At 40.9% G+C, this 144179-nt stretch overlaps 1 protein-coding gene across 1 annotated transcript; it reads right to left on the reverse strand.

Annotated features, from left to right (window-relative positions):
* Positions 1-4274: 4274 nt before the first annotated feature.
* HTR2A (5-hydroxytryptamine receptor 2A) lies at positions 4275-71857 on the reverse strand. The gene is made up of 4 exons (XM_005896741.3): positions 71402-71857; positions 70198-70931; positions 66463-66663; positions 4275-8206 (listed from the first exon to the last, which is right to left on the reverse strand). The coding sequence occupies exons 2-4, from the start codon at positions 70676-70678 to the stop codon at positions 7407-7409; spliced, it is 1482 nt and encodes a 493-aa protein (XP_005896803.1). The 5' UTR covers positions 70679-70931; positions 71402-71857; the 3' UTR covers positions 4275-7406.
* Positions 71858-144179: the final 72322 nt, after the last annotated feature.

Below are 144179 nucleotides of genomic sequence, written 5' to 3' on the forward strand. Positions count from 1 at the left end.
GAGTTATCTGCAGCGTGCTTCTGAGATCGATTCTGTATGAAACATGCATGCTGGTTGGAGGGTCTCAGGAATAAATTTAGATGTGATCATGTAGTATGAAGATATCTTTATTTAAAAATTGTCATTGACTATAATGATACCATTTTCTATTGAGGAAGCATAATGATTTTTGAAAATGAAAGCTGCTCAGTCGTGTCTGAGTCTTTGCAACCTCATGGACTACATAGTCCGAGAAATACTCCAGGCCAGAATACTAGAGTGGGTAGCCTTTCCCTTCTCCAGGGGATCTTCCCAACCCAGGGCTCAAACCCAGGTCTCCCGCATTATAGGCGGATTCTTTACCAGCTGAGCCACCAGGGAAGCTGACCATGAATAAACTGAATAAAACACATAAGTAAGATCTTGATCAGGTGTCTTTGGCTCACCTTTGATTTCAGTTGCCTGCATTGCAGAGTTCCAAGTTGTCTCCTACTGCTGGTGGAATTGGGTTCTAATTGTCTATAGTTTCCTTGATACCATACCCTTAATTAGACTTTTATATCTTCCTTATTTCTTTCTGCTTCCTGGCATCATTTCCCACATAAACAACTTGCATCCCAGTCCTTGTCGCAGCTCTGCACTTGGGGTCACCTCAACTAAGACAAGATCATTTGAATAATAGCATATTATTACCTTTCAATATTTGAAATCAATGTAAGAAGGAAGTACAAATCGTACTTTTCTCTAGAAGCCAGAATAAGCACACTTTTAAGGCCTCATAATCTTAATTATAAATAAAAACTTAAATGACCTTGGCTCATTTTCAACAAAAATCTAGCTTTTAAAAAGAGAGCTTTCTCTGCATTGTGCATTCTACATCTGTTTGGACATTGAATTTTAACCCTTCAAGGACTTGAATAGTGGGAATATTTGTTCTTCAGGGAGCCTGGGGGCTGTTTAAAAGAGTAACTTGGTATCTTAAAACAGCTAGTAACTACAAAAGAGGGGCTGACTTTGAGAAAAATGCCACAGCAGAAATCCTTCCTATTGATATCAGACTCTTGGTCTCATATCTTAGAAACTCCTGAAATCATTAACAGCTTGATTTTTCTCATAAGATCCCCATATAAAAGTTAAAGCTGTCTTTTATTTGAAATTAATATAAAGAATTTAAGAAAATGTGTGAATTGTGGGTTCCAGAATATTCTGTGCACAGGAAGTTATGCCTTGGTTCATCAAAGCCTTGACTGGACTCCCTAGCACTCAGAGAAGCATAGCCTTAGACTCTGCAAAGATCATTGACTCTAAGTATTCATTATACACTTGAGGGAAAAGAGGCTTCAACTAAGACCAAGGTCAGACATTAGCAGCAGATGTAGGTTTTCTGTCTCACTCAGTCTTCTGCTCCAGTGGAATCATATCAAATCCTGAGGTTCCAACTGGATGTGAAAACTCCCAGTAACATTGTTGGCTTAGGTGGACATCTGGTGTTAAATATCAAAAACAAATAATGGAACCGAGATGATGGGAGTGCCACTGAGGGAAAATGGGAAAGCTATTTGTTTTTGCAAACTGTCTGCAAAATGATAACATTTATCATTTAAAAAATGATAAAAATTAACAAAGAAGTTCTGTTCTATTGCATATTTACTGTGAGAAAAGGAATATTTTCTGCCATGTCAATAAACAAGGGTGTTATCGTCATCAGTGATTGCAGCCTTCCACCGTGCGCTGGTAAGCCCTGAGGAAACTCAGGAAGGAAAGAATATAAGCCATCTAGCAGCCATCAGGCTGCAGCCACTCCCTATGTTGAGCCCTGAGGAAATTTCAGATGTGCAAGCACAGGATACTGGCCCCAGATAGCTGAGGTGTGTACCAAAGGAAGGATTTCAGTGAGCCCAGACTCTTGCATCTTCCAATACATAGAAAAGTGCTAAATTCCTTAACTTGACATATCTGCTTTCTTTATTTAACAGTAATTTTTTGATGTTCCCAGCTACCTGCCCTTTGTTGCAAAACTCCTGTACATCCTAACTCTTCCCCTCACCTCCTTGGAGCGGTTTCTCATGTCTATCTGAAATGCGGTACCCTGGGCTGCAGTCCATTTTGTCCCAAGTAAAACTTAACATGCAACTCTCACGTTGTGCAAATTGTTTTCAACAACCGGGGGAAAATATCCATTCAGAGAAAGCTTAGTAATATTATAATGTCCTCATTTTAGAATGACATCGTTAAAGTCACAGATGTTTCTTTCAAAATCACTGTTGTTACTGTGGATTAAAGGTCAGCGTTAAGTTATAAAACTTTATATAAATTATGGAGTGTCTGAAGGCACCTGTTTTTCCGTGGATCATTTGAGTAATACCGGGAGGATGTTTCGGAGAAGGCAATGGCAACCCACTCCAGTACTCTTGCCTGAAAAATCCCATGGATGGAGGAGCCTAGTAGGCTGCAGTCCATGGGGTCACTAAGAGTCAGACACGACTGACTTCACTTCCACTTTTCACTTTCATGCATTGGAGGAGGAAATGGCAACCCACTCCAGTGTTCTTGCCTGGAGAATACCAGGGACGGCAGGGCCTGGTGGGCTGCTGTCTATGGGGTCGCACAGAGTCGGACACGACTGAAGCGACTTAGCAGCAGCAGCAGCAGCAGGAAGGATGTTTCTTGCCCTCAGATTTCTTCCTGCCTTGTCTCTCTAGTGTTTAAAATTTTTGCCTTTGGTTTATCCTCATGGTAGGCAGCTGAAGGGATCTGTGGGAGACAGTGAGTTATCAGCTTGAGTTGCTTATTTGTTGTTGTTTATAGTTGCTCAGTCATGTCTGACTCTTTGCAACCCCATGGACTGTAGCCCACCAGGCTCCTCTGTATAAGGGATTTCCCAGACAAGAAAACTGGAGTGGGTTGCCATTTTCTCCTCCAGGGGATCTTCCTCACCCTGGGATCAAACTTGCATCTCCTGCATTGGCAGGTGGATTCCTTAACCACTGAGCCATCTGGGAAGCCCAAATCACTTGTTAGAATTATTTACTAGCGCTCCAGAAAAGAGGAGAAACTAGAGGGAATGGTGCATAACATAAGTAAGTTTTGATGTAAATAGAAGAAAACCAGTGAAGGGAATTCTCCACTACGGTAAGAACAAAACAGAAACAAATAGTTGTCAAAAATAAGAAGCATTCAGAGAAAGGATAGTGGAAGATGTTGAATAATAATGTTGCTTAGCCCCTAGTTTTGTCTAGAATTTGCTCTGATGGCTAATAATGTATAGAGGCTTTTTTTCTTTTTAATAACAACACATCTACAACATTTATGTAGTGTTTCATAGGTTATCAAGCACAGCCATAGCCATGATCTCGTTTAAACAGAGTGCTTAGTTAGCCAAGACAAGATCTAGCAGTTCCATTTTAGAGACAATGAAATTGAGGCACAGGGAATGACCTGTCCAGGTTCAAATAATCAGTGCACAGAGAGCTAAGATGGGAACGCGCATCTTTTGGTTCTAAGTCCAGTGTTCTTTCTCCTACACCAAATTGAGCAGGGGACAGTTTCTGCTTCAGAGTCAGATGACCCAGGCTTGCACTCATCACTTTTGTTGCCAGCTGTGTGACCTCAAGGCATGTTACTAACCTCTCTGAATCTCAGTTTCTCCATCTGTAAAAAAGAGGGAATAACAATACATACCTGTAGGCTTGTGATGATTCCATCAGATGAAGCAAGCAAAGCAAACAACTTACTGCCAGGCACAAGATAGGTTCTCTTGTGCTGGAGCTGGAAATACCTGGAAAAGATCATTGCTATTCCTACTTCCCTTTCCCCTACATTCAGAGGTGAAATGATGAATCAGAGCAACTTTCCTGTAATTCAATGGTATTGCATCTCTACTTTAAATAATTCTTGAAACTAGCTTGTGTGAAAATATGTGTGTGTGTAGGTACCGATGAATGTCTTTGGGTACACCTGTATATCTGTACTCACAGGCAGGTGTACCCACAGGTGGGACCAGATATGGTGACGAAACATGGAGCATTTGTCTGCTACAGATAACTAGAAACTGGACCATCACCATAAATCTAACTCAACCGGGAGGGTCCTAGCTCTTGTGACTGAGCTCCAGAAGCACAGGCTTTGTACTCTCAAAATACCTGGATGGTACCTGGAGCTCCCAGCCCGATCACTTGGGAGGTTTCAGGCAACTCTCTTTAGCAGATATAGCAATAGATTCACAAAACTGCCTTTATTTTTGAGTATATTTTATTTACAATTATTTATTCTTTCTCAAAATCGATTTAGCCTTGATTAAAATCATAACATAAAATAATCTTCACTCTATGTGTTCCATATGGCACAGAATAATTTAACACTTTATAAATATGTTTTGTTGATGCACAAGTGGAGAAAGCACCCTTTGTAAAAGCAGTTACAGTAGCTTAGTTCAATTTTTCTATGGTAGCACTTTAAAAAATGACCATGAGATGGTGCTGTGCCCAAGTAGATTAAGCATGTTTTAAACAGGTATCTCTAACTATGACATTTAATTCTTTTCTTTAAATGTGGAAGAATCTACCATTCAACTTAAAGTAAAATAAGATTGGTCACTCTACTTTAATATTGACTAGGAATGAGTCTTTTAATCACAGATCCATAAATAAGTCAAGGACTATTTCAATGGAGTAAGAGGTATGTTAAAAAGCCTTAGTGGGAATTGCTTGGTGGTCCAATGGTTGGGATTCCTGTGCTTTTGCTTCCAAGGGTGTGGGTCCAATCCCTGTTCAGGGAGCTAAGATACTGCAAGCTGTGTGATGGGGCCAAAAAAACAAAAACAAAAAAACCAAAAAAACTAAAACACCCACAAAACGTAGTAATTTGAAAATCCCCAGACTTAACAAAGAGCCTAAAATTACCATTTTATTTAGGATCAATCAAGTATGTAAAAGGAACAGTGCTTTCATCACCCTCATTGAATTGTGTTAGTCTTCCCACAAAATTAGGTCAACTTCCAGTTTATTTAAAGAGCTGACACCTCTGTTACATTTTAATCTGCTTTGACAGCAATGGAAGATCATAGAAACCTTAGAACATGAAATTCACATTTAAATTGACATGATACAAACATGCACACATGTGTATATACTAAATGTTTTCAGTAATGACTCTTGCTTTCCTCCATATAAATATATAAATATTGAATAAAGTGCATGGGAACATGTCTGTACAAGTATACAGATACATGTTTGTCTATATACACTTGAAGAGATAATTATGGAGAGAAAAACAGACACATTTGTAATATATACGTAGTCAAAAGACATATCAGGCAGTATTTATGTTCATTCTGACCAAGATTGAGAATATGGGTGTAGAATCTGTAGTCTTTACTATATAATGAGATGTACAGAGTTATAAACTAAGGCAAAATACATTAGAGCAGAGACTTTTTAACCTTTGTATCAGTATGGTATAATCATTAAAATAGTTCAGTTCAAATGGAGCCTAGATATTAGCAGCCTACCATAAATTCTAGCTTTGAAAAAGACACCTTTCAATGTACTTAAAAGAACATAATTATTAATAGGATAGCCCTAAATGCATTTCCAAATTACACAATGGTATTTCCCACATTCTTTAGGTTTCAAATAGAGGATTTTTTTGAAATGTCGTAGAGCAGAAAACTATTTTTGACTCATACAGAGGCGTTAGTATTGTAATAACATATCTAACATCTGTTCCAATAAGAAAGTGCAGTTTAAATTAGAGTAATGTAACATCAAGGTGAATTAACTGCTGTTCATCTCTGTCTCTTTAGCAAACTTTCCTACAAAATATTACATTACCACTTTTTTAGGGGTAGGAAGTCCAGCGTCAGTGAGTAATAAATGAGCTTGTTTTTAGGAAAGTGGAGCAAAAATTTCGCTCAGTATTTGTTAGTCAGAGTTGGGGGTCAAGGTTGAAGTGCGTATTCCTGAATTAATTTGCAGATTTTGACCTTCAGTGGTATTTTCCCCCTCCTTCGTTTGGTGGGTATTCATGGGCAAACGGTCAGGAAACTGACAAGACGATCCTCAGAGTGGAGACAAACCTGTTTCTGAGCCAGATGAGAAGGAAATAAATTGAACTGGTTCTCTAAATGTCTGTTAATTACTATTTTTGATAAGAACCATTGTAATTAGGTTATTTGTCTTTAAAGGCAAAGATCTTGTTTTAATTATTTTTATAACTTTATACCTAGGGCGTTTCTTCACACGTAGTGTACACTCAATCACCGATTGTGAATCCAAAACGGAGCGGTTTAAGTAAATCACATACACTGATCTGAAAGCATTGATTTACCTAATGGATGCCAACAGGAGGATCACTGAGTTTTACAGAGTTGTCCCAAGATCCCATGGACTTGCGGCATGCTGCAGTCCATGGAGTCACAAAGAGTTGGACAAGACTGGGCAACTGAACAAACAAACCTAAGACTCTACTGCAGTCAGTAGCCAAAAAACCTGAGTTTGTTCCTCAATCCTGATAGTTACATCAATACTGCTTTACTGCTCAGAGGAGCGCATGCACAATGCAGTCATTAACGGGCAAGATACCAAAGACTTCTGCCGTGCTGTTTAGGAGAAGCAATTTCTAGAAATGTATCTGGTAATGTTTGATTATCCTTTTGATAGGTTTACCTAGTAGAGCAAACACTAAACAAGATCACATTGGAAATTCAGAATAAAGCAGGAGTAGTAGAAGAGAAAGCAGCAATAGTTACTAAATAACATTTCAAATCGTGTTCACTTTGGAGAAGAATTAACTTGAAGTGCAGCAAATGCCAGCAGCTCTGTGAATATTTCAAAATGGCATCTATGAAAAAGCAGGAATGAAAAAGTTGTCAAGTGTTTCTTTTAAGTATCATAGCAATACAGATTTCCTAACACTGTCCTTAGGGTCTTTTTGTTGTTGTCATTCAAAATATGTATCATGGCAAGTTTCACAGAGAATTTTTCTTTATGTAAGAGGCCATTATATGTAACCAATATTTCACTATTTAGAGCTATTTTTATTTACAGCAAAAGGTACCCAACTCATGCCATCAATTGACAAAATAGCAGCGAGGTTTCCACTTGAAAATAGAAGATAATTTAGATTTATTTATGGCCTCATTGTAATTATACAATAAAAGCTAATTACTTTAAAGACACATCTTTTACAATGTTAAAAATGATATCGGTAAAGCTCACAGCTGAAATGCTGTCAGAATATTTTTGAAGTGCACGTTTTGTGGCATTGAACCCTGCTTTTCATTGACAGAATAAAATGAGGCATATAGATATTATTGTTGGTTCCACTAGACTGGCCTAATTTTCTCCAGTCTCCCCATGTTTTTCCCCTCCCAGAGAGGGAAAACGGACTCCGTGTTGCCCTCCACGGTTGCTATGGCAACCAGCCCATCAGACACAGCTAACCTTTTCGTTCACTGTGTTGCTACTGTCTGCAGGAGCATCTTCGGGATGCTCTTTTCCTAGAGCAACCATAGTGCAGTCATTATCTGTCGTCTTGTCATCTTTCTTCGAATTCTTTTTAGGTCCCATTTGGAGTTGACTGGACTTATAAGCCAAGGCCGGGATAGTGTTCACTAAAATTAACTGCAATGGTTTTTTATTTTCCTTGTACTGACACTGAATATACCTGGAAAAGGCAGACCTATAGGTCTTATTGAACAGTGTATACACCAGCGGGTTGACTGCTGAGGAGAGGTAACCGATCCAAACGAACACGTTGAGCAGGGCTTCGATGACATCCCTGTTGCAGGACTCTTTGCAGATGACAGCCATTATGTTGGTGATGAAGAAGGGGCACCACATCACCACAAACAGGAAGAAGACGATGCCCAGCACCTTGCAAGCCTTCTGCTCGTTGCTGATGGACTGCATAGTCCTCCTGCCGTAGGAGCCTGGCTCCCTGTGGATGGACCGCTGGAAGAGCTTTTCCGAAGACAGGGAGCTCTGAGGCAGGAAGCTGAAAGAAGCTAATTTGGTCCGTGTTCCAGGATCACTCACACACAAAGTGGCTTCTTTCTGGAGCGACTTGATGGTGAGAAAGTAGGTGATCACCATGATGGTTAAGGGAATGAAAAAGGCCACGAAAGAGCCAATCAGGACAAAGTTCTCATCCGCGAGTAAGCAACTCCCTTCCTTAAAGACTTTGGAATCGTCCTGGAGCCCAAAGACTGGTATTGGCATGGATATACCTGGAGATGGACGGAAAATGAGCCACGATTATTAAGGAAGTGAGTATATGAAGGCAAGAGCATTACTGCATAATGGTGGCTGTTAGAACAACTTTATATCAGCGTTGTTTAAAAGCTTAACAATGTTCATCGCAGCACTGTTTATAACAGCCAGGACATGGAAGCAACCTAGATGTCCATCAACAGATGAATGGATAAGAAAGCTGTGGTATATATACACAATGGAGTATTATTCAGCTATTAAAAAGAATACATTTGAATCAGTTCTAATGAGGTAGATGAAACTGGAGCCTATTATACAGAGTGAAGTAAGCCAGAAAGAAAAACACCAATACAGTATACTAACGCATATATATGGAATTTAGAAAGATGGTAACAATAACCCTGTATACGAGACAGCAAAAGAGACACTGATGTATAGAACAGTCTTTTGGACTCTGTGGGAGAGGGAGAGGGTGGGATGATTTGGGAGAATGGCATTGAAATACGTATAATATCATATATGGAATGAGTTGCCAGTCCAGGTTCAATGCACGATACTGGATGCTTGGGGCTGGTGCACTGGGATGACCCAGAGGGATGGTATGGGGAGGGAGGAGGGAGGAGGGTTCAGGATGGGGAACACATGTATACCTGTGGCTGATTCATTTCCATATTTGGCAAAACCAATACAATATTGTAAAGTTTAAAAATAAAATTAAAAAAAATAAAGGCTTAACATATACTTTCAAAGAGAATTAAAATTCCCTTGGACTTACTTATCTGTTTCATTAAGTATACATTACATAGTTCCTTATATTTATATTGTCCTACATAGATAATCCTTTACTTATAAAGAAATAGCAATAAATTACTTTTCTTATGCTATGTTTTTCTGATTATAACATTATACTTATTGATTGAAGAAGAAACAGACTGAGACAAAGATATTAACTGAAAAAGAAACAGACCAAGAAAAAAAAAAAAAAAAAGACCGATGATGCCATCACTCAGAGATTATCATCATTAACAATTTGATGATGTTTAGTTTAGATACATATACACACACCATGCACACACATTTAAAAACAAATTCAGATTCTATTTCATGTACAGTTCTATAACTCTGTTTTTCACCTTCTGCATCACGAGCATGATTTATACAAATAACTTCATAAAATTGAAAACTTAATGTATTTCTTTCTAGAAAATTAGGAAAATGAAAAAAAAAGTAACAAGTTACAAATAATATGTATTCTTGCCAGTCAGGGGCACCCATAATTTGCTTTTTCTGTAGTTTTAGTTTTCCATTTACATGCATATGTAAATATATATATATATATATATGCAGGCAATATTTTATGTATAGCTTTAAATCTCATTTAATGTTAAATCATATAACTACATCTATTTTTAATCATTTTTGAAAAATATGATTTTCTAATGTGAATTTAAAGTAATTTTAACCTGTTTTGATTCTTTTTTTAAAAAAATATTTTTATTATGGAAAACTTCTGACATATACAAACACAACACAAAATCCAGCGCAATGAGCCTACCACCCAGCTTCAACAATGATCAGCTGGAGGCCAATCTTGTTTCACCCATATCCCCACCTGCTGCAACCCTCCCATGTTATTTTGAAACAAATCTAAGACATCATATCATTCAATCTGTAAATACTTTAGTGTGTTTATAAAAGCCATGCACTCTTAAAAATCCTGATATTATCATGATACCATTCCCATTCCTACATAGAAATTTAATATTTCTCTAATATTATTAAATACAGAGTTGGTATCCACATTCCTAATGTCCCATAAAAGGTATTATATATTTTTAAAAATAATTTTGTAAGTAAAGCATTCAGAAGGGTGGATTACAAACAAATTAGCAGCCACGGGCTTTTCTTATTGACACATATAAGATTTGGGGACAGAATGAGCCAAATATATGGGAATTTGAGTCCATGGTCAAGTTGCCTTTTCACTCAAATTTGGGGAACTTTTAGAGTTGTTAGGCTCAGGCAGAGGAAGGAGCAGAGGGAATAAAGGCAAGAGTTGGCCTCTAATCATGCTAGTTTCTCTTCCATGGTGTTAGGCCAGATGGCCACCACCATCACTGTGCAGTTTTGGGGAAGTGGGAATGTCTTCCTTTTCTGGTCTGGGAATGGTCAGGCCAGGAAATCATGTGTTTGTCATAAAGGAAGAATCAGGATGATCAGGATGATGCAGAAATAATCAAATATTCTTTTTTTTTTTTAGTTGTTTTATTTTTGGCTGTGCCGGGTCTTCATCGCTTTGTGTGGGCTCTCTCTAGTTGCGGCGAGTGCGGGCTACTCTTTGTCGCGGCGAACGGGCTCCTCATTTCAGGGCTTCCCTCATTGTGGAGCACAGGCTCTAGGTGAGTGGGGTTCAGTAGTTGCGGCACACAGATTCGGTAGTTGTGGCTCATAGAGCGCCAGCTCGGTAGCTGTGGTACATGGGCTTAATTGCTCTGCATATGTGGAATCTTCCCAGACCAGGGATGGAACCCGTGTCGCCGGCTTTGGCAGGCAGATTCCCATCCACTGCGCCAGCAGGGAAGTCCTCAAATGCTCTTTATAGCTTAGTTTAAGGTTGCTTCCTTCATGAAGGGTAGAAACCACAGCAGCACCCCAGAGAAAGTCAGCAAAAAGTTTCTATCTCCTGCCCATGTTTTCAGCTCCTTCAGAACTGTATAACAGGGGGTGCCCTGGTCCTTGCTTCTGACACCATTTAGAGTCTAATAAGTGGTCACAAACCAGCCAACAACAGTTTCATACCCATGCCAGGAGCTACTGCTTGCTTGACTCTTGCTATCCACGGAAAACTTCCGTTGAGTTCATCTCCATCCAACCAGGGATTGGACTGTCCTAACCTCACGTCACCTCACGCTGGCCATCCTTGCAAGGAGGGTACATCAGCTTGAGTTACTGTAATGCTGGACGCAGATCTTCCTCAGTGACATTGGCCATTATGGTCACAGACTGAACCGACAGTATCTGTCACTTGTCTGTGCGAGGCCATCCCAGGATTCTTGGGAGGTGGAGATAAATGACATCAGAACTCTTCTTAAGGACACTCGGTGTGCACGATGACTCTTCATTTCCTTCATTCCTCTCTGTCCCTGGCCTGTTTCTGGGAACATGCTGTGGGCCAAGAAGAGATGGAAGAAATGTGGTTCCAACAGGAACATCCTCTGACGTTTTGGATACATACCAGTTTTGCTTATCCTTCAAAAGACTCTTTTTTTAGAAAAAAAATACTTGTTTTTAATTGGAGGATAATTGCTTTACAATAATGTGCTGGTCTCTGCCATACATCAACGTGAATCAGCCATAGGTATACATATGTCCCCTCCCTCCTGAACCTCCGTCCTACCTCCCACCCCATCCTACCCCTCTAGATCGTCACAGGGCACTGGGTTGAGCTCTCTGTGTCATACAGCAAATCCCCACTGGCAGCCTATTTTACGCGTGGTAATGTGTGTGTTTTCACGCTACTCTCTCAGTTCGTGCCACCCTCTTCCCCTCACTGTGCCCACAAGTCTGTTCTCTGTGTCTGTGTCTCTGTTGCTCCCCTGCAAGTTGAGATGCGGTTTCTAAGAAGAGTGTTTTGTTTTTCTAGGTGTTTGCACTATCTATATAAGGTGTTTCCACTATCTATATAAGGTGTTTCCTATATTAATCTACACAATCCTTGTTAGTGTAGTTGTTCACTACTTAGAATGGATGCAACCAATATGCTTCTATGGATGTGGTGAGGAGAAAACGAACCAAAGATGCAGAGGACCCAGGACAGTGTTCAGTGCAGACTAGCTGTTCTGCCAATGGGACATAAACACAAGAGCAGCCTTTTCCCAGGATTATTCAGATTAAATACATTCACTTGATTTTCCCCTAATTTTGTCATATTTTGCTTTGCTTGTATATTCTGGACTTTAATGTATGAAAAAGTGAAAGCTGCTCAGTAGTGTCTGACTCTTTGTGACCTGTTGGACTATCTAGTCCATGGAATTCTCCAGGCTAGAATACTGGAGTCGGTAGCCTTTCCCTTCTCCAGGGGATCTCCCCAATTCAGGGGTTGAACCCAGGTCTCCATCATTGCAGGTGGATTCTTTACCAGCTGAGCCACCAGGGAAGCCCAAGACTACTGGAGAGGGTAACCTATCCCTTTTCCAGCAGATCTTCCCGACCCAGGAATTGAACCAGGGTCTTCTGCATAGCAGGTGATTCTTTACCAACTGAGGTACCAGGGAAGCCCACTTTAATGTATATTAGATCTTAAATCAAAAGAAATTAAAAAGACTGTTGGCTATTGGCTCTATAGTTAATAAATAATGATGTAATTATTATCTTCTGCCAGGGTGACGAAGGGTCTCAATCAATTTTAATTCTGTCCAGCTAGAACTGTTGATTGCTTCTCTAATGTGATGAATTACAGCCATTACGATTTGTCATGATACACATAAATAAAATACCAACCATCCAAAAAAAGTGTTTTATTTTGTTATTCAACTCTTAGCTGTGCATTTTCCTGATTAATACAGAGGAAGTCACCACCTTGAGAGCCTCTGGCCTTTTTGTATGTGACCTGGTAATTTATATAAGTGGCAGTTCTCAATTAACCAGAATATAGGATTGCTTAAGAGACCAAATTCTTCAATCATTTTCAATCATTTGGAATTCAAATGTGTGTCCTTGTTTGGGGAGAAGACATTTTCTCTCTCTCTCTCTTTCATACATACACCCTTCCAGAATGGCCCAACTTCTCTGGTCAGGGAGGGAGAGGAATGACCATAGAAGCTGAGATTCCTCCATTAGGTCTGGGGTGAAGAGCTACTGTAAAGTGGGTGGGGCGAGAGGCACAGGTGGGTCCTCGACTCGGGGGACCTTGGCTGGGAGGGACAGAATGAAGTGCTTAGGTCCTTAATGGCCATTCCTCTTTACGTGTAACAGAAACACCTTGAATGCTCTCAGATACCGTTCTTCTCAGTGCCTTGCTCAGAGCAGATGGTAAACAGGGGTTTAGGGAGAGACTAACTATACAGTTAAAGTAATAGTCTGTAAAGGAGGGGGAGGAATTTTACGTCAAAGAAGCAGAACACTCAGAGAGACTTTGTGGACACAATAAGCAATTCAAAAACGCTCCTACCAAGAGAGATGGAGACGCTGGCAGACAGCCGAGACTGTGGTCGGAACCGTCTACAGTGCTTTAATTTTCTGGTTGCTTTGTTTGATAATAGCTGCTTTTGAAGACCTGAGATCTCCTCTCACTTGAAATTTCTGCACATAAAGCGTTTTCCTTTATGAACAGACAGACAGTAGTTCGAGCTACTCTGCATTTTAATATATTTTTCTGAGGAGTGGAAAACAGCCAACGAAATTCAGTATCAGTATCAGATCCTCCTTGCGCATTGCTTATTTCCTTTTATTAAGACTAAGACAATGAAGTGAATAGGAACCTTAGACACCCAGGAACATGAAGGTTTCAGCTGGTGATCTTTCTTTTAGGGTAACCCTGTTTAGAATTTGCATACAAAGTTTGCCCCTCTGGTTAACATCTTACCACAGTCAGGGTGAATGGCCTTAACTCTGCAGCACTGACTGTGAAAAGCAAACTTTATTCTCAGTCCTAGATTTTTACACTTTAATACCTTGGGACTGAAGATATTTCTGAGACAGTGTTTCCTTGTGAAATAAGAAGCAGAGATTCTCTGAAGGGAGCCACTGGGAATCCCCAGGGCCTCAAAGACCAAATTTTGCTTCATAGGTTTCTTTCTCCTGAAACTACTAGTCTTCCTTTGCATTTTAATACATGAGTTTTTTTTTTTTTTTTAAGTAATATGAATGGATTTACTAGCAGTTTGACAGAAAACACCACACATGGTAACAGCAGGCTACCCATCGTAGCGTAGGGAGAGATAGGTTGCATATATAGGCCAATCGGCGCTGGGACTGACCATCCTTCTAGTACAGAGCTTCTAATATAGCTCTGAGTCTGCTCAAGAGTTGCTGAATTCCTTATAAATCGATGGTCTGCTAACGAGGCAGGTGTACATAACAGGGAAAGCCAGATATGCATGTCAGTTACCCAGGAAATTGTATGTTTCTTCTTAGATAAATTCTGAATATCTCTTTTTATTCCCTAAATGATCTTATTTATTTATTTATTTTTGGCTGTGCTTGGTCTTAACTGCTGCTTGGGCTTTTCTCTAGTTGCATGCAGGGGCTACTCTCTAGCTGCAGTACATGAGTACATTGCGGTGGCTTCTCTTGCCATCGGTGGAGCGCAGGCGCTGGGGCTCCCTGGCTTCAGTAGTTGCAGCACGTGGACTCAGTAATTGTGGCTTCCGGGCTCTAGAGCCCAGGTTCAGTAGTTGGGGCATGCGGGCTTAGTTGCTCCACAGCATGTGGGATCCTCACAGGTCAGGGATCGAACCCATGTCTCCTGTGTTGGCAGGCGGATTCCTTACCACTGAGCCACCAGGGAAGCCCCCTGCATATCTCTATTAATAAACTGTAGCTTTTCAAAGTAGTTTTACAGTTATGCATTTACTCTGAATTGATTTTATTTTTACAAAATTGTAAAAATGTTATCCACACTGCCCTATAGGCAGATAAACATTTCGCTTTATAGAAAAACTGAGGTTTAGCAAGCTTAGGTAATTTGTTTAGAATCACACAGCAATTTGGGGGCAAAATCAAGACCCAGTCTTAGGCTTTTCAGTTCTTATGGCTGATTTTTTTTACCTGCTTATTTATTCCTTTTATGGTAGTTATAACAGTCTATGACTGTATCAGAGGTCCTTAACATTGGTTGTAGGAACACGGTGATAGCCCTAAAATTTCCAAAATTTATGTATATGTACATTGTTTTAGAGAAGATAGAGCCTTAATTAGATTATCAGAAAAGTTCCTGCTCCCAAGGCTGTTAATAACCCCTGAATTATATCAGTGCCCTACCTATAGAATACACACACACAATCCCCAATGATCCTCCGTACCTTGATGCTTTCTTTTTCATTCTTTACTCTCAAAGTCAAAACTTTCTCTAGTGAGACATTATCTTTGAAGCCAGACAGATATTTAAAAACTGAAATCCTTATAATCAATACCTAGTTTCTTTGTTATATTGCAGTTATTCTCAACCTTGCGTGCATATTAATATTACCTGGGGAGCTTTTGAAAATTTCATCACCTGGGCTCCATTCCCAGAAGTTCTGACGTTAGTACTTTGAACAATACTAATGCTCAGGTCCTGCTAGGACATTATTATTAAAACAAAAGAACACCTAGCTGATCTTAATCTACAACCAGTGTCAAGAACCCAAGATGTATAGGATTAAAAGTGCAGTAAAAAGTGTTGATTGTGAAATAAAACCAAATCAAGTAAAATTTAACAATTCTGCCCTTTGCCTTCATTAAATAAATCTATTAATTTTCCAACCGACTCAGGCCAACTTCCTGCAGCAAACAGCAAGGCAACGTGAAGAATTGATGGAGAGTAGTAGTTAATTGGGGGAGAAAAGTGTTGAGTGAGGTTATTATGTTAAGCTCCAAGTCTTTGTCGCAATTCTTTAACTACTATGACTAAATGTCCAAAAAGCCTTTCAAGCTTGTATTCTGCCCCAGTCCATATACGATTCTTGGAAGGAATGATCCAAGTCTGCCCGCGGGACATGCAGTTGTGCACTCACCGCCCAAGCTGGTGGTCTTGGTTCCCTGTCCTTGCTTCCTAGAAAGGTGACCTCTTGCTCTTCTGACCCTCATTCCTTTTCCATTGTGTTTATAGCCCAGAAGTTGTGCTTTTTTAAATTTAATTTTTATTTTATGTTGGTGTACAGATGATTTAGGGCTTCCCAGGCGGTTCAGTGGTAAAGTATCTGCCTGCCAATGCAAGAGACGCGGGTTCGATCCCTGGGTTGGGAAGATCCCCTGGAGCTGGAAATGGCAAACCACTCCAGTATTCTTACCTGGGAAGAAATCCCGTGGACAGAAGAGCCTGGCGGGCTACAGTTCATCTGGTTGCAAAGAGTCAGACACAACTGGGCAACTAAACAGCCACAAGATAGTTACTAAGTATACAGCTAAAGTGCTTTAGTTATACATATACATATATCCATTCATTTTCAGATTCTTTTCTTGTGTAGGTTATTACAGAATACTGAGTAGAGGTCCCTGTGCTATACAGTGGGTCCTTATTGATTATCTGTTCTATATAATAGTGTATATATGTTAATCCCAAACTCTTGATTTACCCCCCACCCTCAGCCCCAATGAAGTTGTGATTTTAGTGTGACCATCTTGCACTGAAAGGTCAAGAGACTACATTCTGACTTGCTGAAGGTGTGTTTTCAGCTGTGGACAGTTCACCTGGAAGTCCATCCACGTGCCTCATCCCAGGCAGATTGGTGTCTTTCCACCACCTTCTTCACCTGACCATATGTCATGAAGCCCAGATAGAATCTGAATGATATGATGGAATTTGAAAAAAATGATCAGAGTCTCATTTTCTCGTTGGAATACAACAGAGAAACTTTTCAAATTCTTTCATTCAACTCGTCATCTGTATTGATAATAAGTGGACATCACACTATCCATCAATGGAAAAGTGTCCTTTTCTAGACCGTATATTTAGCCATGTGCTCAAGAGCAAAGGTTTATTTACAAAATTTCATCTCTGCCCAACATACATCTTGGAAGAACTATATCTTTTCTTCCATGTGTTTAAAAAGGGATAGAGTTTTGGAGTGATTCCTTCTGAAAGCCTGAAGAATGAATTTCACACGTGACAACTCACTTCCTGGCCTCTGGGCTTAGAAGGCGTGTCAGGAACAGTGTCCCTAGTGCTCGAGCCCACTCTGTAAGGTCTCTGTGATCTGGTCTTAATGTCATTATTCACCTTTCTCGATTCTGACACAGCCATGTGGTGTTCTCTGTCTTCTTTATGTCATATCTTGAACTGTAAAGGATATTACATGTGGCTTGAAAAAGCAAGAGAGTTCCAGAAAAACATCTATTTCTGCTTTATTGACTATGCCAAAGCCTTTGACTGTGTGGATCACAATAAGCTGTGGAAAATTCTGAAAGAGATGGGAATACCAGACCACCTGACCTGCCTCTTGAGAAACCTGTATGCAGGTCAGGAAGCAACAGTTAGAACTGGACATGGAACAACAGACTGGTTCCAAATAGGAAAAGGAGTACGTCAAGGCTGTATATTGTCACCCTGCTTATTTAACTTATATGCAGAGTACATCATGAGAAACACTGGACTTGAAGAAACACAAGCTGGAATCAAGATTGCCGGGAGAAATATCAATAACCTCAGATATGCAGATGACACCACCCTTATGGCAGAAAGTGAAGAGGAACTCAAAAGCCTCTTGATGAAAATGAAAGAGGAGAGTGAAAAAGTTGGCTTGAAGCTCAACATTCAGAAAATGAAGATCATGGCATCCGGTCCCATCACTTCATGGGAAATAGATGGGGAAACAGTGGAAACAGTGTCAGACTTTATTTTTCTGGGCTCCAAAATCATTGCAGATGGTGACTGCAGCCATGAAATTAAAAGATGCTTACTCCTTCGAAGGAAAGTTATGACCAACCTAGATAGCATATTCAAAAGCAGAGACATTACTTTGCCAACAAAGGTCCGTCTAGTCAAGGCTATGATTTTTCCTGTGGTCATGTATGGATGTGAGAGTTGGACTGTGAAGAAGGCTGAGCACCAAAGAATTGATGCTTTTGAACTGTGGTGCTGGAGAAGACTCTTGAGAATCCCCTGGGCTGCAAGGAGATCCAACCAGTCCATCCTAAAGGAGATCAGTCCTGGGTGTTCATTGGAAGGACTGATGCTGAGGCTGAAACTCCAGTACTTTGGCCACCTCATGCGAAGAGTTGACTCATTGGAAAAGACTCTGATGCTGGGAGGGATTGGGGGAGGGAGGAGAAGGGGATGACAGAGGATGAGATGGTTGGATGACATCACTGACTCGATGCACATGAGTTTGGGAACTCCGGGAGTTGGTGATGGACAGGGAGGCCTGGCGTGCTGCTATTCTTGGGGTCACAAAGAGTTGGACACGACTGAACTGAACTGAACTGAACTGACTCTTCAGCTAGTAGATCTGCCTGCTCCACCTGTGTCTTCCAGTGGCGTACTTGGGGCATGGCGGTGTCCCGCTGCTGGAGCAAGGGGTCCCATTCTGTGTACCTGCAGTACCTCAGAGGGTTACCTATTAATCCAAGCTCAACTTGTGGAAACACAGAAGTGCATAGCAGGAGAGACTCCTGAGGGCACAGGCCTTGGAAAGAAGCACATTGTAGGAGAGAAATACTGAGAATATCTGGGGATGCAGGGCAGAGAGGAATGCGGTATCTAAGGCACGTTGGTTTGTTCGTAAAAGCCTTGAGCACCTCTGGGGAAGGAAAATGCTCTGTACGCAGAATCTGGAAGGTACAGTCTCACTTCTCCATTTTGCCCCAGATCAGTTCCAGTGCCACTCTCTCCCCTGAAATGCTCTGCCAGCTCCTGGGGGGCTCCAGAATTTCTCTGTAGCAAGGACCTGGGTGGCAGCTGGCTGGGTGTGTGGAGCAAGGCAACTTGTCTTGTGGCTACATTTGTTTTTACTTTGACTGTATGATGATTTGGGGGTGATCTGGGGGCTATAGATGGAGATCATGTTCCCAGACCATAGTCTACATTTCTTTTAAGACGTATCTCATGACATCATTCTTTTAAGACACCCCTGGTATGAAGCCTTTCCCTAATTGTTTTTCTCCAAAATAAGAGCCTTTTTCCTTTACAGACCTTTATGTGAGCGTGTGTACTCAGTTGCTTCAGCTGTGTCTGACTCTTTGCTATCCCATGGACTGTAGCCCACCAGGCTCCTCTGTCTATGGGATTCTCTAGGCAAGAACACTGGAGTGGGTTGCCGTGCCCTCCTCCAGGCGATCTTCCCATCCCAGGGATCGGACCCAGGTCTCTGCATCTCCAGCATTGCTATAGACCTTCATCACCTCCATAAATCATTTATATTGAGCTCACCCACCCTTCTAATGCCTTAGAATTTTTCTCTAGAATTGCCATTTCAACCATGAGATGATAATCTCATTATGATAATTGATTATGTGACATCGATTGTTTTACTTATTGCAGGTTCCTCCAGTAGCTAACGCAGTGCTGCTCATACGTGGGTCTGGGCAAATGCTTGTGGGACTGACTGAATGAATGAATGGAAAGAGGAGAAAAGATGAGGTATTACAAAGGTAAATTATAATAATAATTCTTATAGACATAACTTGAATTTACTGGATTATTTCATAATGTTATCCTTCATTGTTGCCAGAAAAACACAATACATGAGCTTACCAGTTAGCCACCTAGGGCAGAGAGAGGGAAATCAGATAATTCCGGGATCCTTAACTTGTATACCTTCTGAGAAAACTACATAGAGGATTAACCAGCACATGAGCTGACCATCTCAACAGCTATAATCACAGGGAAAAGATGCTGAGAAATGCAGTGTCTGAGGGAGAATCAGGAGACCTGGGTTTATTCCTGTCTGTTCTGATTCATAACCTAGATCTAAGGTTGTTGTTTTTCTCAAAGTTCTCCTTCAGGTAAATGACACAGGTTACATATTAGGAAAGTAGCACAAGACAGTGAGGAAAACACAGAATAAGGCATCACAAGACATGGGTTTGCATCCTGACTCTGTCAGTCACTAGCTGGGTGACCGAAGACGGCTTAATTGTGACGCCTTTCTCTGTAAGGTGGAGATAATAAAAAGAGGCCTTCCCTAACTTACCTATAGGGCCTTGGTGAGAAAACAAGGTAATGTGTCTGAATTATCTTGCAAACTTTTAAGATAGCAGTTATTATAATGTCCTTGACACTATGCTTGACTCTGAGTATACCACAGAAGACCTTTGAGAACCTTTGTGAAGCCCAAGATCTTGCAGGGAAAACGAAATAGACACAGGTGATTTAGAAAGACAGCAGTGCAATATTTAAAATGGATAACCCACAAAATCCTACTGTATAGCACAGGGAAATCTACTCAATGTTATGTGGCAGCCTGGATGGGAGAAACCTTTCCCTTCTCCAGGGGGTCTTTCCAACCCAGGGATCAAACCCAGGTCTCCTGCATTGCAGGCAGATTCTTTACCAACTGAGCCACAGGGGAAGCCCAAGAATACTGGGGTGGGTAGCCCATCCTTTCTCCAGCGGATCTTCCTGACCCAGGAATCAAACTGGGGTCTCCTGCATTGCAGGCGGATTCTTTGCCAACTGAACTATCAGGGAAGCCTCTAGAAAGATAGCAGTGCAATATTTAAAAGGGATAACTCACAAAGTCCTACAGTATAGCACACTGAACTCTACTCAGTGTTATATGGCAGCCTGGATGGGAGGGGTGTTTGGGTGAGAATGGATACATGTATCTGTATGACTGAGTCCCTTTGCTATCCACTTGAAACTATCACAATATTGTTATTTGGCTATGTGTATGCACTCAAGTAATGCTCAAAATTCTCCAAGCCAGGCTTCAGCAATATGTGAACCGTGAACTTACTGATGTTCAAGCTGGTTTTAGAAAAGGCAGAGGAACCAGAGGTCAAATTGCCAACATCTTCTGGATCATGGTAAAAAGCAAGAGAGTTCCAGAAAAACATCTATTTCTGCTTTATTGACTATGCCAAAGCCTTTGACTGTGTGGATCACAATAAGCTGTGGAAAATTCTGAAAGAGATGGGAATACCAGACCACCTGATCTGCCTCTTGAGAAATTTGTATGCAGGTCAGGAAGCAACAGTTAGAACTGGACATGGAACAACAGACTGGTTCCAAATAGGAAAAGGAGTACGTCAAGGCTGTATATTGTCACCCTGTTTATTTAACTTCTATGCAGAGTACATCATGAGAAACGCTGGGCTGGAAGAAGCACAAGCTGGAATCAAGATTGCCAGGAGAAATATCAATAACCTCAGATATGCAGAAGAAACCACCCTTATGGCAGAAAGTGAAGAGGAACTCAAAAGCCTCTTGATGAAAGTGAAAGTGGAGAGTGAAAAAGTTGGCTTAAAGCTCAGAAAATGAAGATCATGGCATCCGGTCCCATCACTTCATGGGAAATAGATGGGGAAACAATGGAAACAGTGTCAGACTTAATTTTTCTGGGCTACAAAATCATTGCAGATGGTGACTGCAGCCATGAAATTAAAAGACGCTTACTCCTTGGAAGGAAAGTTATGACCAACCTAGATAGCACATTCAAAAGCAGAGACATTACTTTGCCAACAAAGGTCCGTCTAGTCAAGGCTATGGTTTTTCCTGTGGTCATGTATGGATGTGAGAGTTGGACTGTGAAGAAGGCTGAGCACCGAAGAATTGATGCTTTTGAACTGTGGTGTTGGAGAAGACTCCTGAGAGTCCCTTGGACTGCAAGGAGATCCAACCAGTCCATTCTGAAGGAGATCAGCCCTGGGATTTCTTTGGAAGGAATGATGCTAAAGCTGAAACTCCAGTACTTTGGCCACCTTATGCGAAGAGTTGACTGATTGGAAAAGACTCTGATGCTGGGAGGGATTGGGGGCAAGAGGAGAAGGGGACGACAGAGGATGAGATGGCTGGATGGCACCACTGACTTGATGGACGTGAGTCTGAATGAACTCCGGGAGTTGGTGATGGACAGGGAGGCCTGGCATGCTGTGATTCATGGGGTTGCAAAGAGTCGGACACGACTGAGCGACTGATCTTATCTGATCTGATCTGATGCACTCAGTCGTGTCTGACTCTACAACTCCATGAACCGTAGCCTTCTAGGCTCCTCTGTCCGTGGAATTTTCCAGGCAAGAATACTTGAGGTTATTTGGCTATAATCCAATTAAAATAAAAAAGTTTAAAAAATAAAATTAAATAAATAAAGAAGAAGAGAGCAGTGTAGGATAGAATGAGACCAAGAGGAGAAGCCGGTGATGTGGACAAACCCTCCTACGCGATGTCAGAACGTGATGGTCATTGTGGGTTAGTGTCTCTGGGAAAGAGTTGTGTAGGACACTGTGTGGTTAAGCTGGGTTTTGTGGGTCAACAGACTCTGGACAGGGGTCAAGTCCAAAGGTAGAGGGGCGGGTATACTATTGCTGAACATACAGGGCTGTAGTACACCTGCCAGGGTGCACTGGCCAGGGCTGAGTTCAGTTGTGTTTGGCATGCAACTGTGAACTCAGGACGAAGGGCACATGCCTGTCAGCGACAAGAAGCATTTCCTCTCTCTGTGATAGCAACCTATTTTAGTCATTCATCCAGTGATCAAATATTAATTGAATATACAGAGAACTAGGTACTTTCGGAACTGACAGGAAGAAGGTGCTTAAGTCTATAATCACTGCGATTCAAGACTTCTGGCTGTCATTCACGAACTCATCAATCCAAATCAAGACTAGGGAGGAAGAGCATACAGAGGTGTAGGCAGAAAATCTAGGTTTAGCCCTGGCATCAAATTGTTAAAATGCAGTTAAAGTAAATCTTGATTTTTTTTAAGGCAGGTATAATGCAGGATGGCAGGCTTCCCAGGTGGATCAGTGGGAAAGAATCCACCTGCCAATGCAGGAGATGCAGGTTTGATCCCTGGGTTGGGAAGATTCCCTGGAGAAGGAAATGGCAAGCCCCTCCAATATTCTTGCCTGGAAAATCCCATGGACAGAGGAGCCTGGTGGGCTATAGTCCACGGGGTCACAAAAGAGTCAGACCCCACTTTGTGATTTAACAACAACAATGCAGGATGGCAATTCGCAAATATTTTGGTCTCAAGACTCTTTCACACATTGAAAAATTATTAGGGACTCCAAAGAGTTTTTGTTTCTGTGGGTTGTATCTATAAATACTTCTTGTGTTAGAAAAGAAAGCTGAGAACACTTAGAATAATAATTTACCAATCCGTTTTAAAACAAAACTAATAACCCATTACATATTAACATAAATAACATTTTTATGAAAAATAATTGTTTCCCAGAATAAAACAGTGAGAAGAATGGCTCTGTTTTGCAGTTTTGGAAATTTCTTTTATGTCTGACTTAATGGAAGACAGCTGGATTCTCACACATGCTTCTGCTTCAGCCTGTTACATCACATGCCATGCATCTTCTGGAAAATTCCACTGCACTCTCATAAAACAATGAAAGAGAAAAGAGAAAACGACACCTTATTTTCCCCAACTTTATCAAGATATATGACATATACCACTGTGTAAGTTTAAGGTATATAATGTGATGATTTGATACACATGCACTTTGCAAAATGTTTACCACAATAAGGTTGTTTAACACATCCTTTATCTCATAAAATTACCATTTTGTTGTTGGTACAGTGAGAACACGAAAGCGCTGTGCTCTTAGTAACTTTCAAATATACAATATGGTATTGTGAGCTACAGTCACCACGCTGTACCTTAGATCCCCAGAACTTATTCATCTTATAACTGAAAGTTTGTACTCTCATTTCCCCCAACCCTCAGCCCCTGGTAACCATCATTCTGATCTGTTTATAAAAGTTCAATGATTTTAGATTCTACATGTAAGTGGGGTCATACAGTATTTGTCTTTTTCTGCCAGACATTCATTTAGCATAATGCCTTCAAGGTCCATCCACGTTGTCACAGAAGGCAGGATTTCATCCTTTTTAGTGGCTGAGCAATATTCCCTCTATATCTACACACACCGCATTTTCTTATCCATTCACCAATGGACCCTTAGGTGTTTCCAGTATCTTGGCTATTGCGAATAATGCTGCAAACAACGTGGGGTTATAGACATCTCTTCAGGACAGTGGTCTCGTTTCCTTTGGATATGATGATAACAATGTTGATGACGATGATGATGTTGGTGATGATAATAGTATTAGCTTGGCTAGACTTCCTGAAAGTGTCCCAGAGATCCCTGGAACCCACACTGAAAACCACTGATAGAGAAGAAAAAGCCACCAGCTTCAACTCAGAAAACTCAAGTTTGGATCCCCTGTGACCTTAAGCCAACCACTTAATCCATCTGAGCTTTTTCTCCCATAAAATGGGGGATTATTTAATAGTATCCCCATTAAAGAATTCTCATGAGGACTATAAATGAGAATTGCTCTACTGTTGGTAGTAAATATTAGGTCTTAACTTGTTAAGTCTTATTCTGTCTAGCAGACAGAAATAACAGAGAAAAATGTTCAACAGCCTTTCTTAATGTGCAGAGTCCTTCATTTTATGTGAAAATCTCTGCTGTGGCTGGAACCACCAAAGTTTCATTGCAGACCTGGTATGATGAGGAAACTTCTGTTTTCCTCATCCACTGAGTATCAGAGCTTCCTGCTTCATCAATGGCACGTCTCTACCAGGGACTCAATTCTGTTGCCCCTGGGAACCTGACACCTCAGCTACCTCCATGCTGGCAAAGACATTCTGTTTTTTTCACTTTGCTCTTTTCCATATCACAGTTTTGCCAAATGCTGCTCTTTGGAGGAACCTCGGCCATGAGCCAATGTCTGACCGGCAAGGAAGGCTGGGAATTTGAGTTCTGCCTTTTGGGAATTTCTCCAAATACAGAAAGGTTTGTTGGAAGAGATGGCCAGCTATGACTATGCCAGATACCCATCTCACCGGACCTAGCTATGGTGCGGTTTGCAGCTGTTGTCACTGGGCTAGGGGCAGGGAAATGCCTTTTTCAAAGATGACAGTGCTGGAATTCCCGGCTTTTTGCTACTTTCCTCTTCCTTCCTGTGATTGTCCTCTTTCTCTGTCATCCCTGCAGTCAGCACATGCTCAACTATTTAATACATAGATCATTCTGGAAATTACATACTAACAGGTGTGAACTTGAATGCATAGGGCACTGGTGTAGTCATATAACTGAGTTCTGTGTTGGAGTATAAGAAGATGGAAGAGCAGCGCTTGGGAAGCGGAACAGCGTCTAAGGACGAGCAGGTTCAATTAAGGGAAAAACACACTGTGCGAGCCAAACAAAACATCTGTACGCCAGACCAATTTTTCATTATTCAATTAGCTTGGCATAGGTTTGGAGCTTTAAAAAGTTTTTTTTTTTTTTTTTTGCATTGTGTATTCGCCCTGCCCCCATAGCTGCTGGTGTAAATAAACTGCATCTCCTGTTGGTGGAAAAAAAAAAAAATTTAAAGTGTTTTTAAGTGGATTCTTCTTTACTCCCATCTCTTATAGGTTTCTTGTCTTGCCATGTTTTTGGGGTCACTGTCCCTGTACTGCTAAACTGACATTGTTTCTACCAGAAGGCTCAAACACATTTTAATTTGGCTCTTAAGTCCTGTGATCAAGCAGGGTCTTTATCAGCGTGGGTGACAGACATACTCCCCTTGGACACAGATCAATGCAATAGCCACACAGATAGGTAAGCCCTTGTTCTGACAGTGTCCCTGGAGGAGGGGGACACGGAAAGTCACCAACTGGTGACCCCCTTTTCTAACTTAAGCTACCCTTCTGTATTTCCCTCCTGTCTTAGCCACTCTCTCCTTGAACTGCTAGGTTTGTAGAGCTTTGTACCTTCCCACTCTTTTATCAAAAACTCATCAGGGAAGATCCCCTGGAAGAGGAAATGACAATCCACTTCAGTATTCTTGCCTGGGAAATCCCTTGGACAGAGTAGCCTGGTGGGCTATGGTCCACAGCATCACAAAAGAGTTAGACATGACTGAAGTGACTGAACACGCATGCACACACTGGTTAGCCAAGACCTCTAAACTTCCCATCCGGTTTAAGGAAGCCTGAGATGAAGAACTTTGGGTTTTGATTTCTCCCAGACTGTATTTTCAGTGAGTGATAATAAAATTGCCACTCAGTAAGATTTCATTTATTCTAACTTCTATAAAGTTATGTTGTTGTTCAATCGCTAAGGCGTGTCCAACTCTTTGCAACCCCATGGACTACAACACACCAGGCTTCCCTATCCTTCACTATCTGCCAAAGTTTGCTCAGTCTCATGTCCATTGTGTTGAAGATGCCATCCAACCATCTCATCCTCTGTCGTCCCCTTCTCCTCCTGCCTTCAATCGTTCCCAGCATCAGGGTCTTTTCCAATGAATCGGCTCTTCGCATCAGGTAACCAAAGTATTGGAGCTTCAGCTTCAGCATCAGTCCTTCTAGTGAATATTCGGGGGTTGATTTCCTTTAGGATTGACTGGTTTGATCTCCTTGCTGTCCAAGGGATTCTCAAGAGTCCACACCACAATTTGAAAGCATCAATTCTTTGGCACTAAGCTGTCTTTATGGTCCAAGAAGTTAATTTGCCAGTTACATGTTAAAATTGAAACTCTTCTTGGAATAAGTCAGACCAGAAGACTGACTTAGACTCTCATATAGATAACTTCCATACCATGGAAACAGGGACTTCTGAAAAATTCCTCAGTCGTCCTCTTAGTTTTGGGCTTCCCTGATAGCTCAGTTGGTAAAGAATCTGCCTGTGATGCAGGAGACCCCGGTTTGATTCCTGGATCAGGAAGATCCCCTGGAGAAGGGAAAGGCTACCCATTCTAGTATTCCGGCCTGGAGAATTCCACGGATAGTCCATGGGGTAGCAAAGAGTCGAACAAGACTGAGTGACTTTCATTTTCACTTTTCCACTTAGTTTATAAGGGTAGGATGGTTTTAGACTAAGGGGAGAGAGACCCTCCTTTTAACAACCTTTTGAGCATTTGAGTAGTGGCGGATACGGCCAAGTAAACTGTGAACTTCTTGATTATATGCTCACTGCTTTTCTAAACTTTGTGACAGTAGCAGAGACATGGTTTAACTAATTCCAGCCCACTAAAGTTTTGCACTGAAACATTTTGTGGGGGACAGATTAATGATGCCCTGAAATACTCACATCCAACTCCTGGAACCTGAATACGTTGTTTCACAGCAAAAGGGAGTTAAGGTTGCAGGTGAGCATTAAGGATGCCAGTCAGCTGACCTTCAGCCAAGGCGAGAATCCTGGTTCATTCAGGTGGGCTCACTGTAATCACAGGAGCCTTATAAAGTGGAAGAGAGAGGGGGAGCGTCAGATCAGAGCCACCAGGTCTTTGAAGAAGGCAGCCGTTGGCCTCTGGAAACTGGAAGGGGCGAGGTGATACTTTGTCCCCGAGCTCCCTGAAGGAATGTGGCCCTGCTGATGCCTTGACTCGGTCTGGTAAGACCTATTTTAGACTTCTACCTGAAACTGGAAGTAATACATTCATGGGTTTCCTAAAAATTCTTGACCAAACTGTTCTGCAGTTGTGACAATTATTACTGCAGCCCCAGAAAGGGATACACATTGCTTGGAGCAGTTCCTGCTTGGATACTTGGGTATTGCTGTAGGTCAGCACATTCAGGGAGATGGTCAATGGGTGGGGGGAGCTCTCCAGCTCATGAACACAGCCTCTGCTTGTGCACAGCCCTCCCTGCCCTCATTGTTTTAATGGCATTGCTTTTGTGTGTTTGGAGTGGGATTCACCTGATGAATCCTTCAAAACTTCACGAGTTTTGATGCTTATCCAGGCTCCTGTGTTAATTTTTAAACTCTCCTGTGAGGAAGAAAACTATTCCAGAATATGAAAAGCGGCCTTGTTTTTCACCTTTATTTATGCTATTGAAGTGCCATTCACAGCTGTGGTCACGTGGGGGGAAATAAACAGGCGGGAGGCTGGGGTTGGGAAGCACTGCCTTCCGTCCTTGGTCCTTCCTCTTCCTCAGACAAGCCATGGGTGTATGGATTTTGTTCTCTCATAAACAGTGACAACAACTTTGTCAAGTTCCTCCAATCCTTTTGATCTTTGAATTGAAACTGTGGGTTTAATTTAGGGGAAAACTAGTATCTTAAGTTGTGCTATTAACGATGTCAAATTATCCCAATATGAACATGTTACATATCTTTGTAACTAGTTGTCTTATTATTTTCTCATAGTAGTGTAAGGCTTTTTTATTTTTTATAAAGTTCTTGAGGATTCTTATGTTACCGCCTTTTTTTTTTTTTTTTTGCCCATATCCATCTGCGTGGTTGCTGTTGTTCCTTTATATGCTGTGTTACCTCTGAATTATTGAGTAAAGACTGGGGGACGCATTCCCTTTATCGAATTGCTTCTCATAGGCCAAAGTATCTTTTGTTTAAGTTTGTGCCGCAGTTTACGGAGACACCAGGAGAAGGGGTTACACAGCTCACACCCTAGCCCATATGCCTCCTGGTGATTTTGGTTGGGAAGGAAGAAGGACTTTAGTGCAGAGAATCTCTAGCATTAAAATGTGCGCCCCAAATTCCCGTTCGTCCATAGCCTGCCTGGATGCCTCTATGAGCACCTGCATGGGCTGCTGATCTAGCTCACCCTCCCCTGGCCCTCGGGCTGGGAGAAGCAGGAGGAGAGAAAGCTCAGGGACCAGCTGACCGCTCCCCTGCTTCCTGCGTGCTTTCATTCAACGTTCTGGACCTTGGGGCACGTTTAAAACATCTCAGAACTTTAAGATACTGACACCTGGGCCGAGCTTGAGCTCCAGGTGAGGCCCAAGACAGAAGATTTTAAAACTCCACAGGTGATTCTCATGTGCTGTGGAGGCCAAGCTCTGCGGCCTCAACCCTGGTTGGCCTGAACAAGCCCACTGGCTGGAGAAGGCGCTGGCGGACGTTGCGGTTTCTTTGCTTTGCCTGGTCACCAGGGAAGCAGCCTCTGCCAAGGGTGGTGGGGAGACCCTAAGGGGGCCCTCTGCCCCGTCTGTGGCTCTCACTGCTTTCCTCTCTAGATCATGTGTCTCCCACGTGTGGACCTGATGACCGGTTTTCCTAGAGGTTTGCCGTAGCCTTGATGCTAGTCCTCAGAGTCATTAATAACCTTCTTCTGCTAGGCTGGGAAGAGAGAGTCTCCAGTTCCAAAGGGTCTGCCTTTGTAACAGCACCTTGAGGCTCTTCTTTACTTTTACACCTGGAAGAATAAAGGGGAGCCAGCCTGAGAGACTAAGCTGGACGGGTTGTGGTCATCAGCACCACGTGTATCTTCTCTCAGGTTGGGGGGTGGGTGGATGGTGGTGGAATCTCAGGACTCTGGACACAGTGCCAAGTCTGGGATTTGATTTTTTTTTTTTTTTTTTTTTAATTTATTTTGGCTGTGCTGAGTCTTCATTGCTGCCTGGGCATTTCTCTCATTGCAGCAAAGGTGAGAGGGGGCTGCTCGCTAGTTGCAGTGTGCGGACTTCTCATCGCAGTGGCTTTTGTTGCAGAGCTCAGGCTCTAGGGCACATGGACTTCAGTAGTTGGGGTGCACGGGCTTGGTTGCCCTACAGTATGTGGGATCTTCCTGGCCAGATTGAACGCATGTCTCCTGCATTGGTAGGTGGATTGTTTACCACTGAGCCCCCAGGGAAGCCCTGGGATTTGATTCTTACCTAACAAGTTTGCCCCTCAGAGTTGTTGTGAGGATTTAATGTGATAAAGTGGAAAGACCCTCCCTCCCCCGCAGTGTCATCTTTCAGGAGATGCCCACAGGTGTTAGCTGAACTTGAACTCCTGTGGTGTGAAGAGGACGGAAACATTAATGTGTTACAGGAGGATCAGTGTGCTGAGAATAAGAGAATCTTCGAGCAGGTGGTGTTACAAATGGCTTAGGTGTTTCTTGGTGGCTGTGAGTCATACCTTTAGTTTTCCCTTTTGTTGGGATTGCTTATTAGATTTTGTTAGAATTTAGTTAATTAGACTTTTTTGTTAGCTTACAAGAAGGCGCATAATAGAACTTGCAGAACTATTTAGAAGCAAAATAGAAATAAGCTATTTAGCTTATTTCAGGCTTGTACTGGCTCGAGGCAGACACTGCTAGAGTTGACTTTTATTGTTAGGACTTCCAATAGTGGTGGTTTTTCTTTCTTTCTCTTTTTTTTTCTGAACCTCTATTAGAATAAAATATCACTATTCCAGGTCTGGCCCTACTTCAGCTCTATCTAGGCGTTGTCCGGGGATTTTATGGTATACGTCACTAATAAGAGAAGTCAGCAGAGACTCCTAGGTTCAGGTATGTGATCATAAAATTAACATTAGATAACGCTCAAGGGAAAAACAGATCAGGGTCTCTGGTCAAGTGATCATAGATTACCTTCTGCCTGCCCACCCCCCCACCCCGCCACCTGCTGCAACCTGCCCCAGTTTTAAGGTTATGAGCTAGAGTGTTGCTGGGAAATAAGTTGAAGTCCTAATTCCCAGTATTTGTGAACATGACCTTATTTGAAAATAGACTTCCTTGATCAGGTTCAAAGAAGGTCATTAGAATAAGCCCTATGTCTAATCCTGTATGTCTGACCTTATGGAGAGGCGAAGTTAGGATGCAGAGACAGACAGACCCAGGGATGACAGTATATGAAGATTAAGGTAAAGATTGGATGGTACATCTACCAAAACAAAGAATAAATGGGATTATCAGCAAACCACCAGAAGCTGGGGGAGAGGCATGGAACACTCTCTCCCCCACGGCCTTCAAAAGGAACCAGTCCTGCCTGGGGCCTTTATTTTGGACTGCTAGCCTCCAGAACTGTGAAACAAATGTATTTAAGTCACTGGTTTGTGGTATGGCAGCCTAGAAAAGTAACACACCCCTCTACCCTCACTCTGCCTCCTGGGAGAAGTGATGCTATGGATCGGTTAGGTTCAAGGACACTCACTGAATTGTTAGGGTGAAGCCTGAAAATGTTGCTATTTAGCCATCTTTGATCTTCGGAAAGGTGAGTGTCACATGATCCAACATAGAACATTCTTTGTGTGTGAGACCCCCTAAATAAACCTCATTAGGGTGGTATGGATGGTCGTCTCTCCCTTGTCTGGAATGGGAAGGGGCTCCCTACGGGGTATCCTGGCCACCTTTTTCTTTGGCTTTTTCCTTATGATATTGGTTGCTCTCTATTCCATATAGACAGACAAACTGTACCTGGGGACAGAACCGCAAAGCTTACTTTCCCTAAAAAGGTCTGAAGTTGGAGACCTTTTAGTGTTCTGAAGGGCCTATAAAAATTATAAGACCTGGAAAAAAGGATCCAAAATACAAATATGTAACCTTTTCAAAATGAACATCTAGTGTCTATGCAAAGTAACGTCTAACTATCGGTGCTGAGCTGGCTACCTAGCTACCTTAATATGCCACATTGAACAAAACTTACATATTTAAGTTTATGTGGATGGAGCCTCTAAAAATTAGTCCCCAAAAGTCTTAAACAACCCTGGCTCTGGGGAAAAATGGTCTTTCCTCTAGTCACCATTGTCTTATTCTTACAACTTGTTCCTTGCTGGTTTATTTCTTGACATTCAAGATAAGAGACTGGATTTTAGGGCAAAACAGGGTAGAACAAAGCAATCTTTTGTCCTGCTTCATCTCTGGTTATAAATTTCTCTTGGAAAAATGATAGTGTTCTGAATAATGGGTTAAGAACAAGATTCAGGCATTTGTGTCCTACCAATATGACTCTTAACCTCCTTGTAAAAGTACTCAATTTGAATTGTTCTTCTCTATAAAAATCTCTCATTAAAATAAAACAGTGATCCCTCATGGCTTTCTAATCAACCTAATATGCGATTTAGAAAGGACTTGAAATAAAGTTGTACCTAGTGCTTCATTTATCTTTCCAGTGAACTCTTAATAAACCTCATAGCTTAACCTCTCTTTTTCCCAACAAAGACAGATAGGAAGTAAAGATGTAAGAATGTTACTTCATTGGCTATGAACCTATGAAACTGAAGGTAAAAATTGCAGGGTTCTGAATAGAAATGAGTCTTCTAAATGGATGTGGGGCTTGGCTGTCCTTCAACCTTATGGAATATCGATCTTTTATGTGAATACAGGGTCTTCCCTGATAGCTCAGTTGGTAAAGAATCTGATTCCTGGGTTGGGAAGATCCACTGGAGAAGGGATAGGCTACCCACTCCAATACTTTTGGGCTTCTCTTGTGGCTCAGGTTAGGTTTAGGGTGAATACAGATCTTATAAATACCTTAAAATTGGTAAAAGGTAAGATCAGCTTGCCTTTCTCTAGTAGAACCTCTTCAACTCTTAGTACAAAGTATTAGAGTGAATGGGGCTTGTATGGTGGTTCTTATGGAAGTACTCACAAAGTATTGGGTTGGTCAAAAAGTTGTTTGGGTTTTTCACAAGACGGCATGGAAAAATCCAAATGAACTTTTTGGTCAACCTGATATTTACATCCTGGGATCAGGGTTTCTTATGAAAAGGCTTGTAACTTAGGTTAAAGGGCTATCATTATTTAATGACTTATCATTTATGCAGAAAATACTTTTCAAATATCTCCTAAGTGTCAGGCATGATGCTGAGCCCCAAGGATACCCCCTTGGCTGAAGCAGTCCCTGCTATGAGTTTACAGTTCAGTAGGAAAAAGTACTAACAATGGTAAGAAATTCTAGGGTGGCAGCAGTTTTGGGGTACAACAGGGAGCGCAGAGAGACACTTAGATTTGGGGATCAGATCAAGAAAGCTTTCTGTAGAAAGTGATCAAAAACTTGAGACCTCAAAAAGAAGGCTTTATCCAGACAAATTGAATACATTTCCTAGAGACAGGAAAGCACAGCATGTAATAAGAAGTGAAAGTAATTCAATATGAGGTAAGGATCCTCCAGGGAGAGATGTGCCTGAAGAGGTATGCAAGAGTCGCATCTTGAAGGGCCTTGTGAGCCATTTGGAGAAGTTTTAACTTTATCCTGAGGGTGACACACAGCCATTAAATGACTTAAGGCAGAGAATGGAAATGATGGGATGAAAGGTTTGGCAGTGTGGAAAATGAATCAGAAGGGAACTAGCCCAGTATAGCATCACCGACTCAATGGACATGAGTTTGAGTCAACTCCGGGAGTTGGTGATGGACGGGGAGGACTGGCGTGCTGCAGTCCATGGGGTCGCAAAGAGTCGGACATGACTGAGCGACTGAACTGAAGTCCAGTAAAGAGGCTGGTGTCAAACACAAGGTGAGAAGTGACAGCTGTGGAGCCAAAGAAAGTGGGGGATTAATAAAACATTAAAAGTATCAGTAGATCATAGTGACTAGGTGTGGATGTGAGGACAGAAAGAAAAATGAAGACTGAAGGTTTTTAGCTCTGTGGGGTGGTACCTACCCCTCACGGAATGTGAACTAGAAAAGAAAAGTTTTAGGGAGAAAGTAATGTCAATTTTGATTGCAATGATTTGGAGATAGAGCACAACCAAGAGGAACTGCTTGGTAAATAGGCAGGAGTCTGGACAAGGAAGGTGCTAAGGATTCCTCCAGGACCAGCACCTCAGTTGTCAGGGAGGATCTTAGGAAGAAGGGAGTACTGAGTTGAGCCTTGAAGGATGAAAAGCAGCGATCATAATAAAGAGGTGGAAGATGCCCCAGACAGGGGGAGCATCTTAGTGAAAGAAATCAGAACACAATGAGGAGTTGCAGGTAACACAGAGGGGTTGAGATGGAGTAAAAAGGCAGGAAATAATTCTTTTTTTTTTTTTTAATATTTTTTTTTGGATGTGGACCATTTTTAAAGTCTTTACTAAATTTGTTACAATGCTGCTTCTGTTTTATGTTTTCTTGGCCCCGAGACATATGGGATCTTAGCTCCCCAATCTGGTATTAAACCCGTACCCCCTGCATTGGAAGGTGAAGTCTGAACTCTTGGACCCCAGGCAAGTCCCAGGAAATAATTCTTGATGGGCTTTCCATGTCACACGTGATGCACGATGAACCAGGAAGGAGCCAATCAGATTCTAGGCAGGGGAGAGCCCCGGTTACATCTGTGCTTTACAAATTAGATTGGGCACTAACACAAGCGTGAACTGGAAATGTGAATAAGCTAGGCCACTTTGGATAATATAGCACTATTCCTGTCAAAGTTAAAGTCCTGAATGAATGCCAAGGCAGAGGGGATGGAGAAAAAAGGAATGAAACCAGGCGATACCAAGTGACAAAAGACCTAGCTATGGACTCTGGGGGGCAAGAAAAATGGCAAGAATGGTGTTCAGGGATCTGACCTGGCCACTTCATAAGCTAGACAAGACGGGTGATGGGAAAAAGTAACTATTGAGAAAAGCAGGACAGATGCACCTTGACCCTTGGGTTTTCATTCTACTGAACTCATGAATTATTAAAAGACTGGGGTTTTTGTTCACTACAAGAAACATTTATAACTTTTGTCTGCAGTAAAGAACTTGCAGTGATGTCATATTTCCTTTTCTATCAATATTAAGGATCAGGAATTATTTCACTCTGAAAAACTACTTTTCTCCCAAGGAGACAGCAGTACTCAACATATGGGAAAAAAATATTACTGTAACTTAGCATTTGTAGGCATTTTTTCTCTCCCAAATAATCACACACAAATCTCTGCAACAAAGTTTTTAATAATTTGTCCAAAGCCTCAAGATATTACTATGTGGCTACTTATTTTCCAAGTTTCAGTTGAAATAAAAATGCTCAAAGTCTTTTCTGAACATCTTTTCTAAATGGTTATCATTATTACTGTTGTGATATTGATACTTTGTCCCATTCATTCATAGCCCTTTTATCTGCTTCAGATTATATTTTGTTTATATATTTGGGTCTCACTGTACTATAGGGTCCTAGGTCGGTATCTGCGTCATATAGAGTAGTAAGGATTTTGACTGTTCCCCTGTCTGGATTTCTAACTGGAGGTCTAAGTCTACTTTGTAATACATGGAAACCTCCATACTAATTAAGAAGAGATCCCCAAGACTTGCCTGGTGGTCCAGTGGTTAACACTCTGCACTTCCAATGCAGGGGGTGAGGGTTTGATCCCTGGTTGGTGAACTAAGATCCCACATGCTACACAGTGTAGCCCCTCCCTACATGAAAAAGAGATCCTCAGTGGTAACATGAATAAATTTAAACCATGGTGTTAACTGGGCTTCCCAGGTGGCGCAGGTGGTAAAGAACCCATCTGCCAATGCAGGAGATGTAAGAGACTCGGGTTCGATCCCTGGGTTGGGAGGATCCCCTGGAGGAGGGCATGGCAACCCACTCCAGTATCCTCACCTAGAGAGTCCTAGGGACAGAGGAGCCTGGTGAGCTATGGTCCATAGGGTCACAAAAAGTTGGATAGGACTGAAGCGAATTAGCACACAAGCACACGGGGTCAACCATGGAAAAGTGGCGGGAAGACCTGTGGGTGTGCGTTTGTGTGCTGGGGCCTGAGATGGGGCAAAGAAGGATTGCCAAACAATCTCCTTTTATTTTTCTTTTGGATGAAGGAAAGCTCTTTGCTTCTAAAGAGGAAAAGACTTATTGAAAGAAGTCCCACTTAAAACTATGTTCTTTCTGTGACCATATTCTTTTTTTTAATTTTATTTTTAAACTTTACAAATTGTATTAGTTTTGCCAAATATCAAAATGAATCTGCCACAGGTATACATGTGTTCCCCATCCTGAAATGACCATATTCTTAAGTGGAGAGATCTGAGTGAGCCTTTCTCCAGCAGAAGCTGGCTTAATTGGATTCCAACTGGGGAGAATGAATTCTTCATCAGAACATATTTTATTTGCTTAAAATGAATATTGTTGCAGTTACTCCCTGTTTGTCAACAAAGTGGTCATTAACAGCTATCAGTGGCTGACCTTGACAGATTCCATTACTGAAATAATGAAGTCTGATGGGTTACTATTATTAACATTTGCTAATGGTTTCACATTTGCTGAGCAAGAGATGGGGGTGAAATAGAGCTGCTTACTCAGGCAGGTTGACCACCGGGGGATGGCAGGAAGTAGTGAAAAGCACAGGGAGCTTGATGAAAAATGAATGGCTCCCAGGAAGCATTTCTACAAATGAATGCAAATTCAGATATATATCTTTTAACACCATGTTGAAAAGGTTGATTACTTAAAATTAGACTCACCAGATGTTTTTGTGGTAGGCAGAAATGGGAAACTAAGCAGGAGGAAAAAAGAATTTATCCTTTTAAAAGGTCCTAGTTATTTCCCGACAGCTGGTAGGAAACTGAACCGAGATGCCAAAATGAAGAAAGCAACCAGTTCAGAGTGAAATGGAGGAGAAAGGCTTAGAAGCAAGAGAAAGAGAAGATGATGAAATCCGATTGAGTGCTGGCATTTTTGAAACTTGGAGCTTGGGCTCTCAAAGGATAGGATTTTATTTTTTTCTTCTAAGCAGCTTCCTTCTCCCTTGACATACTTCTAGACTGTGATAAATGTCCTTCCCTTGTCCCCAAAACCATTATTAAATTTTCTTTACCTCCAGACACATGACCCAGCAACAAATATCCACACAGCTCCTTCCACCAATCCTTGGGGCTCCCCTGTCAGCTTTGGGCCAAGGAGTAAACTTGCTCTTGCGATACAGTTTGGGAGACATTGGGAAGGAAGGTCTCAAATTCTTTCCTACTTTGCCTAGGTTTTCCCATCACAGATGCATTTCTTTGTATCTGTTGAGCATCTCGATCTTTCTGGCGCTCTCTACTTAAAATGCACCCATTTCTGAAAGGGCTGATAACTTAGAACCTATTAGCTCTTATCAACTAACACTTTATCCCAAATAGAAGTCCTATGGGTGCTGAAGCAGGTGGAATGAATTATTTTGAGGAAATTACTGTTTTTCCTTCCCCAAGTGCTACTTTTCAGCAGTGGAAAAGCCTGTTAGTGCCCTCCTACAATTCTGAATAGAAGGCTCCTTCTCTGGTTTAATCTGTGTTGCCAAAACTTCCTGGATCACTAATGACCTGATGGAAGTCAGTTTGTCATATGCCTTTATATAGTGCCAAAGAGCCCAAGATAATGAATAGTGGATACATGTAGGGGCAACTTCCTTTAGAAGAAAAAAATATTGTCTTGCAGTTGTTGCTGTTCAGTCGCTCAGTCTTATCTGACTCTGTGATCCCATGAACTGCATCACGCCAGGCTTCCCTGTTGTTCACTATCTCCTGGAGTTTGCTCAAGCTCATGTCCATTGAGTTAGTGATGCCATTCAACCATCTCATCCTCTGTCGCCCCTTCTGATCTTGCCCTCAGTCTTAGCATCAGGGTCTTTTCCAATGAGTTGAGTTCAGTTGCTCAGTCGTGTCCAACTCTTTGCGACCCCATGGACTGTAGCACACCAGGCTTCCCTGTCCATCACCAACTCCTGGAGCTTACTCAAACTCATGCCCATTGAGTCGGTCATGCCATCCAGCCATCTCATCTTCTGTCACCACTTTCTCCTTCTGCCTTAAATCTTTCCCAGCATTAGGGTCTTTTCCAGTGAGTCAGTTTTTTGCATCAGGTGGCCAAAGTATTGGAGTTTCAGCTTTAGCATCTGTCCTTTCAATGAATATTCAGAACTGATTTCCTTTAGGATGGACTGGTTGGCTCTCTTTGCAGTCCAAGGACTGTCAAGAGTCTTCTCCAGCACCACAGTTCAAAAGTATCAATTCTTCTACAATCAGACTTCTTTAAGGTCCAACTCTCACATCCATACGTGACTACTGGAAAAACCATAGCTTTGGCTAGACAGACATTTGTTGGCAAAGTAGTATCTCTGCTTTTTAATATGCTGTCTAGGTTGGTCATAACTTTTCTTCCAAGGAGCAAGTGTTAATTTCATGGCTTCAGTGACCATCTGCAGTGACTTTGGAGCCCCCCCTCCCCAAATACAGTCTGTCACTGTTGTTAGTGACTTCTAGCAAACGAAGCCTTCCTAAAACAAAACATCTGTTGGGTCAGATAACTCTAAGAACTTCCTCTAATTGGTGAGAACTTCAGTGGTAAAGTACACTACTTTACAAAATTTGGAGCCAAGACTGACAGAAAGAGTAGGAATTGAAGTGAAGGATGGGTGATATTTCAACCCTGACATCAAAGAGTCTGTTAATTGGGGAAATACCAGGCAGGTCCTAAGGGAGACACAGAACAAGTGGGGTGCAGTGAAGGTGGAGAAATGGGCAGGTCTCTGAGGGCAGAAGGACTCATTTAAGCATTCAAACATAAAGAAAAGTATTTCAAAGTCATCCAAAGGGTGATGGGAAACCACTGAAAAGTTATTAAAGATCTTTATTTACGTAACTCCTATCTCAGAATTTTGCTGAATAAGGCATCAAACTTAAGGTGGTTTGAGCATTCAAGTGTTCATCTACAAGTTAACTGGGTTAATAGCTGCACAGATTAATGAGTATGTAAAAATTTTGACACTTTTCTGACCACTTGATTAACATGAAGGTACTTTATAAGAATGAACTACAGAGTACGTGAATAACAGCTGGAATTTTCCTTCAAGTAAATGATGGTGTGACCCTTCCTTGAGGATGAATCTTACCAAGTATTGAAACCAGCTTTTAATAAAGCAATAGAGGGTGTTAGTTTTCCTAAGTTATAACAGAAGTTGTTGAGAGCATATGATCGTTACACGTAACATCTTCTATAGCACAACAAAGGAGGCAAAGACCTATAGTAAGGTAACACAAGACTGTGGTTTTTCCTGTGGTCATGAATGGATGTGAGAGTCGGACTGTGAAGAAAGCTGAGCGCCAAAGAATTGATGCTTTTGAACTGTGGTGTTGGAGAAGACTCTTGAGAGTCCCTTGGACTGCAAGGAGATCCAATCAGTCCATTCTAAAGGAGATCAGCCCTGGGTGTTCTTTGGAAGGAATGATGCTAAAGCTGAAACTCCAGTACTTTGGCCACCTCATGTGAAGAGTTGACTCATTGGAAAAGACTCTGATGCTGGGAGGGGTTGGGGGCAGGAGGAGAAGGGGACGACAGAGGATGAGATGGCTGGATGGCATCACCAACTCGATGGATGTGAATTTGAGTGAACTCCGGGAGTTGGTGATGGACAGGGAGGCCTGGCATGCTGCGATTCATGGGGTCGCAAAGAGTCGGACACGACTGAGCGACTGAAGTGAACTGAAGGTAACACAGTCAAGGAAAATTAAGTTCTTTGCTTGGCTAATTATACTACTTTCTGTATTTGAAAGCCCTATTTTGGACTATGTAGAAAAATACTGATACTACTTATAAAATGGCATTTGATCCATGAAGAAAAGAAGTTACTGGTGGAAATATTAATGTTTAGAATGCTTCTAAGCACTTGGTCATCTCTGTGTAAATGACTTAAATCTCTATACAACTTTTCAATTTATTCCTCAAATAAAATACTAAGGACTTCTGTACTGATTCTCTTTGGTATAACCCTGTTTTACCATGTGCATTTGAGAGTAAACATTTCTTTTAAAAACTCTGTAATTTAAGTTCTTTAATTATGACTTATTTTCCAAACAGTCAAGTAAGGTCACATTACAAATAGCTATACAATTTTGAGTCAGTATATTGCTTGTATAGACTTTAAGGGCAAATACAAATCAAAATCAAAAGGATAAATTCTCCTTATTAAAAATAAGGCGAAAGACATTCCCTTTCCTTCCCTTAAAGCATTTTCTTTTGTACAGTTGTAAATTCTTTCTCTGACTCTGAGCTTTAAATCTTTTACAAAGCCTCTTGCAAGTCTTACAACTAGGAATGTCTTTAAGGACCAGGGAGCCAACCCTTTGAAATGCCATCAAGGGACATAGGGCCTTAAAATAGCAATAGATTAGTCTAGTGGCTATTTTAGAGATAACTCGGGATTACTGGATTCCAGGCAAAATTTTTTGGAGTTGGCCAAAAAGTTGGTTCAGGTTTTACTATAAAATGCAATGAAAAACCCAAATGAACTTTTTGGTGAACCCAGTATTTTGGGGTCATTTACTTAGAGTATATTTATATATACACACACATACCTGTACTGATGCAGGAGGGGGAGGGGATAAATCTGCAATATGGAATGCTGATCAGCATTTCTCACTGACTGGAGGAGGCATGGACCAGTTGAAGCACACCTGAAAGATGGTAGCAGCAATGGGAACATGTGGATGCTCGGAAGGGGGTAAGCTTTCCCAGGCTTCCTCTAGCCGTCTCATGAGACCTTTATGCTGTCTACATTTCATTATTAAGTTTTGCTATCTTTATCTTGCCCACATGCTGGAACTCCTAAGAGGATTCATTTGTGAGAGTTTTATAAATTGCTTTGTAGATTAAAATTCTCTATAAAGTGTTGATTAATACAGGCAGTCCTGACTTGGAGAGATTAGACTTCTGACAGTTCCCATTTCCAGGGCTCAGCATCTGGGTTCTTAACCCAGGAGGCCGGCTCCTATAGATACAGTGGGATCAGGTGATCCACTTCCTGATCTGCTTACCTGTGAAGCTGACCCGTCCTTCAGCCTTAGCCTGGCCTCACAGTTCTCCTTTTCTGCCTCCCTCCTTTTTCTGAGGTCTCTCAGCTCTTAGAGCTATCCTGGACCTGCCTAGAGGTCTTAGCATAGGGTGAGGCTGAGGAAAGAAAGTGTTGCATAGCAGCAGTAGTCATGAACGTCAGATTAGAAGACCTGCATCTGACCAGTCCTGCCTTGTTAGTGAGGAGGGCATGGCAACCCACTCCAGTATTCTTGCCTGGAGAATTCCATGGACAGAGAAGCCTGGAAGGCTATAGTCCGTGGGGTCACAAAGAGTTGGACAAAGAGCGACTAAGCACAGCACAGTACAGCCTTGTTAGTTATGAAACCCAGACGAGGTTCTTAGTCTCTTTGAGCTGGAGAAGACTCTTGAGAATCCCTTGGACAGCAAGGAGATCAAACCAGTCAATCCTAAAGGAAATCAACTCTGAATATTCATTGGGAGGACTGATGCCAAATACTTAGGCCATCTGATGCAAACAGCTGGGTCATTGGAAAAGACCCTGTTGCTGGGAAAGACGGAGGGCAGAAGGAGAAGGGGGCCACAAGGGATGAGATGGTTGGATGGCATCACTGACTCAATGGACATGAGTCTGAGCAAACCCTGGGAGATAGTGAAGGACAGGGAAGCTTGGGGTGCTGCCGTCCTTGGGGTCACAAATAATTGGACGTGACTGAGCAATTGAACAACTGAATATCAGCTATGGGCTAGGTACAGTGTGTGGGGTTGGAGATTCACCAGTGAACTAGACTACCCTCATGGAGTGTACATTCTAGGTGAAGATAATACATAAGTAAATACATTAAAAAGGCAATAAAATAAGGTGGTGGGGAGAGAAAGCTGCGTAAAATGAATGGATAAGAAAGAATGGGATAACCTCTTCGGGGAGATCAGGGTAGGTCTTGCAAGAAACAAGCATTTGAGCAAAGGCTTAAGAGGCAATAGAACATGTACCTATCTTGGGAAGAACTTTCCAAATTGAGTCTAAACACAGGAAGACAGGAAACTAAAAACTAGCTTTTGACCCTTGCCTGGAACTAATAACAATGACAACAGCTACTCTTCAAATGCTTACTCTCTCCTAGGTGTGTAGTAGACAAAGTTAGCTAGCGGATATCTTGCATCTAAAATAACTACTCTACAAGCTGGTTACAGGTGACCTTTATCCTGCAAAGTGAAGGCTAACCACCAAATCTTAACAAATTGCCAGTCTCAGGGAAGGGGCCATTTTCAATTTGAATGTGTCTTATTCTGCAATCTACCGCTTATGAATTTACATCAACATTATGACATAATGGGATACAAACGTGTATACAGTGAGTTATAAAATTGTGCAGGCAATTCTCCGTGGAACTTTGAGCTGCTCTTCCTCCAGAATATCTTACCAAGGATGTTTGAATAGTGAACAGTCTTGGATGATAGAGATAGTGTATCCATCTGAAGCAAAGGGAAGGTTGCTTGCTGCTTATCATAAAGGATTTGTGTTTGTTACATGCAGATTTCTTACTTATAATGTAGTGTACTGTGTGTGGTCATTATGTGGTTCCATTGCCCTGTGTGAGACAAGGCTCAGGCAACCAGTTCAAGAAAATGATGATATTCTGCCTATCATTGCCAGGAACCTCTGGTCCAAAAGTCTCATGTCATCTGCCAGCATCTGTGAAACTGTGGCAGGTAAACCTGTGACTGATACCTTGAAAGTAAAGTAAAATCTTAAGATGCACCCTTTAGGCATCACATGTAATTTCTGAATGAATTAGTAATTTTGGTAGAACAATGAAATAGTTAAGGGAACGTAAGAACTGATGATAAAGCTTATACACGGATTGAATTTCCTAAAGTCTACATTTTAACTTTGTCCTGACTGAAGGAAAAAATATCCAGAAAAAGAAACAAAAAAGATAGTTCATCAATTGTCTTGGCACTGCTGCAAAGAGATGGTCAGTTCTTAAGCAGTTGGTTTCCTTAGGCAGCTGGGAATCTAGTTAGTCTGTTAAATTCACAATTTTATGTCATCAGTGGACATTCTGTTTCCGTATTCAAATATCTTTTCTTTCCATCTCTGTAAAGTTATGGGGATGTCTTTTCCCTAAGGAGGTCAGACTTTGGGGAGCACATAATACTTGAATTATCTGAAAGCTCAGCATTCCTGGATGCGTAAAGCTGCCAGAGCTGGGTCAGAGAGGCATGCTGAATGGAATCACTGAAGGGTCTGTGCAGCTGGAAAAGGAGTCTGAAGATGAAATGGAAGCCAAAACTCAGACAGCTTGGGATTGAGATTTAACGTTTGTACAAGGTCTTTGAGGGTGAAGGCATTGCTACGAACAATGCTGTTCAGAAGATGAATTTGGAGGAATTGACCATATGACTGAAAACACACTTCTACTCGAATTGCAGACTAGCATTTCCCTAAAATATCATCATTGGAATTTTTTCCTTTTAAACGAGGAAATCACATCTTTAAAGATGTGTAATTACTATACTTAGTTCTTTGAAAGAATCTGCTCACAGGGAGAATACCTTAAAGTCCTTATATTTGTCTGGGCTTCTATTTTATCCATTACACAGAATTTTCAGTATTTATCTTCAAGCACTTCCCCAAGGAAGTCTAGGGTGGCTATTCATCATTGAAGTATCCAAAAGGACTTTATAAACCACATCTATATTCACTAACAACTGGAAGATTGCCATTTAAAAGGTGGAAAAATTATCAGCTATTTATATGGCTACACAGAAGTGCCAATACTTGTTTTTAAATATCTTAAGAAATTACAGGAAAATACCTTTTTATAAGTCTTTACTTTTCACTCTCATTGGTTTACTATTTGACAGTAATACTTGTGGTGATAAAGTCACTTAAAGGAATGTGAAGGAGTAAAAATGAGACTAAGAGGATAGTGATGATACCAAAAGCACAAGCAACTGAAGGAAAAAACTGGACTTCATCAAAATCCCACGCATCAGAGAACACCATCAAGAAAGTAAAGAGACAACCCATAGAATGGGAAAAAATATTTGCAAACTGTATTTGACAAAGGTTTAATAACCAGAATATATAAAGAACTCCTAAAACTCAAACATTCTAATTAAAATGGACAAAAGACTTGAACAGACATTTCTTCAAAGAAGATATGCAAAGGTCAGTAAGTATGTGAAATAACACTTGTCATTAGGGAAATGCAGATCAAAGCCACAGTGAGATAACACTTTACGACTACTAGGAAGGCTATTATTGGAGAAGGAAATGGCAACCCACTCCAGTGTTCTTGCCTGGAGAATCCCAGGGACGGGGGAGCCTGGTGGGCTGCCGTCTATGGGGTTGCACAGAGTCGGACATGACTGAAGCGATTTAGCTGCAGCAGCAGCAGGAAGGCTATTATAAACAAAAAATAAGCGTTGGTAATGATGCAGAGAAACTGGAATCCTTGTACATTACTGGTGGGAATGTAAAATGGCATAGTTACTGTGGAAAACCATTTGGCAGTCCCTCAAGACTTAGCAGCAGCAGCAGCAGCAAAGAGCTAAACATAAAACTGTCATATGACCCAGCAATTACACTCCGCAGTAAATGGTACTCAAACAGATCTCTGTATGCCAATGTTCATTATAGCATTATTCACAAAACCTGAAAGATGGAAACAACCCAACTGTCTAACACATAAATCAAACAAAATGTATATGTAATGACTATTCAGCTACAAAAAAGAATCAAGCTCTGATACGTGCTATAATATAGATGAAACTTGAAAAGATGCTAAGTGAAATAAGCCAGACAAAAAAGGATAAATAAAATTTCACTTATATGAAATATCTAGAATGGCTAAATCATAGACAAAATAGATTGAAGGTTACCAGGGGCTGGAGCAGGAGGGAACGCTCAGGGTCTCTGTTTGCAGGGATAAGTCTAGAAATAAATAATGGTAATGGTTGCACGAGATTATGAATATAACACTCCTAAATTATATTCTTAAAATGGCAAATCTGTTAACCATAATTTGTTTAAATGTACATGCCTTTTATTTTTGACTTTTAAATTTAACTTCTAAATGGGTCAAGGGCTTGTTTAAACTGAAAAAGTAAATTTATTGGGACCAAAGGAAGTATATCTGAGGTAATTTATAGGCAAGTGGAAGTAAAAGGACGAACAGACTACTGTAGGGATGGGATAAGATATTCTATATGCCAAACCACTGCTTTGAATACACTACTTCATCAGTCAAAACTAGAAACAGAACTGGGGAAATGGCTGATAGATTTTAAAACCACAACATGAGGGAATTAGTTGTAGCCATTAAAATCTTAACTTTGAAGCCTATATGGAAAAATAAAAATACATTAATACAACATTATTTGAAATGTCAGAATATAGTATATAGTACGTATAATATTATCTTTGCTAAAACACATTTTATGTGGGAGTTAAAACAAAAAGTTCTAGGAATAAAATATTTCTAATGCTGTTGCTTTGTTTTTTTTGATTAAAGGGAAAGTGAAATATATTGGTGGGCTCAATACTTTGCATCTCTAGTAATTAGATATCATGCAAAGTAATGTTGGTTTGAACTAGATCCCTTTATCCTGGAGCTGTATCAATTATATTCAATTTTAATCTGAAGACTTAAATTTAAATTGGGCTAAAATTAATGACCAGAGTTAAACCAGTGGTTAAAAGGTGATGAGTTATGACCAACCTAGATAGCATATTGAAAAGCGGAGACATTACTTTGCCAACAAAGGTTCATCTAGTCAAGGCTATGGTTTTTCCTGTGGTCATGTATGGATGTGAGAGTTGGACTGTGAAGAAAGCTGAGCGCTGAAGAATTGATGCTTTTGAACTGTGGTGCTGGAGAAGACTCCTGAGAGTCCCTTGGACTGCAAGGCGATCATCCCTGGGATTTCTTTGGAGGGAATGATGCTGAAGCTGAAACTCCAGTTCTTTGGCCACCTCACGTGAAGAGGTGACTCATTGGAAAAGACTCTGATGCTGGGAGGGATTGGGGGCAGGAGGAGAAGGGGACGACAGAGGATGAGATGGCTAGATGGCATCACTGACTCGATGGACGTGAGTCTGGGTGAACTCCGGGAGTTGGTGATGGACAGGGAGGCCTGCCGTGCTGAGATTCATGGGGTCGCAAAGAGTCGGACACGACTGAGCGACTGAACTGAACTGAAGTTAAATTCCAATTAAACATTGCTTGGGATCTCACTGAATACTCTCATTTAATGCCAAGACTTCAGGGATCCTTTGACATGACTAAATAGTTAGGAATTCAGTAGTCAAAACTCATTTTACAAGTGAGGAAATATACACTGCCTGTATTCTGACAAAAGTCAAAGTTGGACAGTAGCCCAGGTTGCCTGAGTCTTCATACTCTTCTCATATCTTGTGCTGAACTGTGCATGACACTGTATTATAACCAGAGGAGCTCAGTGCTGGAAGATGTATCTTCAAAATGTTGTTTTGTCACTAAGTCATATCTGACTCTTTTGCGACCCTATGGACTGTAGCCCGCCAGACTCCTCTGTCCATGGGATTCTCCAGGCAAGAATACTGGAGTGGGTTCCCATTTCCTTCTCCAGGGGATCTTCCTGACCCAGGGATCGAATCCACATCTCCCGCATTTGCAGGTAGGTTCTTTACCACTGAGCCACTGGGAAAGCCCATTAAAAAGTTGTTAGATTACTGCTATTAATATTACGCTAATCAAACCCGTCATCCTTTCTCTCCTCCAACTTTCAGTGCATTTTACATTGTGAGAATTATTTCAACTTACCAGTAACTGGGCTTTTCTGCATGCTAGAAGCTTAATGTAGAAAGAGCTTCCTAAAGAACTATAAATGCAACCTGATTCATATTTCATATCTTGTGAGAAATTGGTTAAAATCCCATAATCTAGATAGGTCCATTTTGACCTGAAAAACAAAAAGGAAATCAATCACAAAACCCTATCTGCTTTTATGACTACTATTTACTCAGTTCTACTTGACAGTAGATTAAAAGAGAACTTCTTCTGGTCCATCAGTCCCCTCCTGGCCTTATTCAAGCTTCTGAGTTGATTACTGGGTTACTAAACAATCCATTGTCTACTCTGCATTCAACCATTATGGAAAAAGAAAAACAAGCAAATCATTCTGAAAATAGACATTTTAGCATTATTCTGTTGATATAGTCTGTGATTTAGTTTATTCACCAAAATCCAACTCTGCTTCAAAACAGAGTGTTGATAGACTCTCCAGGTAGGCAAATGGACAAGAGCTGCAGGTAACACCACCGGTCTTGGTGAGGCCAGTCGGAGGTTTCAGTGTCTTTCTCTGTATCTTGACACCTAACTTGTTCTGAGCATGATTCTGAAGGTTGCATAGAATCCCTTGGAACCAGAACAAAAGCCTCTTTGTTCAGTGGCTTGCTGACAATTTTAGGTATTGAGATCTAACAGTAGAAAATGGAATTATAGGGCCGGAAAGGATTATCAAAATGTAATTTAATTCTAGACAAATCCCACATAAGTCTTATGATTTCAAAAGAACTCCAGGGAAATTACTTAAGTTGTATCTTCAATTGTTTCCTCTTCAATTCTGGTAAAGTTCGTGATGTACAATGATAGCTTTAAAGTATGGTGCTTTTTGAGGTGTGAAACAGTTCCTGTGACTTTGACCAACTTGGAATGAAAACTCATCTTAAATTTAGATTTTAAATCCAAGATAATGTAAGAGACTATGAAGAATCAAGGCCAGCACCCCTGGCTTGAGGAAATCGGAATGGGCTCTTTAATGGTCAGCTTTGCCAGCATGTTTCAAGCGCCTACTATGCTAGTGATGAATGAATCAAAGACAGTATGGACCATGTGTGTGCAAGGTTAAAAACCCAGCATGCCCTACTGCATGGGTCGACAGCTCTGTGTACCACTATTAAACCATCGGTTCCTTGGAAACAAATGTACATAAAATGTATATGTCTGAAATCTTAAAGTGCATGTGAGGCACTCCATGAGAACATACATGAAAAAAATCTATCCCAGTTCTAAACTGATAGTTCAGGTGGTTCCTCTTCAGTCCAGTCGCTCAGTCATGTCTGACTCTTTGCGACCCCATGGACCGCAGCACACCAGGCCTCCCTGTCCATCACCAACTCCCAGAGTTCACTCAGACTCATGCCCATTGAGTCGGTGAGGCCATCCAACCATCTCATCCTCTGTCATCCCCTTCTCCTCCTGCCTTCAATCTTTCCCAGCATCAGGGTCTTTTCAAATGAGTCAGCTCTTCACATCAGGTGGCCAAAGTATTGGAGTTTCAGGTTCAACATCAGTCCTTCAAGTGAATATTCAGGACTGATCTCCTTTAGGATGGACTGGTTGGATCTCTTTGCAGTCCAAGGGACTCTCAAGAGTCTTCTCCAACACCAAGTTCAAAGCATCATTTCTTTGGCACTCAGCCTTCTTCACAGTCCAACTCTCACATCTGTACATGACCACTGGGAGAACCATAGCCTTGATTAGACAGACTTTTGTTGGCAAAGTAATGTCTCTGCTTTTTAATATGCTGTCTGAATTGGTCATAGCTTATCTTCCAAGGAGTAAGGCACTAAGGTGCCTGTTAGTGCACACCAATCCTTGGACGGCTGCTGCTTATCTGCTAAATCAGATTATCTGGGCGTGACCCTGAGAATATGCACTTTCCTATGACTCTAAATCAATTCCATTGTTGTCTTATAGGAAAGCCATCCTTCACAGAAATGGGTTCTCATCCAAGGATGAAATGGTTCATTATTTTTGTGTCACGGGTCATTATTTTTGTGTCTTTCGTCTTGTTTCAGAAACATAACATGGTTATGATGGATGCTTAGAAAACCATTTCACTGTTTAATCTCCATCTTTGAGTATTTCACTCAGTCTTTTTCTAACATTCTTATAAATGGTTTAGCCAAATATGAAGAAAACAGGCAGATGAGCAAGTTCTGGTTAAGACCATTCATTGAAAAAAGGGTGGTCGGTGGGGTGTTCATTCTGAATGCCATACCTGGAATCTAGAGTTCTCCACTCCCTGGAGCACATCCCCTAGGAACACTGCTCCTACAATGGCTTTCACTTTGTGAGATACATAAACAGTCAAAAATGAAAACATCATTAATGTAATGAAACTATTTCTTAAATTAATAAGGCTCTCTACTGGGTTTAAAGCAGAAAGTTATAGAAAAGACAAAAGTGTGACTTTCAGCTTTTACTTGAAGTTAGAACTTGAAATTCTCCTGGTATATGTGTTTCATTCTTAGCTTCTGTGACTAGCCTTGCCAAATCCGTTTCTATGGAAACGGACATTAAGCGAAAATACTAGAGAAGCTACTATGGAGATGCTCTTGTAAATTTTCATGTGTTATCCTTTGCCAGGTGAGGCCTCATATGCAAAACAGGCTTAGGTGAACATGTTAAAGATGACTTGCTATCAGGAAAACAACAAAGGCTTCTAGGAAGCCCTGTTTCTCTTCCTCCATTTATTTTCCTATCCTCTCCTTTTCCCCTCCTTTTCTCCTTTCTTTTCTCATTCATTCATTTTATTTATTCAATCAACAAGTATAAACAAGCTCCTATATGAGGTTAAATCCACAGACTTTTTTCCCCATCTTATATGGGTCAGATAGATGGCTTTAGGAGACAAATCCAACAGGAATACAACCTTGCCTTTAAGTACCTGGGGAGACTATCTGTTAAACACACTGATGGAGGGCAGGGTTGGGCATACCAACCATCCAAAGCTTGATGGCTCAACTCGCATCAAGAATAATGATGCCTGAATAGCATGGAGCCACAACAGAACGCCGGCAGAGTCCTGTATAAGAAGGTGCTGGAGAGTTGGTAGCTGGGAAACATAATAATCATCTCTCTTTTGTCTTTAAGTAGACACGAGACAGGTACATGGTTTGTGGTCCACCGTGGGCATCTACCAGGGGCTCAGAAGCCAGTGCCTAAAACAGGCATAGACACGATAACCAGTGTGCCAAACAGAGGCAATAAATGGAGATCAGATTTCCTCCAGACAGGCTTGAATATCTTTCAGGGAATGAAGCAAAAGTTTAATAAGCAACAGCCCTTACCCAACAGGTAGGCTAATTGCTGTATTAGAGAAAAAAGAACACCCCTGAATAGACAGATTTTGGTTTCTGTATCAACTGAGTGGTTGCCAAAGTTTCTATGTCAAATGTAGAAACTGGGTAGTTTCTTTGAACATAACACACAGTGGGCATTAACTTGGTCATGTTTTAACCATTTGTGGACAGCCTGTAAGCACAGTCACCCATCACACCTTTACAACAGTTCATCTGGGAGTTAAAAAGGAATAGGGATATGAGAAAGAAGCCATTCCATAGAAAATAGGGAGATGTAGGAGAGAAAGTAATTCGTTTTGGAAAATGTTTTAAAAAGCTAAGACAATAACTTATCATAAAGGTTCTTACGGGCACACTCTAATAGAAATTGAGCAAGAAGTTTCTATCCACCTCTACACCCCACCATAGCAAGCAGTCCTAACTCTTGAAATCAGCCTTCGTTAAAAAATGAGAAATATGAGGATAGATTAGAAACTAAGTTTAGGGGGACATTTTAGAGTGCCAGCATTCTTCATGCTTCCTGATTCTGTGGCCAAAACAAAGGCCATTCCCCCTCATTAAGCAAGAGAGCAAAATGCAGGGGACTGTCGGAAGGTGCCACCTTCTAGAATGAAAACCAAGAAGGATTATAATAAAATGATGAAGCTCTTCACCTGCAGAAGTCTTCCCGGAAGCAACTCTCTAGAAGAAAGGCTTGAAAATGTTTCCGATAAAAACGTATCTCCCTGTGTATCCGAGGGTCCAAGGCACCTCTCTTAGCCAGCACCTGTAACATGACTAAGGCCAGCAAGTGCTAATCTTAGAGCTTAACATTAATGTATAATGAACTATTTGGATGACTGAGATGAAATATTGAAAGAGGCTGAGAGCTGAGAGCTAAGAAACCTTCAGCCTTCTTTCAGTGCTGTCCGGGGGGGAAGCTGCTCTGATTCAAGATGACTGGTCTGGCTTATTTAAAGACAGACAACCCTGGAGGCGGGGGCTTCTCTAGTGGTCAGTGGTAAAGAATCCGCCTGCCAGTGCAGGAGACATGGGCTTGATCCCCGGATCTGGAAGATCCCTGGAGAAGGAAATGGCAACCCACTCCAGTATTCTTGCCTGGAGAATTCCATGGACAGAGGAGCCTGGCGGGCTACAGTCCCTGGGGTCACAAAAGAGTTGGACATGACTTAGAGACTAAAGAACAACAACAATCCCTAGAGTAGAAAAGGGCAATTCATCAGTGTTTGTTATAAAAATATCCTTTAAAGGTTGTCTACACTCATAGATCTCAGTCCTTTTATTTGTCAAGCGATATGTCTTTCTCCTGCGTTATTCTCTTTCTGGGGAGTTCTGTCTCATTCTCCATTTTCCCAACTTTCCTCCCTTCTTCAAAGTTCAACTCAAATTTCTATTTTTATACAACATTCTCTCGTCCTCAAATGCTGCTGAATTCTTTGCATTTTTATTATAATGGCAGTTCTGTTTTCTGTTACAGTTCTTGCTCCATTAGACTATAAAGCCCTTTGTGTGCTTATATTTTGATTCACAACAAACAAACAAAAAAGCTTGAAATTGTATGCATCAGGCCCTTTGCTAGGTGCTTGTAGGTTTGTTCAGGCCTCACTATGTCCCTTACACGCTTATCCTGTCTCTGGCCCACTGTGGACCCTCCCTTACTTCACATCGCTATTTTGTACGGCCATTTGAGAGGCTTGCCCAGCCAGGAAGGAGAATGCCAAGCAGGTGAATGGGTCCAGCAAGATGGGTATATATTACCGATGTATCAAAGAAGTCAGTTTATTTGAATTGGACTCGTGTTCATCAGCTTCCCCAGAGTGGCATAATTCTGGGGTAAAGGAAGGAAAAATATGAACTTGCAAAGGTGGTGTTTGGACTGCAGAATGTAGAGACCCCAGGGATGTTCAGCTGCAATGATGAGATTCTGCCTGAGACATCCTTGAGGCCTCCAAGAGATATATTACTTACCTTCTTGTTACTATTTTAAAGAAGCAGCCAGTGAAAAACTACACTGAGATGCTATGTTGATTCTGACAGGAGAGAACCTGGTTTCGAAGGAGGAGAATTGTCCCACGCTTTCCAAACAGGCCACAGAGTCTCAAACCAAGTTCATCAACTGGTGGGGGAAAAGATTCAACAACTTTCTTACAGATCCTATTAATTAGGCCTTTATAATAACCACAGCATGGGAGGTATTAAGTAGAAAAATAAAAGTAGCAGTTTATTTGGATATAAATGTTAGGCTTTCATGAAGTTTGGGGAAAGCAATCTAAAAATAGGTTGAAAATAGGTTTTTTTAAAAACACAGTTTTTAAACATTAAATTTCTTAAAAGTACCTTCAGTCTGACTCTAGAAATTAATTTTTGTGTGCAAGCATGGAAAGGCATTATCTATTATGTAACTTAGGCTGAAGATTAAATATATATATTTTCATTTCTTGTTTGGTAACTCATCATCTAGCAAGGGAATAAACAGATGATTAAAATTTGTGAAAAGATACTACATATAAAAGTTGTGGAAGAATCAAAGCAAGGCAAATAACTCATCCTTGGAGAGAAGGGAGAAATGAAAAAGGCTTCCCAGAGGAGGCGGTACCAACAGAGAAGTAGAAATTAGCCAAGTGAGGAGGTGAGAAGGCGTTTGCAGCAGAATAGGCAAAGATGAAGGTGAAATGACACGGGAATTATGGGCAATTTATTGTAGCTGGAGAAGAAAATGTGAGGCAAAGTATGGTAGGAGGTGAAATAGAGGTGTGGGAGGGACCAGACTTATGGGGCTTTGTGTCTCTCATGTAAGGATCTATAATCTACAGGCAGCAAAGCCATTCCTTTGGGAACAAGCAAACCAAAGGGTTTCCAACAGGAGAGTGGTTTAGTTAAACCTTTATTTCACAGGGTGACTTTGGTGACAAGGTGGAGAACCACAGCCTCCCAAAAAACCACACCAAACAAACTCAAAACCCTGTGAACAGGACAGATGGCAGGGCTGAATGAAAGGAGAAGCTGATGTATGAAACGACTAGCAAGTCAAAGCCAAGGGAGTAGCCAACTGCTTAGATATGGAGGACTTTTGGGTATCTAGTAATCGAGTAGATTACTAGATGCCATATTCTGAACTAGAGGTTTCAGGAGGAGGAACGGCAGACAGTGAGCACAGCTTTTGATCTGATAAAACTGAGGCTCTTGTGGGATTTCTGGCTAGAAGTCCTCATCACATAGTTGGATGCCAGAGTCTGAAGTTCTGGGGAGCATTTTGGGTTAGAACATAGATTTGTTAGTTCCTCAGTGTTCTGCTAGTAGGTGAATCTATGGAAAAGAAAGGGACCCAGCAAAGCAAGGAGAATAAAAAAATGAGAAGGTGGAGAATAGATCTATAGAGAACACTACCATATACGGAATAAGAGAAAAAGGAGACTGTACAAGCAACAGATCAGAGAGGGAGGGGAAGATTCTGAAGAAAGAGACAGTTTTGAAGAGATGTCAATACAGAGTTAAATGCAAGAAAGGATTGTAGATAAAGAATGGTCTATCTATATATAAATAAAGCTTGGATCAAGATATTATCCAAGCGCACATGTCCATGTGTCTATATTCCCTCCTAAAATTCCATTTACTGATTAAAAAAAGATAAAGCACATTGATCAGAATAAACTACGCTGCTGCTGCTGCTAAGTCGCTTCAGTCGTGTCCGACTCTGTGCGACCCCATAGACAGCAGCCCATCAGGCTCCCCTGTCCCTGGGATTCTGCAGGCAAGAACACTGGAGTGAGTTGCCATTTCCTTCTCCAATGCATGAAAGTGAAAAGGGAAAGTGAAGTTGCTCAGTTGTGTCAGACTCTTAGTGACCCCATGGACTGCAGCCTACTAGGCTCCTCCGTCCATGGGACCCACGAAAATATCATCTTATTAGTATTTCACAAATGATGGAGGCATCTCTGGAAGACAGACAGCAGATGGGGCTAGGTTTAGAGAGAGAAGCTGAAGAAAGGGCCTAAACAAAGAAATTACAGCAGAGGTCAATAGGATCTGGAGCGTACAGCTGGAAATGCAAGCAGAGTCAGAGGATATACCAGTGGGAGGGGGCTTGGGGAGTTCTGCCTGGTGGTACTCCCTCCTCTCCTGTTTATGCTCTGCACTGAGCAATCACAGTGAGGTTCAAGGTCAGCACAGTGCCTGTGGGTGCTGGTCTGGAGAGGCAGGAGGGGTGAAGGACAACTTCATTCTATAGTCAGAGCTGTTTGACTTTCTCACATTGAGGATGCATTCATGTGTTACTTGAGTATGTTATTAAAATAGAAACAGATTTTCGGATTGGATTGTGAATTAGGTAACCTTGAAGAACAGTACAAAGGAGAGAGGTCTAAGCCGGATGGTGCGTGGGGGTGTGAACGGGAGGTGACAAAGTGGAGCAGGTGAGCAGAACCTTTAGAGGAAATTGATTCAGAGAGAGGGAGATGGGGAGAAGTCAGAGGTTCTGGTGGGAGGGATAGGACGCAGAGACAGAGTGTGGAAGAACTTGGCTATTCTGGGGACGCCCATTTGGAAACTGAAAACTGAAAGTGGAATTAGAAAGTGGGAGTAGAAAAGGAATTGCGCTTGATGGCCCCTTCTTAGGTTGAAAGGGAATAAGATTGTCTGCTCAGAGCATGGTACCCAGGGTTTATAAGACTTTAATAGGAAAAAGATTTGAATACATCCACTAAAGATAAACCAAAGGACTGAAAACAATGAGAGTCCAGGCAGGCGTGGAGGCCACGGGTGGGTGGTGCCTGATTCACAGAGTGTAATTTTCTCCAGCAACAGTAAAGGTTGGGTGTCCAGGGCTGGGGTTTTGTCAGGCCACTGGAGGAAGAAGTACCAGGGCACCACGGTTGAGAGCAATAACAAGTTGATCAGATGATCTGTTACCCTTTCTGACTTAGTGAAGATTTCCTACCTGCTGGCCCAAAAGGAAATGATAGATGTGGAGGAAGCAGATGCTTCCATAGCTTGCAAGTTCCTGATGCAGCCCAAGGGCAGGAGGGGGCAATCTATGGATACTAGTTCTCTGCTGTAAGTGCCCAGAAGCTATGAATGTCCCAGTCCTGTGCCCCCTCCTGTAACTCTTGCACCTTAGAAGAATGATGAGCAAAAAGCCAAGAAATTCAGTCTACAATGAAGGTCCAGTCCATAAAGGATAAAAGTGTTTCTTTTTCATTGGATCATTTCTGAATTTTCCCCACCAGTTTCCAGTGGCCGTGGAGAAGGCATGCTACCGAATGCTGTTTTATTCAGTACATAGTCCCATGGCTACAGCTAGAATCTGCCATGCATACAGAAGTCGGTTGTCACTCTGGCAGGCTCTAAACAACTCAGGCCATTAAACCTCCTCTTATCTATGGAGGGCAGTGTGCTAAAGGACAACCAAGGACATGTCTTCTAAGAGCCCAGTCTTTTTGTGATGTGACATTCTAACAAATTGATCGCGTGATCTGCTATTGTTCCTGACTTAGTGAAGATTCCTACCTGCTGACCCCAAAGGGAAGGATCGATTTGGAGGAAGTATATGAGAAGTACAAGATGAGGTGGTCTGCTGGGGGAGATGTCATTGAATTCTCGCACCTGTGTCTGGAAAGGGAAAAGGGTGCTTCACTCGGGGGTCAAGAGAAGGAGGTGGACAGTGTGGTGGCCCTGCAGAGGCTTTGTTTCAGGGCAGAGACAGTGTGGCAGGCTCCTTGGCAGCTCTCTGGTGCTGTAGCACCCTAAGGAAGGATGGCAGCCCCTTTGGGCTGTGGGCATCGCTGCTCCTGGACACCAACCCACTCACCTGCAGGCTGGGGCAGCTCCCAGAGCTTCCTTGTGGATCTCTGATGTGCTAATGCATTGAGGCCGGGGGTAAAAAGAGGGGAGGCGATCTTACTGCACCCAGGAGAGAAATCAGAAGACAGAGAAAACTGAGGGAAAGGCGAATTAGACGAATTATTCAGCACTTTCCTTTTGTATTGGGTTGGCCAAAAAATTCATTTGGGTTAACATCGCATGGAAAATCTTGAATGAACTTCTTGGCCAGCCTAGTGTCTTGGTAGATGCTCACCTACAATGTGATCTCTACTCAGTGGGAGAGAGAGCAGGTAATCCAAGTCCTTCCTGTCCTGTTGTGTGGTGAGTCTCTGAAACCCAGTTCCTAGGCTGATTCCTGGCAGCAAGGGGCTTGGGCATAAACCTATAAGGTCTCAGAGGAGAGAACCCCAAGTGGGCTCCCCAGGTACATCTGCTTCTGACAGCAGAGCTAGGGTGTACCCCACTAAGAAGGCCAACAGAACACCATCTGGTTTTGAGCCTATTTTATTCTGGTTTATTTTGTATTTTTCCAAGCTTTTCGCCACCCCCAGAAGATATGGTATGATAGGAAAACTCAACATACATATTTCATTATCATTCCTTTTGGACCTAAATACACATAGTTTTTAAAACCTAAGTGCTAAAATTTTTGGTAGTTACCTGTATGTACTTTCATCTAATTCCAAAGGGAATTTGAGGCTGTTTACAAACACACACTAAATAAGACCAGAGGTATACAGATATGCCAGCAAAAAGGTCTAGAAAATTGATTTACAAAATTGTATGCAGCTCTAATAAAATTTTCTTTTCTGGGACTAGACAGAAGCTGATTTCTAATAAAAACTGAGACTCAAAAAAAGCAAGTGAAAATTTTAGTCAGGAAAACTCTGAAAAAGAGCAATGAGGGAATATTAGTTTTAAGAGATAATAAAGGCCATATGTCATCTCACCAGTTAAAAGTATGCTGTAAGTGAATGAACAGACTGGTCAACAGAACATAAAGTTCAGAAATAAACCCAAACACACATATATGAAACTGAGTATATGATAAAGGTGGCATATCAAATCAAAGGGCAAATAAGTGGTACAATAAGTAGCTAGTATAAAAAGCAGTGTAGAAATAATAAAATTAAGCCACAGGTTAACTTCTAAATGGATCAAAGGCTTAAATGTATAAAACAAAGCCATAGAAACAATGGAAGACAATATGGAATAATTCCTCTTATCACTTTGTAGTGGGAAAAGCAATTTTAGTAACACTTCAAAATTCAGAAGCCGTAAAGGAGAAAAGAACATCTGTAAATAAAATCATATATGTAAGTATGTGAGGGGAAAAAAACCACCATAAGTAATGGCAAGTGACAACCTATTGGGAATATATAGATAAATTGTGAAAACATGGACAAATAGCTAATTCTCTTATTTTGTATTAGGAAAAGTCCAAGAACCTTACAGGAAGGAGCTCAAAGGATGTTGTAAGCTTTTAACATGAGACAAATGCTGTATTTATTCAATTAGTAAAGCAACCTCACGATGTAGGTACTGTTACTGTCATTTACTCACCAGGAGCCGAAGGTGTGGAGAGGCTGAGTAACTTGCCCAAGGCTACACGGCTTACAGGGGACACACTCAGATAGTTGGCTCCAGACTTTTTGCTCATAACCACCAAGTTCTACAGCCAAAACTACAGGCAGCCAACCACAGCAAACAATATAAATTTGCTCAAAACATAAAAAGATGCTCAAATACTATATAATCAGATAAATACGAATTAAAACTGTAGTGAGACGTAGCATTTCCATTGTCCCTCAAAGCTGCTTCATTCATCTACATTATCTAGGAAGGTAAGTTTTGGCCTGCCTGAAGGCATGAGGTTGGATCCAAGGACCTAAACATTTAGTCTAGGATCCTGTATGTGGTGTCCCGGTTTGTGAAGGCGAAGGACTGAATAAATGGACACAGCTTGTCTCTTCTATTATAAAAGTAATTGTGCATAAAATACAAGGTCATGCTTAGCCTTGATGGAGGAAAAAAAATCTTATTTACACTCATGATACTTCAAAATTACTCATGAGCTGCAAATACAATTCTAAAATGAAATAAGTTCAAGAAAAAAAATTAAGTTGGTGTCTTTGCTTGCTTGTCAGGATATGACAATGTGAAAATAGTCATTTTCACATTTTCTATCTGATATATACTTTTACCTGCTAAAGACAGTCAGGGAATAAACAGCATCTATTTTCTTTTCTCATACAGCATTAGCAAGGCAATCATCATGAGGAAGAGGTCTGCTCATTTTATATATTGTAGTTGAAGTCACGGTTCCCTCTGATCAAGGGAATTGGGTTTATAAAGGCAAAATGAAATTCAGAGAAGCTCAGGATCATTCTTAATCTAATGCTTCAATCTTGACTGTCATCACTTCTTTACTCAGAGAAACTCACACATAGAAAATGGAATCAATTTGTAATTATGTTCATTGTTCCTCAGAGTTAGATAGAGGTCTTGGCAAAAGTAAACTGACCAAGCTGGTCACTGTAAGGAGCTGGGGAGAAGCAGCCAATCTCAGAGATACTTAGAGCAAGAAAACCTGAGTCATCTCTGATGTGGTTACCAAGCTTGCCATCTGTTAGATCCTTGCAAACTTTGAGTGTCAGCATAGGAAATGGCAACCCATTCCAATATTCTTGCCTGGGAAAGGAAGAGAGGAAAGGGATGGCAACCTACTCCAGTGTTTTTGCCTAGGAAATCCCATGGACAGAGGAGCCTGGCAGGCTACAGTCCATGGGGTTGCAAAGAGTTGGACGCGACTTAGCAACTAAACACCACCACCACCTCTCACAGAGCCCTCTCTCCTATGACGCAGGTGTAACTGTTTCATTTGTGGACATATAGATCAGTGGTCCCCAACTCTTTTGGCACCAGGGATCAGTTTTGTGAAAGGCAGTTTTTCCGCGGACTTGGGGAGGGATGGTTTGGGGATGATTCAAGCACATCACATTACTGTGCATTGTATTTCTATTATTATTACATCGGCTCCACCTCAGAACATCAGGCATTAGATCCTGGAGGTTGGGGACCCCTGATCTAAAACACTTTATCGTCATCATATTTGTGTGAAAAATTGTACAGAACTATGTGAGGGAAAATAAAATAATCCTGCCATTCTTCCTAATTTTACCTTCTTGGCAAGTGTGAAGTCCTTTAATAGTTCCTCAGCGCTATTAATGATATGTAAACATCTCCATGTACTGTTACTATTATCGTACCAGAATGGGTCCAGACCATGCATGCCACCTGCTTTCTGCACTTAACTTCACAGACATTCCTCCAGTTGAATCTCCAATAACCCCAACTCAAGATTTTTAAGAGCTGCAGAATATTCCATAATTTAAAATAATATGTTCAACAATGACCTAGCTTTTCTGCTATTCCCTCAAATTGTCTTAGATTCTTACATGTACTTTTGTTTTCCTGTAGAACAGATCCTCTCAAGTGAGGCTGGTGGCCAAATTTTAATAACTTTTGCTAGATGGTTCACGAACAAACAACTCATATTCACACAAACTGAATATGGGTACACAGGGCACCATAGCCAAAACTGCAGTGGGTGTTTTCACTCAATTTTGCCAATCAAATGAGTAAAAAGTGATATTGCATTATTGTTGTAAACTATATTTCCATAACTGTTAAAAAGGCTGAGTGTTTTTCATGAGGTTTGTCCATTTTAACTTAGGTTTCTGTGAATTGCCTGTTCGTATCGTTTATTTTTTCCCTGTTCAATTGCTTGTCTTTTCATTTTTTATCAAAACGTGGGTGCTCTTTGGTCTGTTATCCAGACATTGAAAGTTTGCTTTTGACTTTGTTGATATTGATTTTAGCCATATAAAACGTACTATTTCTCATGTATTAAGCTATGTCTATATTGATCTTTATGGTTTCTGCATTTTTTGACTTGCTTAGAAAGGATCTATTGTGCCATTAGCTTCATGTCAATGTATGGCAAAACCACCACAATATTGTAAAGTAATTAGCCTCCAATTAAAATAAATAAATAAAATAACGGAAAAAATCTATGATTGGGACTCAGGGTGTATGAGGAAATAAAACAATTTAGTGGGGTTACTATGTATTTCACATATATTAATAGTAATAGAAATGTCGGTATAATGATTGTTTGGGATAAGATTACAGGTGGTATTAGTGGTAAAGAATCTGCCTGCCAATGCAGGAGACAGATGCAAGAAATGCAGGTTCGATTCCTGGGTCGGGAAGATCCCCTGGAAGAGGAAATGGCAACCCACTCCAGCATGCTTGCCTGGAAAATTCCACAGGCAGAGGAGCCTGGTGGGCTACTGTCCGTGGGGCTGCAAAGAGTTGGACACGACTCAGCTTTTATAATCAAAAAAGGAATGGAAAAGCCAAGAAGAAATTCAAACTAACTGGGACAGGGTGAAAGAAGCAAAACATTTTGCAAGTCAGCAACCATATGAAATGAGGAAGAAAATTCTTACAAAGAAAGGTACATGATGAATGTAAAATGGGAGGAATAAAACCAATTATGTCAGTTGTCACAGTAAGTGTAGGCAGACTGAATTTCATTATCAAAAGGCAGAGTATCAGATTTTTTTTTAAAAAGTCCACCTGTAAGTTATCTGTGAAAATAAGTATATTAAACAAAAGAACAAAGATATTAAAAATGAAGGGCTGAGAAAAGATACATTGGAAAGACTCAAACAAGGAGAAGGAGGTACGGTATGCTAGTGTCAAATAAAGCAAAATTCAAGGCCTCAATCCTTGTCTTGGGAGGGGTTGGGAGGTCAAAAATTGGGAGTTAGGGCTGTCAAAGTAGTCAGGGTTTCAGGCGTTATGATCTGGAGCGAAAGGAAGAGGAAAACAGGAATGTAATGGTATGCGCCTCCTTTCCCTTTAAGGCATTTACCAACTTGTTAGAAGGACAGATTGGGAGGAAAGGACATATACACACTACTCGATATAAAACCGACAACCAATAAGGACCTATTGCTACAGCACAAGGAACTCTCTTCATACTCTGCAATGGTCTATATGGGAAAACAATCTCAAAGAGTGGATATACACATAACCATTTCACTTTGCTGCACCGCAGAAACTAACACAGTATTGTAAATCAATTATGCTCCAATGAACAACAGAAGGGTTAGCAGCAGCCTTATGGTGCCACGGAGACAAAAACTAGAGTTGAGAGCTCTTAAAAATGGAGACGGAAGTCATGTTCATCTGAGGTCGAGAAGGAATATATCCTAGGTATAAGGGTAAAATGAAAATAGACCACAAAAACTCATCCTAAACCTGGCTGGATTTAGGAGACCTAACCGCTAAAGTTAATGGACCCCTCTCTGAAGAATGACAACATCAACACAGTATGCACGTATTTTTTTTCCAGTGTCTATATTTAATAACATTACCAGGCTTAGCAGCTGACAGAACCTAACAGAAAAAGACTCTAGAAAATAGAAATTCCCAGGTAACTCAGATACCCAGATACCTGTGATTAATATTTAAGAAAACAGATGAAAACAGAGTTATTCCAGAGTACTTGCATGTGTGTGTGCGTGTGCGTGCATGCACGCACGCTGTCGTGTCCGACTCTTTGCGACCCCATGGACTGTAGCCCTCCAGGCTCCACTGTCCATAGGATTCTCCAGGCAAGAATACTGGAGTGGGTTGCCATTTCCTGCTCCAGGGGATCTTCCCAACCCAGGGACTGAACCCACATCTCTTGAGTCTCCTGCATTGGCAGGCAGGTGTGTTTTTTTTTTTTTTTTTAACCACTAGCGCCACCTACAAACTAGAATCTACAAAAAAGAATCGAGTGGGAATTCTAAAAACTAAACATGCTTGTAGCAAATTAAGAATACAAACATGGGCTTAACAGCCAATTAGAAATAGCTGGTGAGGGGATTAACAACCCAGGAGAAGAAAAGTCAGTAAAATGATCCACACTAAAGTACGAACTGAAAAGTGAAAAATGTAGAAAAGCATTTAAGAGTCACGTGTGCGTGCTCAGTTGTGTCCAACTCTTTGCGGCCCCATGGACTGTAGCCCGCCAGGCTCTTCTGCCCAGGGAATTTTCCAGGAAAGAATACTGGAATGGGTTGCCATCTCCTCCTCCAGGGGGATCTTCCCAACTCAGAGGTCTAACCCATGTGTCTTGCGTCTCCTGTGTTGCAGGACTCTACTGCACTGAGCCACCTGGAAAGCCCCTTAAGAGTCATAAACATGAATAAAAGTTCTATCATACGAGAAATTGGAATCTAAGAAGTAAGTGGAGGACAGGAGAGAGAATGGAGCAGAAGCAATATTTGAAAAGATAACGACCAAGATTTCTCCCAAACTGACAAAAGGCATTGAGCTACAAATTTCAGAATCAGTATAAACACCACACAGGATAAGGGCTTCCCTGGTGGCTCAGAGGCTAAAGTATCTGCCTGGAATGCGGGAGACCCAGGTTCGATCCCCTGGAGAAGGAAATGGCAACCCATTCCAGTACTCTTGCCTGGAGAATCCCATGGAGTGGGAACCTGGTAGGCTACAGTCCATGGGGTTGCAAAGAGTTGGACACGACTGAGCGATTTCACTCACTCACTCAGGACAAGAGCAAAACTAACCCACACTGAGGTATATCATAGTAAAAGTGTTAAAATACAAAGGTAAAAAAATCCTATAGCTGCAAAGGGTGGTAAGAGGCGGTATATTATAAACAAATCTGACAGCTAAGTTCTTACTAAGAAACAATATAAACTAGAACTTTAGAACATCATCCACAACTTGCTGAAAAAATATAACTCCCAAATTTGAATTCTATACTGAAAAAAAATATGCTTACAATGAAGGTGAAATAAAAATGTTTGTTATAAAAACAATAAAGCTGAAATAAACCTATGTGATATTCTGAAAGAAATTCTTCAGGAATTAGGACTATAAACCCAGGCAGAATCACAGAAGTGACAGAAGCAATAAATAGCAACAGAAAGGGTCAATATGTGAAAAACAAATACTAAGCAAACAGAACATTTACGATGACTTACAGGTTTTAAAAAGATAAATAGAAAATAGCAAAAACAATACAAAGGATGGGGTGAACTGACTTAAATATGCTAAGGTCTTTGAATCATTTAGGAAGTGATAAAGTAGTTGTATTAGCCTCTTTTAGGGGAAAAATGAATGTTATAATCACTAAAAGGATTTAGAAGATTGAGATAACTAACAGTTCTAGAAAGGGGTATAATGAATTGACAATTCTTGATTAGTGCAAAAGAAGGCAAAAATGGAAAGCATCTGGAACATCGGAAAAATGGGAAATAAAAAAATCAAGGTGGTAAATTTAAATCCAAATATATGTGGGTTACATTAAATACAAATAAAACAGTCCAATTAAAAGACAGACTGAATAAAAGCAAAACTTCATATGCTTCTTACAAGCAATGTACTTAATATTTATATATGAAGTCAAAGGAGTTTGGCAGTAACGGGATGGAATAGAATATATCTAGAAAATAAGACCCTAGAATACAACCTGGCATAGTTATACTAATTTCAGATGAAGCAGACTTTAAAGCAAGAAGCATTGCATTTAGTGATAATGAATCAATACAAAAGACAAACTTTGCACTCAGCTAATAACCCAAAACAAAGTAGAAAATGTAGATAAAAATGTTTAAAGAGGTTTGTGATATAGTTAAAGATACCATTTTAAAAGCCACCAGGATGAGAAAGATTTAGAATTAAATTCTATATAACCTTTAAAGCACATTCCTACTTAAATATTTCAGGATCTTAAGGAAAAAAAAGAAATCTCCCAAATTTAATAAAGCCACCAAAAGAAACCTTATAAGAATAACAAACCAGCTTCATTTATGAATATATTCCAGGCAAGCAAGAAAAGTTTGATATTCAAATCTGAAAGAAAACTAAATACATCAATAAACTGAAGGGGAAAAACTGAAATCTGTAGATGCTGAAAAGGCTTTAATAGGTAAAAGAAAGCACGTTAGACCATGCACAAAATTTCCAGCCTAAGGATTTAAATGTGCAACAACAAAAATCAGTGGAAATGAAAACATTAAAAAAATAATTCAGGAGAATATTTATGCTACATTAAAATTCCATGCACAGAGGAGCCCGGTGGGCTACAGTCCATGGGGTCACAGAGAGTCAGACAATTGAGTATGTGCACATCTTCACTAGAACTGACTTTTTTTTAAAACCTTTACCGACTCCTCAGCCATATCTCTCACAGATTTCTGGTACAGAGCCTAGGTAACCTCAGGGTTTCTTGTATTTTCTTATCTCCCTTCTCTGACCACATGGTCAGGGACCACAAAACGCGCATCCAAGGACATAGGAGCTATGCAATAAAAGTTTGGCCAAATGGATGAGTGATGGCTCCTGACTGTCTCCTTCACAACTCATTCCAGCCTGCCTGACTCCTGGGGTGATGGCTGGAAGGAGCAGGAAGCAGATTGTGCTTTGGGCAGTAGTAAGAGTGTTGGCTTTCAAATAGAATTGCCCTGGGGGGACTCCTGGTTATGAGCTATGTCATCCTGTGCAATGTCTTTCTCTGCAATTTATCCCCTGTAAGGTGCTTTGAGCACTACTGTGTCTCTGGTCGCTGTGCAGAAATAGCCCTTATACTACTAGGGCTTCCCAGGCGGCACATGGTAAAGAATCCACCTGCCAGTGCAGGAGATGCAAGAGACACAGGTTTAATTCTTGGTCAAGGAAGATCCCCTGGAGTAGGAAATGGCAACCTGCACCAGTATTCTTGCCTGGGAAATGCCACAGGCAGAGGAGCCTGGTGGGCCATAAGCCCATAGTGTCTCAAAGAGTTGGACACGATTGAGTGACTGAGTACACACACACACACACACCCACACCCACACACACCAGTGAAATCAGTAGCTCCCCAGGGCTTTTACATGCAGCTGAGATTGAGCACCACCAATCCTTCATTCTCTTGATCCCAGTAGGATGAGTTCAAGACTGCACAGGCCCAGAAACTGCAAGCATATTTTGGGAGCAACATCTGTTTACTCAGGAAAGAATTTACCAAGTTCAGCAGTGACAGCAGGGTTTGGTGCCGGAAGCTTAGAGTCCTAGCCCTGGCACTAGTTGGAGAGGCGACCCAGGAAGCCACACACTTTCCTCCGCCCTGTTTCCTCAGTCCTTCAGATAAATACAAAATAAGATCTCCCACTCTATCTGCTTCAGACTGTATTGTGAAGCTTAAAATGGAGAATAGCTAGGACTTCCAAAAATGCTGAAATCACACCAATGCAGTTTGTTAATGTTCCCATCATGTTTGCTGCTCAGTTGTGTCCGACTTGTTGTGACTCCATGGACTGTAGCCTGCCGGGCTCCTCTGTCCATGGGATTTCCCAGGCAAGAATACTGGAATCGGTTGCCAGGCCCTCCTCCAGGGGATCTGCCCAACCCAGGGATCGAACCCGGGTCTCCTGAGTCTCCACTTCAGGCAGATTCTTTACTGTCTGAGCCACCAGGGGTGATCCCTTAAGTCAATTAAATAAGTTCCCATCATAATCGAGCACAATCTTTGCTATTCACTAGCTTTGGCCATTTTACTTTTTGAACCCATTTCCTCATCCATAAAACGGAGTTACCTCCTCTGCAGATGATGTATTTAACAGCAAGGCAAACCATAGGCCCTGAAAAACACAAAGCTATTCTATTATTGTGCTTGCTATCCCTGTGGTAAAGAATCCACCTGCCAGTGTAGGAGACACAGGAGACTCAGATTTGATCTCTGGATTGGGACGATTGCCTGGAGAAGGAAAAGACAACCACTCCAGTACTCTTGCCCAGGAAATGTCTTGAGCCTGGCGGGCTATAGTCTTGGGACTGCAAAGAGTTGGACATGACTGAGTGACTCAACAATAATTCATTTGCATTTTTCATCATTACAAAACTGTGAGTAGACTCCCACGAGTCCTTGATGGCAAGCCTGCCAACAAATCCATAGTTTCTCATGTGAGCAGACACTGGCAGCTAAGTGGTCCTGGTGGGACTGTGGTTTCCACTTGGCAACTTTAAAACTTAAAAAAAGACTCCCAGGGAGTCTTTGGTTACGAACCACGCCGGCTGAGGTGATGGGTGCAATTCACTTAGCTGCCTGGGAGCTCTCTCTGGCTTCTACTACCTGGGCTTTTCTGACTATTAGGTGTCTGACAGAAAATCAATACTGGCAACAGGTGAAGGTGTGTAATCAGCCTAAGTGAAGTGGGTTGAAATCCTCTGGCATGTTGTATCATAACAGGACGAGGAAGCTTACGGAGGTGCTGGGTTCTCTTTGACTAAGTCCTGCCACCGTCTCTCGTCCTTACCTCTCCCTCTGAGTTATGGTGCCTGGCACCTTTCTCTACCCACAGAAACTGTGCATTCTCCAGTATTGGGCTCTGTTTCCTTACATTGACCACAAGTCCAGTGATTATAAATATTGAGGTCTCTGGGAAACTCAAGATTTAGAAATTCAGGCACTTGAATTTTGTGCATTTGAAAGCACAAGATAGGAAAAGTTTTTGAAGATGGCTATAGCACCATTGCTTCCCTGGTGACTCAGTGGTAAAGAATCCACCTGTGATGCAAGAGACGTAGGTTTAATACCTGGGTTGGGAAGATCTCCATGGAAAAGAAAACAGCAAATCACTCCATTATCCTTGCCTGGGAAATCACATGGACAGAAGATCCTGGCAGGCAACAGTCCATGGGGTTGCAAAAGAGTTGGATAGGACTTAGTGCTGAACACATGCATAGCACAGTTATTCTGATTTGAGTCTATTGGTGTGCATGTATATTCTTACTTGTGCAAAACAATACAAATTTATGTTGTCAGCCTGTGACATTAACAGATTTTTCTTTCCTAAAGCAAAGCTGAGATTTACTATGCTATAAACATATCTTGTAGCAAATAGAATGATTGAGGATGTCAGGGTTCAGCGCAAAAACCAACAAACAAAAAACCACAACAGAAGTCTACTTAGAAGGCATGAACTGTCATTTGAAGTGAGAGTCTGAAATACTGTTCCACTTACCCACTGATATCGTCCAAACAGCAATTATTTTCAGAAATGCCTTAGTTCTGGAGTTGAACCGGCTGTGATGGATGGGGTTCTGAATGGCAACATAGCGGTCCAGGGAGATAGCACACAGATGCATGATGGAGGCCGTGGAGAAGAGCACATCCAGGTAAATCCAAACAGCGCAGAGCTTGCTGGGCAGAGGCCACCGGTACCCTGGGATGCAGAAGGTTAGCATTAGTGAATGACCTGGAGCTTCTCTGGCGTATGAAATTTACCCTGCTTGAATAGTTTTCATCCTGGGAAAAGGCACGGTTAACAGCAAAGGGCAACACGAGATACTTTCAGTACTTCAGAGGAGCCTGATGTCAACTGTACTGAAGTAGAGTAAGACTGCTCTGGTTGAATGCAAGATTTGAAAACTTATAGCTGGAATCATGCGGTGTGTTGTGAACTCAGGCTGTTGTCTCTTCAGGGTTTCTCTTGTTTTGTCTCCTCTGCCTAACAATACCTACTTTTCTTTTTGTTTTTAATGACTTAGGTTGGGAGTTATGACGTACTTTGGGTTCCTCTATCAAATGGAGAATTCCATGGACAGGGGAGCCTGGTCAAAGAATCCTATAGCTACTTATTTATTGACTTACTTTTTTTCAGACTGTAGGTTTTCTGAGGTTAGGCCACCTCTTAGCCATTATTACAATTGCTCAGTCTTGCACAGTGATGGCATTTAGCAGTCTGCCAAAAATGCTATTGGTGTGAATGAAGAAATGTTTAAAAATCCAGACTGGGCATGTGTGCATGCTAAGTTTCTTCAGTCGTGTCTGGCTCTGGGCGACCCCATGGACTATAGCCCACCAGGCCCCTCTCTCCCTGGGATTCTCCAGGTAAGAATACTGGAATGGATTGCCATGCCCTTCTCCACAGACTGGGTATATGCCTTCATGAAAATGAAGCTTCCCTAATAATGCTTTGGGGATTAAACTCAAACTGCAGGGACGTGAGGTGGGGCAGGAGGGATAAAGATAATGATGAAGAAAAGGATGGTATTCTTCTGAGAACTGTTTCAGGGAAATGATGCTTAAACTTGAAGGAGCCTCAGACTCTCTGAGGTGGTTTCTTAAAATGAGCCACTGGAGCCCACCTCCAGGTGTTCTGATTCTATGCATGTGCAGTGGAGCAGGAAGAATTGCATTTCTAGCAATTTCCCAGCTGGTACCGATGCTACCCGTCCAGGAGCCACACTTGGGCAACCACTACCTGGGGCAGTGGTTCTCACCCGGGGGTGCACATTAGAATCAGTTGGACAGCTTTTCTGGGGGTCCTGATATCCAGGACTCCGGGAGTTGGTGATGGACAGGGAGGCCTGGCATGCTGCGATTCATGGGGTCGCAAAGAGTCGGACACAACTGAGCTACTGATCTGATCTGATCTGATATCTAGGAGGGTGGGTGGAAGTTGGATCTCAACATTAAATTGACTTAAAGCTACCCAAAGGATCCACTGTGAGATGCAGGGCAGGAAGTCACCTGCTATATTAAGAAGATAGGATATGTCTGAGGGACACACAGTCTCCTGTATCTGTTTTAGAGGGAGATCAAATGGCTATAGGAACCTTCATTAGTTTTGATGACAATCTAAGCCGTGGTGTTAGATCTGGACACATGTTAAGAAGGAAAATTATGAAGACCATCTTTCCCCATGCTCTGGACCCACAAAGCTGAACAAACTCTCTATCCACAAACTATCTCTACCAAGATGCCACCACTGATGTTTAGAAAAGTTAAAGTGCAGGAGTCAAGTCTGACGTGGAGCCTTTCATGCTACATGCAGAGAGCTTGAGCTCCAAGGAGAGCCCAGTGCCTGGGAGGAAGCCACCCTCTGCCTGGTCGGAACTGATGCTGACCGTGGGAGGAGTTTTCTCTGCAAGGAGGCAGCGGGGGACCGTAGTCTGGGTTTCCGTGGTGGGGATACTGCTACTGCTAAGTCACTTCAGTCGTGTCCGACTCTGTGTGACCCCATAGATGGCAGCGCACCAGGCTCCCCCGTCCCTGAGATTCTCCAGGCAAGAATACTGGAGTGGGTTGCCATTTCCTTCTCCAATGCATGAAAGTGAAAAGTAAAGTCGCTCAGTCGTGTCCGACTCTTAGCGACCCCATGGACTGCAGCCCACCAGGCTCCTCCGTCCATGGGATTTTCCAGGCAAGAGTACTGGAGTGGGTTGCCACTGCTTTCTCTAGTGGTGGGGATAAGGAGGGGGCATTTCTGTGGAGTCTGGGGACCAGCCAAAGGAGAGGCACGTCTCTCGATGGGAATCAACTGCGCACAGAGCCGTGGCCACCAGGGGGCGCCGTTGCACCCCGAGCCGGCGGCGCCCGGCTGGACTCGACTTGCTAACCTGGCTGACTGCTGCCAGCCCCACTCGCCGCTCCGGAGTACCTACCCTTCCCCGCCTCTCACTCAGGCTTGGGTTCCCAGATGGGCCCTCTGGGAGTCATCTCCTACTCCTGGAGTTTGCCTTCCACGTGGCAGGGTTTTAGGAAGCGGGAACCTCTCCCGGATGTCTGGGAAATGACAAGCGAATTTAATCAGATCATCCTGGTGTGACATTTTGAGTCAAGCGGGGGCTGGCCTTGCAAGGAGCGCTGTGGACCCTGTGCAAACCCGATGCCCACGCTCCCTTGCTCACCTCCTTCCTCCTCCATACTCCTTGGGGATGGATTGATACACATATTTTAGCTCTTAAGACATAGCCAGAAAAATCCCTTCTAACAATGCCCATAACCTGTTTCTAGCTCTGGGTGACCGGCTGGTGTGCCTGAGTCAGCACTCTCAATATTCTCCCCTCCTCTTCCACTTTTAAAGGGAGGAATCTGGCTGTATTACTCATAATTTGGAAAGAATATCACATTCTGCTTCCCGCTGAAGTCGTCCCAGTGTTTGCTGACTTGCTGAGAGGTTTGACTCTTTCAAACTCCACTGAGAAGAAGCAAGATGAATCTCTTCCCCTGTGTTTCCCACCCTCCTCCAAACAATTCGGGAGGAGTTTATTCACATGCATTTTTAAAGAGCTGAGGGGTAGAATTCAAAGGCACACCTCCAAATTAATGCTGCTTCAGGCAGGGAACAATTAAAACTGGTGTAAGTCATTTATTCTAATGGAGACGCTGCATATTTTAACATTGAACCCACTGCACCATGAATGTTCTCTCTGTAAATATTCCAAGGGAACTGGGAAGGTTTTACCACTCCATTAGAAGTGCTGAAAGCAGTGTGACCAAGATCAAACTGGCCTGTCTTGAAGGCTGGGATATTTGGTTGGGAATATAAAGGCTTGAAAACCAAATGGATTCAGATATGACAGATGCTCTTGCTCTAGGACTGTCTTGCTGCTGCTACTGCTACTGCTAAGTTGCTTCAGTTGTATCTGATTCTGTGCGACCCCATCCCTGGGATTCTCCAGGCAAGAATACAGGAGTAAAACATATGTGCTTTTAAGCACAATGCTTTATCTCCCTACGTAAACTGTATATGTTTCAAAGCACAAAACTCTCCAATGATCACAGTGTACAGGTTGTCTGATCTTTTAAAATGTGATCTCATTTTAAAATTTAAGTAGTGTAACATGGTAGCCCCTCCTCCATAAACAAAGCCTTACGCTTAGTTGGTCCCCTGAGCCCGGACTCATCTGCTAATGACATGCACGCGTTTTGTTACCCATGTGGGTACAGCTAGGAAGCAAATGCCACTCACCATAGAGGATGGTTAACGTGGACACGGGCATGACCAGGAAACCCAGCAGCATATCAGCTATGGCGAGTGACATCAGGAAATAGTTGGTGGCATTCTGCAGCTTTTTCTCTAGGGACACTGCCATGATGACGAGTATGTTTCCGGCAATGGTTAGTATAATCACTACCGCTGTCAACAGAGCAGACCAGTTCTTTTCCTGGAGATGAAGTAAGGAGAAGCAGGGTGGTGAGAGACAGCCCTCACAGGAAAGGTTGGTTCGATTTTCTGAGTCCACGGTCCAGTTAAATGCATTCGAAGTGTTACCTTCTCCGGAGTTAAAGTCAGTACTGTAGAGCCTTGTGTCAGCATGTAATTGCATCAAGGAGTTCGTAGTCGAGCTCAAAGAAGTGTTTTCTTCACAGAGAATATCCATTTCTAAGCCGGAACTTGTAGCAGATGAAGTGTGAGAAAAACCTTGCCGGTTACAGGCTCTGGTCACCATTCAGCCTTGTGCCCAAGCTCTGTCGCAGTGAGGCTGGCGTGTGTGCTGGGCTCCGTGGTGGGCTTCGCTTCTTCCGTTGTTCCAGCAGGAGCTAAGGAACTGCGGTGGCTTCTTTACAGCGCTTTCCTTCACAGTTTCAGAAGAATCCTCTGTCTAGCTTCTTTTTTCTCTCCAAAGTAAGATCAAAAAAGCAGCATGAACTTTTGAGAGAGAGGTTGCTCAGTTTTGAGGAGTCAGGGAGAAAAATGTGATCCTGGCCAAAAAAAAAGAGAAAAGTTTTGTTAACTAGCAGGACTGTCATTTAGCTCTATCTCATTCCATTGGTTACACTGATCCTACTAGTTTAGCCACAGCAGCATTAACACAGCATTCGATCCCAAACAGTGGGGCTTCAGGCAGCCTACAGTACCGGCAGGCTATTAAAAACACATCCAGGGTTAACCCCATAATAAGTATAGTGGTACTTCGGGTTATAGTTGTCAGTCTTGGGTTGCATTGCCCCGGCTGCCTTCAGGAATTTCAGCTTGTATTCTGTGGCTTAGTTAATCAAAGAAAAAAAAAAAAAAAAAAAAGTCTTAAGGATCATCAACTTTCCACACTGGGAATTCTCATCGAAACAATTCCATGGCGGCCAAGCAGCCTTTCAAGCCAGAAAGGCTTGAAAGAAAGAAAGAAAACGACACAACCGTAGAATACAGTAAGCCGGAGAACACGGCAACTTACACGGGTCCTCAGGGTCCGCCCGGGAGACACGCTTGGCTCATCTGTGACTCTCTGCATCTCTCCTGGTGATCAAGCCGGCAGAGAGAGCCCCTTCTCCCCGAGCGGCCACTGCCAGCATCATAGTAATTCGATTTCTGTTTTGCTGACTTCAAAACTGTCTGGGAGAGTCGAGCCAGTGCCAGCGTTGCCAGGTCCGCGGCGGCTCCCTCTGCCCCCGCCCGGCTGGGTGCTCCCTCCCTTCCGCGGGGCTCGCCGGGCCGGGCGCGCGGAGACATGGTCCCCGGCCCCGCTCAGAGCCGCGCGGACCGCGTCGCGGGCTACCAGTGGGCAGAGCCGCTCGCTCCAGGGACTCCCGCCTCCCCGGCAAGGGACTTGCTCCCCACCGCCGCCTGGTTCACTCCGGCAGCCCTCCCTCTGTCTATGTCATAAACTGCAAGGTAGCAACAGTCAGGGAGGGCGGACCAGAAGGGCTGTTTTTTTTTTTTTTTTCCCCATTTGCTACATATTAACAGTGGGAAGTTTTCTTTTTTTTTTTTAATTTTAAAGAGAGAAACGGGAGAAATCGCCTTTGGTACAGATTCCTAAGGCAGGTAAGCCTCACTGTAATACTGTTTAGGGTGAAGGGTGAAGAGAGAATGTAAATAAAGGCGGAGAATGGTATTTCCTCGGAGCGCTGGTGTTTCCAGGCAGAGAGCTTATTCCTGAAGTGGCATTACTGACATCCGCGATTTGGGCTCAGAATGGCTAGCAGATTTTTGGTAATAACGCTGAGAAGCTCTTAGTACTATTTTTTTTTTCTTCAAATTTTTAAACACACCATTCAACTAGCTTATTTTCTTCAGCAGAAATATACCCCCTAGAAGTAATCCAATACCTCACACAGGGAAGAGAATAAGTTTTTCCAGAGATAACACTAACGAATCACCTTTACTTGTAAGAAAGCCCCTTCTCAGATTTTTAAAGAAGGCAGATATGTCAGGAATCTCTGTCTATGTATCTTAGTTTTACAGATGGGAAAATGGATTCTTTCCTGAATAGTTGAGGTTTTCTAGGTTTCTGTTCATCTTTTTATTCTTTACGTTTTTCTTAGCCAAATACACCTCCTCTCTCATTCCTTCAACATGTTTTTGGCCAAAACTGTACCTTCACGGTGGCTTTGCCTCAGATATTTAGTTGTCCAGCAGGCCCTTTTATCTCTAGCCTGGGAGATGTTGGCCTGAGCATCTTAATCTCCCCTCTCGCGTTCTGCCCCCACCTTTTCCTGCTTATTTCCATCCTTCCACTTGGTTAAAGAATCACTGTCTCTCAGACAGCTGGCTATTTTCCACATCTCTTCCCTCCTTTTCACTGCCTGATCTTAAGAAGTCTCCAGGGCCACCTCTGTGTACACATTTCTCAAATCTCTTCTCCAGCCTACAACCCTCACTTCTTTGATTAAAGGCTGTATCATATTCTCCTGGGCTTCCCTGGTGGCTCAGACAGTAAAGAGTCTGCCTGCAATGCGGGAGACTGGGGTTCGATACTTGGGTGGGGAAGAGTCCCTGGAGAAGGAAATGGCAACCCACTCCAGTATTCTTGCCTGGAGAATCCCATGGACAGCGGAGCCTGGCGGGCCACAGTCTGTGGGGTCTCAGACAGTCAGACAGGACTGAGCAATGAACACTCACTTTTTTATTGTCTCCTGGGCTGGAGCAGGAATCCACCCCTCTCTGCCTCCCTGTCTTCCTCCGACTCCTCTGCTTCCCTTGTAGAGATGGGGTGGGGTGGGGGGTGATTGCCACATATTGTAGAGCCAGCTGTGGAGAGAGCATGGGCTTTTGAATCAGAGTTCCCCAGGTTTGAACCACAGCTCTGTTACTCACAAGGAGTAGAACCCCAGACAGTCAAGCTGCTTCATTTTCATTTAGTAAAACTAAAATGTGATAAGGAGTAGAAATGTTTAGCCTATGTCTTTAATTCTTATTAGTATTCTTACTGATATTACTAAACATGGCACTTTGTGCCAACATTCCTTCCGTCTCCGTAGGGCACGTGGCTCCTGTCTGTGTCCATCCCCCACTGCTCCCACTTTTCAGGCTGGGTCTTTTGTTCACCTCCCACCAGCAGCCTACATGCAGATGAATTTGTCAATTTCTGATGATTTTTAAGCATTTTTACTCTAGTTCACTGTGTCTGGAATACTCCCCCCACCACTTTTGTGTCCATTTCGCAAATTGCTACTCAGCTTTCAAGGCTCAGTTCCAATGTTATGTCCTCTGAATCCCAGGCCAACCCTTACCGCCTGTGTGATGTGGGTGAAGTTACTAGCCTCTCTGTGCTGTGACTTCCTCATCTGTAAATAGGACGTAATAATAACATCTGCCTCCGAGGATTGATTTGAGGGTTAAGATTCATGTATTTGCCTGGAACATTTTACACCCTCAGTAAAGGTTAGTTGCTGTTGTTACTATTGTTGTTTAGCTTACTGTTAGAAAGCTTTCCATGGCATTCTTTCCATGGAGGCAGAGACTACAACACCTTCTATTTGAATGTGTCTCACATTGCATGCAAGCGCTGGAAGGGCAAAGACTATGTTTTTATTATTCATGGTATATATAGTTGGTTCTTAGATGTATTTGTGGAATGAATGAATGATTTATAGTCACTTGTTCACATGTCTGTCGTCTTTATTAGATGGTGAGCTTCTTATTCATCTCTGTACCTTCAGTACCAAACATAATGTCCCCTAATGGGATGTCCTTGGTAGATGCATTGTTAAGGAATAAATGAACTGATTCAGGGAGAAAATTCTAACTCCTTTTTCATTGTTTTATCCAACGGGATACTAAATTAATTTTATTTATAAAAGGCAAAGGAAGCAACGAGGTCCTACTGTGTAGCATAAGGAACTATATTTAATATCATATAATAAACCATGATGGAAAATAATATGAAAGAGATATATTTACATACATACATATGTATATATTATATATGTATGTATATATGTATATGTATGCATATGTGTCTATATATAACTGAATCACTTTGCTGTACACCAGAAACTAACACAACATTGTAAGTCAATTATATATCAATTTAAAAATTAAAGTATAAAATTGAATCACTTTGAAAATCACAAATGAAAAGAAAGGCAAAGGAGAATATATTAAACAAAGAAACACTTTAGTGTTGGAAAGTGACTCTAAAGCTTTTTGATGCTAAATCTTGTTATGTTGAGTGCTGTGTTATCAGTCTTAAAGCTCATGTTCTCAGACCATTATTCTACCTGAAAAAAGCTGGGCTTCCAGTCATGGTAAAGGTAGTCGTGTGAGTTTCTTGATATATAGTTTATATTATGAGGGAATTCTATTAGTAACCATCTGAGATAATTTGTAGTTTTTATTGCAGTTTCATGAAATCTTTTAAGGACAAAACAATATGGGCAAAATCTCAATCCTTGGCTCCTGGTACTTAAATAGAGCTTGTTTATTAATAGCGTGAGAATTAGACTTGGTCAGGATGGTTTCTTGCAGATCAGACACCCCTTTGGGCCTGGTGAAAAGGGTGTGCCCTGGCTGCTGTTGTGGACACTGTGGTGTGTGACTCATTTCTCCCTTCAGGGCTAAGGCTCTCACTCTATCTGCTGCCGGAAGTGTTGGCAGCTGTCAGCTCTCAGCTGATCCCTCCCCTCTTCCAGAGTGCCCCACCTTTGTGGTGGCTACATCACAGTTAAAGTCCTCCCCCTGTCTGGCCCTGCTTCCCTACAGCTGTTGGTCTGGAGCTTTCCCTAGTGAATCTACACACAAGGGTTCCTGAGGAGCCCAAGCTAAGACTTCCAATTTTAAACTTGAGTTTCAGCGCCTTTATGCCACTTAAGGAAGACTTGCATGTTTTACAGAGACAGAAAGATATTTATTGTCTATATGGATGAGTGCTTTCTTGCTACTAACTTGGAGTTCTTCAATAGATACAGACGGTAAAGCGTCTGCCCGCAATGCTGGAGACCTGGGTTTGATTCCTGGGTCGGGAAGATCCCCTGGAGAAGGAAATGGCAATCCACTCCAGTATTCTTGCCTGGAGAATTCCATGGACAGGAGCCTGATAGGCTACAGTCCATGGGGTCGCAAAGAGTCGGACACGACTGAGGGACTTCACTTTCACTGTCACTTAGGTAGTAGAGATAGGGTTTACTGTCTAATTATTGCCAGAAGGAATTGGGAGGTCACTAATATAAAAATGAAATTTATTATTTTGGGCAGAGGTACTCCAGTACTTAATTGGACTTTCTCTAAGTGTGCGTTTTGCAACTAGTTTATTCTGGGGGATTCACTAAAAACGTTGATTTTTATGTTTTCAATGACTGACATTGTATTCATGGCCCTTGTGTGAATTTTTCCAGGCTAAAGTTACTGGGTTCTGAAATATTCGTGCCTTATAAATGTTAATATATGTAAGAAAAAATAAAGTTCTTTGAGCAGTTGAGTCTGGAACATACAGTATCCTGTAGCCTCATCTTAGGACTTTACAGTGCACGTGCTAAGTCGCTTCAGTTGGGTCTGACTCTTTGCAAGTCCATGGACTGTAGCCCACAAGGCTCCTCTGTCCATGGGATTCTCCAGGCAGGGATACTGGAGTGGGTTGCCCTTTTCTCCTCCAGGGAATCTTCCTGACCCAGGGATTGAACCTGGGTCTCCCACATTACAGGCAAATTCTTTACCACTGAGCAGTGCACAGAAGCGTGTTAAGGGCTCTGAGAGATCCTGCTGTGAAGGCATTTGTTTTCTGTTTTTCCCACTCCCCTTCCAGCCCCCAGAGTACTCACTGCAGGAAACCTCTATGTGTTTAAATCACATTATATTTTGCATTCATTCAATTGTTAAGATCTGAAATGGTTTAATGCATTTTGATAAATATATACCTTCATGTAACCGTTACTCAAATCAAGATCTCTACCGTTCCCACCATGGTGCAACTTCCCTTTTTTGGACCTTCATTTAAATGGAAGCATGTAGTACGTGCTCATTTGGCGTCTGTCTTATTTTGCTTAATAGCATGACTGTAAGAGTCATTCATATTGCTGTGCAAGTATACTGATTTTTTTCTTTTTAGTAGATTGCAATCTGGGAAACTTAAATGGCCGGGATGTCTGGGGTAGTCACTCATTTTTATTCAAAGAAGCATAGACTAACTAGCTCCTTCTTTTGTCTGTCCTTTTATGCTTTATTTTTAAAGACAGCAGCCGCTTTAACCTCCACTTAGTTGTATCTGATTTTGTGCTGAATTGGCAGCATAGAATTTATTTATTCCATGTTCTTTCTTCAGAATATGCCCCTGAGATTTCTATTACTCAAATCTTACTAATCGTCTAAGAATGAGAAGAAAAAAAAAATTCACAGATTTCCCAAGTGGTGTGAATCAGTCCATCATTTCCTTTGGATGTTCCAGTTTTGAGGTTTGGAACAAGCCAGGCCCCCTGACCACTGCACGCTTGGAAAGCAGGGTCCTGTGTTGCCTTCTGTTAATGCCATTGGCATGTGTGAAAAGAAACCACTACTTGAAATGAGCTAATGACCCTGTCGTCTGTCTTTTCAGTTTGCCAACACGGGTGTCTAGTTTTAATAATACTCATTAATTTCACAGATAAAAAGTAAGTGCTGTGTCAGACAGTTTGAGGAGCTAATACTGTGAAGATAGACAGTATTTCTGCCTTAATTCAGTTGCTTAAGGAGTTTTTGGTGGTGGTAAGCATAAGTATGGAGTTGAGGTATAAGCTTGGCTGTCCGTGATATGTTGATGGTACCTGAAGTCTGAAGCTTGGTGAGATCGGCCAGAGAGTGAATGGGATTATGAAAGCAGAGAGGTCTGAGGGCTGAGCCCTGGATTACTCCAGTCAGGGAGGTGTAGAGGGACAGTCAAGAGGGCTGCATTTTTGTTGGAGAGTCTAGGGGAGCTTAGATCTAATCTTATTTTCCAGTTTCTAGAGGACATCTGTGCTCCTTGGCTTCTGTAGCCCCTTCTTCCATCTTTAAAGCTAGAGGCTAGAAGGTGATTTCTTCTCATGCTGTCACCACCCTGGTTCTCTGAAGCTGAGAAAGAGTCTCCACGTTTAAGGGTTTGTATGATTAGATTGGGCTCACCTAGACAAATGCAGACTACTCTCCCCATCTCAAGCCCCTTAGCCTTAAACACACCTGTGAAGTTGTGCTTACCATTTTAAGGTACCGTAGTTACAGGTTTGGAGGACTGAGACATGGGCATCTTTGGGGATCATTACTCAACCCACATCACAGTACTTTAAAGAGCAAAGGTTATGACAGAGAAGAACAGAAGCCTTGGACCAAGCATGCCAACATTTATACTCTAAATCTTAAGGGTTTGAAGGATTCAAGCAAACAAAAAAACCCCTTTGAGAAGTGGTAAGACAAGCAGGTGGAAAAGGCGGAGTGGCAACTCACTCCAGTGTTCTTGCCTGGAAAATCCCATGGATGGAGGAGCCTGGTAGGCTGCAGTCCATGGGGTCGCTAAGAGTCGGGCATGACTGAGCAACTTCACTTTCACTTTTCACTTTCATGCATTGGAGAAGGAAATGGCAACTCCAGTGTTCTTGCCTGGAGAATCCCAAGGATGGGGGAGCCTGGTGGGGTGCCGTCTATGGGGTCACACAGAGTCGGACACGACTGAAGTGACTTAGCAGCAGTAGCAGCAGCAAGACAAGCAGGAGAGTCCCACGTCATAGAATCCAACAGAGGAAAGTGTCTCAAGAAAAAGAAAAAGGCCAACTCTTAAATCTACTCCGATATAAAATAAAAATGAAAAAAAAAAAAGAGGCCAACTGAGAAGTGTACCATCTTGAGATGCCTGTTTAGATGAAAGCATTGAGGAATCCATTGATTTTGGCAACACAGGTTGGTTGGTGACCTTACTAAGAAATAAGAACAGTTTCACTGAAAATGTTAAAGCATACAAGAACGATGTGGTGAGTGGATTTTGTCCTGAGAGTGTGAGGTGGAAGGATATAAATAGTAAGTTACATAATGTCTACAAGTGATAGGTGTTAGAAGAAAATAAAGCCTGGGATAGGGACTGGAGTAGATTTGTAATGGTAGGTGGTCAGAGAAGGCTTTATGGGAAGCTTGTATTTGATCAATGACTTGAAATAGAATGATTCGGGCATATATATGGGGAGTGGGTGAAGAATGTTTAGCAAGTTTTTCTCCAAGTGAAGACCTTGAGGTGCTGGGGCAAGCCTGGGATGGGTGAGAAAAAACAAGGAGGCCGGTGTGGCTAGAATAGCATGAGTGGGCTGGGAGTTCTGTGGAGAACCTTACACAGGCCAGAGAAAGGATTTGGCTCATCCTTTAGTGACATGGGAAGCCATTTGATGTGGGTGGGAGTATGCCATGCTCTGAGATACATTTAAATTGATCACTCTGGCTGCTTTGGGAACAGAATAAGGTGAGGGCTAGGTAGTGGGTAGGAGGGAAGCAGGATGTCCATTTCACGTGAGAGGATGGCAGCTTGGACTAGGGTAGTAGTAATGGGTTTGTGAGAAATGGTCAGATTCTGTGTATATTTTGATGACAGTGTCAAGAGTACTTGTTGATGGATAGATAGGATGTGGCATATGAGAAAGAGAGGTTACTAGGTTTTTTAGATCTGGACAGCTGGAAGGATGGAATTGCCCTTCATTGAAGTGCCTCAAGGGCGAGCAAGTTTTGGGTGAATATCAGATCAGTTTTGGACGTGTTAAACTTAAGATGTCTTGTGACCAACAAGTGACTATGCTGTATACAAGGGTCCAGATATACAAGGCTACAATGTAAATTAGGAAATTGTCAGTGTATGGATGATGTTGAAAGACATGAAATAGGGTGAGATTTTCCAAACATCTGAGCAGACAAAGAAGCAGTTGGACAGCTGAATCCAGGGATACCTCAATGTTTAGAGGTGAGTAAGAACCAGTCAGGGAAGCTAGGGTGTAGGCATGGTGAGGAAGGAGGAAAAACAGAAATATTCTCTTCCCTTAGTCTTAGAAGCCAAGGGAAGGAGATATTTCAGGGAGGAGAGAAGGCAAAGGAAAGAGCATTTAGCTTTAAGAGTCATATAGTTGAAGAGCATTTCATTACGTGGGAAGTTATTCATGTGTCAAATAAGAGCAGGATAAAAATTCCATAGAGTGTGACCTCAGCTTTAAAAAACACGTATGCATGATCCTAGACCAAAAGGAAATGCATGAAAGCATTCATAGTAATCATCTAGGTCAAGAGTTAGAGTCATTTTTTCTTGTTTATGTTTACTTTGGATTTGATAAATTCTCTGAAGCACGTATGTGTTAGGTTTATAAACAAAATTATTTTAAAATATTTAAACTAATTAAAGGTCATAAGAAGAGAACCAGGAATGATCTTATGTTCTGAAGATGACTGAGATACACTGGCTTCAAGGTGAGATGTTAAAAAAAATAGCTTCTCTTTTAAGCATGGCAGTTGTATTATTCAAGATTATTGTTGGTAAATGGGAGAAATCCAAGACAAAGAAGCATCAAAGGAGATTCTTATGTAATTGAAAAGTCCAGGGATGGAACTGATACTTCAGGCATGGCTGGATCCAATGGCTAAAAAGATGCAGACTATTTCTGTCTCTGAAATCTATTTTCCTCTCAGTTAACCTGATTCTCTTGGGCTACACCTGACTTCTTTCATGAAGCTGGGAAAGATGGTTGTTGGTGGTTCTGAATTTACATAATTTATGATTTAACTTTATAATATTCCTATATTACCTGCAGGAAAGACCCTGATTGGACCTGCATGGGTCACATGCCCATCTCTAAACCAGTCATGGTGGCTAGGGGAATGAAAAGTGAGTCGCTCAGTTATGTCCAACTCTTTGCAACCCCCTGGACTATACAGTCCATGGAATTCTCCAGGCCAGAATACTGGAGTAGGTAGCTGTTCCCTTCTCTAGGGGCTCTTCCCAACCAAGGGATCAAACCGGTCTTCTGCATTGCAGGCAGATTCTTCTGGTTGGGGGAATGGAGCCCTTGAATTGGTGGCCAGTCTGGGACCTGTACCTGCCCATACCTGTTGGGAGAGATGAGGGCAAAGTGATTGACTATTTCATGGGGACTGTATGGAATGGACCCCTTTGTCAAACAAAGATTTCTTGCCCAGACTAGTAAAACAATGACTATCCACTGTTAGTGGAAGGTAATACTTGGCTTATCCATTTTTCTTTTTTTTTTGCTATGTGTTTTTATTCCATCAGACTGGCTCTGGTGCCCAAGTCATACTTAGGTACTTTAAGAGACATTGCATATATTTCAGGTCACGAGGCCACTTGGTACATTCTCACTGGAGAGGCAAATAGTACTCCAGTTGGTCAGTGTCTGAAAAGTGTAAGTTTGTTTCCTGATGTATCTACTTTGCTGCTAAGTCACTTTAATCATGTCCGACTCTGTGCGACCCCATAGACGGCGGCCCACCAGGCTCCTCCATCCCTGGGATTCTCCAGGCAAGAACACTGGAGTGGGTTGCCATTTCCCTCTCCAATGCATGAAAGTGAAAAGTGAAAGTAAAATCGCTCAGTCATGCTGGACTCCCAGCGACCCCATGGACTACAGCCTACCAGGCTCCTCGGTCCATGGGATTTTCCAGGCAAGAGTACTGGAGTGGGTTGCCATTGCCAGGCATATCCTAGAGTTGGGAAAAATGAATATATTATTACTTAGATGCTCACTATACAGCAAAAGGATAACCTTTTTCTTAAAAAAAGACAAGAAAGCTATTGTGAGGCAGTGTTTTTGCTAGTCTCAAAGAATTGCCCTCATAAAGTTCTACATACATCTGTTGATTGAATCTCAAAGATGTTTGAGCATGATTCCAAATTTTGTCTCAACTGTGGGCATAGACACCCAGTTGATTTGTCTATGGTATGTGCTGAAGGAATATTCCAGGCAAATTTACTTCTTATTCATAACTAGGGAACGCAGTGAGCCAGACTAAACCCCGTGGGTTGTGAGGGTTAATTTGTTGGGTCAGAGCCATGCCTAACAGCCTCTTGGACAATTCTTCTGTCTTCCACTCAAGTTCTAGATAAGGCAGTCGGGGTGGGGAGATGGACGGTTGAGGTACTTTCCAAGAAACAGAAACACTTTTGGTCAATTTTCCCAAACTAGTGCTATGAGAAAAACAGCCTGTGAGAGAAAAATACACTGATCTAAAAGGCAAATAATCAGAGCTCACTGCTTGGAATAGATTATTTAACCTCTTTGTTCCTCTCAATGAAGGCTGTATCTTTTATTAAATAGCACTTATGTCCTAATCGTGACCTTGGTCTTGACCCAGATTGGAGCTCTCCCTTCTTTGTGGTGAGTGGCCATGTGGCAGAAAGGGAGTCTTGGATTTTGATGGGATGAAATGAGTGGGTTGTACACTGGGTTCGTCAGTTCCAGTGGGTTCAATAGCCCGTCAAGATGAAGTATTGACTTCCTCAGAAGTGTAGCAGAAAAGGCAAGTTTTCACCTTCATGAGGTCACTTTTTAAAGCCAAATTATTGTTTCCTCTCTTCGCCTGATATTGATAATTCAGGCAGTTAAACTCCTCAGGGCCCTTTATAAAATATCTAGTAGGGCCCCATAAACTACTGAAATGGGAAAGAACGTTACCGCAATGTAGCTTCTCCTAAGGCCACGCTATCCACTGAGATACAGTTACTCTTTCTGTTCTATTTTCTGTCCCAAGTTACTCTGGACTGTGTTTTCCAGGATAAGGCATGCTATAAGTCACTTCAGTCATTTCCGACTCTCTGTGACCCTATGGACTATATAGGCCACCAGGTTCCCTACCCATGGAATTTCCCAGGCAAGAACACTGGAGTGGGTTGTCATTTCCTCCTCCAGGAGATCTTCCTCATCCAGGGACCAAACCCACGTTTCCTGTGTCTCCTGCATTGGCAGGTGGGTTCTCTTCCACTGAGCCATTTGGGAAGCCTAGATTATATATATATATATATATATCTCTACTAAAACTTTAATTATATGTATAACTTTAACAAATTTGGGCAATAGAATTCTAGTGAAGGGTACACTATGATTCACTTGACTGGTCTCTTCTTGTTAAACAGGCTAAATCATGTCTTAGTATTGAAAATATTAAATTTCAAAGATACCACCAAATACCTATCTAAAATAATATACTAACATATTTCTACAAACAATTTATTAATATTTTCCCCACATCTAACACAGGGTTCTTTAAATTGGCAGCTCGAACATTTTCACATTTTATGAACCACTGTTGGGCTCTAATAAAACGACTCACTATAAAAGAGAATTATTCTAATGAAGGTATCTGTGAATATAATGTCTGTGAAGTATTGCTGCTTATGAAAAATTTCTTTTCATATGTCTGTTAACTTTCAAGGCCTAAGAAATATAACAGTTTTTGGAAGCCACAATCTTATCCACTTAAAACCCTGACTTCTCCTTGGAGTATCTTTATCCCTCAGTTGGAGAGTCTCTGCTTTTACCATTTCCATCAATGTTCATTTTAACTGCATTTTAGAAACTTGGTTCCACATAATTTCTCTACAAAGATCAAGTGCTTTCCTCTAGATAATTTGCCATAAAGAAAAGTCAAAGGCTGTAATGTATTTGGAGAAAATAACTTCACGTACAAATGCACCGTGAAAAAGTAACACACAGGACTCGTGCAGAGCTGTGCCTGTGGACAAGGTCTTTATAGCTCTTCTTACTTTAAGTGTATGTGTACCTGGGAGATGTAAGAGATTCGGGCTCAATCCCTGGGTTGGGAAGACCCCCTGAAGGGAGGGCATGGCAACCCCCTCCAGTATTCTTGCTTGGAGAATCCAACGGGCAGAGGAGCCTGGGGGGCTACAGTCCATAGGGTTGCTCTGAGTCAGACACGACTGAAGCGACTTAGCATGCACAACATGCGCCTTTACTTATCAGCTTTACATAATATCTATGAGGGAAGAGAAAATCAGCATGCTTATTCTTCTTTCTTACCTTCTTTCACATTCTTACCTTCTTTCTGACTTTTCCAATTGTGTTCATTATATCATTTCTAAATGATTCTGGGGCCCAATAACATAAAATCCATTTTGTGATCATAGTCCTCACACCTGCTCCAGGCTTAGTCCTACAGTTTGCTGGGGAGAATGCTTACCAACATCTATTTTTGCCATTGCTGTCTAGTTATCTCTTGGTTGATTGAAGATTGTTCTCTAGTGGGTTCTTAAAAAACAAGTCATGGAACTGTATTCCCTGAGTGTTTAATAGTTCAAAAACATTACTCTACACTTTAGTCTAAAATTCTTGTCACATTTTCTTTCCTTGAGAACATTATGTGTGTATTTATATGTGTGCGTTAAGTTGCTTCAGTCATGTCTGACTTTTGCGACCCCATGGGCTGACTGTAGCCCGCCAGACTCCTCTGTCCACGGGATTCTTCAGGCAAGAATACTGGAGTGGATTTCCATGCCCTCCTCCAGGGCATCTTCCCAACCTAGGGATTGAACATGAGGCCTCCTTCACCTTCTGCTTTGCAGGCAGATTCTTTACCACTGAGCCACTGGGGAAGCCTCAGTGGCAATTCATGCTGTCACAAATGGCAATATTTCCTTCTTTTTAAAAGCTGAATAATATTCCATTGTATGTGAACATCACATTTTCTTTATTCATTTATCAGTGAATATTTATTTCCAGTGCTTCCATGTTTTTGGCTACTGTAGGAGGGCATTGTATATACTTTCTTCCCATCTTCTGAGTATGACTGTGTAGAAATATGAGGTTAATGAGGCTGTTTCCCCTTTCTGTCTTATGCTTTTGGGCTTGATTTTTTCACTTTGCTAGCGTATAAAATGTGGAGAAGGCAATGGCACCCCACTCTAGTACTCTTGCCTGGAAAATCCCATGGATGGAGGAGCCTGGTGGGCTGCAGTCCATGAGGTCGCTAAGAGTTGGACATGACTGAGTGACTTCACTTTCACTTTTCACTTTCATGCATTGGAGGAGGAAATGGCAACCCACTCCAGTGTTCTTGCCTGGAGAATCCCAGGGGCGAGGGAGCCTGGTAGGCTGCCGTCTATGGGGTTGCACAGAGTTGGACATGACTGAAGCGACTTAGCAGCAGCAGTGTAAAATGAATGCAGTTGTCCAGTTTGAACATTCTTTGGCTTTACCCTTCTTTGGGATTGAAATGAAAACTGACCTTTTCCAGTCCTCTGGCCACTGCTGAGTTTTCCCAATTTGCTGACATATTGAGTGCAGCACGTTAATGGCATCATCTTTTAGGATTTCAAATAGCTCACCTGGAATTCCATCATCCCCACTAGCTGTGTTCATAGTAATGCTTCCTGAGGCCAGTCAATGCACCAAGCCTAACAATACACTAGCTCTTGCCAAATTTGATACCGACTTGCCTTATTTAAATGGAAACATGCTAGTGCCAATTGCCATGCAGTTTAAAATCTTTTAATATACAGTCTTCTTTTTCCACTTGCTGCATTGGAATTTGGCTCCTGGAGTTTGATCATCACTTCTTCCTTCAATGTTCAGTGACACTTATTACAGTGACACTCAGCTGAATCAGGATCACAACTCCTGGTTGTTAAAAACTCTGTCACAGCCGATATTCTTTCAGGCAGCACAATATATACACATATCTGTCTGTCTGGTAGCTTAGTCACCACCTACTATTTGTTTTCCCACCCTAGAAAAGCATGTAATGTTGGAATATTCAAAAATCCCCTGGAATTGTCTAATTCTATCTTGGCATGGACGTTCTTTGTAGTACACTTGTCCACACTGATGTTGAGTTAGACTACTGGTTATGTACTCTTCCTGCATTTAAGTATAACAGCAGATGTCTTTTTAAATTTTTAATTGAAGGATAATTGCTTTACAATATTGGTTTGATTTCTGCCATACATCAACATGAATCAGCCATCAGTTCAGTTCAGTTGCTCAATCGTGTCCGACTCTTTGTGACCCCATGAATTGCAGCATGCCACGCCTCCCTGTCCATCACCAACTCCCGGAGTTCACCCAAACTCATGTCCATCGAGTTGGTGATGCCATCCAGCCATCTCATCCTCTGAGGTCCCCTTCTCCTCCTGCCCCCAATCCCTCCCAGCATTAGAGTCTTTTCCAATGAGTCCGCTCTTCACATGAGGTGGCCAAAGGACTGGAGTTTCAGCTTTAGCATCATTCCTTCCAAAGAAATCCCAGGGCTGATCTCCTTTAGAATGGACTGGTTGGATCTCCTTGCAGTCCAAGGGACCCTCAAGAGTCTTCTCCAACACCACAGTTCAAAAGCATCAATTCTTCGTCGCTCAGCTTTCTTCACAGTCCAACTTTCACATCCATACATGATCACTGGAAAAACCACAGCTTTGACTAGCTGGACCTTTGTTGGCAAACTAATGTCTCTGCTTTTGAATATGCTATCTAGGTTGGTCATAACTTTCCTTCCAAGGAGTAAGCATCTTTTAATTTCATGGCTGCAATCACCATTTGCAGTGATTTTGGAGCCCAGAAGAATAAAGTCTGACACTGTTTCCACTGTTTCCCCATCTATTTGCCATGAAGTGATGGGACCAGATGCCATGATCTTCGTTTTCTGAATGTTGAGCTTCAAGCCAACTTTTTCACTCTCCTCTTTCACTTTCATCAAGAGGCTTTTTAGTTCCTTTTCACTTTTTGCCATAAGGGTGGTGTCATCTGCATATCTGAGGCATCCTCATGGAAAAGAAATGCAAAAAAGCAAAATGGCTGTCTGAGGAGACCTTACAAATAACTGTGAAAAGAAGAGAAGCAAAAAGCAAAGGAGAAAAGGAAAGATATAAGCATCTGAATGCAGAGTTCCAAAGAATAGCAAGGAGAGATAAGAAAGCCTTCCTTGGTGATCAATGCAAAGAAATAGAGGAAAACAACAGAATGGGAAAGACTAGAGATCTCTTCAAGAAAATTAGAGATATCAAGGGAACATTTCATGGAAAGATGGGCTCAATAAAGGACAGAAACGGTATGGACCTAACAGAAGCAGAAGATATTAAGAAGAGGTGGCAAGAATCCACAGAACTGTACAAAAAAGATCTTCACGACCCAGATAATCACGATGGTGTGATCACTCACCTAGAGCCAGACACCCTGGAATGTGAAGTCAAGTGGGCCTTAGAAAGCATCACTACAAACAAAACTAGTGGAGGTGATGGAATTCCAGATGAGCTATTTCAAATCCTAAAAGATGATGCTGTGAAAGTGCTGCACTCAATATGCCAGCAAATGTGGAAAACTCAGCAGTGGCCACAGTACTGGAAAAGGTCAATTTTCATTCCAATCCCAAAGAAAGGCAATGCCAAAGAATGCTCAAACTACCACACAATTGCACTCGTCTCACATGCTAGTAAAGTAATGCTCAAAATTCTCCAAGCCAGGCTTCAGCAATATGTGAACCGTGAACTTCCTGATGTTCAAGCTGGTTTTAGAAAAGGCAGAGGAACCAGAGATCAAATTGCCTACATCCACTGGATCATGGAAAAAGCAAGAGAGTTCCAGAAAAACATCTACTTCTGCTTTATTGACTATGCCAAAGCCTTTGACTGTGTGGATCACAATAAACTGTGGAAAATTCTGAAAGAGATGGGAATCCCAGACCACCTGACCTGCCTCTTAAGAAACCTGTATGCAGGTCAGGATGCAACAGTTAGACCTGGACGTGGAACAACAGACTGGTTCCAAATAGGAAAAGGAGTATGTCAAGGCTGTATATTGTCACCCTGCTTATTTAACTTATATGCAGAGTACATCAGGAGAATCAGCCATAGGTATACATATGTTCCCTCCCTCTTGAACCTTCCAACCACCTCCCACCCTTTCCCACCCCTCTAGGTTGTTACAGAGCCCCAGTTTGGCTTCCCCAAGTCATACAGCAAATTCCCATTGGCTATCTGTTTTATGTATGGTAGTGTATATGCTTCCATGCTACTCTCTCCATTCATTTCACCCTCTCCTTCCTCCTATTGGCCCTTGTCCAAAAGTCTTTCTCTATGTGTCTCCATTGCGACCCTGCAAATAGGTTTATCAGTACGATCTTTCCAGATTCCATATGTATGTGTTAATATATGGTACTTGTTTTTCTCTTTCTGACTTACTTCACTCTGTATAATAGGCTTTAGGTTCATCCACCTCATCAGAACTGACTCAAGTGCGTTCCTTTTTATGGCTGAATAGTGTATTCCATTGTATATATATGTACCACAGGTTTTTTGTCCATTCATCCAGCAGATGTCTTTGAAACTTACAGTCATATCTTATTCTAAAGCCAAGGAAGAGAAATAAATGCTTATAGAACCATGTGACAAGTACTATGCTTTATGTATATATTATATAGTCCTGGGAGCAAATCTGCAAGACAGGTGAAGTAAGAGTCCATGACACAGATGCCCCTCAGAAGTCAAGAGTTATGTCCAAGTTTAATCTCACAGGCCCGTGCTGGTGTTGGAATCTTAATCTGTGTCTCCATTTTTCTTAGTCTATTGCATCATATTTTCTTTGACTATATATTTTGGATTTTATTATGTCTTGGCTTTTAAATTTTAAACTGCCTAATGCCTCCTGTTTCTTTTGCCATGGACATTTTAGTTTTATTTTGCCTTTATTATATTGCTATATAATACATTACAGCAAAGTTCGCATATTGTAAGTGTGCAGCTTGATGCATTTTTCCTTAAATGAACATACCCAGGTGTCCAGCACTCAGGATGAGAAACAGAAAAGTTCCAGCATATAAGAGATCCCCTTTATTTTCCCTTTCAGTCACTCTGTCCACTTCTAACAGCAAAATGAGTTTTATCAATTATTAAAGTTTATGTTAGAATTATTGCAGTATGTACTATTTTGCTGGCAACTTTTATTCAACATCTTTTTGTGATATTCATCCTTGTTGCATGTAGCTGTCGATTGATTTATGCCAGTCATTGTGTGACTTACTCATCCTGTTGTTACTAGGTTAAGACCACAATTTACTCATTCTGTTGTTACGAGTGTTTTGGATAGTATCTAGTTTGGGGCTACTATGAATTGTTATTATTCGGCTAGTCAATGCCTTTTTGGTAAATAAGTGTTTTCTGCTGAACATATGTTTAGGAGCAGAGTTGCTGAGAAGTTTTTGGTATACAAATGCTCACTAAACATTTACTAAAATGTTTTGGAAAATGTGTAAAAAATTAATATTCTATCAACTGAGATATTTGGTATAAAAAAGATTTGCATACCCATACATGAAAAAAAATTCACATGATCTTGCCTTCACTTTAAATGAACAACAAACACACTATTTTCTTAAGCAAAAGTCATCAAAACAAAAATTTTCATCAAAATACAAAGAACAAAAAAAGATTTGAGTTCTAATTTTCAGTTCCTTTCTTTGTAGTTCAAATACCAATAAAATCAGCAGTACTATAGGGTGTAGGTGGGGAGGACCCTGAGTTATTTTTTTAAAGGAACAATTTTAGTAGGGATTCTCAGTTACTGGTCTGTTCAACAAATATCTATGGAGATTTTTCAAAATACTTATGCCTGGATTTTACCTTAGAAATTTAGATTCAGGTCATCTGGAATGGGGCCAAATTTTCTTCATTAAAACAGAAACAAAAACTCCATAGAAATACTTGTGCAGCAGAAGCTGAGAATCATTGACATTTTCTAATGTTAGAACATTGATAAATACTCCCTAGATACCTTTTCTATATTTTATACAAGGGTATCTGTTGCATTTATTGTAATCTAATGGTACTTTATACATATTATACAATCACATTACTTATACTTTGCTAATTGCTCTCTGGTTTTAGCTTTCACTGTTTTGAAAGAAGAATAAATTACTTTAACCCTATTCAGTTCTGTCTAATATTTACTTTGAGCAGGCTGTGTGTTCGCTTTTAAGGGATTTGCAGTTTCCATACAGGTGTCTTATCAGATCAAGGAATTCAGTAGTTTCTGTTTAATTATAAAAGTAACCCTATTTTCCCAGTTAAAAAAAAAAAAAGTAGATATAGAAAATAAGAATAAAAGTCCCACTTGTTCACCCACCACCTCTCCTGCTCACCCACCACCTCAACCATCATCTTTCTCCTCCCTTTTTCTAAGCATTCAGGAGGTGTTTGACTTTCCTTGGCAGCAGTATTGTATTCTGGTTTGTAACCTTAGGCTGGTTTATCATTCTGAGCCTCCATTTCCTCTTCTACCTCATAGGATTATTGTGAGGATCATATGTGATGACAGCTGCGGGTACCGAGTAGAGTAAGTGGTGTGTGGTGGGCCTTCAATAAACGGAACTGAGAGGATTAGAATTTAAATGGAACCTAGAGGATTAGAATTATGATAGCTGTTAATCTGCTTCCATAACAAAGCACTTTTATGAGGTAAGAAAGGAAGGCGCTGTGTATGATACACTCAGATAGCATTGCTCATCTTATTAAAATGTCTGTTCATTTGAATCCTTACTTGCACAGGAGCAGAAGCAAGTTGGAAACTTGTCCCACTCACAGAAAATGTCAGGCATAATGGTTTTATAATTTGCTGAGTTAAAATGTCAAACTGCCTGAAGGTAACGTTTCTGGGGTCCAGACTTCTCTTAAGATTAGAGTATATGACGAAGTGCCATCCTGGTATTCACAGTGTGTGCGACCATCTTGCAATTTTGGTTCATATCTCCCTATTTAAAAAGCACTTTTAGTGTCATGGGGCTTCCCTGGTGGCTCAGGTGATAAAGAGTCTGCCTGCAGCGTGGAAGACCCGGGTTCAATCTGTGTGTCGGGAAGATCCCCTGGAGAAGGAGATGGCAACCCACTCCAGTACTCTTGCCTGGAGAATCCCATGGACAGAGGAGCCTGGCAGGCTACAGTCCACGGGGTCGCAGAGTCGGACACAACTGAGCAGCTTCACTTTCACTTTATTTTAGTGGCATAGTACAAGGTCTCTAATTTCTAAAATATTGTATTGCTTTTTGGTTTGAGTTTTTTATTCTCAATAGGACTAGTTCATGACAGGCTCCAGGCTCTGGCTTACCTTTTGCTGTCATAAAACAAGCTATGAGATAGGTCAAAGTGATTAGATTTACACACAAAGTCATCAATACAACCTCACCAGCCTCACTTTGAATGGAGTAATTTTTGCTGCTTACCTTTGCATATCCCAGAATCCTTACTCATGGACAATCAGTTCACTGGCCCACGGCAGATGTGGTCCCCTTATTGTCTGTGAGAGTGTTAAAAACTGATTATATTTAGTAGACCAAGCTTAATGTGTAACAGTGTGAGTGCCCCTTGCTGTGTATAGCAAACATGTTCTGAAACAGTTATAGAGACTAGTTTTTGTCAATCTGGATTTCGTGAGAGAGAGGGATAATTGCTATTTTAAATAAACCTGAGAAAAATGCTTCGGAGAGGATTATGTCTTAGATTGTATCATTTCTCTCTCTCTCTCTCTCTTATTTTTAAGACAGGATTAGAATCACCTTTTGCATTTATTTGTGGGCACATTGAGAACATAAGAATGATCAATGATCATTGATATGCACTAGGCTTAGGCTATCAATTCATATCAATTAGGCTTAGGCTAATTGGACAATTCCACATAGCCCAGTAATAAAAATTGTTGACCACTCATGCTATTCAGCCTGGAGAAGGGCATGGCAACCCACTCCAGTACTCTTGCCTGGAGAATCCCATGGACAGAGGAGCCTGGCAGGCTACAGTCCACGGGGTCGCAAAAAGTTGGACACAACTGAGTGACTTCCACTTCATGCTATCCAGCTTGAAAAAATATGTCCTATAAACAATTATGTTTCCCTTAAATATTCTCCTTTCATTTTTATGATTATGAGGATGAGCTAATGATAAATAGTGAGGTAGAATCAAAACAACTTGATTCAACTACTGGAAAAACAATAGATTTTTCCATTGAAATTGAACATCTCAGTGCCATTATATACTTATATCATAGGTTAATTGTTCAGTTGCTAAGTTTTCTCTGACTCTTTGGGACCCCATGGACTTCTGCACACCAGACTTCCAAGTCCTTCACCATCTCCCAGAATTTGCTCAAACTCATGTCCATTGAGTTGGTGATGCCATCCAACCATCTCATCCTATATCATAGGTTAATTACTCTGGGCAAGTGCACGTTTACAATTATAATCAATGATGCTAAGTAGCTGATTGTGTTAGTTGGGTACCAAGGCTAACTTGTTTGGACTTAGGAAAATGTTCTAGGAGCAGAACTTGTTTGTATGTAGGGGATTTAAGTGTAATAAGACTATTTCCCATGTCCTTCTAGATCAAGTTCCTTTGGTGATGTGTGCGTGCTCAAGTTGTGTTTGACTCTTTGTGACTCTGTAGACCGCCAGGCTCCTCGGTCCATGGGATTCTCCAGGCAAGAATACTGGAGTAGGTTGCCATTTCCTACTTCAAGGGATATATCGGACCCATGGATCAAACCTGAATCTATCTCCTACATCTCCTGCGTTGGCAGGCAGATTCTTTACCACTGCAACACCTATTTCTAATGACCACAGCTATGTTTACAAAATGGGGACCACAGTCTACTTTTTGGTGTGCAAAGTAGAGTGGTTATTATCTAAAGCCTTTCTGTCTTCCCAGGCTATTGCTTTCCTGATCCTTTGGCTTGAGAGAGGCTTTGGTTGAGGCATTTTTTTTCTTTGTTTGTTTATTGCTGTTGGTGTTTCCAGGTTGCTTGCTATTCTCTCCAGCACTGGTTTGGGTTACATGAGACCAAAAGAAAACCCAGAAACTCACCACCTGCGTGTTGCATTGTTAGGTCTCATGGGCCCTCAGCACTCTGCCTCCCACTTTCTACCTTTCAGAGTGTTATGTTGATTTTATATATGACATCTAGGGGTCTTACCTATGCTTAGTGGAAGGAATAGGAAAAACTATGTCTACTCTTTATTCTTGGAAGTGAAAATTCTCTTGCTGGAATTTTTGAAGACCATCTCAGAATTATAGGCAGAGACCATCTAAATGGTCCCCTTGGGGATCAGTTGTCCACATCTGTTCTGCTTCTCCTTAGGAAGGTCAGCAGTCCTGTGGCTCATTACCTACTCAGTTGGGATAGTGAAAACAGGCTGCTATTCTGGGAGATGATTTCTCTCTCTCTCTCTCTATATATATGTGTGTATATATATAAAGTTTTTAAGAACTATTACCTTATTCCTTATGTGTTCTCTTCTTGAGAAGAGATGCCAATTACTTAGTTCTGCAATACTTGGGCAGTCTGAGAACTGTGTATAAGTGAACAAATTCAATATGGAGAGGCATGAGGTATTGAATATTTCTTTTTGATTATAAGAGAGAAACTTTAAACTATAAGTAAATCATGAATATCAATAATCTTTAATAATAAATGAGGAAGAAATACCATATAACCATCTTTGTACATCTTTGAAACTATCAAATTCCATATGCATCACTTCAACATATTAGTTCTAAAATACAATCTATTAATCATCGCCTCCTCCGGCAGAAGATGTTCATTACATATTCCTGACAAATTTCAACTGTCATTTTCCTGTCAGGAGTTTGACAGTCTCTACAGTGTTTTCTGTGCCTTTTGAACAGTATTTAAAAATCAGTTAGATTCCTGCAAATGTAATTAGATTTTATCTGTCTGATAAAAATGCTCTAATTGAAAAGAAGGATGTTTTCTGTAACCTCTTTCCAGTTCCAGTTACCCTGACAGCTCTTCATGCTCTCCTCCCCTCCTACCCCCCAGTTTCTCTTAAACAGCCTCCGGCATTTTCCTCATTTGTTAACTGTTTATTAATGGCCTCCCACTATCTAGGCAGTGCTCTTGGTGCTGGGTATACTTATGTGAATTGTTGTTGTTTAGTCACTAATCTGTGTCCACCTCTTTTGTGACCCTCTGGACTGTAGCCTGCCAAGGCTCCTCTGTCCGTGGGATTTCACAGGCAAGAGTACTGGAGTGGGTTGCTATTTCCTTCTCCAGGGGATCTTCCTGGCTCAGAGATGGAACCTGTTTGTCCTGCATTGGCAGGTGGATTCTTTACTGCTGAGCCATGCTTATGTGGACAGGATGGAATTATGGTTTTCCCTTATAGAGCGTCCATTCTATTTGGGAAGGTAGATCACCATAGATACACTAGTATGTAAATGTTGGGCCAGGTGATGACGACTGCCCAGGAGGACAATGGTATAGTGTTAGAGGATAGAGAGCAGTGGGGAGTATTTTAGATGGTATTCTTTGGAAAGATCTTTCTGAGGAGGATATATTAGAGCTAAGAGCTGAATAACCAGCAGAATCCTGGGAAACTGGGAAAAGAGCTTTCCAGGGAGAAAGGATTAATGGCTTAGTGGTGTCCGACTCTTTGTGACCCCCATGGACTGCATCCCGCCAGGCTTCTCTGTCCATGGAATTCTCTAGGCAAGAATTCTGGAGTGGGTAGCCATTTCCTTTTCCAGGGGATTTTCTCAACCTAGGGATCGAACCTGGGTCTTCTGCATTGCAAGCAGTCTACCATCTGAGCTAACGGGAGAGGGACAAGCAAATGTGAATATCCTAGATGTATGATTGACTTGGGATACTTGGGGAACAATAGACAGTCCAGTGGAGCTAGAGAAGGGAGTGAGGGGAAAACTGGTGGGATATGAAGTTGAAGAAACAGGCAACTATCAGATTATGTAGGGCTCTGCAGGTCTTGGTAAGAAGTGTGGGGCCTAAGAACACAAGAATGCTTTGAGTTGGATTAAAAATTGACTGAAGGAAGCAAGAATAGAAGAAGAAAGTCTTGGTGGAGATTGCTGCAATAATCTAGGCTTGAGCCAGCTGGTGTTGGTGAATGTGATAAGGTATCACTGGATTTGGGATATATTGTGAAGGTAGACCCAGTGGGACTTGCTGATGGTGTAAAAGTGAGGTATGAGAAAAAAAATAGGAGTCAAGGATAACTCTGAAGTTTTTGACCCATGTAACTAAGATGGAGTTGCCATCTGCTGATACGTGAAAAATTATGGGAGAAGCATATATTGAGATGGAGAGCAAATGTTAAATTTGTTAAATCAAGGTTCTTCTTAGACACTGAAATAGAGATATTAAGTAGTTGAATACATGAGCCTGGAATTGGGATTAGGACTGGAGTATAAATTTGAGATTCCTCATCATTTACATGATCTTTGAAGTCATAGGATTGGGAGAAAATTGCCTAAGGAGTAAATCGAGATGAAAAGAAGAAAATGCCTGAGCTCCAAGGTGCTCCAGAGAGAAGTCAGTAAGAGAATTGGGGGGCAGGGGGGCTAGCTGGCAAAGGAAAATGGGGAGGAGCAGCCACTGAGATGGAAGGAAACCCAGGATAGAAAAGTGTTGTGAAGTCCAAGAGAGGAAGGTCTTCCAAGATGACCAGGGAGCACCAAATGTTGCTGAGGCATGACCAAAGAGAGGACTGGGAATTGAGAATCACAAAATTAATACTGTTTTATGACCTTGTTGATAAGAGGTCAGTTTGGGATGTGAGTGGGATGAAAGTCTGATTGACATAGATTGAGAAGAGAGTAAGAGGGGAGGGGAAGAAACGTGAGGTTGGAGAAACAGGCAGCAGTCAGATCGCATGGGGCTGGTGAGGAGCTCGGGGCTATAAAGAGGAGCTGAGAAGCTGCAGTAGTTGGCAGCGCAGGAAGGGATTGGCGGGGGTGAGGGGGAGGCTGTTTCTCTGTCTCTTTTTTTTTGAGGTTGTTAAGAAATTTTTTTATTTAAAAAGTAAATCAACAGTGTAAGAGGGTTCCCTTTTCTCCACACCCTCTCCAGCATTTATTATTTGAAGACTTTTGGATCGCAGCCATTCTGACTGGTGTGAAATGGTACCTCATAGTGGTTTTGATTTGCATTTCTCTGATAATGAGTGATGTTGAGCATCTTTTCATGTGTTTGTTAGCCATCTGTATGTCTTCTTTGGAGAAATGTCTATTTAGATCTTTGGCCCATTTTTTGATTGGGTCGTTTATTTTTCTGGAGTTGAGCTGTAGGAGTTGCTTGTATATTTTTGAGATTAGTTGTTTGTCAGTTGCTTCATTTGCTATTATTTTCTCCCATTCTGAAGGCTGTCTTTTCACCTTGCTAATAGTTTCCTTTGATGTGCAGAAGCTTTTAAGGTTAATTAGGTCCCATTTGTTTATTTTTGATTTTATTTCCAATATTCTGGGAGGTGGGTCATAGAGGATCCTGCTGTGATGTATGTCAGAGAGTGTTTTGCCTATGTTCTCCTCTAGGAGTTTTATAGTTTCTGGTCTTACGTTTAGATCTTTAATCCATTTTGAGTTTATTTTTGTGTATGGTGTTAGAAAGTGGTCTAGTTTCATTCTTTTACAAGTGGTTGACCAGATTTCCCAGCACCACTTGTTAAAGAGATTGTCTTTAATCCATTGTATATTCTTGCCTCCTTTGTCAAAGATAAGGTGTCCATATGTGTGTGGATTTATCTCTGGGCTTTCTATTTTATTCCATTGATCTATATTTCTGTCTTTGTGCCAGTACCATACTGTCCTGATAACTGTGGCTTTGTAGTAGAGCCTGAAGTCAGGTAGGTTGATTCCTCCAGTTCCATTCTTCTTTCTCAAGATCGCTTTGGCTATTCGAGGTTTTTTGTATTTCCATACAAATTGTGAAATTATTTGTTCTAGCTCTGTGAAGAATACTGTTGGTAGCTTGATAGGGATTGTGTTGAATCTATAAATTGCTTTGGGTAGTATACTCATTTTCACTATATTGATTCTTCCAATCCATGAACATGGTATATTTCTCCATCTAAGAAACGAGTTGCCAGACCAGGTTCGATGCATGATACTAGATGCTTGGGGCTAGTGCACTGGGACAACCCAGAGGGATGGTATGGGGAGGGAGGAGGGAGGAGGGTTCAGGATGGGGAACACATCTATACCTGTGGCAGATTCATTTTGATATTTGGCAAAACTAATACAATTATGTAAAGTTTTAAAAAAAAAAAAAAAGTAAATCAAGATGACTGAGGGAAGAAGCAGCAAAAGTCCTCATCACAAGAGTATCTCGGCAAGTCAACCAGGGTCAGCCAGCCCTGGGGTCTGTGGTCGGCAGAATAACAACCCCTAGACATGTCCGTGTCCCAAACCCTAGAACCTGGAAATACATTAAATGGTGAAGGGGAAGTAAACTGCAGATGAAACTAAGGTCTTTAACCAGGTGACCTTGAGACAGGGAGGTTATCTGGATTATCTGGGCGGATCCAGGTAATTTCAGGGTACTTAAATTGTAGGTGGGCCCACTTCTGATGGAAACTTGGCAGTGTGCTTGTAGGATAGGAATGATTCCATAGCAAGGGCACTGAAAGTGTTATGAGAGAAGAGATAGTTGTAGCTACGTTAAACTCATTCTATGTAAAGTAGAATAACATGGGGATTAAGATAGGATAGAATAGAATGGAAGTACAACAAAATAAAAGCAGATTAGAGTGGCATAGAAAAGAATAAATGAATAAAATCTTTTATTTGCATTGTAAACTGTTAGATTTTTTTTTACTTCCCCACCCCGCCCCAACCCCAATCTCTTAACACATGCTTTCTAGTTTAACGAAACACAGGATTGATCATGTGATGGGGACATGATCAATCCTGGACATGACTGCCCAGTGCCCATCTTTCTCTCTTAAGCCCAGGATTCTGATGGGCCTTGTATGCTGCCTGCTGGCCTTGGGGTTGTCACAGAACCCAGCCAGGCTGATCATGGGACCCCCATGTCTCTCACTGCTGGATGAGAGGATATAGGATACAAGAGGACTAAAGTGGAATCTTGTGAGGTTTTAAATACTGATCCTAGGAGACAGAATGTCTCTTGCTTTTGAGGAATAACCTGTAAGCCTCTAGTAGGAAAGAATGAGACAAATATATACAAAGAAGTGGAGACAAGCAGAGCCCAGAGGTGAAGAAAAAGAGTATGAACAACATCACTCACGCCTCCAGATCTATCTGGGTTTGAGAGCATCCTCCCTTAACGTTGTTGGTTTCCTGAGCCAATAATTCCCTCTTTAGGCTTAAGGTCATTTGACTTTGAGTTTCTGTCAGTTGCATCTGCCAGAGTCCTAACATTGCTTCATATTCTATCACACAGTTAACAAATGACATATTTTAAAAAATGCCAAGAGTATCAGATGATCAGAATGGTAATCAAAAACAATGTTCTGGTTGCCATATAGGATTTCCATTTCTGCTTGGAATAGGGGTGGATATACGAAGAGAGGAAACTAGCTGAGAAATATGTCTGTTGTATATTTTTTCCTTTGGTTTCTTCCCTCAGATTACTATTTTCATTCACCTCTAAAAGAAATGATACTGTCCATGCTGGCTGCCATGTGCATGGGTTTTGGTATAGTGCTGAGATGCCTGTAGAGTAATTGAGTCTGTAGGACTATGAGAGCTGACTGTGTCTGCTTAGTGAATGAACCCACATTCATCCTGGGAACCCATCGTATTACATTCTCATGAATATAAAGGAAAATCTCCCAACTGGAACAAGAAACTCTACCTCTACATCCGCAAGAACATTTTACTGCAGTATTTGAATAGACAGACTGGCAATAATGCTGAAATGAGGAAGAAATCCATTGTTTGTTGATAGTCACTAAGTATTGTTGATCAGTCACTAAGTTGTACTTGATGCTTTGACCTTGAGAACTACAGCACACCAGGCTTCCCTGTCCTTCACTGTCTCCAGGAGTTTTTCTCAAATTCATGTCCATTGAGTCAGTGATGCTATTTAACCATCTCATCCTCTGCCACCCTCATCTCCTTTTCTCCATTATTCACTGGGAATTGCTTATTTCCATTCATACAGTGGGTACTTCCTTGTTTCCCTGGTGGCTCACATGTTAAAGAGTCTGCCTGCAATGCAGGACACCCGAGTTTGATGCCTGGGTCAGGAAGATCCCCTGGAGGAGAGGGCATGGCCACCCACTGCCTGGAGAAGTCCATGGACAGAGAAACCTTGGGGGCTATAGTCCATGGGTATATAGTCAGACATGACTGAATGACTATCATTTTCTTTCACAATGTGTACAAGCCCACTTGGGGGGCAAACTTTGCTTCTGTGTTCTCAGCAGAAGTTCAAGGTAACTGGCTTTTAAGCAATGGCCCCATGTTTCCTTAACAGAAAAGGGAGATCATAAGAGTATAAACAGAAGTGCATTCTCTGACTCATTCTACACCCACAAAATCAGCCCCTTTTCCCTGAGGTCTGGGGTTGCAAACACCTTACCTGTGTGAGGTAACGAGGTGGCCATGCGGGGTGACCGTACCCTGCCTACCTTAGGCTGGGGTGCAGAAGGGAGGCTTAGGGTCCAAGTGGCTCCTGGTCTCTTCCATGTCTGACACTGACAAGACCCTCTACCTCAGCCTGGGCTATATTTTCTCTTGAAGTAGAGCTGTTAGTCTCCTCAATTTTCTACAAACACCCTGAGGACTTTCGTTTACGCTCATTCTGTTCTGCAGGTCCCCTCCATAAAAATCAGTGTGTATGGCTGGGTGATTGGGCAGTCTGTGTAGCACACTCTATAAATGTGCAGAGTATCTTCTCCTTGGAAAATACCTACTTGTCCTTGGACCAAACTTGTTTTCTTTGGTAGCAGATGAAAGATGGCTCCATTGAGAGGTGGGCCTACTTTCCTTGAATCTGGGCTGGCTTGTGATGTCTCAACCAATAGAGTTTGGGGAATTGACCCCATACGAGCTCTGGGCCTGGCCATTGTTTCTATTTGTCTCTTAAAATGCTCATTTTTAGGCCCCTGGGCCACATGTATTGGGTTGGCCAAACATTCGTTCAAGCTTATTCAATCATACGGAAAAATCCAAATGAACTTTTTGGCCAGTCTAACACATAGTCAGACTGCCCTGCTGAAGGGCCCTCAGAGAGGCTCTGAGGATGCATGAAGAAGGTGAGGAGACCCCACCTTAAGGTGCCAGGCCTGTGAACACAGACATATTGGACCTTTTATTCCTACCAATAACCACCAATGAATGATCCACAGTGATGCCATCACAGAAGAGTTAATTAGCAGAAGAGTTGCCCAGACAGGCTTTCTCCAAATTCCTGACCCACAAAGCTATGAGGTTGACACAAAGAGTTTGTTTAAGCCCCCAAGCTTGGGTTATGGTGTTAGGCAGTGCTAGATAGAAAAGCAGAATGGCTTCTTTCTTATTTTGGTTTTTTAAAAATTTTTATTGGAGTATAGTTGCTTTACAATGTTGTGTTAGTTTTTACTGGACAGCAAACTTAATCAGCTATATGTATACATATATCCCCTCTTTTTGAGTTTCCTTCCCATTTAGTTAACCTCAGGGCACTCAGTTCCATGTGCTATACAGTAGGTCCTTATTATTTATCTGGTTTATACATAGCATCAATAGTGTATATATGTCGATCCCAATCTCCCAATTTATCCCACCTCTCCCCACTCCCTTCCTTGGTATTCATACATTTTTCCTCTACATCTGTGTCTCTGTTTCTGCTTTTCAAATACGTTAATCTGTACATATTGCTGCTGCTGCTAAGTTGCTTCAGTCGTGTCTGGCTCTGTGCGACGCCATAGATGGCAGCCCACCAGGCTCCCCCATCCTTGGGATTCTCCAGGCAAGAACACTGGAGTGGGTTGCCGTTTCCTTCTCCAGTGCATGAAAGTGAAAAGTGAAAGTGAAGTCGCTCAGTCGTGTCCAACTCTTAGCGACCCCATGGACTGCAGCCTACCAGGCTCCTCCTTCGGATTCCACATATAAGCAATATTATTCAATACTTGTTTTTCTCTCACTGACTTACTTCACTCTGTATCTAAGTCTCTTGTTGATCTTTGTCTTTTTTGTTTGTTTTTTTTAGCACTATATGCAAAAAAATCATTGCCAAGACCAATATCAAGGAGATTTTCCTCCTGTGTTTTCTTGTAGGAATTTTATAGTTTAAAGTCTTTAAGTTTTTAATCTATTCCAGTTAATTTTTGTGGGTGATGTAAGATAGGGATCCAAGTTTGTTTCTCTGCATGATCCTTCTCTCATGTTATTTTAAATAATACTTTTGACATTTTTACCACCTAATCCTTTAAATGCCATTTGCTATCTTGCCAGAGAAATGGAGGCTTTTGTGGATTTGAGAGCACGTGTAGCTTCTAATGTCCTGTGTGTGCTGCGTGCTCAGTTGCTTCAGTCGTGTCTGACTGTTTGCAACCCCATGGACTATAGCCTGCCAGACTCCTCTGTCCATGGGATTTTCCAGGCCAGAATACTGGAGTGGGTTGCCATGCCCTCCTCCAGGCGATCTTCCTGACCCAGGGATCAAATCCATGTCTCCTGTGTCGCCTGCACTGCAGGCAGATTCTTTACCACGGAGCCACCAGGAAGCCCCTTCTACTGCCCTGTTCTACAAAACATTATGTGATTTCCAAAAATTCGTGCTACCTTCAAGATTAAATACTCCAGTAACTATTCAATGGCACACACACAACTCAGGTCTTATTTGTTCCTGCCTGTGTTCTTCCTGAGAAAGGTTTCAATGGTATGTGGTCTTGCCAATGGTTCCTTTGTCTGCTTGCTAATTAGCCCCAGCAATAGCTGTCTTCAAGCAATCCTGTCTCAGCAGGTGGAAGAGGGTGGGGATCTTGAATTAGCCAAGACATATCTGCCTTGTCTCTCCTCTCTCCTTCCTTAAATTCTCCATTTCTTAGGGATCTGTGCTCTTGTAGAGGTTGGGTTACACACAATTTCCTACCTGTAAATTGATCCAAGACTTAGCTGGTATGGTAACTTGTATTGTGATGCACGTGTCTGACTGACCATCTGGAACACTCAATAACTAATAGCATATTTCCCCAGCTGTTGTGATGATGGTGCTACAATAGCTCAGCAGTTTCTATTCAACTTGTAAGTGGTGCCCAGGGGTCATCATGACTTGATTCAAGCTAATTGCTGGCTATTCTGCATTTATCTGCTTGAGAGTCATAGTGGGGATGTATTTTCGGTTCATGGACTTCTAAGTCCAGCTAAGTTCATGGACTTCTAAGTCCATACCAGCTAAGAAAGAGGCCTAGCTTAGGAATTCTATCTTAGCCACCTACCCCCAGATCCCCGATAGACACAATTTTTAGGAATGGGGCCTGACAATTCAACAGAGAGATTGTCAAAGCCAGTCTGGTACCCTTTCAGTGAAAAAATTTTACAGGCAATTTATGATAAAGAAGAACAATAACGTTGAAGCAGGAAACAACAATTCCAGCAATAGGGAAGACTGGGAATAGGAAATGTTGAAATGCTATTATGTCCATAACCAAGAACACAGATAGGCTGAGAAGACTGAAAAAAAAAAACAGCTAAAAATTAGTGCTTTGAATGTGAATGTAAGGTGGAAATTGAACTCTGTCGCTTAGATTAACCTTTCTAAGCTTCAAATTACTCATCTGTGAAATAGAGTAATGGGACTGGCTACCTTACAGAGGTGTTGAGAGAATTAAAAGAGATGATGCCTGTAAAGTGTTTTGATTGGTGCTTGGCACATAATAAATATAAATGTTAAGATTTATTCTTGTTATAATTATATCAAAGCTGATTTGCTAGACATAATCTAATTATATGGGGGCTTAGTTGTAGTGGAGCATTGGCATCTGTGAACATAAAGACAGATTCAGACTGGAGTATTTAGGAGATGTTGGTAATCATTTACTAAAATTGATGGGTTTAAGTATGACAAGTGTCTTTTGGTCTACAGCTGCAGTGAAAGAAGGTGAGAGGTCATGAAATTTGGAAACATGTTGGAGGGAGTTTGTGCCATTTACTAGTTATGCACATGGACATGTTACTTAGCCTCTGAGCTATAATTTATTCCTTTATAAAATAGAAATTTTAATAATAGCCATACACAGAAAATAACATTAATTAAGCATTGATAAATATAACTTTATAAGTTAAAGATAATATTATGGACAGGTACAAAATTAATTCACAAATAAACTTAAAAAGGCTATCCTCAAGCAAAGAATCTGTTTTCTATGTTAAAACTTAGCTTCCCTTTGAAATTCTTATAGAGAGGAGGCCAGTGGAATATATGAGCAGTTATTATATGGAAGTTAAAAGGAAGACCTTGAGCTAGATGGCCAAGTGAATGCTTCCATACTTCACTGAAATACTATATATAACTTAATGTAAACTTCTGACTTTTTTGCAGTACATGTGGAATTTATTCTTTCAACACTTATTGTGTTTCTACTATATGGACTACACTAATGGTAGGAAAAATTTCATAGAAAACAATAACACTTAAAGGCAAGAGGATTTTCACCAGATTAAGACTTAAGTACTTGCTATATGCCAGATATTATGCTGTTTGCCCAGCATTTAATTGTCCCAACAACATTATATGTTAAGTACTATGGAAACAGAACACAGAGGTTGAAATAATGTGCCCAAGGTCACACAACTAGTGGAGTGCAGAGTCGGAAGTGTCTCCACAGTCCATGCTTTCAACCTTGTCACTCTTTGATGACACCTCAGACTAGAAGCCCCCTTGGTCCACTTGAATTTTATCCTATATTTTTCCTTCATAGCATTTGTCAATTTGGGTTGTCTTTACATGAAGAATTAAATTATCCTTAGTGCCTAGTAAGGTCCAGCACATAGTAAATATTAAAAAATATGTGTTAGTTGAATGAAAGGTTAACAAAAGGGAAAGGCATCCCAGGCAGAGGAAATAGAGTGTCAAAATCCTGGAGGCATGAAATGACATGAGTATTCTGGAAACAATAATAAACATCCATCATTGATCACAAATCATATGGTAAGCAAATTGTTAGTGTATCACATATATGGATTCTCCCAAAAGCCCTTCAGTATAGGGATTATTATTCCCATTTTATACATGAAATCAAAGTTCAAATAGAGGACATAACTCAGTCAGGATCACTAATTCAATATACCTAGTAAGTGGTGGATTTGGGTTCAAATGAAGGTCTGTATAAATCTCAAGCACAGTTCATTATATGGTGGTATCACCCTGGTGGTAGTTCAGAATGGCATCAGTAAGAGACAGATTTATTCTTTAGAATCTAAAGCTCTCAGAAAACTTGGAAATTTAAAGTATTTAATTCCCATAGGCTCTATTATCAGTTAAAGTATAAACCACAGAGTAGCTTACACATATATATATAGTATACCTATATCTTTAATTACTTCTCTTTTTCTGGACACTGAAATATTTATTTGCATTATTTTTGGTATACATAGGTAACATAAACTGTTTTATCTACTATTTTAAGTTAGTGTCTCATGTTCAAATGTTGAAGTTACTGTGTTGAGGCAGATTCTGATACAATTTTTTTTTTTTTTTTGATACAATTTCTATTGAAGTCTTTTGGATAAGTTCTCCTCCCTGTGAGTAAGAAGTGGGGCCTCTCAAAATCAGGTTGATACTCCTGACATCATACATCTGCAGAAGGCAAATCATCAGAACTTGAAAGGCACATACAAAAAGGGAGGAGAGAGAATGACCATCTTCACTGTTATTTCCTTGGACTTTTCAGCATCAAGGCGTGCTTGTGGGGATTCCTGGCATGGAGGGGAAAAAATGACCCATGATGTGTGAAAGCAGACAGTGAGATGATTTAGAATACCCCTTGTTGAAACTGATGTACCTTGAATTTAAACTATATCATTCATTGGTTCTCAACTCAGGCTACGCTTAGCATCATCTTGGAGCTCTATAAAAGATACTGATGTCTGGGTCATGCCATATTCTAGACCAATGGTTCTCAAGTTGGGCTGTGCATTGGAATTCTTTGGAGAGTTTTAAAAGCTATTGATGCCTGGAATATACCCCAGGGTTCTGATTTAATTGGTTTGTTGTAAATCCTGGGTGTTAGGAATTCTAAAAGCTCCCCAGGTAATTCTAATGTGCTGCCAAGTTTGAGGATGATTATCATAAACCAACCGATTCAGAATCTCTAGAGGTTATCAAGTTCAGTGATTCTTGAACTTATAAAAGAATTATATCAACACTTCTCAAAGCAAGGATTCCTGGGCTCTATCCCCAGATATTCTGACTCAGTATGTCTGGGGTGGGAGTCCATGAATTTGCATTCATAGTAGACTCCCAAGTGATACTGATGCTGCTGGTTCAATGGCCACTCTGTGAGCAGCCCTGATATAGTTTTATGTTACTCCTGGTGTCATTTTATTCCCAATTCTTAACTAAAATCTTGTGTAAATGTTTCAGCATTGACTCAATTTTACTTGAGGGTGTAAGAAAAGGGTCCTATGTTAGGACCTGGTTGTTTTTCTGTAGTCGCTAAGTCGTGTCTGACTCTTTTGCCATCCTGTGGACTGTAGCCCATCAGGCTTCTCTTTCTGTGGGGTTTTTCAGGCCAGAACCGTGGAGTGGGTTGCCATTTCCTCCTCCAGGGGATCTTCCTGACCCAGGAATCGAACCTACATCTCCTGCATTGGCAGGTGTGTTCTTTACCACTGAACCACCAGGGAAGCCCATGTTGTGACCTAGGTCAGAATATTAAACAAGAGTGGCAGGCCCCCTTGGAGCAGCTATAAGTAATAAGAAGGTAAATCTCTGGCTGAGCAGGATGGTCATGTGGTTCAGATAGTCAGTGTTCTCTCCACTTCATATTCTTTCCCTTATCAATGGAGGATCTGGGCTTTAATGTTTTTAAAAAAGGTGTGATGATTTTACCTATGGTGAATAATAAGACATGTTAAGATTACAGATAAAAGTGCCTGCAGTTTAAAGAAAATACATTAGAACTTAGAGCTCAGAGTTTTGCTTCTTTTGCTCCTTCAAAATATGCACCTTGGGAGAACAACCACATATTTGAATGAGGGTGCAAATGCACCCAAATCTTTTATTTCAGAGATACTTTTAGAACTTAGCTGACAGATTTTGGAGTATCTTTAAGATTTGATCAATAGCAGTTTTTAGTGAAAATATTTTTAAGAAAAAAATTTAAACATGCAGAAAAGTAGAGTGACTAGTATGAGTTTCCGTATATTCAACATCAAGGTATATTATCAGAATTTTTTCCATATTGCTTTATCTAAAGCTTTTTCTTTTTTTCTATTTCTGAAGTGTTAAAAGTCAAATATAAGACATCAGTCATTTTATACCTTCATGCTTCAGTGTACATCTCTAAAAAGGACATATTTAAATATAACTACAGTGCCACTGTCTTAATAAAATGTTAATTCCTTAATATTATGCAGTACCATCATTTCAAAGGTGCAAAGAAGCCTCTTTGCAATTTTCCTTCAACTTAGAATCCAAGAAAGATATATTCATTGGATGTTATGTATCCTAAGACTTTTCATTTATACTGCTGCTGCTGCTAAGTCACTTCAGTCGTGTCTGACTCTGTGAGAACCCATAGACAGCAACCCACCAGGCTCCCCCGTCCCTGGGATTCTCCAGGCAAGAACACTGGAGTGGGTTGCCATTTCCTTCTCCAATGCATGAAAGGGAAAAGGGAAAGTGAAGTCGCTCAGTCGTGTCCGACTCTTCGCGACCCCATGGTCTGAAGCCTACCAGGCTCCTCCATCCATGGGATTTTCCAGGCAAGAATACCGGAGTGGGGTGCCATTGCCTTCTCCGTCATTTATACTGACCCCATCCTTATTTTTCACTTTCATAACATTTTGATTAGTTGCAACACCTGGTCAATGGCTTGTCAACAGAAACCTCTAGAAGTTCCTAATTTTAGAATGGTTTTGTTTGCTTCATTGTGGTGTCATGTAATATGTTTGTCTAGCTCCTGTTTTTTGTGTTTGCTTTTTAAATTTTTTATTTTTAATTAGAAAATAATTGCTTTACAATGTTGTGTACATACATAAAATTGTGTTGTGTGTCGTTGTGTTCTGCCGTACAACAACATGAATCAGCCATAAGTATGCACCTAGCTTCCCTCTTGAGACTCCCTCCCACTACACCTCTATCCCATCCCTCTAGGTCATCACAGAGCACTGAGCTGAGCTCCCTATGCTACATAGCAGCTTCCTACTTGCTATCTTTTTTATACATGGTAATTTTATTTTATTTTTTATGTTATTTTTTTTTTTACATAAAAACTATCTTTTTTTAAATTTAAATTTATTTTAATTGGAGGCTAATTACTTTACAATATTGTATTGGTTCTGCCATATATCAACATGAGTCTGCCACAGGTGTACATGGGCTCCCCATCCTGAACCCCCCTCTCACCTCCCTCCCTGTACCATCCCTCTGGGTCATCCGAGTGCACCAGCCCCAAGCATCCTGCATCCTGCATTGAACCTGTTCTGGCTATTCATTTCTTATATGATATTATACATGTTTCAGTGCCATTCGCCCAAATCATCCCACCCTCTCTCTCTCCCACAGAGTCCAAAAGACTGCTCTAAACATCTGTGTCTCTTGCTGTCTCGCATACAGGGTTATCATTACCATCTTTCTAAATTCCATATATATGCATTAGTATACTGTATTGGTGTTTTTCTTTCTGGCTTACTTCACTCTATATAATAGGCTCCAGTTTCATCCACCTCATTAGAACTGATTCAAATGTATTCTTTTTAATGGGTGAGTAATACTCCATTGTGTATATGTACTACAGCTTTCTTATCCATTCATCTGCTGATGGACATCTTAGGTTGCTTCTATGTCCTGGCTATTATAAACAGTGCTGCGATGAACATTGGGGTACACATATCTCTTTCAATTCTGGTTTCCTTAGTGTGTATACCCAGCAGTGAGATTGCTGGGTCATAAGGCAGTACTATTTCCAGTTTTTTAAGGAATCTCCACACTGTTCTCCATAGTGGCTGTACTAGTTTGCATTTCCACCAACAGTGTAAGAGGGTTCCCTTTTCTCCACACCCTCTCCAGCATTTATTGTTTGTAGACTTTTGGATAGCAGCCATTCTGACTGGCGTGAAATGGTACCTCATTGTGGTTTTGATTTTCATTTCTCTGATAATGAGTGATGTTGAGCATCTTTTCATGTGTTTGTTAGCCATCTGTATGCTTTAGAAAAGGCAGAGGAACCAGAGATCAAATTGCCGACATCTGCTGGATCATGGAAAAAGCAAGAGAATTCCAGAAAAACATCTATTTCTGCTTTATTGACTATGCCAAAGCCTTTGACTGTGTGGATCACAATAAATTGTGGAAAATTCTGAAAGAGATGGGAATACCAGACCACCTGATCTGCCTCTTGAGAAATTTGTATGCAGGTCAGGAAGCAACAGTTAGAACTGGACATGGAAAAACAGACTGGTTCCAAATAGGAAAAGGAGTACATCAAGGCTGTATATTATCACCCTGTTTATTTAACTTCTATGCAGAGTACATCATGAGAAACGCTGGACTGGAAGAAACACAGCTGGAATCAAGATTGCCAGGAGAAATATAAATAACCTCAGATATGCACATGACACCACCCTTATGGCAGAAAGTGAAGAGGAACTAAAAAGCTTCTTGATGAAAGTGAAAGTGGAGAGTGAAAAAGTTGGCTTAAAGCTCAACATTCAGAAAGTGAAGATCATGGCATCCGGTCCTATCACTTCATGGGAAATAGATGGGGAAACAGTGGAAACAGTGTCAGACTTTATTTTTCTGGGCTCCAAAATCACTGCAGATAGTGACTGCAGCCATGAAATTAAAAGACGCTTACTCCTTGGAAGGAAAGTTATGACCAAACTAGATAGCATATTCAAAAGCAGAGATATTACTTTGCCAACAAAGTTTCGTCTAGTCAAGGCTGTGGTTTTTCCTGTGGTCATGTATGGATGTGAGAGTTGGACTGTGAAGAAGGCTGAGCACCGAAGAATTGATGCTTTTGAACTGTGGTGTTGGAGAAGACTCTTGAGAGTCCCTTGGACTGCAAGGAGATCCAACCAGTCCATTCTGAAGGAGATCAGCCCTGGGATTTCTTTGGAAGGAATGATGCTGAAGCTGAAACTCCAGTACTTTGGCCACCTCATGGGAAGAGTTGACTCATTGGAAAAGACTCTGATGCTGGGAGGGATTGGGCAAGAGGAGAAGGGGACGATAGAGGATGAGATGGCTGGATGGCATCACTGACTCGATGGACGTGAGTCTGAGTGAACTCCGGGAGTTGGTGATGGACAGGGAGGCCTGGCGTGCTGCGATTCATGGGGTCGCAAAAAGTCGGACATGACTGAGTGACTCAACTGATCTGATCTGATCTGATGTCTTCTTTGGAGAAATGTCTATTTAGTTGTTTGGCCCATTTTTTGATTAGGTCGTTCATTTTTTGGAATTGAGCTGTAGGAGTTGCTTGTATATTTTTGAGATTAGTTGTTCGTCAGTTGCTTCATTCGTTATTATTTTCTCCCATTCTGAAGGCTGTGTTTTCACCTTGTTTATAGTTTCCTTTGTTGTGCAGAAGCTTTTAAGTTTAATTAGGTCCCATTTGTTTATTTTTGCTTTTATTTCCAGTATTCTGGGAGGTGGGTCATAGAGGATCCTGCTTTGATTTATGTCAGAGAGTGTTTTGCCTATGTTCTCCTATAGCAGTTTTATAGTTTCTGGTCTTACGTTTAGATCTTTAATCCATTTTGAGTTTATTTTGGTGTATTGTGTTAGAAAGTGTTCTAGTTTCATTCTTTTACAAGTGGTTGACCAATTTTCCCAGCACCACTTGTTAAAGAGTTTGTCTTTAATCCATTGTATATTCTTGCTTCCTTTGTCAAAGATAAGGTGTCAATAGGTGCATGGATTTATCTCTGGGCTATTTTGTTCCATTGATCTATATTTCTGTCTTTGTGCCAGTACCATATTGTCTTGATGACTGTGGCTTTATAGTAGAGCCTGAAGTCAGGAAGGTTGATTCCTCCAGTTCCATTCTTCTTTCTCAAGATTGCTTTGGCTATTTGAGGTTTTTTGTATTTCCATACAAGTTGTGAAATTATTTGCACTAGCTCTGTGAAAAATACCATTGGTAGCTTGATAGGGATTGCACTGAATCTATAGATTGCTTTGGGTGGTATACTCATTTTCACTATATTGATTCTTCTGATCCATGAACATGGTATATTTCTCCATCTATTAGTGTCCTCTTTGATTTCTTTCACCAGTGTTTTATAGTTTTCTATATATAGGTCTTTAGTTTCTTTAGGTAGGTATATTCCTAAGTATTTAATTCTTTTCGTTGCAATGATGAATGGAATTGTTTCCTTAATTTCTGTTTCTATTTTCTCATTATTAGTGTATAGGAATGCAAGGGATTTCTGTGTGTTGATTTTATATCCTGCAACTTTACTATATTCATTGATTAGTTCTAGTAATTTTCTGGTGGAGTCTTTAGGGTTTTCTATGTAGAGAATCATGTCATCTGCAAAGAGTGAGAGTTTTACTTCTTTTCCAATTTGGATTCCTTTTATTTATTTTTCTGCTCTGATTGCTGTGGCCAAAACTTCCAAAACTATGTTGAATAGTAGTGGTGAAAGTGGGCACCCTTGTCTTGTTCCTGACTTTAGGGGAAATGCTTTCAATTTTTCACCATTGAGGATAATGTTTGCTGTGGGTTTGTCATATATAGCCTTTATTATGTTGAGGTATGTTCCTTCTATTCCTACTTTCTGGAGAGTTTTTAATCATAAATGGATGTTGAATTTTGTCAAAGGCCTTCTCTGTATCTATTGAGATAATCATATGACTTTTATTTTTCAATTTGTTAATGTGTGGTGTATTACATTGATTTATTTGTGGATATTGAAGAATCCTTGCATCCCTGGGATAAAGCCCACTTGGTCATGGTGTATAATCCTTTTAATGTGTTGTTGGATTCTGATTGCTAGAATTTTGTTAAGGATTTTTGCATCTATGTTCATCAGTGATATTGGCCTGTAGTTTTCTTTTATTGTGGCATCTTTGTCAGGTTTTGGTATTAGGGTGATGGTGGCTTCATAGAATGAGTTTGGAAGTTTATCTTCCTCTGCAATTTTCTGGAAGAGTTTGAGTAGGATAGGTGTTAGCTCTTCTCTAAAGTTTTGGTAGAATTCATCTGTGAAGCCATCTGGACCTGGGCTTTTGTTTGCTGGAGACTTCTGATTACAGTTTCAATTTCCGTACTTGTGATGGGTCTGTTAAGATTTTCTATTTCTTCCTGGTTCAATTTTGAAAAGTTGTACTTCTCTAAGAATTTGTCCATTTCTTCCACGATGTCCATTTTATTGGCATATAATTGCTGTTAGTAGTCTCTTATGATCCTTTGTATTTCTGTGTTGTCTGTTGTGATCTCTCCATTTTCATTTCTAATTTTATTGATTTGATTTTTCTCCCTTTGTTTATTGATGAGTCTGGCTAATGGTTTGTCAATTTTATTTATCCTTTCAAAGAACCAGCTTTTGGCTTTGTTGATTTTTGCTATGGTCTCCTTTGTTTCTTTTGCATTTATTTCTGCCCTAATTTTTAAGATTTGTTTCCTTCTACTAACCCTGGTGTTCTTCATTTCTTCCTTTTCTAGTTGCTTTAGGTGTAGGGTTAGGTTATTTATTTGACTTTTTTCTTGTTTCTTGAGGTATGCCTGTATTGCTATGAACTTTCCCCTTAGGACTGCTTTTCCAGTGTCCCACAGGTTTTGGGTTGTTGTATTTTCATTTTCATTCATTTCTATGCATATTTTGATTTCTTTTTTGATTTCTTCTGTGATTTGTTGGTTATTCAGCAGCGTGTTTTTCAGCCTCCATATGTTGGAATTTTTAATAGTTTGTCTCCTGTAATTGAGATCTAATCTTATTGCATTGTGGTCAGAAAAGATGCTTGGAATGACTTCATTTTTTTTGAATTTACCAAGGCTAGATTTATGGTCCAGGATGTGCTCTATCCTGGAGAAGGTTCTGTGTGCGCTTGAGATAAAGGTGAAATTCATTGTTTTGGGTTGAAATGTCCTATAGATATCAATTAGGTCTAACTGGTTTATTATATCATTTAAAGTTTGTGTTTCCTTGTTAATTTTCTGTTTAGTTGATCTATCCATAGGTGTGAGTGGGGTATTAAAGTCTCCCACTATTATTGTGTTATTGTTAATTTCCCCTTTCATACTTGTAGCATTTGTCTTACATATTGTGGTGCTCCTATGTTGGGTGCATATATATTTATAATTGTTATATCTTCTTCTTGGATTGATCCTTTGATCATTATGTATTGTCCTTCTTTGTCTCTTTTCATAGCCTTTGTTTTAAAGTCTATTTTATCTGATATGAGTATTGCTACTCCTACTTTCTTTTGGTCTCTATTTGCATGGAATATCTTTTTCCAGCCCTTCACTTTCAGTCTGTATGTGTCCCCTGTTTTGAGGTGGGTCTCTTGTAGACAACATATATTGTTGTCTAATATGTGTATTTTAATGCTACTCTTTGATTTTTTTTTTTTTTTTGGTTTGTTTGTTTTGTTTTGCTTTGATAAATTAGCATTAGCTTTAGAGATTTGATTTGATTTTAGCTCCACATTTTTGGCAAGAATACTTCATAGGAAGGATGCTACATGCTCCTGTTGCATCACATAAGACAGTGATGTCTGGTTGTCTTAATCCTGAAATCCTGATCCCTCCATTGTGAAGCTCCCCATCAACTTTCCATCTAATGGTTTCTTTCCATTGATTGTGTTGCTTGGCTCAATTATTTTACTTTGGGACTATAAAATTGTGATTTTCCAAATCTGTTTTTCCTCCCTACATGATTTAGCTAGAGTATTTTGATTAAAGAAATAGCTTTCCATCATCAGTCAAGACTACTTAGTTATCCTGAAATGTAGTTCATGTAGGTTAAGGTAGAATGACTAATTCTTTCCTCTTAATTTCTAATTGTTAACTTTCAGAATAAAGAATTATTGACCCAGTTACTTCCAAAGTTGTTAAATGAGGTTTTTTGGTCTTTCCCTTTACCTATTTTAACATTAATATTATCAATTCATGGATTTTTAAGAGTCCACTGTTTTCCAATCAATTGCATTCATTCTTTTTTTTTTTTTTTTTTGATAGAAACTCTTTCCAATTAGCTCCTTACCTTCTTGATATAACCCAGTTGTCTTTGATACATTCTAACTGGCACAAAATATCCCAGTAAATGTGGCAAATATCTGACATGTATTTGTCAGAAACTTGGTTGCCTATAATGAAAAACAGAGCTTGATGATACCAGTTTTATTTAAAGCAAACAAGCAAATCTAATATATAACCATAAAGTAAAAATAACAAACTTTTTTTTGTGTGTGTGTGGTTAGTAAGCTTATTTAAGGGACTAGATCTGATAGAGTGCCTGATGAACTATGGATGGAGGTTCATGACATTGTATAGGAGACAGGGAGCAAGACCATCCCCCAAGAAAAAGAAATGCAAAAAAGCAAAATGGCTGTCTGAGGAGGCCTTACAAATAGCTGTGAAAAGAAGAGAAGCAAAAAGCAAAGGAGAAAAGGAAAGATGTACCCATTTGAATGCAAAGTTCCAAAGAATAGCAAGGAGAGATAAGAAAGACTTCCTCAGTGATCAGTGCAAAGAAATAGAGGAAAACAATAGAATGGGAAAGACTAGAGATCCCTTCAAGAAAATTAGATACCAAGGGATCATTTTATGCAAAGATGGGCTCAATAAAGGACAGAAATGATATGGACCTAACAGAAGCAGAAGATATTAAGAAGAGGCAGTGAGAATACACAGAAGGACTGTACAAAAAAGATCTTCGTGATCCAGATAATCACAATGGTGTGATCACTGACCTAGAGCCAGACATCCTGGAATGTGAAGTCAAATGGGCCTTAGGAAGCATCACTACGAACAACGCTAGTGGAGGTAATGGAATTCCAGTTGAGCTATTTCAAATCCTCAAAGATGATGCTATTAAAGTGCTGCACTCATTATGCCAGCAAAATTGGAAAACTCAGCAGTGGCCACAGGACTGGAAGAGGTCAGTTTTCATTCCAATCCCAAAGAAAGGCAATGCCAAAAAAATGCTCAAATTACTGCACAATTGCATTCATCTCACACACTAGTAAAGTAATGCTCAAAATTCTCCAAGCCAGGGTTCAACAGTACAGGAACCAGGAACTTCCAGATGTTCAAGCTGGATTTAGAAAAGGCAGAGGAACCAGAGATCAAACTGCCAACATCTGCTGGATCATGGAAAAAGCAAGAGAATTCCAGAAAAACATCTATTTCTGCTTTATTGACTATGCCAAAGCCTTTGACTGTGTGGACCACAGTAAACTGTGGAAAATTCTGAAAGAGATGGGAATCCCAGACCACCTCACCTGCCTCTTGAGAAACCTATATGCAGGTCAGGAAGCAACAGTTAGAACTGGACATGGAAAAACAGACTGGGTCCAAATAGGAAAAAGAGTACGTCAAGGCTGTATATTGTCACCCTGCTTATTTAACTTATATGCAGAATACATCATGAGAAACGCTGGGCTGGAAGAAGCACAAGCTGGAATCAAGATTGCCAGGAGAAATATCAATAACCTCAGATATGCACATGACACCACCCTTATGGCAGAAAGTGAAGAAGAACTCAAGAGCCTCTTGATGAAAGTGAAAGTGGAGAGTGAAAAAGTTGGCTTAAAGCTCAACATTCAGAAAACGAAGATCATGGCATCTGGTCCCATCACTTCATGGCAAACAGATGGGGAAACAGTGTCAGACTTTATTTTTCTGGGCTCCAAAATCACTGCAGATAGTGACTGCAGCCATGAAATTAAAAGACGCCAACTCTTTGGAAGAAAAGTTATGACCAACCTAGATAGCATATTGAAAAGCAGAGACATTACTTTGCCAACAAAAGTCTGTCTAGTAAGGCTATGGTTTTTCCAGTGGTCATTTATGGATGTGAGAGTTGGACTGTGAAGAAGGCTGAGCGCTGAGGGATTGATGCTTTGAACTGTGGTGTTGGAGAAGACTCTTGAGAGTACCTTGGACTGCAAAGAGATCCAACCAGTCCATCCTAAAGAAAATCAGTCCTGAATATTCATTGCAAGGACTGATGTTGAAGCAGAAACTCCAATACTTTGGCTATATGATGCAAAGAACTGACTCATTTGAAAGACCCTGATGCTGGGAAGGATTGAAGGTTGGAGGAGAAGTGGATGATAGAGGATGAGATGGTTGGATGGCATCACCGACTTGATGGACATGAGTTTGAGTAAGCTCTAGGAGTTGGTGATGGACAGGGAAGCTTGGCGTACTGCAGTCCATGAGGTCTCAAAGAGTTTGACACGACTGAGCAAGTGAACTGAACTGAAACTTATTTTAGAGGTAGTTCAAAAGAGCAACAATGAATCTTTAGAAAAATTTTATAGAATTTGAGACCCAGAGCTTTTAATTATACTATTTTGGTGAAGGGATGTCTGTATGGGTTGTAAGAAAAAAAAAAATGTGTACTAGTGACTCTGGTAGGAGAGTTTTAACTCTTAGTCCTTTCCATTAAATTTCTTTTACTGTATTTTTAAGTTCTAGAATTTCAGATTTTCTTTATCTGTTGATTTGCAGCCTATTTTTTGTGTCTGTTTCAGGAGTATTTAGACTTGCTTGCTGGAGCATTTGTACAACAGCTGCCTCAAAGTCTGTCAGATAGATCTAATATCTATCTCATCTCGGGTTGATGTCTGTAGGTTTTCTTTCCCATGTGAAGTGGAGATGGGTTTTTTTTTTTGTGTTTCATATGCTCAGTAATTCTGGATTAAATCTGACACATTTTGAATATTAGGCTGTGAGATTATAGATCTTGTTAAATTCTACAGTGAACGCTGAAAAAAAATTTGTTTTGGGTGCCTGCTGCTGCTGCTAAGTCTCTTCAGTTGTGTCCGACTCTGTGCGACCCCAGAGACGGCAGCCCACCAGGCTCCCCCGTCCCTGGGATTCTCCAGGCAAGAACACTGGAGTGGGTTGCCATTTCCTTCAATGCATGAAAGTGAAAAGTGAAAGTGAAGTCCCTCAGTCGTGTCCGACCCTCAGCGACCCCATGGACTGCAGCCCACCAGGCTCCTCTGTCCATGGGATTTTCCAGGCAAGAGTACTGGAGTGGGGTGCCATTGCCTTCTCTGTTGGATGCCCAATCAGGTTTAATTTGGAAGTTTAAAATTGCCTCTATTGCACTGTAGTTCTAACGTCAACTCAGCTTTCAAAGCCTTTGCAGTGTTATTTGAATATATGCCACGTGTGCATCAGCCAGTGACAAGCCTGGGACCAGTTCTCAAAATATTTCATTTTCTGATTAAGATCTTGTCCATGTGTACACAGGTCAGGGGTGTTCCTAGGAATTAATAAACTTTGTGAAGTCACTTTCATATGCTTCTTCACCACTACAATATCGTCAGTACTTTTTAGCTTTCTGGGGATCTCCTTTTCAGACTTTTGGCCAGAAATCTGGGGCTTTAGTTATCCTGGCCGGAATGGATGTCCACTGCTGCATCCACGTAGGGGAACAAATGAAGGGGTTTCCAAATACAGGGGAGACAATGGCGGACTCACCACTGGTTTGGTACTACTCTGAATTGTAGTCTTTTTCACCAACCCACTTGCCACTACTTTTCAGTCTCCTGATCATTTCCTTTTATATTCTGTCCAGGTTTTAAAACTGAATTCAGTGGAAGAGACAGTGAGGAGTTTGTTCATTCCATCTTACCCAGAGCCAGAAACTTTTGCTTAGAATTTAGATTGACTATTTTTTTCCCTAAAGGACCAGATAGTAAATATTTCAGGCTTATTGGTCACACAATTTCTGTTGCCCTATCTACTCTTCTGTTACAAAAGCAACCGTAAGTAATACACAAATGACTGGTATGACTGTGTTCCAGTAAGATTCTATTTTAAAATAGGTGTCTGGCCTGCAGACCATGGTTTGCCAATCTCTGTTTTAGGCTTACTAAATTCAAGGCTTACTGAGTGGAGGATGTTTATCTGGTAGGGATGTGGAACAGCCATAGGAAATATAAAATGTTTTCTTTTATAATTTCGATGTTGAAATCTAGCATGGATGATAAGTCTCAAGAGTTACTAGCTATTTTATTTTGATTCACTTAAAAACTGTGATGTTCCCCCTCTATTGTATCGTACCCCACTAGGCATTTAAGTGCTAAAGAATTACTACTTGAGTTATAGGCCAAGTTGCAGTCCTCCACTCTTCTTGCCAATGTCTGTGTCTTTGTTCAATGTCTATTTCATAGTACAAGTGTGACATTTCTACTAACTCATGTAGACATAGCAGCACAATATTTTTGCTATTTACCATATCAAAGCTTGTTGATCTTAGTCCTGGTTAATCAGAAACATTCTCTTTCACAATTGTCCCCAGGCCAACACAACTCAATTAGAAGTACATTTTGACTGGAGAAACTCAACTAGTGCTCAAGTGTGGAAACAAATGTGTATGAGGGTCTACTTGGGTTGCCTCTCAGGGCTGAATATTATCCCGCTTACTGTCACCAAGAGAACAGAAACAGTTTTCTGAGATCCCAAGAACCAAGGAGAATTGGCAGAGATGTACTGTCTTGATTTCAAGAGGAGACCTGTCAGGATAAATGCAGTTTTCAATTTCATATTTCAGATTAAAGTCTGGTCAGTCTTGAGCAAGGCAGGCATCTGTAGAGATACTGAGACTTCCACTTGCCTAAGAATTTCACATCTAGTGGAAGCTGATAGGAGGCTGTGGTCTGGGGTTCTCATTGATTTGTCCAATAGACCTCTCTGCTAACCCTACTTTCAGCAACTCTTATTTGAGGAGCTTTGCCATACTCTCCTCTTTGAGGAGCTGATAATAAGAACAGAAAGGATAGAAAGAAGAAATGAAAGAAGAATAGGAGAAACCAGCATTTCTTGTAAAAAGAATAGTTTAATACTTTCATATGAAAGCATATCATTAATCTTCACAACCACTCAGTAGAAGGTGTGGGCTGAGATGACTCATGAAGGGACTTGGTGATGCTCCTCAGAGCCCTTGACCCTGGAGAGGGCTCCAGCAGTTCCTTAATCTTCTGGCAGAAGCTGTAGGGTTAGTAAATGGATTTTTCTTTCCCCATAGTCTAGGTGCCCTCTAAACTGCTGTGGGTTTTTTTGTTTGTTTTGCTATGTCCCAGGTGCTCAGGCCCCTCAGCTATATCCCTCCCTACTGCAGGTTGGAGTAGGTTTCCCATGGATACCACGTCTGTCTTCTCTACACGTGGTCCTTCGACGTGCAATAGCTGTTCAGCCCTCAGGTCTTCAGGACGAGTTGTTCTATATGTGGGTATAGGTTCAATCTCCATATGGGAGGAGGTGAGCTCAAGGTCTTCCACTGATGCCATCTTGCCCTGCCCCCTTTTTAAATTTGTTATACTAGAAGCTCTCATCGGAGAAGGCAATGGCACCCCACTCCAGTACTCTTGTCTGGAAAATCCCATGGATGGAGGAGCCTGGTAGGCTGCAGTCCATGGGGTCACTAAGAGTCGGACACGACTGAGCGACTTCACTTTCACTTTTCACTTTCATGCATTGGAGAAGGAAATGGCAACCCACTCCAGTGTTCTTGCCTGGAGAATCCCAGGGATGGGGGAGCCTGGTGGGCTGCCGTCTCTGGGGTCGCACAGAGTCGGACACGACTGAAGTGACTTAGCAGCAGCCGCAGCAGCAGAAGCTCTCATAGATATATAAGAGGGAGATTCAATTCTATAATGAAAGAAATTTCTGCTGTGGAATCATCTTCTTACCCTGTACTTTGTAATATTCTGCCCTTCATGAAAACTTAACATCCTTCACTAGTATTACTCATACAAAGGAGATGGAAGAGAGGTCGGATTTAAAATACTTATAGATACCTAATACACTGAGAAGGAAATGGCAACCCACTCCAGTGTTCTTGCCTGGAGAATCCCAGGGATGGGGGAGCCTGGTGGGCTGCCGTCTATGGGATGGCACAGAGTCGGACACGACTGAAGTGACTTAGCAGCAGCAGCAGCAGCAATACACTGAGAGAGGTCATAATCCAACAACCCCTAGCGGTACATTGTGGAAGAGAAGCCCCTACTGCAGGTGTTCCAGTGTTACTGTTAGAAAGCTCTTCCTCCTCAATAGAATGAGATGAACAGTATTAATATGTGATGGTCCCAAGCACATGAAGGTTAGCTATCCACCTGAGAACTATCTTAGGAGAGGCAATTAAGACAAAGAAGCAAGAACATATGGGTCTTTTGAAGATGATATAAAGAGGCAGAACTTGTATAAGAACTTAAATTTGAGACTTGAAATTTTGGTTAGGATGAATTCTGGGTACTTTTATTTTTAAGGTAATATTTTTAAGATCACATTCTGAGATGGTACCCCCCAAAAAAGGACTTTGACTACCCTAATTTAGGTGTCATTCCTACAAAGATTCATATTTTCAGGGACTCAAATGGCCTGCCTTGACTTTTAAGACTGAATTTTCTTAAGGTTCTAAGGCCCTTCTTGACTGGTACTGAGGCGCAGCAGAGACAGTAGCTAGCGGCAATGTCAACTTTGGGGCATTTTCATTGGGTCTAATTCTTACTTCCTTATCCTAGGATACTACTCACTCTAAGACTCACTTTGACTTTAGTAATAGCTTTTTAAAATAAAAATGAAACATTAAATATGTGGACAGATTTTTAGAATTAAAACAGTTACAAAAATGGTTTTAAAAAGTGAAATATAATATTTGATGACATTTCATGGTGTGTGGCTCAGTTACATACAGATGAAAGGATGTTCAGAGATATTCAGTGTCTTTCTCAAGATTGTCTAACTAGTTAGGCAATATTTGCTTGAACCTATCTGCATTTACTCTCTCCACTGACTCATCCCAAATGGCAGTACATCTCAGAATCATTTGGGGGAGTTTTAAAAATATGTATATTCCTGACTCTAGTAATAATCTCCAGTAAATCTGAGTGCCTGGGTGTGTGTTTCAGCACATGTACTTTTTAAAATTTATTTTTAATTGGAAGATAATTGCTTTACAATGTTGTGTTGGTTTCTGCTGTACAACACTGTGAATCAGCCATGAGTATATATATATATCCCCCCCACCCCGTCTTTAGCCTCCCTTCCACCCCTTCATCCCACCCCTCTGTGTCGTCACAGAGCAACAAGCTGGTCTCTCTATGTTATATGGTAGCTTCTCACTAGCTAGCTGTTTCACACATGGTGGTATATTTATGTCAATTCTACTTTCTCAATTTGTCCCACCCTCCCCTTCCATCCGTGTACACAAGTCTGTTCCCTACGTCTGCATCTCTATTCCTACCCTGCAAATAGGTTCATTGGTGCCATTTTTCTAGATTCCATATGTATGCTTTAATATACAATATTTGTTTTTCTCTTTTTGACTTATTTCACTCTGTATAACAGTCTATAGGTTCATCCACATCACTGCAACTGACTCAGCTTCATTCCTTTTTATGGTTGGGTTATGTTCCATTGTTTATGTACTGCAACTTCTTTACCCATTCATCTGTCAGTTGACATGTTGGTTGTTTCCACGTCCTGGCTATGTGAAGCTGCAATGAACGTTGGGGTACATCACATTTTTTTTTTAATGAAATCTTACCAGATGATTCTGAGTAAGAACTCTGGTAAGAACTATGCTAATCCAAGCTGAATGTTAGGTGGAGAGTCTTAAATGAATGACTTATTTATAGTTATTCAAAGGATAGATTTCAAGAACAAATGCATTTTGCTTTTAACGAGCCAACTTCTATGTATTTTGTGAACTTGCTAGTTACAGTTGGATGTTTATGTAGAAGAATTCTGTTTGAAACGTACTTGGAAATCTACTTAAAAATTTATTAGGGTCCTGTTAGGATAGTGTTTGTTTTGATCTGAAAAAAAGTCTTTTCTGAAAAAGCATCGTCTGTTTGAGAATGTTAGCTTATGGTGAATGGTGTTGGATTCGTGATCTCCGAAGAAGAAGATTTAACTTCGGGGCCAGGGACCAGGCTTGAACACTCAAGAGCTTTTGTATAGCAGAGTTTTATTAAAGTATAAAAAGGGACAGAGAAAGTTTCTGACATAGACATCAGCAGGGGGACAGAGAGTGTCCCCCTGCTAGTCTTTAGCAAGGGAGTTATTGACTTTTTAAGTTAGTTCTTACAATAAATCAAAAGAATGTCTCAAGGTTGTAGAAATTTTACTGGACTCATTCCCATAATATACATTTTAAGATAACAGGATTAGCCAGAAGGTTTTTAGGAAGGAGAAACTGTCCTCAGGCATGATATATTGTTGTTGTATAATCCTTGCTACTGCTAAGTTGCTTCAGTCGTGTCCGACTCTGTGCAACCCCATAGACAGTAGCCCACCAGGCTCCCCCGTCCCTGGGATTCTCCAGGCAAGAACACAGGAGTGGGTTGCCATTTCCTTCTCCAATGCATGAAAGTGAAAAGTGAAAGTGAAGTCGCTCAGTCGTCAGACTCTTAGGGACCCCATAGACTGCAGCCTACCAGGCTCCTCCATCCATGCAATTTTCCGGGCAAGAGTACTGGAGTGGGGTGCCATTGCCTTCTCTGTCTGAAGATATATTCTATCAGAAAACAATCTTCCTTGAAGATACTGAGTGACAATTCCATAAAATCCTTAGTACAGAGTTTAAACTGAGTTGTTTGGTTAATCATCAGTTCCAGGCTTAAAGAAAAAAACATTCTATGTGACTAAGACTAAGGAATGTAGAGAGAAAAAAATGTTTGTCTCTTCCTCCTCCTTGAGAATTCTAGACCCCTATCTCTGCTTCAAGAGCCCCAGACCCCTTTCTCCTCCTTGGGGATCCTGGACTTCTTACCAACCTGCCTAGGAATTGACTCTCTCAGGAAGCTGGCCCTTCTTCAGGATCCACCCCCAGATTTCAACCATTTCTCAATTTCATTCAAGGATTATTTACTTTTACATACTTCATTTTCATAATTCCTACAAATTAATGTTTTCAACAAGCAAGTATTTACTCCATTATTATCCTTCAAATTTGATTAACAATGAAAATAAAAAAATCGCACAGCAGAATCCAGAAGGTAGGTATGGACTACTGACTATAATGACCTTGGATTTCTGCTGTATTTTGAATATCTACCATCTATCTCCCTTGGAGAAGATGACTCCTGATTAGAAAAGAGTGGCTCATTAATCATGCAAGCAGATTTGATAATAAATCTTGAAATCTTTACAATAACAACAAAAACCTTGTTATACACATTGTGGAGACATTTCTAAAGAATGAAACCCCTGTTTGAACATATGCTTTTGTGAACCTCACAGAGTCAGGACTGATGCTGATCTTGGTTTGGCATTGAATATGAGTAGGTCAGGCTCTTATATGAGAGCCTATTGAAGGATCTCCATAGTGAAAATGGTCCCTCTTCTCCTTGAATGCAGTTTCGAAACTGCTAAATTCTATACCTGTAGCAATTTCTGGCTGATTTTCAAGAAAAATCCAGGGAATCACAAATTACAAAGTAACCAGTCTTGTACAAGAGTTTAACAACTTGGCCTCATGTAGTCTTTGTATTAAATATATCATAAATTAAAGAAAATAAAGATAAATTAGGCAGCAGATATTAAAATTTCATTGTTCTCAGCATGTATGGAGGTAGAGGTTGTAGAGTCATTTGCTTAGTGTTTTCACAGTCTAGATTAAGCCAGCTTTTTCAGTTACTTCATACAGCTTTTTAGAATCCTAATATTAAATGTCAGGAATAACGAGGTTCTAGTTTTTTAAAGAAAATTATGTTTATCCCTATTAAATCTAATAATGAGATCTTTGCAAATAATTCAGACAGCAGGGCTGTCAATCATCAGAGCTTCTAATAGGAAAAATACTTGTCCTGTGCAGTGGTGCAGTGAGCGTGTGGGGGAAGTGGGACATTTACATAATCTTGAGCCTAATGTCTCATGTCTGCCTAGACAAAGTGGCTTCTAACCTCTCTGAAGACTTGTACTCTCAAATCACAGTAGTTTTTTTCATTTCTATTGATCATTAGTAAGTGAATGCATTGTTGTTGTGGTTTAGTTGTGAAGTCATGTCCAACTCTTGTGACGCCATGATCTATAGCCCACCAGACTCCTCTGTCTATGAGATTTTCTCCAGGCAAGGATACCAGAGTGGGTGGCCATTTCCTTCTCTACGGGATCTTCCCCAATCCAGGGATTGAACCCACATCTCCTGAATTGGCAGGCAGGTTCTTTGCCACTGAGCCATCAGGGAAGCCCAAATAAATGCATAAAGAATAAAGTTAGAAAATCACTGTCTTGGTACTTCCAGCAGAATTATATCAATAGTTATTTAAGCTAATGGTCAAATGTTGTTGGGAACAGGAAATTCACGTGGTCTTGAAATATCATCCCTTGGATAATTTGTTATTTTTTTTTACCTTTAAAAATATTGGGATGTAACTGATATACAGCATTGTGTAATTTTAAGGTATATAATGTGTCTATTTGATATATTTATGGGGGCTTCCCCAGTGGCTCAACGGTATAGAATCTGCCTGCAATGCAGGAGACGCAGGTCAATCCCTCGGCCAGGAGGGCATGGCAACCCATTCCAGTATTCTTGTTGGGGAAATCCCATGGACAGAGGAGCCTGGCAGGCTACAGTCCATGCAGTCTCAAAGAGTTGGACACGACTGAAGCAACTGAGCACAAGCACCCACGATATATTTATATATATATAGATATAAAGTTAGTATTCCTGGATCTAAAGTTTGTATTATAGCTCTAAAGTTTGTAATACTGGATTGTTACTACCTGTATTATGATATCGATATATTAGATCTTCAGAACTTACTTACTGGTTTCAAGTTTGTACCTTTAAACATTTCCCCAGACCTCCGGTCCCTGGTAACCACAATTCTACTGTGTATGAGTTTACCTTTTCTAGATTCCTTACATAAGTGAGATCATACTCGTCTTTCCTTGCCTGACTTTTGTCACTTAGCATAATGCCTTCAAAGTCCATTCTCATGGTCACACTGTCAGGATTTCCTTCTTTCTCAGGGCTGAATAATATTCCATTATATATGTAAATATACATTACATCATGAGAAACGCTGGAGTGGAAGAAACACAAACTGGAATCAAGATTGCTGGGAGAAATATCAATAACCTCAGATATGCAGATGACACCACCCTTATGGCAGAAAGTGAAGAGGAACTCAAAAGCCTCTTGATGAAAGTGAAAGAGGAGAGTGAAAAAGTTGGCTTAAAGCTCAACATTCAGTTGCTTCATTTGCTATTATTTTCTCCCATTCTGAAGGCTGTCTTTTCACCTTGCTAATAGTTTCCTTTGATGTGCAGAAGCTTTTAAGGTTAATTAGGTCCCATTTGTTTATTTTTGCTTTTATTTCCAATATTCTGGGAGGTGGGTCATAGAGGATCCTGCTGTGATGTATGTCAGAGAGTGTTTTGCCTATGTTCTCCTCTAGGAGTTTTATAGTTTCTGGTCTTACGTTGAGATCTTTAATCCATTTTGAGTTTATTTTTGTGTATGGTGTTAGAAAGTGTTCTAGTTTCATTCTTTTACAAGTGGTTGACCAGATTTCCCAGCACCACTTGTTAAAGAGATTGTCTTTAATCCATTGTATATTCTTGCCTCCTTTGTCAAAGATAAGGTGTCCATATGTGTGTGGATTTATCTCTGGGCTTTCTATTTTGTTCCATTGATCTACATTTCTGTCTTTGTGCCAGTACCATACTGTCTTGATGCAAACTAGTACAGCCACTATGGAGAACAGTGTGGAGATTCCTTAAAAAACTGGAAATAGAACTGCCTTATGATCCAGCAATCCCACTGCTGGGCATACACACTGAGGAAACCAGAAGGGAAAGAGACACGTTCATGTTCTCCCCAATGTTCATCGCAGCACTGTTTATAATAGCCAGGACATGGAAGCAACCTAGATGTCCATCAGCAGATGAATGGATAAGAAAGCTATGGTACATATACACAATGGAGTATTACTCAGCCATTAAAAAGAATACGTTTGAATCAGTTCTAATGAGGTGGATGAAACTGGAGCCTATTATACAGAGTGAAGTAAGCCAGAAGGAAAAACACCAATGCAGTATACTAACGCATATATATGGAATTTAGAAAGATGTAACAATAACCCTGTGTACGAGACAGCAAAAGAGACACTGATGTATAGAACAGTCTTATGGACTCTGTGGGAGAGGGAGAGGGTGGGAAGATTTGGGAGAATGGCAATGAAACATGTAAAATATCATGTAGGAAATGAGATGCCAGTCCAGGTTCGACGCACGATACTGGATGCTTGGGGCTGGTGCACTGGGACGACCCAGAGGGATGGTATGGGGAGGGAGGAGGGGGGAGGGTTCAGGATGGGGAACGCATGTATACCTGTGGTGGATTCATTTTGATTTTTGGCAAAACTAATACAATTATGTAAAGTTTAAACATAAAATTAAAAAAAAAAATCTCAACATTCAGAAAACGAAGATCATGGCATCCAGTCCCACCACTTCATGGGAAATAGATGGGGAAACAGTGGAAACAATGTCAGACTTTATTTTTCTGGGCTCCAAAATCACTACAGATGGTGACTGCAGCCATGAAATTAAAAGACGCTTACTCTTTGGAAGGAAAGTTATGACCAACCTAGATAGCATATTCAAAAGCAGAAACATTACTTTGCCAACAAAGGTTCGTCTAGTCAAGGCTATGGTTTTTCCTGTGGTCATATATGGATGTGAGAGTTGGACTGTGAAGAAGGCTGAGTGCCGAAGAATTGATGCTTTTGAACTGTGGTGTTGGAGAAGACTCTTGAGAATCCCTTGGGCTGCAAGGAGATCCAACCAGTGCATTCTGAAGGAGATCAGCCCTGGGATTTCTTTGGAAGGAATGATGCTAAAGCTGAAACTCCAGTACTTTGGCCACCTCATGCAAAGAGTTGACTCATTGGAAAAGACTCTGATGCTGGGAGGGATTGGTAGCAGGAGGAGAAGGGGACGACAGAAGATGAGATGGCTGGATGGCATCACTGACTCGATGGACGTGAGTCTGGGTGAACTCTGGGAGTTGGTGATGGACAGGGAGGCCTGGAGTGCTGCGATTCATGGGGTCTCAAAGAGTCGGACACGACTGAGCGACTGATCTGATCTGATACATTACATCTTAATCCATTCATCTGTGGATGGACACTTAGGCTATTGTTTTTGTACCTTGGCTATTGAGAATAACACTGCAATGAATATGGGAGTGCTGGTATTGCTTTCAGCTACTGGTTTTGATTCTTTTGAATGTATATTCCAGGCATGGGATCACCAGATCATACGATAGATGAATTTTTAATTTTTTGAGGAAACCTGTTACTGTTTTCCACTGTGGCTTAACCCAAGTTCCATTCTCATCAACAGTATACAAGGGCTCTCTTTTTTCCACCAGGAATTTTTACCTCTTATCTTCTTGATAAAAGCCATCTTACCAGGTATGAGGAGATATCTCACTGGTTTTGATGTGCATTTCCCCGATGACTAGTGATGCTGAGCATCTTTGCATATACCTATTGGACATTTATATGTAATCTTTGGAAAAATGTCTTCAGGTTTTTTGCCTTTTTGGTAATCAGATTATTTGCTTTTTGTGTTATTGAGTTATGAGTTATTAATATTTATTTTAACTTTAAGCCCTTATCATCTGTATGCTTTGTAAATATTTTCTCTCATTCTGTAGGTTGCCTTTTCAATTCACTGTTTTCCTTGCTACACTGAAGCTCTTCAATTTAGTCCTGCTTATTGCAGTCTTTGTTGCTTGTGATTTTGGTGTCTTATCCAAGAAATCCTTGCTAAAGCCAGTGTCAAGAATCTTTTTCCCTGTGTTTTCTAGCAGTTATACAATTTTATGTTTTATGTTTAGATGATCTGTTTTGAATTTTTGTTAGTGGTGTAAGATAGAGGTCCATTTTATTTTTTTGTATGCGGATATTCAGTTTTCCCAGGACTATTTATTGAAGAGACTGTCCTTTTCCTTCATTGTGTGGTCTTGGAACCATTGTTAAAAATTAGTTATTCAGTTCAGTTCCTTACTCAGTTCCAGTTAAGAACCTTGTTCTGTTCAGTTCAGTCACTCAGTTGTATCTGACTCTTTGCAACCCCATGGACTGCAGTATGCCTGGCCTCCCTGTCCATCACCAGGTCCCAGAGTTTACTCAGACTCATGTCCATTGAGTCAGTGATGCCATCCAGTCATCTCATCCTCTGTTGTCCCCTTTTCCTCCTGCCTTCAATCTTTCCCAGCATCAGAATCTTTTCAAATGAGTTAGTTCTTGCATCACGTGGCCAAAATATTGGAGCTTCAGCTTCAGCATCAGTCCTTCCAATGAATGTTCAGGACTGATTTCCTTGCATCCTGGAATGCGAAGTCAAGTGGGCCTTAGGAAGCATCGCTATGAATAAAGCTAGTGGAGGTGATGGAATTCCAGTTGAGCTATTTCAAATCCTAAAAGATGATGCTGTGAAAGTGCTGCACTCAATATGCCAGCAAATTTGGAAAACTCAGCAGTGGCCACAGGACTGGAAAAGGTCAGTTTTCATTCCAATCCCAAAGAAAGGCAATGCCAAAGAATGCTCAGACTACTGCATAATTGCACTCATCTCACACATTAGCAAAGTGATGCTCAAAATTCTCCAAGCCAGGCTTCAGCAGTAAGTGAACCGTGAACTTCCAGATGTTCAAGCTGGTTTTAGAAAAAGCAGAGGAACCAGAGATCAAACTGCCAACATCTGCTAGATCATAGAGAAAGCAAGAGAGTTCCAGAAAAACATCTACTTCTGCTTTATTGACTATGCCAAAGCCTTTGATTGGATCACAACAAACTGGAAAATTCTGAAAGAGATGGGAATACCAGACCACCTGACTGCCTCCTGAGAAGTCTGTGTGAAGCTACAGTTAGAACTGGACATGGAACAACAGACTGGTTCCAAATAGGAAAAGGAGTATGTCAAGGCTCTATATAGTCACCCTGCTTATTTAACTTATATGCAGAGTACATCATGAGAAACGCTGGGCTGGAGGAAGCACGAGCTGGAATCAAGATTGCCGGGAGTTCACCTTATACGTACTGTTTATGTCCAGACTCTCTATTCTATTCCCCTGCCTTGTGTGCCTACTTATATACCAGTACCATACTGTTTTGATCACTTTGTAATAAGGCTTAAAATCTGGCAATGTGATGGGTTCAGCTTTGTGCTTTCTCAGGATTGCTTTGAGTATATTAATAAAAGGTCTTCTGTGATTTCAAATTTTAGAGTAATTTTTTTCTATTTCTGTAAAGAATGCTGTTGGGATTTTGATTAGGATTGCATTAAATATGTAGTTCACTTTGGGTAGTATACATGTTTGCAATATCAATTCTTCCAATCCAAGAACATGAAATCTATTTCCATTTATTTGTATCTTCTTCAATCTTTTCATTAACGTCTTACAGTTTTTGTTTTACACATGTTTCACCTCCTTGGTTAAACATGTTAAACATATTTCCAAGTGTTTTATTGATTTTTGATGCTGTTATAACTGGGATTGCTTCCTTAATTTCTCATTCAGGTAGTTCACTCTTACTGTATAGAAATGCAACTGATTTTTGTATGTTGATTTTATACCCTGCAACTTTACTGAATTGATTTATTCTAATAGTTTTTTCTTAAATGAAGTCTTTAGAGTTTTCTCTATATAAAATCATATCAGCTACAAACAGGCAATTTTACTTTTTCCTTTCTGATGTGAATGTCTTTTATTTTTCTTGTCTAATTACTCTGGGTAGGATTTCCAATACTCTATTGAATAGAAATGGCAAAAAGTAGGATTCTATGCCTGTACCTGATCTTAGAGGAAAGGATTTTAACTTTTCACCACTGAGCACAATATTAACTGTGGCATTGTTGTAAATGGCCTTGATTATGCTAAGTAATGTTCCTTCTATACTGGACTTTCTTCTTACCCAACTTACTGTTTTTTGTCATGAAAGAATGTTCAATTTTGCTAAATATTTTTTTCTGTATCAGTTGAGATGATCATATGATTCTTACCTTTGATCTGTTAATGTGGTGTATTGCATGTATTGATTTGTGTATGTTGAGCTATCTTGAGATAAATCATGCTTGATAATAATGAATGATTCTTTTTAATGTGCTGTTGCATTCAGTTTGCTAATACCTTGTTGAGAATTAGCTAACATGATTTACAGAGGCAGAAGTGAATCTTTCTTTGCATTGGAGAACATAAGCCTGTGATTCACTTAAGCAAGTGATCAAATTAATGTTCCTTATTGTGAGACAATGATTATTATGTGTCCTGATTTAGTGAAATAAGTATACAATAGCACCCCTGTAACATTTTTTGCAAAAAAATATATATATTAGCTGAATCTTTTAGTCAGTGGATTTATCAATCAGACAAGTTAATTACATGACATATTCTATTACAAGACCATTGGCCTGGCCTCTGGCAAAAACTCAATGCCATAAGAAAAAGGGTACACTTCTGTATTAAAAGAGACTGAAAGAAAAACAACCAAATTCATTTTCTCAATCTTGTTTAGATCCTGAATCAGAGGAAAAACCCCAACTTTTAAAATATTCTTAGGAATTGGTAAAATTTAAATTCAGTGTCCCTCTCCGCCTCCCTTCCCCCTCTCTTTCTCCTCTTCAATAGGTATGAGAGTCATATTGTGGTTGTGTAGAATGGATATCTCCTTAATTTTAATCTTAGGAGACATTAAAGTATTTAAAGGTGAAGAGGTGAAGTCTAAAATTCAATTACAAATATATCAGGAAAATGAAAAAAAAAATAATAGATGAGCACCCAAGAGAATGAGAGAGAATGGAACTATATTGCCAGTAATGTCACAAATGGGTGAATCTACGTGAAGGACAGATGGCTGTTCATGTGCTGTGCTTCCAATTGCTTTGAAATTGTTCAAAATAAAAAGCAGGGGAAAATCTTATTTATTTGAACATACATGAACGTCTCTTAAATGTTAGAGAAAGCTGAGTTCAGTAATTTTTGAAATACTCGGAATTTTATTAAATACAAAATCAACTACTTATATTTGAACAGTAAGAACATTTTATGTGGATGACATCTTCTTTCAGCCTATAAGCATTTGCTTACTAACATGTAAGATACACAGATCTCTTAAAATAACTGTAAACTTGCTCAAGTTCAACTCTCATAGGTACCTGTCTCCTTGGAAAGAAATCTGTTAGAGATTTCTCTAAGGAAACCTCTGTAAAGGTTGTGTGTTTGGTCGCTCAGTTATGTCCAGCTCTTTGCGACCGCATGAACTGTAGCCCTCCAGACTCCTCTGTCTGTTGGATTTCCCAGGCAAGAATACTGGAATGGATTGCCATTTCCTTCTCCAGGAGATCTTTCTGACCCAGGGATCAAACCTCCGTCTCCTGCATTGGCAGGTGGATTCTTTACCACTGAGCCATCTGGGAAGCCCATCTATAGAGGTTAGCTTCCTTGTAATCAAAGTTAATCTGATCTCTGTGCCAAGCATAAAGCTATCTTCATTTCAGAAATAAAATTACACCATGTGCAGCTGCTTTGAAACATTCTGTTCATTCTTGGGCTGATTGAGGGATATTGTTCATTCTTGGGCTGATTGTATCTGCATTGCTTGGAATGGCTGCTCTGCTTCTGATGTCTGTCCTGTGGACTTTTCCAATTCTCTGCAGAAAAACACCACAAACCCTTTAGATCTGTGTAAAATCAAAGTTGGTTTGATGTATTTATCTTTCCATAGGTATCCTGTTTGCTTTCCAACATTCGGATCTCTTACTGTAACAGGGGCACATTTTACTTTTTTTTCCCTTATATTAATATGTGCATTAATTAACTTGTTATGAGATTGACCTCTCTTTTCTGTTGCTTATTTTTATATAAAATCAGTTTTGTTAAACTTATAGAAAGCCATTCGTTCAAGATAACTTCTCTAACTGTATGCTCCACAGTTAACCCTTCTAACTCTTTTATGTAGGGTTACACAGTCCCAGGTGGCAGTAGTCGTAGAGAACCCACCTGCCGATGCAAGAGATGCAGGTTCGATCCCTGGGTCAGAAAGATCCTCTGGAGAATGAAGTGGCAACCCACTCCAGTAGTCTTTCCTGGAGAATACCATGGACAAAGGAGCCTGGTGGGCTACAGTCCATGGGGTTACAAAGAGTTGGACACGACTCACTGCACCCACACAAAGTATCATGGGTCTTCTCGATCTCCTGGTTCTGTTCTCATGTTCAGATTCTATGTGAGCACCTCCTTCGTTTTTCTCCATTGACCTTGTGTCTTTCAATTGGATTCTGTTCCTAGCACTTCATGCTCAGTGTTGGACTTTGTCCTGTAAGGGAGTTTAGGCAGTTGACTTTGAGTCCATGGGACACAGACTGCTCCAGTCTCTTCAAAACTCACCACAAGGGCCCACACCCTCACCCACCACTGGACTATGCAAAATTCACCCAGTGCCGGCTGCTGTTCTCACATTGGCCTTCTGGAATTTCCAGTGAGTTTCTGTTGGCTATTTTAGGACTGTAGTCTTAGACTGTGGAGGATACCCAGTTCTTTCTTATGCTTCCTATGATGCAGATGCTCTATGTATCTGATAGCTACTAAAAGTTTGTTTATACCAGCCCTTACTATGGGGTGTATGAAGATACTTTGTCACCTAAGTTTGTTGGAGATGTTGATCGTCTCTTTGTTTTCTGGCTACTTGCCTGCTTTATATAATAGAATTTAGTTAGTTCAGTTGCTCAGTTGTGTCCAACTCTTTGCAACCCTGTGGACTGCAGCACACTAGGCTTCCCTGTCCATCATTAACTCCTGGAGCTTACTCAAACTCATGTCCATTGAGTTGGTGATGCCATCCAACCATTTCATCCTCTGTCGTCCCCTTCTCCTGCCCTCAATCTTCCCCAGCAGCAGGGTCTTTTCCAATGAGTTAATTCTTTGCATCAGGTGGCCAAAGCATTGGAGTTTCAGCTTCAGCATCAGTCCCTCCAGTGAATATTCAGGACTGATTTCCTTTAGGATTGATTCTCCTTTAGGTTTGATCTCCTTGTAGTCCAAGGGACCTTCAAGAGTCCTCTCCAATGCCACAGTTCAAAAGCATCAACTCTTTGGCATTCAGCCCTCTCCATAGTCCAACTCTCACATCCATACATGACCACTGGAAAAACTGCAGCCTTGACTAGACAGACCCTTGTTGGCAAAGCAATGTCTCTGCTCTTTAATATGCTGCTAGATTGGTCATAGCCTTTCTTCCAAGGATCAAGCATCTTTTAAGTTCATGGCTACAGTCACCATCTGCAGTGATTTTGGAGCCCCCAAAATAAAGTCTCTCACTGTTCCCATTGTTTCCCCATCTATCCGCCATGAAGTTATGGGACCGTATGCCATGATCTCAGTCTTCTGAATGGTAGGATTATTCTTCTTAAGAAGAATTTAAGAAAAATAAACTGCCACTGCCACCATCTTCGCTGAATCAAATTTCATTACATTCATGAATACAAAATGAAGTAGTATATCACCATCCATGGCATTACTTTCAACAAATAGATGATTTTGAACTAAATATTTTTGTGACAAAAATACATAAAATTTTCCTTTGAGTAGGAATGATTCATCTATCATCATTATCCATGGACTCATGAAATTGACTGACTTATTTTATGAACATGTTTCATGTTTTTCTCTTCAGTTAGTCCTCCAGCCTCTACTGCTCTACATTTTTTCAAAGAAGAAAGATGAAGAATGATAATTCTTTGTCTAGAACCACAGACATGGATTTCCCACTGTTATATTGTAATCCTGCTTTCCAAAATCATGAACCATACTCTACTTCCTAATTCTCTTTACTTTTGAGTTATACTTTGCTTAAAAAATTACTCATATGACTCTACTTTTAGTTTGTTATATGTAAATATCCTCTGTATGTATAAGCAATGCAGAATCTTAAACTTGTTATCCTTTCCAAGGTTTTTTTTTTTGTTTGAACTATCGAGATCTTAAGTCAGTGTAGAAACAAATCCTAGTGGTTGATGAAATAGCATATTATAAGGAAAGGTGGGAATGAAAATACATTAAATTTGAAAAATTAACTTGAAGTCATACTTTTAAGATAAATACATATTCCTGCTCAGACATTAAAAAAAAAAAGTCCAATAGTGTCTGGCTTTTGTCCATCAGCATGTCTTTACTGCACCCCTAGTGTCCAGATTTTGTTTGATGTCCAGTTTTGTCCTCTGCATAGAAGGGACCAGATCTCGTGGAGGTGTTTGATTTCCTCCTCAAGCCAGGAAAGAAATCAATCTATGTGTGGAATATTCTGTTGTCAGAAAGCAAAAATGCTTTTGGAGATGTAAGGGACAGTAAAAGAGTGAGGAGATCTACTTAAGAGGACTCAGCAACAGTAACCCTTAGGAATTTGCATCAAATAATAATAGTTACAAATTCATGGCTTTTTACAGATGCTAATTTCTAACACCCTGAGTAAAAAAGGTTGATGTTAAGTGTGCGAAGAATAGTTATCATATAAAAGGAGCACAGATATATTTGGATAGTTTTAAAGTTTTTATTTTTTACAGTGGAAATATTACTATGTGTGGTATTTTTAATTAAATATATGTGTGCATGCATGTGCGTGCGTGCACACACACACTTGTTTCTGTGTAAGGAGGAAAGGAATCCAGTGTAAAGTAGGAGCTCTACCAAGAAAAGGAAATAGTGATCAGCACTGTGGTCATATGAAATAACCAGCAAATTAAATATAAAAGTTAATCAAACCTGTTGATCAAGAAGTTGGAAATTTCAAAAATTCATTTCTAGTCAAGTAGCCTAATCTCTAATAGCCTAATCTCTTGAGTCTAACAGCTCAAGAGGTGAGATATTCATAGAGATTAAACCCTAGATGGCTCTAGTAATTAAAATTTTAAAGATTCTAGAAAAAGCATATACTTTTAATAATAATGCAAATAGACTAGATTCATATATCATAGAGACAGGCCAAGGGATTAGGGACCAAGAAATCCAAAAGTTGAAGAATACATCATTTTCAGAAAAGGCACCAACTTAAATGAAACTTAAAACATTTACTATATAAAAAGACTCAGCTTATGCTCAGTGTCACTTCTTTGAATCACTGTGGTCATTACAGTCAGATCAAGGTCCCAAGGCAGAGTTTCCTAGCCGACAACTAGAATCTGCAACCTTGATTTGTGTGGCTATGATCTTTTTCTTTTGTGTCTGGTTAGATTAATAAAACTCTTAAGAGCATCTGAAAATAGCACTATCACTGTGTCAGAGTACGGGGCAAGAAGAAACAAAGTTAAATATTTTTTTTTCACCATTTTGATAACTAACTTTAATGTTAAGGTATTATAAATTTTGGAATCACTGAACTTCAGTTATTTGCTATTTTAGATACTTTAATAACCTCAAAGCAATCAACCATATTAAATCTATAATTACAGTTTAAGGGAATTAATCAATCACATTTCTAACTGATGTCCAGGTGCTCAGTAAAACAATTTTGAAAGTTTTTAAAATCATAGGTGAATAATTTGGGCTCACTAAATGAGGTACTATCTAAGTGGGTATTCCTCTCCTTAAATAAAACCCCCCTTGGTCATAATCACGATTGGTTCTCTATAAAGGAGGTTTTTAATTTTAAACATATCTTCTCTTGTCTATGAAACTTTAACTTGCCTTTCAAATTCTTTTCACCCTGCATCAAGAAGCTGCGGCAATGAAACGAGACCAGCATTATGACTCACTCCACGGAGATTGATCATGGTGTCCACCACCAGCCCTTGGCCATCTATTTCTGTCATTGCTGAAATGGAAGCAGAGGAGATCAAACGCACTGAACAAGTAGGTTGTGTAGAAGCAGAATTTGCTTGCTGAGTAGTAGATCTGCAGACTGAGCTTTGTAGCAGGATCTTAAATAATGGTCTGAAGGAGAGAGAAATGAGGCATAGGATGATACTGTTGAAGTATTTGAAGCAGGTGTTTGTTATTTTGTCTTCTGCCCCTTCTTTTGGGGGAGCTCTTCCTTTTTCTCTATCCTCACCATGTTCTTCTACAGTTATAGCCCATTATCTCCGCCCTATGGAAATGAGCATGTGTCATTTAAGACACTGGAGTTGTACACCCTCTTGGGCACAGAAACTCATTAAAGAAGGCAGCAGGGGTCTGGGACCATGATTCAAAATTCCTTCAGAGTTTATTTATAATGCGGCAGAGATTCTTCAGGATCCTTGCTAATCCTCAGCCTCCACTTCGGTCTTGATTTGGAAAGGATGGTCCTGGCTGGTGATAGTGGTCATGATCTATGACTCATGAAAGAGCCCATCCATGGTTGAAAGGTAGAATGAGGGTTTCGCTAAGAGAAGAGCAGGATGGGACTGGAGAGAAAAGATGCTGATGGTTTGAGTCTCTGCTCCTAGCACCTGAGCAGCGGTCCTTGGTTTTTGTTTCACTTATTACAGTTGCTGGAATGTGCTGGCTATCAGTTACTTCTCAGCTCTAAACCTACTCTTTGTCCTAATGTTTGGTAATGGATATAGGCTTTGTCAACTGCATTTGTTGTTCAGTCACTAAGTCATGTCCAACTCTTTGTGATTCTATGGGCTGCAGCACACCAATCTTCCCTGTCCTTCACTCTCTGAGAGTTTGCTCAGATTCATGTCCATTGAGTCAGTGATACTATCTAATCATCTCATCCTCTGCTTCCCTCTTCTCCTTTTGCCTTCAATCTTTCCCAGCATCAGGGTCTTTTCCAGTGAGTCACCTCTTTGCATCAAGTGACCAAAGTATTGGAGCTCCAGCATCAGTCCTTCCAATGAATATTCAGGGTTGATTTCCTTTAGGATGGACTGGTTTGATCACTTTGCGGTCCAAAGAACTCTTAAGAGTCTTCTCTAGCACCCAATTGAAAGGCACCAATTCTTCAGCACTCAGCCTTCTTTGTGGTCCAACTCTCACATCCATACATGCAGACTGGAAAAACTATAGCTTTGGCTATACGGCTGCATTTATCCTTTACCAACTGGCTTGATGTTAAGCTCTGCCAATAGATGGTGCTGTGGAAAGGACAGCAAGATAATATGAGAAGGACCTTTTTCCTTCTGTTTCCTCTTTTTCTCCTGTGACATCAAGCAGAGCAGAGCTCAGTGGGTCGCTTGCCTATGGTTCTGGCAAGTAGCCTGGAGCCTGTTTATTCACCTTGGTTAGCGGCTACGTGTTTCTGCAGCTGCCAGTTCCTTCTCAAATGTCAGAATCTCTCTCTTGCGGGAGAAGACCCCTCCTTTAAGTTTCTAGGTTCCCTATTCACTTCTTTGAGCTTAATAGTGGCAACAGCTTTCTGAAGTGGCTGCCCTTTTATACCTTAATATTTTCTTTTACTCCTTTCAGTAATTAACTACCTATTACCCAGGTAACAATTCTTGGTATTAATACTGTCCTTGTTCAAATTACTGGTATTTTTTTTTTTTTTTGTCTTCTAATTAGACCCCAATGAATATAGCAAGCTGTCTGAATTTATTACTCTCTAAGAAGTACTAGTTTTGCTTAAGGGAACTCAATTTGCATTTCTTCTCTTGTTCCAGCTCTTCAGTTATTGTTTGGACTTTATTCAATAAATCATCAAAAAATATGTGAGGCACTAGGCCAAGCACTCTATCGGGGGCTTGGGGTATAAAGAGGAGCATGCTAACCTACTGTCAAGACACTAGACTATCATTTACAAAATAATTATGTATTGGGTGGACAGATACGTAAACAAATGATTAAGATACAATATGGTAAGTGTTGAAGATATGAACAAGGGATGAAGAAGCATGGAGAAAGGCGTGATCAATTTTACAGGAGGAATGGACATGTGGACACTAGATGGGAAGGGAGTGGTGGGACAAATTGGGAAAGTAGTATTGACATGTATACATTACCATGTGTAAAATAAACAGCTAGTGGGAAGCAGCTGTATAGCACAGGGGGTTCAGCTCAGTGCTCTGTGATGGCCTAGAGGGCTGGGATGGGGTGTGGGAGGGAGGCTCCAGAGGGAGGGGACATGTATGCACATAGGTGATTTATTTCATTGTACAGCAGAAACTAACACATTTTGTAAAACAATTATTGTCCAATAATAAAAATAAAGATCCAGGAACTAAGTGGTCAAGGAAAGATTGGCAGAGGAGTCAAAGATTTTTGTAGGAACTTAAAGGATGAATACGTATTTACTCCAGAGGAAAGTGGGAGAGGGAATAACAAACCGAGGTCTGGACTTGCTGAGCCTGTTCAGGGAACTATAGTTGGCCATTGGCTATAAGGGGGTGTAAGAGAAGAAAGCTGAGGGCTGTGGTTTTCCAGGTAGCTAGGAAAGGAACATGTGGGTTATATTAAGGAGTTTGGGTGTATTCTATCCATAGCTGAACATGTAAGTTTTTCCTTTATACTATGTACTCGGGGCTTCCCTGGTGACTCAGACAGCAGAGAATCTGCCTGCAATGCGAGAGACCTGGGTTTGATCCCTGGGTTGGGAAGATCCCTTGAGGAGGGCCTGGCAGCCCACTGCAGTGTTCTTGCCTGGAGAATCGCCATGGACAGAGGAGCCTGGCGGGTAACAGTCCATGGGGTCACAAAGAGTCAGACACCACTGAGCGACTAAGCGCACGCACACGCACGCACGCACACACACACACACACACACACGTACTAGGTCCTGTGCCCAGTGATCACATGCATTGTTATATTCTCATGTAATATAGAGCGAATACTCTTCTTATGCACGTTGTGTGTATAGAAAAGTAAATCTAGGTACACTGAAATACAATTGTTCCCCCATCCACAGGGGATACGTTCCAAGAACGCCCCCAGGGGATGCCTGAAACCACAGATAGTGAGAGTATTTATGGAGGAGGGCATGGCAACCCATTCCAGTGTTCTTACCTGGAGAATCCTATGGAGATAGGAGCCTGGCAGGCTGTAGTCCATAGGGTCACAAAGAGTTGGACATGACTGAAGTGGCAGCACACACGACACGTGTGTATGTGTGTGTGTGTATATACACGTGTTTATATATGCGTATATACACTTGTTTTTTTCCTATATGTACATACCTGTGATAAAGTTTAATTTCTAAATTAGGCACATTGAGAGATTAACAACAGTAATTATAAAGTAGAACAATTATAAAAATTAATTTAAGTAATTTTAGGGCTTCCCTGATGGCTCAGCTGGTCAAGAATCCACCTGCAATGCAGGAGACCTGGGTTCAGTCCCTGGGTCAAGCAGATGCTCTGGAGAAGGGAATGGCAACCCACTCCAGTATTCTTGCCTGGAGAATTCCGTGGGCATATATGTATATATACTTGTTTATTCCTATGTGTATATACTTGTGATAAAGTTTAATTTCTAAATTAGGCACAGTAAGAGATTAACAACAGTAATTACAAATAGAACAATTACAACAATATGGTATAGTAAAGTTATGTGAATGTGGTGTTTATCTTCTTGTCAAAGTATCTTCTTGTACAAATTTAATTCATTTTCCATCTTAACTAGGCACTTGTCACACACCACAGGTGTAACTTAGCAGTTTGAGGTGTGGCAGCAAAACCAGCTTGAATTTTTTTTTTTTCCTTTTTCAGTTTCACAGAAGCTTCATTCTTATCATAGACCTTAGCAATCTCAGTACAGGATTCTTTTTAAGTCTAGAACTTTTACCTCTTCACTGATGGGAAGCACTTTTATAGCTTTTCTTTGGCATGCTTGAAGTCCCAGCATCACTATTCTTGGACTTTGGGGCCATCATTAAGTAAAATAATTGTTACTTGAACATGAGAGCTGCAGTACCTAGAGAGTCCATCTGAGAACCAGATGGCTACTGAGTGACTAATGAATGGGATAAGCAGGACGAATGGATGATTCACATCCCCGGTGGGACAGAACAGGACAGTGCAGGGTTTCATCTTGCTACTCTGAGTGGTGCACGATTTAAATCTTATGAATTATTTATTTCTGAAATTTTCCACTTAATATTTTCCCATTGTGGTTGACCCTGGGTAACTGGGAAACTGAAAAATGAAGCTGCGGCTCAGGGGGGCCACTGCAACTTTATTATGTGCAAATGACCACGCAATAGTAAACGGGAAGGGTTTATCACCCAAATATATAAACAGCAAAGTGTAGCTTTTCGCCACTAAGCTGTACTGTCTCCACAGACTATAAATACTTAATGAAGCTATTTTTATGACTGGAACTCACATGATATATTGTCCGTTGCCCTCTATATCAGTGGTGTGCTGGAGATAGCTTATACCAGTTTGCAGGAGCCAACTGTGCCCATCTTTTTCCAAATCTAATCGGTGACTTGTGTCAGCAGGTTGAAATCTGCCACGGCAATAATATTTACACCATGGAAATAGGCAAGCACTACAGATCAGTTTCTTTTCTGTAAAACTGGTTGTTAAATATATAGCATCACTGCTGTTGCAAACTCTTGGATTTTTTAATATACAGAAGACATGGACCTGTTGTTTTCCGATCTATTTTGCTTTCTTGTAAATTGAATGATATTTGATCCAATAGTTGAAAAATCATTCTGGTACTTAAATTGCATTAATCCACATGGTATCTTCATAGTAAGCTGATGTTTTCTGAGATTAAACTCAGAGCATTCACCAAGAACTCTATTTTATATTTAACCACCAATTTCATCACTATTTTTGCTATGATGACTCTTATAGATTTTTATCACTTTTTCTAAAATTTATTAGTCAACTTGGATTGCTGTTGCCGTTCTTTTTCTGCTTCAAGTATGTACGTGTATATACGTCATTTTAGGGACTGGGATTATATTTACTTTCCTTTATTTGTTTTCTATTTCAACTTGTCAAGGAGAAGTTTTCTGGGCAGGCCATGGTATAGTCATTAAAAAAGAAATCCAAAGTAGGAAGCCTTATTCTGGAGCATAATTCTGTCTCAACTAAATTGAATGCATAATTGGAAGCATAGGGTTGAGTGTGAGCTGGCCCAGTGCTGCCATCTTTCTTCTAAGAGCATCATCTTTCCTACCCTCACTTTTGTGGGGATACTTTTCCTTAGTAGATTGCAAAATGATGATTCTTCCTAAGATAGCCTCGTAGCATCTCAGATTTCCATCATATATTTTCTCTGTGGATTAAATCAGGGGTCCCCAACTTCTAGGACCTAATGTCTAATGATCTGAGGTGGAACTGATGTAATAGTCATAGAAATAAAGTACACAATAGATGTAATACACTTGAATCATCCTCAAATCATTCTCCTACCCTGGTCTGTGGAAAAAAAAAAAATGTCTTCCATGAAACTTGTCCCTGGTGCTGAAAAGGATGGGGACCCCTGGATTAAATCACCACTCATTCAGAACTGGGTCCACCTGTTCTATTATTATTCTAAATGAATGATGTTATATCAGTACTTACCATGTTGCTTTAGGAGTGACTCTCAAAGCTAACTGCTAAAAGGAAAGGAGATGAGCTGTGGAAAATATTCCAAAAGTGACTTGGAGTATACTAAATTTAGGGTGTATATTGCAATAGCCACCTGAGTAGTGACTATCATACCATGCAATAATCCATGTCTGATTGATTGCTTTGGCTCAACATTTTTAGAAAAGCATGTTCAGCATAAATCACTTATATGCATTTTCTTTTCTTTTCTTTTTTTAACTAAATAAAGACAATGATTTTGCCAAGATCAGGTATCCTCAAATACTTATTTCAGAGAGAGAAAAATAACTTATTGAGTTCAGAGCTGTCTGGTCCCTTACCAGCCCTGAAAATACTGCTTTTGTGATCTTTCAAAGCTCTAATGTCTTTCATATCAGATCAGATCAGTTGCTCAGTCGTGTCCGACTCTTTGCGACCCCAAGAATCACAGCACGCCAGGCCTCCCTGTCCATCACCAACTCCCGGAGTTCACTCAGACTCACGTCCATTGAGTCAGTGATGCCATCCAGCCATCTCATCCTCTGTCATCCCCTTCTCCTCCTGCCCCCAATCCCTCCCAGCATCAGAGTCTTTTCCAATGAGTCAACTCTTCGCATGAGGTGGCCAAAGTACTGGAGTTTCAGCTTTAGCATCATTCCTTCCAAAGAAATCCCAGGGCTGATCCCCTTCAGAATGGACTGGTTGGATCTCCTTGCAGTCCAAGGGACTCTCAAGAGTCTTCTCCAACACCACAGTTCAAAAGCATCCATTCTTCGGCGCTTAGCCTTCATCACAGTCCAACTCTCACATCCATACATGACCACAGGAAAAACCATAGCCTTGACTAGACGAACCTTCGTTGGCAAAGTAATGTCTCTGCTTTTGAAAATGCTATCTAGGTTGGTCATAACTTTCCTTCCAAGGAGTAAGCGTCTTTTAATTTCATGGCTGCAGTCACCATCTGTAGTGATTTTGGAGCCCAGAAGAATAAAGTCTGACCCTGTTTCCACTGTTTCCCCATCTATTTCCCATGAAGTGATGGGACTGGATGCCATGATCTTCGTTTTCTGAATGTTGAGCTTTAAGCCAACTTTTTGACTCTCCACTTTCACTTTCATCAAGAGGCTTTTTAGTTCCTCTTCACTTTCTGCCATAAGGGTGGTGTCATCTGCATTTCTGAGGTTATTGATATTTCTCCCAGCAATCTTGATTCCAGCCTGTGTTTCTTTAGGACAACACAAAAAAATATAGACTGTCTACCACCAACAAATCAAAAATGTAAAAATATAGACTGTGCACCATCAACAAATAAAAATATTTATAGGCTTCTTCCTACACGGGACAGAGGAAAGAAAACCTGTCTGTAGAGACCAAAATGTACTGAAATGGAGGTGAGGAGAGGAATAGCAGAAAAAGAAATAGACTCTACTATTTTGTAATGTCTCAGGGAGGAAGAAAGGCCTCTATGTGGTACATGGAGAATGGGGTGGGAGCTGGGGAATACCCAGGGCAACTTAATGAGGTAGTCTTAGCCCCAGAAGAGTCTAGAAGAATCAGAATGAATTGGATAAAATAGTCATTCCACCTTGAATGTTATAGAACCAATTTATCAATAAAAGTTACGGTTCATTTGTTAAAGCTGGACTAATTTATATAAATGTTATAACTTAAATGCTTCCCAGGTGGCTCAGTGGTTAAAAAATCTGCCTGCAATTCAGGAGACAGAGGAGACGTGGATTCAATCCCTGAGTTGGGAAGATTCCCTGGAGGAGGAAATGGCAACCCACTCCAGTATTCTTGCCTGAGAAATCCCAAGGACAGAGGAGCCTGGCGGGCTATAGTCCATGGGGCTGCAAAGAGTCGGACACGACTGAGCACTGCACCACAACGATGATGAACTTAAATACCTGTGACCCTGGAGTATCACGATATTTAACAACTAATAATGCTTTACCAGTGACCAGTCAGGACCCTGGTCACAATGCTGGAGCCACTTTGTGTAGCCAGGTGTTGACACTTTCCTTTTGGGATCCTCAAGATGTCAAAATACTTCCAAAGGAGGGGTTAATGATGGGAAAAGTGGGTACTCAGGAGGTGCTGGGCAGTGGTTATATCCTAACTTACATGGACATATTTCAGTACGACTAAATATGAACATCAATCAGAATGGCTGTACTAATATGTACTGGTTGGATATTAATGGGTCCCAACTCAAAAATTCTATCTCTAGGATTTTTCTCAGAGGAAATGAGCCCAAATATTGAAAATACTATGTGCATCATGATAGTCACTATGAGAACTCATAGATCGTAGAACAACTGGGAATAACCTGTATATTCCATAGAGGGCTATTTAAGTTTTGATGTACTTAATAGAATATTATGCAGTTTATAAAATGATCGTTATGAAAGCTTTATAATAGCAAACAATTCTGTAATACAATGTTGAGTTATAACACTGTGTTTACGTGTTGCACATATGTATTTAAAACACGCATATGGGTACAGTAGCAACCGTATTTTCTGTTGCTTGCTGTCTGGGGTTCTATTAAGTATGGACTCAATGGAAACTCCAAAACCGGTTTCACATACACTTGTGTTAAACCAAATCTTTTAAAACTTTTGCAATGGGTTAAAAAGTAATAATTTAGGTACAGAATTTTAAGTTGATCTTTATGAACGTTTGTCTTGCATGTTTAAGCCCACTGTTCAGACTGTCCATATTCTATTAGTGTAGGTATTCTGCCACCAGAGCCCAAAGCCCAGGATTCACTCTTGTTAGCTCTCTTGCCTTTATCTCCTGATTATGTCTTTATCAGCAGCATCTTCAAAATCTATCTTGAATCTGCCCTCTCTCTTCCACTATACCATTCTATTCTAAACTGCCCCCACCTCCTGTCTTGATGCTTTCTACCAGCTTCCATTCCCACCCCATCTAGAGAGCTCACAAGCTTCACACCAGCTGGGGCGAGCCTTCTGGCACATCTACCAGATCTCTTAAAACTGTCAAGTGGCTCTCTACATCTCTTAGAATAAAATTCAGATTCTTGCCAAGGTCTAAGTCTCCTACCTGACTTGGCCCATGTCTCCATCTCTAAGCTCATCTTTTTCCCGCTCTCCTATCACATGTGAAACCCGTTCATACACGGTCTCTGGTTTCTTCCCTAAAGCACATCAAACTCATCCAATCTCTAGGCATGTGCCCAGATTATTCTGTCTGAAAACCTTGCCTCCAGAAACTTCAGCCCCAGATTCCTCCTTATCATTCAGGTCCTAGACAAGTTAGTTGGCATTTCTACATGTGTTAAAATTTGTAGGTATGTAAGGGCTTCCCTGGAGAAGGCAATGGCACCCCCACTCCAGTACTCTTGCCTGGAATATCCCATGGATGGAGGAGCCTGGTAGGCTGCAGTCCATGGGGTCGCTAGGAGCCAGAAACGACTGAGCGACTACACTTTCGCTTTTCACTTTCATGCATTGGAGAAGGAAATGGCAACCCACTCCAGTGTTCTTGCCTGGAGAATCCCAGGGACACGGGAGCCTGGTGGGCTGCCGTCTATGGCATCGCACAGAGTCGGACATGACTGAAGTGACTTAGCAGCAGAAGGGCTTCCCAGGTGGCGCTAGTGGTAAAGAACCTGCCTGTCAATGCAGGAGACACAGGTTTGACCCTGGGTTGGGGAAGATTCCCTGGAGGAGGGCATGGCAACCCACACCAGTATTCTTGCCTGGAGAATCCCATGAATAGAGGAGCCTGGCGTAGTTGCAAAGAGTTGGACACGACTGAAGCAACTTAGCATGCATGCATCATGTAGGTATTTAATATACAGGACTCTTTACACTGCAAATGTTATGAAATAGCTCCTTTTAATGGGATTGGAGATAGCATGAAAACTTGCTCCTCATTGGCTTGATCTGTGTATTTTTTTTTTTTTTCCTGATACATTTCTTCTGTGGCTTCTCATTTTAAGAACAGTTGGAAGGTAGGCAGATTGTTCTTTGAGTATTACACTTGTATTTGTCAACAAGCATTTGTTTACTGCAGGACTTTATTTAAGCCATTTAAAAAGAGGTCAAACTGCGTGTATAATAGTAGAGACAAAAGAGGAACGAAATGTATGTGGCTGCCTGAAGTTTCTTGTTGCTAAGCTTCCAGCAAAGAAAGCTTGAGATGCATGCTCTCCTATCTGAGAAGCTGCTAGAATGGTGAGCATGGTAGAAATTGGACCAAAGATAGTGGAT

The sequence above is a fragment of the Bos mutus genome, chromosome 12 (assembly GCF_027580195.1).
Source record: "Bos mutus isolate GX-2022 chromosome 12, NWIPB_WYAK_1.1, whole genome shotgun sequence".
Lineage (NCBI taxonomy): Eukaryota > Metazoa > Chordata > Mammalia > Artiodactyla > Bovidae > Bos > Bos mutus.

Bases quoted from the DNA above. Each gene is read 5' to 3' on its own strand.
- HTR2A (XM_005896741.3), bottom strand. From the start codon at position 70,678: ATGGTGACCAGAGCCTGTAACCGGCAAGGTTTTTCTCACACTTCATCT. The intron at 66,664-70,197 runs GTGAGTGGCATT...TCTGCATCCCAG, and splicing joins CACGTTAACCATCCTCTATG to GGTACCGGTGGCCTCTGCCC. The intron at 8,207-66,462 runs GTAAGTGGAACA...GTCCATCTCCAG, and splicing joins TGTTTGGACGATATCAGTGG to GTATATCCATGCCAATACCA.